The following is a 144,179-nucleotide window of genomic DNA, read 5'->3' on the forward strand; positions in this document are numbered from 1 at the left end:
GAACAGTTATTTTTCAAATGTTGAAAATTATATACAATCTATGATGCAAATAAAATTTAAAGGACTTCACTTAAACAAGAACTTTGACAACTAAATGAGAATTGAATCAATGGTTTCACTGCAAATATAACCATACATAATATAAAAATAACAAATAAAAATATACAAAAGTAAATTACTATACTTAAAATGATAAAAATTAAATAAAATTATAGATATATTTTTCCAGCTAATTGTTAGCACATCTATTAGTCTCACATTAAATAAAATTGAGCTTGGCATTCCAATGTGACGCTACAAGTCCCTTATTTTCACTCGCTTTATGAGTTTACAGATTTTACCTTTTAACATTTTTTCGTGCCAGCGTATATGTTTTAAACTTTAAAGTTTAAATCTACTTTTTTTTAAAAATCATTCTTAATGTAATGAAAGAAATTCGTATACCGATCACATTTATAGAAAATCGAACTTATAACTTCACATTTAAAACATATTTAAAGAAATGCTTAGTGTTATTAGGTTATTATACCCTCAAGAACTTTAATGCTCCATTTGTATGGGAAGAAAAGTTGAGAGAAAATAAAATGGAATGAGAGAAAATGAAGAAAAGAGAAAACTTGAGAGAAAATGTTAAATGATTAAAATACCCTTATCCATATATTAAAATATATCATATTGTAAATCAAATTCAATATCACCTTGAAAAAAAAATCATATTAACATTAACATCATTAGATAATTTAAAATCAAATTATTTGATAAAGATATATTATCATGCCATTATATTTTAAAAACCAAATAACTTAGTAAAAATATCAATTTTTAAATTAGACATAATAAAAATAAATAATATATATTATTTAAATTATGAAATAGTCATAAATAAAATTAAAAGGAAAAACTTGCATTGGAATGTAAGATTATTATTAGACTGTTTGAGTAGGGCATATGGAAAATATGAGTTTTCTTTCTTTACGAATATGAAGAGAAAAGTTGGAGGAAAAATAAGATAGTCTCATGCTTATTTTCTCTTTCATTTCTTCCTCCCACTTTTTTTCTTTATCCAAAATCCAAATAGGGGAAAGATCCATTTCTTCCCTCATTTTTTCTCAAATTTTCTTTCCTTCCTCATTTTTTCTCCATAAAAACCTACTTAAGTCTTAATCAAAATTCAAATTTAATTTTTTTAACTTAAAAGCCCAATAAACTCCAACCTAAAATTTATATTCTATACCCATATATTGTTACATTTATTAAATAATCAATATTTAGTATATATTGACATAAAAAACTTCTTCAGTGTTACGTTTCCTTGCCTTCAAATATTTAGTTGTTATTTAATATTTATACGTGGGACCGGAAGGAGCATAATTTGAATGTCAAATCTAATCTAAGTTATGCAGACTGTCGAAATCTAGAGCCACACGTGCACCTATGAACCTCCTGCAGACTACATAGCTACATTAATTTGTAAAGAGATAAATCAGGAAAAAGACCGAATCAATGTAATTACGATATATGACCCATTACAATGAGCCGCATTTTCACATAGTGTAGTTACTATATAAGCAAGTAGTTGTGCTACAAATTTAGTTTCATCATAAAGTGTACTGATTAAAATAGGGTAATCAAACAAATATAAAAGCACACAACGTAAATATAGAATTAAAAGTCGTTCTTGAATGATGACCTAAAGGATCATAGGTCAGCTTCGGTGCTAAACATAGCGAAAACCTTGTCCTCCACATATTACATCACCAGCAAGAATTAGAATTGCGACTTGTAATTGAGACGCAAGCCACAAAATATTTTATAACTGACAGAATAGTTGACAATATCACTAGAAACTTAGGAGATGAGATATATTTACAATGATTTGACACCATGAATTGTGTCGTACTGCACACTTTGAACATTCAAATGAAAAACGATTAAGAGATGATCAGGTGATATATCCCACAAATTGGCTTCCTTTTGTCAAGATTTATATATGATATTTGATTGATGTAATTTATATCAAACAAGATTTCAATTATTGGAAATTAACTATTTCTATTGGTAGGCATTCAGAAACTGATGAGCGTCCAAAAGTTGGTGATCATGAAAATCAAGTACAACAGAGGCAGACAGAGAAATAAAGAAGACAAAAGGAACATGTGATTATTTGGCTCTAACATATAAATTAATTTTAGGTTCTCAAAGTGCGTCAGTTTTGAAGCATATTTGTAGCATGAGGAGAAATAAACACAAATAGTAGCAATATTAATTACTGGCTGAGATTCAATCAGAATCATAAACATACTATAAAAGGAAGTCGGATATGGACCTGATTAATCAATATCAATTTACCAACGGTATCCACTTGGAGTCTTCTCCATCGGAAGCTCACATCCATTTGAGATATCTGAGGGTGATTTAGTTGCTCACAATAATAAGCAGAGAATGATTGGAGAGAAGGGCAGAGCATGATGCCTCTGTATACGAAATCTAATTCTGGCACGTCCTTTAATTCCATAGATGTCAAGTTGGGAAGAGTGATAGTAGGGCAAGGAAGGTGGTTATTGAGAAGGGCCATCAGGTCGCCATTACCAGTAAGTTCGATTTCAGAATGATCCTCTCCAACCATTTCTTTCATATCCGCACAACAACGAATGTTAATGGTGCGCAAGTTTTGGAGGTGTGCCAATAACTTGGGTGTCATCAGAGTCTCCATGCTGGGGCATACATAAATATGGAGATGTGTGAGATGAGAAAATAGGGTGGATTGATGCAAGGAATCAGCGTATGATGACCCTAAATCTTTCAATTCTGTCAGATAACTGATTTTGAGACATCCAACAAGTTGAGTAGAGGAGCAAAAGGAGCAACTGCAACAACACAAGTACTCCACATCTTCACAATAGTAAATATCCCACAGTTCAATTTGGAGTGGATCATTGTTGTGGGCATATGATAAAACACTGCATAGGGATCTAGCACCTGTCCCTTCACTGCAATGCCTTAGAGCCAACTGGTTGATGTCTCCTGGGAGTACTACTCTATTTCCCAAATCCACACCCTTCGAAGTCATCCTTTTCATGGAATATTCTCTATTAATTATATGAATTATTTCCTCAACAAAAGCAGAATAACTTACATCCCGTAAAGTTAAATGATAGCTTCGGAGTACACGATTTTCGCCCAGGAAGCTCACGAAGGTATTGAATACACCAATGTCACGAAAATAGGCTACTACAGCTTCCAACTTTTCCAAACCTTGTATACGTTGTACTGTCTCATCCGTTAACCATTGGGCCCAATCCAGCTCAAGACACTCTAAATCGATCAATTTGCATATAAGCGATGCTGACAATATCAACTTATTTGTAGGGAGTAGATTAAGGCATCTAAGATTGACCAATGATTCCAACCCCACAGGTGCTTCATTGATGGCAGAAAAATCCAGATCCAACGATATCAACCATTTCAATTTTCTTAATGAAGGAATGTAGCTCAACTCTCTACATCCTGGGAGTATTAATGCAATAAGACATTCTAAGTTGGACAGCGATTCAGGCAAACGCTGGGTTCCAGTCTTAGACAAATCAAGTCTTTTAAGAGCAAGCATGTGTTGAATAATGCTTCACGTGCATGTAGCTTATTTATTTTATTATTATTTTATCAGTTGAATAAGTCAAGTTAGTTTCCAATATTTCCGCATGTAATCCGGTTTCATATCCCCCACTTTCCCACTTTCATTGTTTTAATTATTATATTCAGGTTTTGTCATGGAGTGGACTCCAAGTCATTGTAGGCCTATATATAGGCTTCTATATTCATCAATAAATCGTAGTATTTTTCAGCGCCTCTTTCCTCTTTCCAACAATCGTGGTACCAGAGCCTTGGAGTGGTCAATCTTGAGAGTGAGCAACGCAGCATCTCTTTCCTGCAGTGACGATTTCTTTATTCCCGTGAGGTAGCGAGCAGTGAGTGAGTGAAATTATATTCCCGTGAGCAAGAGTGATATAGCCTTCCGTGAGAGAGCGACAGAGAGAGAAAAAATTGAAATCGCACTGCAGCTTTTATTTTTTTCTTTCTCTTCATCTTTCTTCAAACGAACTGGGCGTCTTCCGCTTGAGCAACTCTGAATAACGTGACAGTGACGATGGCAGCAAACAATATCTCTACAACATCTAATGGAGTTTCTACAAACTCCCAACCATTGATTCCTATTTTCAACGGGGACAAGTATGAGTTTTGGTCGATTAGAATGAAGACCCTCTTTCGATCTCAAGATTTATGGGACTTAGTTGAGGATGGTTTTTCAGAGTCAGAAACAGACCAGCAACGTTTGAAGGAAAATAGAAAGCGAGATGCAAAAGCTTTATTTTTCCTCCAACAAGCCGTGCACGACAATCTCTTTTCCAGAATCGCATCTGCAACGACGGCTAAAGAGGTATGGCAGATTTTAAAGACTGAGTTTCAGGGCTCTGATAAGGTAATCTCTGTAAAACTCCAATCACTTCGTCGGGAATTTGAGAATCTTCGAATGCAAAAGAGTGAGTCTGTACAAGATTACTTATCTAGAGCTAGTTCTGTGGTTAATAAGATGAGGTCTTATGGTGAAAAAATTGCTGATGAAATAATTGTTGCAAAAATTCTACGCACTCTTACTCCTCGTTTTAATTTTATTGTTGCTGCAATTGAGGAGGCACATGATATGTCTACGTATTCTTTTGATGAATTAATGAGTTCCTTGCAAGCTCATGAGGACAGGATGAATCAATTTCAAGAGAAAAATGAAGAGCAGGCTTTTCAGGTGAAGGGGGAGTCTGCAGGGAGAGGAAACGGTAGAGGTGGTTTTCGTGGAAGAGGTAGAGGCAGAGGCCGTGGTAATGGCAGAGGCCGCGGTCAATCGAATGAGCCAAAGCAGCAATCTGGAGCTTCTCATAAAAGCTCTATTCAATGTCATTGGTGTAAGAAACTTGGGCATAAGGAGGTAGACTGTTGGGCAAAGCAGAGAGGTGAAAAAAAACATGCTGACTTTGCAGAGACAGAGGGAGAGACCTTGTTTATGGCACATTTCCCAAACACTCAATCTTCAAAAGATATATGGTTTATTGACAACGGGTGCTCCAATCATATGACTAGCTCACGTTCACTGTTTGAAGAGCTAGATGAATCACACAAATCTGATGTTCGACTTGGTGATGATAAGCAAGTTCAAGTCGGAGGTAGAGGTATGATTGCTATTCATAATGACCATGGTAAAAAGAAGTTGTTGAATGATGTTTTGCTTGTGCCTAGTTTGGCTAATAATTTATTGAGTGTGGGACAAATGATGGAAAATGGCTTTAGAGTCACATTTGATGATTTCTGTTGTGATGTTTTTGATAAGAAGTCTGGTCAAACAATTGCAAAAGTTCCCATGACTAAAAATAGAATGTTTCCGCTTGACATTTCTTCTATTGAAAAAAGAGTTTTGGCTGTTAAAGAAGTTAGTAGTTCTGATTTATGGCATTTACGATATGGTCATTTGCATCTTAATGGGTTGCAATTGTTGAGTAAAAAGGATATGGTCTTTGGGCTGCCAAATATTGATGCTATTGATTTTTGTGAAGGCTGTGTTTTGGGAAAACAAAGTAAAAAGTCCTTTCCTGTAGGGAAGTCTTGGAGGGCTTCTCAATGTCTTGAATTGATACATGCAGATTTATGTGGGCCAATGAATACTGAGTCTTTGAATGGCAGTCGGTATTTTCTGTTGTTTACTGATGATTATAGCAGAATGTGCTGGGTCTATTTCTTGAAATTAAAATCTGAAGCATTTGAAAATTTCAAGAAATTTAAAGTTCTTGTAGAGAAGCAAAGTGACTGTTGCATAAAGGTTTTGCGTACTGATAGAGGAGGAGAATTTTGTTCTAATGAATTTGCTAGCTTTTGTGAAGAAAATGGCATTCACACGGAGCTCACTTCACCACATACGCCAGAGCAAAATGGCATTGCAGAACGGAAGAATCGAACTGTGGTTGAAATGGCTAGAAGCATGATGAAAGCCAGAGAGCTTCCAAATCAGTTCTGGGCAGAAGCAGTAGCTACAGCAGTGTATCTGCTTAATCTTTCTCCTACAAAAGCAGTCCCTAACATGACACCTTATGAAGCATGGAGAGGTGTAAAGCCCCGGGTAAGCCACTTAAAAGTTTTTGGTTGTATAGCCTATGCTTTGGTAAAATCATCTCGTCAAAAACTTGATGAAAAATCTGAAAAATGCATTTTTGTTGGTTATAGCCTACAATCCAAAGCTTATAGGCTGTATAATCCAGTTAGTGGCAAGATAATTATCAGTAGGGATGTTATTTTTCATGAAGAAGTTAGTTGGAATTGGAGTAGCAAGGTAAATGAAAAATCTGTTTCTGTTCCAATAAGTTTTGAAGCAGGAAACTCTGAACCAAATCAAACAGGTTTAGAGTTATCTACATCAGGCGGTAGTAGCTCACAAACACCACAGTCATCACCTTCTAGTGCTGACAGAATTACATCTTCACCAGCAAGTTCATTCACTAGCTCCTCAAGTGAAGCTCCTCCTAGAAAGGTTCGATCTTTGATTGACATTTATGAATCATGTAATTATGCTCTTTGCAACACCTCACTTTTATATACTAATAGGATCATTTTAACGTTTGTGAATCACTAACGCCAGGTTTCCGTCCTGGAAAAAGACAGGGAATTTTTTTTTTCCCCTTTAACATTAGAATCCGTTGATCAAATATTTCAAAGCTTTAGATAATTGATGAGTGACCCAATATCAACCCTGCTTTCAACTTAATCTATTATCATCTAAAATAATTTCATACTATACAATCTTATAATATTATATTAGAAATAAAGCAACGCTCTTGGTTGACAGCATATACGTGCACCTGGCAATGCTCACCCCCTTCTTCTAAAGGATACAAAATAATATTTCTATAAAGCAAGTAAAGTTACTTGCCCAAATATTTTACTATACAATTTACAGAATTATAACAGGTATCTCTGCTCTTCAATCAGCCCATCTTCTTCTTAAATAACCTCCTTGTGCTTCTAGCTACTAGCATTCACTGTTCATCATAAATTGGAGGGTGAGATTCCGAAGAATCCCCGTAGTAGTAATTTCCATCAAACAAATATGCAGATCACATAAAGCATGCAAAACAAGCCAAAGTGGAACATAACCTTGCAAGCTAATGCAATTAAGCATTTATGCGCAATGACAGATAGACAAGCTGAATAAATAATGCGCAAATACCTGGCAATCACTGCCCCATGTCTATTAGACAAGCTGAATAAATAATGCGCTAATAATTGGCAATCACTGCCGCACATATAATTGGCAATCACTGCCGCGCAAATAATTGGCAATCACTGCCGCGCATATAATTGGCAATCACTGCCGCGCAAATAATTGGCAATCACTGCCCCATGTTTATCAGCTGCACGTGGTCACGGCTAAAAATCCATGCAAGGAATTAAGGATTACATGTTCTCATGCTTTAGAAAAGTAATATGGCACAAACAGACATGCAGCAATCATACACAAGTGTAAGGTAGGAAAGAACTACTACCTGGTCCGCATCCCTCCAAATCAAACCTTACCGTTCTCCTTTCTTTCTGCTTCTTGGTGGGCTTGAGCAGATATCAAAACCTATTATTTTAGTAAGGGTAGGTTAATGCTTGATCCAACATAATTTATAAATTAAATAACTCTCTTTAAATCCCAATCTCTTTCAATCTCTACCCTCACTTAATAGTTGGTCATCTTGGACAATTTTTCTTATTTAAACTATTCTCTTTGGAGGGTTTCCTTCCTTATCTCAACCCATATAGTTACTTTGCTAGTAACTAGTCATCTTGGTCAAAAATACTATTTGGACAATGTCATGTCTCACATGCGTTTGCTTTCAAGTCTACTTACTTGAGTTTCAATTCAGTAAAAAGTCCGAATGACTTTGATTTACACGTACCCATTTATAAATACACATTCAATCTCCCTTGTTAGAAATTTAGTCAATAACTCAATCATTTGAATCCCCACTAAATCATTCAGAATTCATTTAAACACTTAACTACCTTCCATCATTAACCCTTAGCCCCAATTATTTGGATTTAAATCAAGAAGCTCAACCTCTTTCTTAACAAGCTTGACCAAAAGATATGCATAAGTATATAGGTATATCGACAACTTTGTTTCTTCATCTTTAATTCTTGTGTAATCAACTTGATTCTAAATTTCAATTTCAATCAATCTTAGACTCAAAGCCCCAAACTTCAAACATTAATTTTTCCCTTATTCTTTCGGCTAGCATCACACTCTCATTCCCATTAATATAAAACTTTATGTAATCCTTCTATTACTTCCCTATTCAACTCCTTACAACCTTCTAAACAACAAATGCCAAGCTACTAGCATCCTTACTGATAATCTGAAAAATTCCTCCATCTTTAATACATGCTCTAACCATCCAATCCTTGAATACTTTGCACTTGTTATTAGCTTATAACCATTACTTCACATTTAAAGTATCACTAGTTAACTCCTACGGTTTTAGTGTTTATGAGCACCAACAAGCTAACCCGCAAAAGTCCAGCATATATATGTTTATATTATCAATCCTTCGTTGACGCATAAACCCGACAGCATTATAGCAGCAACTACGGTCCCTGTTTCGGTCAACAAAAACAGATCAATTTTCCATACACTCAACAGCAAAAACTTCACGTAAAACCAGTGGCTAACACCCCAAAACCGACATGCAATGGCAAATCACATTATTTCCCCTCTTTTTCATTAGAACCCGATGTCCTAGGCTTCAAAACTTAACCCCTGTTTCGGTAATCATAAACAGAGACAAAGAGGGAAAACCTTCAGACCGAAAGAGACACACACACATATTTCCTTCCTTTTATCCGTGAACCCGACGCCTATCAACTAAAAATATCATGCCCTGTTCGGAGATCCATGAAACAGAGGCATTAATGACATGCAAGCTCAAAAACCAGCATCATATACTTCAATATTGCCATATAACATGAACCCACCGATCCTTCTCTCCTTTCCTTAACTTTCTCTCACTAAAACCAAACTTCTATCTTCATCAACACCTCAAACAGCCCCTATTCAATGACAATAAAGGTGCGAGAAGGATTAGGGAGCTCACCTGGATTGTTTGATCGGTTTGCATGCACTGGATACCACCTCGGGTCACTCCTCCAGTTCCGCCGAACACTGTTTCTCCCGTGCTCTCCCTCTCTCGCTCTCCGTCTCTATCTCTCTTTTCTCTACGGACACCGAATGAAGTAAAATAAAACGCATGGGTGATCAGTTGTTAATTGAGGGAGTGAATCAGACACGTGGATGACCAGCTGTTGAATGGAGAAATAATTCAGATGTCTTGAGGAGAAGGCAGCACGTATATTGTATAATTGCTGTACCATTTTGCCCTTCTAAATAATTACTCCTCCAATCCTATCCCTTCTCCTATTTTTCTGAAATATAAGATATATCCAGAAATTAAACCAAAATATCATAAATGGATTTTTCTTATCCATTAGCTTCTTTGACCCATAAAATAATTTTCCTAAGAAAATAACCCATTTTGCTATGAAAATAGCTTTAAAATCATTTAAGCCAGTTTTTCGGGGAATGAACTTTCTCTTTTCTGCTCATCCCGAGTCAGAAAATTCGGGGTGTTACACTCTTTTTGTCTCAGATCCTGAGTCTTATGTGGATGCTGAAAAAGAGCAAGTTTGGAGAAATGCAATGATTGAAGAGATGAATTGTATCAAGAAAAATGATACGTGGGAGCTAGTTGATCTTCCTGAAGGCAAGAAGCCAATTGGGCTTAAATGGGTTTTTCGAACAAAGTATAATGCTGATAATAGTGTGCAAAAACACAAAGCACGGTTAGTAGTAAAGGTTATGCTCAACAGCAAGGTATTGATTTCAATGAAACCTTCTCTCCTGTAGCTCGTTTTGAAACGGTGAGACTTTTTCTATCTTTTGCTGCTCAACTTAAATGGCCTGTGTTTCAATTTGATGTTAAATCTGCTTTCCTGAATGGTGAATTGAAAGAGGAAGTGTATGTTTCCCAACCTGAAGGTTTTGTTGTTAGTGGTCAAGAAAGTAAGGTTTATAAGCTGAAAAAGGCTTTGTATGGCCTTAAACAAGCCCCACGTGCATGGTATCATAAAATTGACTCCTATTTTCGTGAAAACGGATTTAAAAGGAGTGATAATGAGCCCACTCTTTACTTGAAACAGCATGGTGAGTCTGATTTTATAGTGGTATGCCTCTATGTTGATGATATGATTTATATGGGATCTTCTGAGAAAGTGATTGTTGATTTTAAGTCAAGTATGATGCAGAAGTTTGAGATGTCAGATTTGGGATTATTGCATTATTTTCTTGGTTTAGAAGTGAAGCAAAGTGTTGATGGTATTTTTATTTCTCAAAGAAAATATGCTCTAGATCTGCTCAAACGATGTCATATGTTGGGCTGTAAAACGGCACGTTCTCCTATGAATGTGAATGAAAAATTGAGAGCTGAAGATGGTACTAGACCTGCGAATGAAAGGTGGTATAGGAGTATGGTAGGTGGCTTGAATTATTTATGTAATACAAGATCTGACATTGCACATTCTGTGAGTCTTGTTTCCAGGTTCATGCATCATCCCACAAAACACCATCTTGGAACTGTAAAGAGGATCATGCGTTATGTTGCAGGCACTATTGATTTTGGAATTTGGTACTCTAAGGTATCAAGTTTCAAACTGTTTGGCTTTTCTGATAGTGATTGGGCAGGTTCAATTGATGATAGAAGGAGCACTTCTGGGTATGTCTTTACCCTTGGCTCAGGTGCTGTATCATGGAGCTCAAAGAAGCAAGATACTGTAGCTCTATCTTCATCTGAAGCAGAGTATGCAGCAATAACTTCAGCAGCCTGTCAAGCTGTGTGGCTTAGAAGATTATTGGCAGATTTTCTTCAACCGCAACAAGATGCAATAGAGATTTATTGTGACAACAAATCAGCCATTGCGATGACAAAGAATGCAGCTTTTCATGGCAGAATGAAGCACATTGACATCCGGCACCACTTCATTCGTGATCTAGTAGCAGATGGTGTTATTGCATTGAAGTATTGTGGAACAAAAGAGCAAGTTGCAGATATAATGACCAAGTCACTTTCAATTGGAAAAGTTGAAGATTTCAAAATGCAAATGGGTGTCTGCAGCTTTGAAGCAAGGGGGAGTGTTGAATAATGCTTCACGTGCATGTAGCTTATTTATTTTATTATTATTTTATCAGTTGAATAAGTCAAGTTAGTTTCCAATATTCCCGCATGTAATCCGGTTTCATATCCCCCACTTTCCCACTTTCATTGTTTTAATTATTATATTCAGGTTTTGTCATGGAGTGGACTCCAAGTCATTGTAGGCCTATATATAGGCTTCTATATTCATCAATAAATCGTAGTATTTTTCAGCGCCTCTTTCCTCTTTCCAACAGCATGTAGTTGAAAAAATCATCTGAGATGTATTTGAGTTTTGCATTACAATCCAAAAGCAAAGTGGAAAGTTGAGAACACCTAGGACATGTGCCATTTGGAATTGTTTGTATCTCATTACCGGTCAAGAAAACTTGTTATAGATCTACTTTCCATTCGTCATCACTTGGTATTTTTGTCAAATTCTTATAAGCATTTGCCATGACTTTGTTAGTGTCTTTTGCAATACTAATAGCTAGGACTCTGAGAAATTTGTTTATCATCCATACATTATCATCATCCTCCAACATGCCATGATTCTTTAATTTATATAACATGTTGTAACCTTCGTTATACTGCACCCTTAACTTCTTTGTCTCATCGATGCTTTCATAAGCAAATCTTCTCATCAAATGATTAGTATAGTCATAATAAAAAATTCCATTGGTACTTAACACACAATACAAGAAGAATCTTTGCAATTTGTTATTTAGGAAATCATAGCTAGATCACAAAACTGGAAATACCCATTTGTCCATTTCATATTGGCCATTGCTCAAGTTTTTAAGACACTCCAACATATGACTCCATTGTGTAGTCTGTCTTTTCCCCTTCATGCTGGTTGCAATTCTAACAATAGCTAGGGGCAAACCCTCACATTCACATGCCACTTTCCATGCCATGTTCTGCACTTCTAAAGACAGTTTTTGACGGTATCCCAAAAACTTTTCAAATAAAGCCCAACTATCTCCTTCATTTAGAGATTTTACTCTTATTACCTTCTCACAATCCATAGCTTGACACACTTCCCTTATACGGGTGGTCAAAATCAATGTTATTCGATTATCTAACATAGGAAATCCAACCTCTTTTAGAAAGAAATGATCCTAAACATCGTCTAAAATAATAACACATTTTTTCATCTCTTTGAAAGCTTGAAATAATTTTCTAGAAATTCTTTTAACGTCAAACTCATCAGATGTATCCAACTTAATTGATCCAGCTATGACTTTTTGCAATTTGTGGATGCTATTTTGTGATATAGTTACCCAAATAACTTTAATGTCACCATTAGCTTCTCCTAAAAGCTTATCATGTATATAGGTTGCTAAGGCTGTTTTTCCTGACCCTCCAATTCCCCAAATACCAATTGCTGACACCTCGTCATCCATTATCAATTCCCATATTTGTTCATTACATCTTTGAAGCTCCCCCCTATAAAATTTGTTGTGCAAGATATATAACCTTTGGAAGATCCTAGCAACAAGAATCATAATAAATATAATTAAGTAAAGATAGTCAGGAGAACAAAGATTAAGTTAAATATCTAGCATTCAAATTTTAAGCAATGATACACACACTCTCTCCCCGTCCGTATGTGCAACCCGCATTTTGGAAGATTTCAAGAATTCAAAATGTAATTCACCACAAAATTTAGGCAGGATTAAATTTTTATCTGCATTTATCCCTTACTAAATAATCAAAAAGTTACTATGGAGAAGTGGCTAAGAGAAATATACTAGTAGTTAAGGCGAGGCTACAATTTAATGAGAGTAATTGACTCTAATGAAGTTTCATAAATGACATTGAACATGAGTTGGACATATAGTTTGTGCTGATACTCATACCTTTTTTTAAACCATAACGTGAATTCAATTTGCTATCAAAATCATCATATATAGCTTCTAGCTCTCTCCCAGCATCTTCAAAACATTCTTTTGAAGTATCAACTCGTAATCTTTGATTGCCGTCTTGCTTTTCAACTTGTGCATAGTGGCGTCTTGCTTCGTCATATAGATTTTGTTTTTCTTGGTTCAATTCACTGTTGAGCAACTTCATAGCCAACTCCTCCCTTTCTTTCTTACTATCAAACTACATAATTATTGTCCGTATCATTTATATGACTAAAAGAGAACACTCGCATGCTGGTGTAAGAGTGTGTGTGGGCATATGTGAGTGCTTACCTATGTGTCTATGACTACATGTTTGTAAGAGGTCATACCTGAAATAAAGGATTTCTCTTCACATAATTGTCTGATTGCTCCATGTATTTAATAACAAAAATACCACAATCAAATCTACAAATTAAAAAAAGAATATGATAAGTTCATGACAAAAACTTTTTATAGTAAATCTTATATAATTTTTCATAAAAATTGTCCACTCACCCATTGGGTTGTTCGAGGTTGTCGTTTGCCATCTTCAAATGAAATTTTGTAAAGGCTACTTTCTCGAAGAGTTTTTCCACAACAAGCAACTAGACATAAAGCAAGAGTTCTATATAATCAAAAGAAAAAATAATTCACTAATGTTATGAACATGACAACTATCTAAATCTCATCAATTTTTTTGTTATCTCATCATGTTCGGTTTCGGCCACACATGTGTTGGGTAGAGAATGCCATTTTTCAATCTCTTTATTCTTTAAATGGACAATGTATAAATGAAAATGTCCACCATTTGGCTTTGCTCCAATGTGAACAGGAATAAATACCTATTATTTGCGATAACAAAAATCAAATTGACACAAAAATCAAGTTGACAATGAAAATTCTTATAAAGAGTTGAAAGGACATACTTTCTCACATGATTCCAGGTCAGACATATAATTTTCTCTTATCTTTTGGCCATGGACAAAGTTCAAGAAGTGACCTATGCTGCCTTTGAGTGCTGCATCCTATAATCACATTATGGATGAACCATTGAAAGTTAGTATCAATGAACTAGTTTTAAATTAAAAAACTATTAAAATACGTCATATAACAGAAAAGGGAATTGGGAATCACCGCAAATGTCATAGGAAGATACCAATTCGAGGGTATAGTTTTCTTCTTTCACTCAAATCAGTTAATATCTCTACAAAAATATCTATTACCTGAGAATGAATGGAACTGAACATCAATATAACTAAAACTTTGTTATTAATATTAGGATAGAATATAAAAATATAATAAATAAAACTCACCAATGAATCCAAAAAAGTCTCTAGTTTAAGTGTGGCAAATTCTTCTTGAGTCAAATATGAAAGTGGGGAAATAAAAACCTCACCTCCAGGACTAAAGAATTAGAATGATGTACTTATCAAAAAATAGAATTAGAGTGATTTAAAAAACAAAAAAATAAAATAAAATACATTCATATATACACATATATGCATATATTAGAAGCATATATACATAGTCGGAAGTAGAATCTAACTTTAAGCATTCAAACACATATCGTATCACCTGCAAGTCTTCATTCTCCCAATTGGAAACAAAAGATGGCCCAACTCGAATCCTTTCATGATAGTTTGCCTCAGCTTGGATCTTTCCTGCTTCATTGGACAATGCTATAATCTATTAGACTGTCCAATGAGATTTCTTATTGGAAAAAACGAAAAAAACAAATTCCCTCTGCATGACTTATAAAAATTATAGGAGGGAGCACAATAATATATAACTACGTACCTCGTTGAGAATGTAGGAGGTTGTCTCTGGGATCATCGGGGTTTCCTTTTTCTGAAACAAAATTTGGACAGAGTCGAATGCCTTTGCCCTTGTCCTTATTAATATGAGATTTGGTTCTGTCAGCACTTGCTGCAAATTCCCATCCACAATATTTACACTTCACTCTTCGTCCTCCCTCCAGTAGGTCAACGTGTCGCCACACATCGTCCCTTGGCCTTCCACCTACCTTTTCCATTCCTGCATATGCAGTATATTTGCCGAACCAAAGTAATAATCAAAATTGAAGATATATATACAGTTTCACAGTTTGAAACTTACTTGGCTAATTTATTTACTTATATGCAATTATCTACTTTTTCAATCGTCTACCTCTCCTCAATATGCATGCATGCAGTATGATCGAACAACGCAACCAAGGAATGAAGATTATTATGCGCAGGTCAACTTCAGAGGCAGTTTAATCAATCTTGAATATGTCATAGTTAAAAGCAGAGAATGCATAATTGTGCAAAGGCAGAAGAAGAAGTAATAACAAACAAAGATGAAAATCAAATGGAAAAGCAGAGAAAAGAGAGAAAAATACTGAATGCTATTTCAAGTTGTGGATTGAAGCATGGCGAAGGACTTCGATGAGAGGCAGAAAACGCTGACTTGCATGATGCCTCAACACAGAATAAATCGCGTTAAGAAATTAAAATGGAGAAATTAAGAATCACTTCCCCGCTACCGGCCGGTGCCAACTAATCAATGGCCAATAAGACAAAAATCTGTTCTTTCTAAATGTAAGATTCTTTCACCTAATTTAACGGCACACCAACTTGAAACTGCAGGCGGAAGTAGTTTTTTTATTTAAAATAATCTGAGTCGCATCTAAATGATGTTGTTCTTAAAGACTATTCAAATCCGGCCGCATGTGCAAATGCCCCTAAAGATAAAACATCCTTCCTAAACAAGTTAGGGAGCAACATTGAGGAGACGAACTGCAACTCAAAGATGAAGAAGGGAAGAAAAGCTATTATATTCAACATTCTGCTTCTTCTTCTTTTTTTGCCATGGCCACTATATAATCTAACTTCCTTTTCAAGCCAGCAACTAGATCCCTATTTGTGAATTTTTCCTCTCTTCCATCTTCAGAAGTCACCCAACAATATATTCCTTCCATTCCTACATATATGTAGTTGCCAAAATTATTACGTAGATAGAGGAGCTTATCTGTGTCTTAATATTTTGCTCCTAATTAAACAATACTACTATGTTGTAATAGTAAAATCATTAAGGATTGGATAAAAATCATTAAGTAAGAACAAATAGGGATCCAACAAATTATCATATATAGAAACTTAAAATCTATAAGAAATAAATTAACGCATAATAAATATAAACTTTGAAAAAAAATATGTATATATATTATTCTAAGTAACTCATTTAAAGAAAGAATAACATGTGAAATATAATTATTAGCTATCATTTTTCATAAAAGAGAATTAATTAATGTTAATCAATAAAAATAACATTGACAAACTCCTTTATATATATATATATATATATATATATATAAAACAGGGGACCGGAATAGTACATTAAGAACCAAAACAAAATCCTTGAAAAACTCCCAGTATCGGAAGGCAGAGAGTATCGTATTAAAAAAATTAGACCACTTGAGAATGTCCCAAAATAAGGGATTTATTTACCCAAAAAAATGTTGCGAATTTTGTTAAAGAACGTTGAAATCTCAAGGCGGTTGAGTGTCATTTTTTTCACCCATGCAAAAAGACTAAATTGCCTCTTGTTCAAATTTTACATCCGAATTTATATATAAAGTCAATTTTCAAAATTTACAACTCAAAGGTCTTAGATTTACAAGAGGATATGCATCAAATTTTCATTAGTTATTCAAATTTTTATATAGATTTACAAGTCAACTTCTTTATTAGTTAAGGGGAAATTTTGTCTTTTGCCTGTATTGAAAAAACATGAGACTTTACTATATTTTAGCAAATCTCCCAGACTTATTTATAAACAATTTAAAAGTCCCTCTTTGATAAGTTAATTAGGGTATGAGACCAGCAATAAATATAAAGGTGTGGGCTCCTCAAATATCAATAGGTGTGGTAAGAAAAAGACCATATTATCCTGACGGATACTAATTTCATATAATGAGTCATCACTTGCCACATATCACGGATCCTAACTATATATTATGAATATCTAGTTGCATATAAAATCTTATTGCATATTACGGATCGTAATTACATATTATTGATCCAAACTTGCATATTGCTGATTCTAATCACATATATGCTACTATTATATAAACAAATTATATCCCTTTATGCAGTATTCACAAATAAATTCTTATTTACGAATTATAATATGCAATAAAGTCTCCTATACAATTAGAAATTGGCAATATGCTATTAAAATCAAGCATATGCAACTTTGGATTAGCAAAATGTAAGTAAGATTTGTAATATCCAATAAAGTCTCATATGCAACTAAGCATCCACATATATAATTATAATTACCACTATACAACTTTGGATCAATTATATATAATTAGGATCTGTAATACTACTATGTAATAAGACATTTGCATTTATTGTAAGTCCTATTCCTCAATTAATTTGTCAAAGCGGGATTTTTAACCAATTTTTCCTTTTTTTTTATATTTTGGATGTGTTGATATTTTTCTTTTCAGTTTATTATGCATCCTTGTCTTTCCATGTAATTGTATCACCGCCCAATTCTGACCATAAATAAATAAATAAATGGGTTGTTGAATCTATAATAATAATAATAATAATAATAATAATAATAATAATAATAATAATAATAATAATAATAATAATAATAATAATAATGTCTTTTTACTAGGTTCCGCTCAACAATGTCGAAACAGCCTAACATGTTCCCTGGCATGTGAAGCCTTTTCAATATCAATATATAAACCCAAATGTCAAACAATTTAAAAATGCATTAAACAATTATATTTTCCATTTTTCCTATACGTACCCTTCGTTTTGCATTGCTTGCAATATCTGTCTCTTAGCAATTTAAAAATGCATTAAAAAATTACGGGTATCACTATCAATTACATGATGTTTTCCAAGTGGGAGGATTAAATTATATGGAGAATTACAATCAAATCTCAAAAAAAGTGGACTTAATTACCCTAAAGTCTATTGACAATTAAAAAAAAAAGTAATAATAAGTTCCAGGTTAGTGAATTCAGATTTTTTGATAATTAAAATTTTTTCTTGGGAGCTCATGGTATTTCTCCCTAAACTATATATACATATAAGAAGCTAAAAATATATTATTGCAGGGATTTTTTTTTTTTTTTGCAGCAAGTGGGAATATCTAACTAACAGAAACTGGAGTTTGCAAAAACATACACCACACAAGCAGCATGTATGGCATTCATTTTAGACACCCTCAGTCCTTGAACAATTGGAAAAGTTTAGGTGAGTTGGGTTAGGATCTGGAATGAAGCAGCTCAATATTAACGTGGGCTTGGAGGTGATGAGGGCACTAGTGGGCCTTTTTCTTTGTGCGGACGCTCCCTCTGAGGAAATGGAAGCCAGTCCCTTTTCAGTTTAATTTTGAGTTCTCTAGGCTTTTAGCCTTCTCTTGTGGAAAAAAATGATCTTTCTTTTTTACTTTATTCTTTTTTCAAATTTTTAATGATTCCAACTTATTTATTATATGATATTATAATAGTATTTTTATATGTTGGCCCAAAAAAAGTAGTAGTTTTTGTACAATATTAAATCTCAAGCATCAAAATATTAATTTAAATGGCAGAAATGATCCCATTTTTACATGTCTCTCATATTTTTTTCTCATTAATACTCTCGTTTCTTTTCTACTTTTCTCTCTCACTTATTATTTGCATAATAAGGATATATTTGAAAATTTTACCTATTTTACATATTCATTGCTTTTAACTAATTTTAACAATATTTTGATTTAGTTGTTGCTTATATATAGGACAGGAGGGAGTAAATAACAAAATTTAGTTTTTAAGTATTTTTAATATAATATATTAATTTAGGTTTTGGTAATGAGCATTAGTAAACTTACAAATATTGGTAAAGCTCTGTTTCTAGCTGCTTTCTCTTGCAAATATAACCATGAAAGTTATGCTATGTTAATTTACAACAATTTAGTAGTAGTATTAGTATGAAATATGATAATTTTAAATAAAATATTTTGCACATTATTATTTATTAAAAACATAGAATAAAAAACCATAGCAACTACCAAATGCAACCAAATACAAGAAGCTGTTGCACTTTCATGTGTTTAGTGATTCAACATAAATACCAATGCAAATGAACGGATTTCGATGCGCATCAATATTTAATTTGGATTATCTAAATTCAATTTTTTTATTTTTTAAAAATAATTATTTTATTGAGTATAGAATTTAAAATAAAAATAATCTCTTAACTATCATTTTTTAAAAAAATAAGTTTTTATTTAAAAATTGAAGCAAAAAGAGAAATTAAATTTGGACCATCAAAGTCAAATATGAATGGTCCAAATATGATGAGCTCAAAAATAAAAGTAAAAAGGAATTTTTCTAACAAAAATAAATAAATAAAAAGGAATTTTCATTTCAACATGTTTTTTTTTTTAACTTGTATGACTACGTGGAGCTTGAAATCTGGTACTCGATTCTCTATATATAATGGTCCAACTAAAGGAATATTTCACTCTAATGGCCTTTTTTTGGGAAAGTTATCCTGTTTGTCTTCCCCGCAATATATTTTCTTGTATTTTCCAATTCCTCTCATCTAGAGAATGTTGAACACCCCCCCCAAAAAAAAAGGTTTGTGAGAAATCTGATTCATTCAGAAACTCGCCTTGCTTCTTTTTGTTCTTGTTCGTGCTCTTCTCATCACGGCTTTTTCTGCAAATATAAAAGATCATGCTATTAAAATCAAAACTAATAACAAAATATACCTAACTTTGATCTTGTCATAATCTCTAACTTGAAATATTTTGGGCCCAATTTCTTATTTATTTACCTGGCTTCATCATGCTCCTGCTGGAGATTCCAACAACTTACAAGATTCCTAGCAGATCCTCCGAATCTATCATGTCAGCAAATCTGTGCCTTAACGTTATTATCATCGAGGATGTTAGAGTTCTTGGAGACAGTTTTTTGAGCTTGTCTCAGCATGACCATAAGGTCGTCGTTTGGATCTAAGGCTCCACATGTTAGTACAATAGTACAAACAGTAAAAATAATGTTCTCAAGGTGAGAGAATGCACAAATCACACACTTCAACTCGTTCAAAAAAAGTCAAAAACAGAGTACAAAGATACCATTCATTCTACCTCTTGTTGGACCATGCATATGTCTCTGCAAAATCCTTCCCTCTCACTTCCCCCCAGTCCACCTCTTCACATCTTTTATCGCATAAAGTTCATAAATCATGAACTGTGTAAGTCAAAAACAGGGTACTACACAGAGATAGAGGAGAGTATAATTTGTAATCCCACCATCTAAAAGAACCACAATCTTCCTAATTCATGCCATTTTTATTTGTTTGTTTCAACTAAATCTTGGCTTAAAAAAATCACTGAACAATGTGTTTTCATGTTTGAAAGACAAGTCTAAAACCTTAAATAAATAGAGTATTAAAAGGCAGAAGAGGGAAGAATACAACATTGGAAGTGAGAATCAGCAAATTATGTCATGTGCAAGTGAGAAACAGAGTACCAAATACAGAGATATAAAGTGAGAACAAGTTTCTTAAAATCTAAGACCAATGTGCAAGAAACTTCATAGGAATGTGGTGAAAGAAAGAGAGAAGTTAAATCACCTCGAAGATGGACTCCATTACCAGCTAGATGATGAATGCATATGAGATGAGGTTCTTCAGAACGACCCATCAAACTGAGGAAGTACACTATATGAATCCTTCTCACCTCACCACCTTTGCTTTCTTCCATCTCTTCTCCCTCTCTCTGCTGCAATCTCAAATCTCTCTTCCTTCAATTCAAAAACTTAACTCTCTGCTACTTCACATGCAAGTAGTGGCAAAATATATACACTGTAGAAATCAGTTAACACGCGATAAGAAGAAAGATCTCTGTCTCTTATGGTGCCGGCTGCTACTAAAACAGGAATTGATAATAACCCAATATTGCCTTTCCATGTCTGATGGATTTGTCATCTTCAACATGATGACTTATGTTGAATTAAATAATTTGGTTTACTATATAAGGTGAACATAGTGCAGGCCTGCTGAAAACAAAGTCATCCTTGGAGTAGTGTGCCTGTTTTCTTTAAATAATTTGAATATTCTCATGCCATATAGGAAGACTTCTAATTTTATATGATTAACATATTTTACACAATCCACTTTTCTATTTATTTATTTATAAATATAATTAATAGTTCTTTCCGTCAAAACATTACTCTTAAAAATAGTAAATTTTGTTTCTTTCTTTCAGTTGCCATTCATATGGCATCTTTCATTTTTGTTTATTAAAAGTTTGATTACAAATTTCAAATTTTAATTTTGAAAATAATTCAACTACAAATACAATATGATTTTTCCTCACAGTCAGCTTTTTGATTCATGATGACGAAATACATATTTGTACTGTATGGCTGGTATTCATACTTAACATATAGTATCTTGATGAATAGATATGCCATGTGCATTTTTCGTAAATTTGTGACATAAAAATTTTAAAAGTTTACAATCAATTCTTATTTGTAATTGGAATACTTATTTTTTAAATGTTGAAAATTATGTACAATCTAATGTATATAAAATTATAATGATTTCACTTGAACAAAAAAACGATGACAACTAAACGAGAATTGATAAATGGTTTCGCTTCAAATATAACAATACTTAATATAAAAATACACAAATAAATTACTGTCTTTAAAATGATAAAAATGATAATATTAAAGATATTTTTTCCAGTCAACTATTAGCGCACCTATTAGATCGAGCTATGTTAATTTGTAAAGAGATAAATTAGAAAAAATCAATGTAATTATGATATATGAACTTTTATGGTGAGCCACATTTTCTCCCTCAGGTCACATAAACAAAAGGTATTAAATAATTCTCAACGTTTATGATAGAAACCGAGGACAACGAATCTTAAGATACTTGAAATTATTTTAATAGAATTTGCGAAGTTTTATTCGTAAACAAGTCTCTTATTCAGAGTTTAGATGTAATTTTTCCATGTAATTCGACTAGAGTTCAATATAAATAAGTCCTCCTGTCATTCTTCCAATAAAATAATGTTGTTACTATAAGCAAGCTAGTTACATCAAAAACTTAGTTTCATCATAAATGTGCTGATTAAGACAAGTGTAATTGAACAAATATAGAAGCGGACAACATAAATATAGAATCAAAAGCAGTTCTTAAATGATGGCTTAAAGGAAGCTAGGCCTCATCACTTTCAGTGTCCCACGCAGCAAAAACCGTATCCCTGCATATTACATTACAACAAAGAATTAGAATAATTGAGACGCATGCCACAAACAACTTTGCAACAATATATACTTTGCAACTGAGTGAATAATTGAAAATATCATTAGCAACTTAGGAGATGAGATATATTCACAATGATTAATATCCCGGATTGAGTAATAGCACTGGTGCACACTTCAAACATTCAAATGAAAAAAAAACATTAAGAGATGATGAGGTTATATATCCTACAAATTGGCTTCCCTTTGTTGAGATTTATTTATGATATTCGATGTAATAATTTAGAATAAACAAAATGCCAATTATTAGAACATTAATTGTTTTTTATTGGCAGGCATTTAGAAACTGATATGAGCGTGCAAGGTTAGTGATGATCATAAAAATCAAGTACAAGGTGGGCAGATGGAGAGAAATAAAGAAGACAAAAGGAAACACATGAATGATCATTTGAAGCAGGAGGAGAAATAAACACAAACAGTAACGATATTCATCATAAACATAATATAAAAGTGAGTCAGAGTGGGGCGGATATGGACCTGATTAATCACTTTTCCCACTCATATCCATCAAATGAGTTCTTCTCCATCAGAAGCACACTTCTATTATTTGAGATCGCTATCCGAGGGGGATCTAGTTTCCCGCAAGAAGAAGCATAGAATGTTTGAAGAGAAGGGCAGTGCAGGATGCCTTTGTATACGTACTTTAATTGTGTCATGTCAAGTAATGTCAGAGATGTCAACATGCTAAGTTTGATAGTAAGTTCCATTACAGAATGATCCTCTCGAACTATTTCTTTCATCTGCTCACACCCTCTAACACAAATGGTGCGCAGGTTTTGGAGGAGTGCTAGTAACTTGAACGCAATCAGAGTCCCCATGCTATCGCAGGACTCAATTTTAAGATGTATGGGACGAGAAAAGAGGGTGGATTCATGCAAGGAACCAGAAGATGGTGACACTAAATCTTCCAACTTCTTCAAACAAAGGAGCTCTAGACGTCCAACAAGTAGGGAAGAGGAGCAAAAGAAGCAACTGCAACAACACAAGGATTCCACATCTTCACAAAGGCAAATTTCCAACCGTTCAATGTGGTGTGGACCATTGTTGTGGGCATATGATAAAACACTGCATAGGGGTCCAGCACTTGTCATTTGGTTTTCTTGCAGAGACGAAAAAACGTGACAATCACGGAACCCTTTCCTACCAATTGGTTTTCTTTTTCGCACTATCTCTTACAGATACTCACCATGCAATTTATGTTAATTTACAATTTAATATTAGTGTCAAAATATGATAACTTTAAATAAAATATTTTGCGCATTTTATTATTAATAAAAAAACATAGGGGGAAAAGACCATAGCAGCTCCAAATGCAACCAAAGACAAGAAGCTGTGGCACTGGCACCTTTGTCTGTGATGTAAATTCAAATTCAAAAGACTCATCAAAGAATTAATGGCAAATTGTCTTCAGTTGGGAGATGAATAAAAGACTCATCAAACCTCAATTTATGAACTTATTTTCTTCTTATGTTTGTCCCTATATACACTTTGTATTGTAATACTACTTCCAGTCCTTAATATAAGAATTAATTTGACTTTTAATTTGATCCTAAGTATGAGACCCTAATTCACTTTGTCTCTCATATTTATTCATTTTTTTAAAGTAGCTCTTATAGTAGTTACACATGTTAAATATTTTATCAAATAATAGTTTTAGTTAACATACATGATTAACAAGGGTTTTAAGGAAAATAATATCTATTTATTACAAATAACTAACTTAATAAAATTTCTTAATATATCCAAATTAGTCAACTAACTCTTATATTAAGAATCAGAGATAGTATTTTTTTTATTTGGTATATAAAATTGTCTTTTTATATAAAAAAAACATTATAAATGGTAAATGATGATAGGAGATGAATCAAATGTTCTGAATATAGAAGCAGCCATTGATTCTGCATAATTCACACTTGGAAAAGTCGAGGAGGTCAGCTTAAGCTTCAACGCTATCATGGTGATGAGAATGAATTCCTTTTAAAAAAAAAAAAGGTTTGACCACCAGACTACAGTGTAGTATATATAATGATTTTTAAAGGTTGAATTAATTAATATAGGTTATGAAATTTTAGATTATGACTGGAATTTAATTTTTAATTTTTTTTAAAAAAAGCCCAGCCCCAAAATTGGTGGCGGACAGAAGAATTGTAGCTGCAAATCAAAAGTAGAGGTCGAAGACAGATTAAAATTCTTAATTTAGTTTAATTAACATGTAACATAAAACATCTGATGAAGTCAAGAAGAATTGTCATTTCGACATTTTTTTAAAAAAATTGCATGACTATATGGAACTTTGAAATCTGTATAAAATGGTCCAACAAAACGGATCTTTCGCCCTAATGGGCTTTTTGGTTCCAAACATGCCCTGTTTTTCTTCCCTACAGCGTATTTTTTGTGTGTTTTCTGGCTCTTCTCATCTAGAGAAAATTGACCCTCCAAATGGTCTGTGAGAAATCTGACTCAGAAACTTGCCTAGCTTCTTGTTCTTAGTTGTGCTCTTCTCATCACAGCTTTTTCTGCAAATATGAAGGCTCATGTTATGAAGAAAAACTTCGATTTTTGTCATAATTTGTAACTTGAAATATTCTAGGCCCAATTTTTTATTTACTTACCCCGCTTCATCATGCTCCTGCTGGGGATTCCAACAACTTCCAAGATTCCAGGCTGATCCTCCAAATCTATCATGTTTGCGAATCTGTGCGTTAACATTACCATCATCGAGGGTGTTAGAGTTCTCAGAAACAGTTTTATGAGCTTGGTTCAGCATGACCACAACGTCGTCGTTTGGATCTAAGGCTCCACAGGTGATCAAGTTGCGAAACAAGCCAGAAGCTCCTGTTGGAAACCTCTTACTTCCTTTCAAGGGAAATAATGATGATGAAGAAGAAGAAGAAGCAGATAATGAAATTGAAAATGATGTCTCTGGGTTGTGTTTGCCTGTGTCCACGAGTTTGTCTGGTTCGGCTTTACAAGATTCACTTTCTTCTGCCAATATAGACCTATTAGAGCTTATTTCTGATGATGGTTGATCCTGAGAATTTGGTTTGAAATATAAAAATCTTTGAAGTTGAAGTTCTTCTGGTATCAATGGTTGCTTCTGCTTCAACTGTTTGCCTTCTGTATCATGCACTTGAACATGAATCTCCTTGTTCAATATGGAAGCTTTCCTTTCACCAAATATAAAAGTTTCTGCATAATCAAAGAGGCTTCTCAACAAATACTTACATAACTCGTTTTGAAAAATATTACCAAATGACAACACTCCATTATTTCATTTGAAGGACATACCAAAAGAGGGACGGTGCGTTTGAGATCCTTTAAGGACGTATTCATTATCAGAGATTGGAGTAATAAGATCATCATCTAACAAGTCTTGCCACACGTAACCTGTCTTGTATCTCCTGCTTAAAATTTGAATCCACAAATCACACACTTCAACTCATTCAAAATAAAAAACAGAGTATGAAGATGCTATTCATTCTACCTCTTGTAGGACCATGCATATGTCTCTATCAAATCCTTCCCTCTCACTTCTCCAATCTATCTCTTCACATCTTTTATCACATAAACAAAGTTCATAAATCATGACCTCTAAAAGCAAGAACATGCCACTACACAGAAAGACAGAGGAGCTTGTAATTTGTAAACCAACCATCACATAAACCGTAATTGTTATCTATTGATTTAACTAAATCTTTACGTACAAAAAAAAAACACTTAATAATGTGGTTTTTCATGTTTTAAAGACAACTCTAAAACCTTAAAGAAACAGAGTATTAAAAGACAGAAGAGAGAAGTGTATAACATTAGAGGTGAGAATCAACAAATTATGACGTGCAAGTGAGAAACAAAGTACCAAGTACAGAGGTCAAAAGTGAGAGCAACTTTCTTAAGTCTAACAAATATGCGGTGAAAGAAACAGGAAAATGAAGCCACCTCGAAGATAGACTCCGTTACGAGCCAGATGATGAATATGTATGAGATGTGGTTCTTCAGAACGACCCATCAAACTGAGGAAGTACACTACATGAATCCTTCTCACTTCACCACCTTTACTTCCTTCCATCTCCCTTCTCTGTCTCTCTCTCTGCTGCAATCTCAAATCTCTCTTCCTTCAATTCACAAGCTTAACTCTCTGCTACTTCACAAGCAAGCAACGGCAATATATATGTACACTGTAGAGATCATTTAACATGCGATAAGAAGAAAGATCTCTGTCTCTCATGGTGCTGGCAGCTACTAAAATAGAAATTGATAAGAACCCAATATTGCCTTTCGATGTCTGATTGATTTGTCGTCTTCATGTTGACTTATGTTGGATTAAATAATTTGGTTTACTGTATAAAGTGAAGATAATGCAGGCCTGCTGGAAACAGAGTCACACTTGGAGTACTGATGTGTGCCTGTTTTTCTTAAATAGTATTTTGGATATTCTTATGCCTGTTTCCCAATTCTATATAAAACATATTATTTACATAAAACATTACTGTTTATTTATCCATTTATAATTATAATTAATCGTCAGTTCTTGTTACAACATTATTTCTCAAAAGAGGTTAATTCTGTTTCTTTCTTTCTGTTGCCATTCATATGGTATCTTTCGATTTTTTCTTCTCAAGTTTGACTAAATTTTAAACATTAATTTTGAAAATAATTCAACTACAAGTACGATATGATTTTTCCCCAAAGTCAGCTTTTTGATTCATGATGACGAAATAGATATAGTATCTTGAAGAATAGATATTCCGTGTGCATATACTTAAATTTGTGACTTAAAAATTTTAAAAGTTTGCAATCAATTTTTATTTGTCATTGGAATACTTATATTTTAAATGTTGAAAATATGTACAATCTAATGCATATAAAATTATAATGATTTCAGTTAAACAAAAACGTTGACAACTAAACGAGAATTGATAAATGGTTTCATTTCAAATATTACAGTACATAATAAAAAAATAAAAAAAAATAAATTACTGTCTCTAAAATGATAAAAAATGATGATATTAAAGATATATTTTCCCAGTCAACTATTAGCGCGCCTATTAGATCGAGCTATGTTAATTTGTAAAGAGATAAATTAGAAAAAGACGGACTCATTGTAATTATGATATAGGAACCTTTATAATGAGCCACATTTTCTCCCTCAGGTCACTGATAATAAAAAAAAATTACTAAATAATTCTCAACTTTTCTAATTTGTCTTATAAATCGAAACAAGTCACTCTCGAAAATGTTGCCCTGCAAGTAGAAACTGAGTACAACCAATTTTAAGATAATTGAAAGTATTTTAGTAAAATTTGCAAGGTTTTATTCATAAACAAGTCCCATATTCAGAGTTTATATGTAAATTTGCCTATGTAATTCGTCTTGAGTTCAATACAAATAATTCCCTTGAATAAGTGTTCGTGTCATTCTTCCAACAAATAGTTTAGTTAAAACAAGCAAGTAGTTGCATTACAAACTTTGTTTCATCGTAAATGTACCGATTAAAATAGTGTAGTTGAACAAACATAGAAGAAGACAATATAAATATAGAATCAAAAGAAGTTCTTAAATGATGGCTTAACTCATCACTTTCAGCGTCTCACGCGGCAAAAACCCTGTCCTGCATTTGACATTACAAAAAAGAATGAGGATAATTGAGACACATGCGACAAACAACTTTGCAACTATATTTCACTGAGTGAATAATTGAAAATATCACGAGCAACTTGGGAGATGAGATATATTCACAATGATTAATATCCCGGATTGAGTAGTAGCGCTGGTGCACGCTTCGAACATTCAAATGGGGAAAAAAAAAACAGAGAGATGATGAGATTTTATATCCTACAAATTGGCTTCCTTTTGTTGAGATTTATTTATGATATTCGATGTAGTAATTTATAACAAACAAAATGCCAATTATTGGAACATTAATTGTCCTTGTTGGCAGGCATTCAGAAACTGATATGAGAGTGCAAGGTTAGCGATGATCACAAAAATCAAGTACAACGCAGGCAGATGGAGAGAAATAAAGAAGACAAAAGGAAACATATGAATGATTATTTGAAGCACGAGGAGAAATAAACACAAGCAGTAACGATATTCATCATAAACATAGTATAAAAGTAAGTCAGAGTGGAGCGGAGATGGACCTGATTAATCACTTTCGCCAATGGTAATTAGCCCATAAGTTCTTCTCCATCAGAAGCACACTTCCATTATTTGAGATCGCTATCTGAGGGGGATTTAGTTTCCAGCAAAAATAAGCATCGAATTTTTGGAGAGAAGGGCAGAGCATGATGCCCCTGTATACGAAATCTAATTCTGGCATTTTGTCTAATTCCAGAGATGTCAAGTTGGGAAGAGTGATAGTAGGGTGAGAGAGGGCCCTGAGGTCGCCACTAGCAGTAAGTTCCATTACAGAATGATCCTCTCCAACTATTTCTTTCATCCGCCTACAAAACTGAACGCAAATGGTGCGCAGGTTTTGTAGAAGTGCCAATAACCTAAACGGCATCAGAGTCTTCATGCTGCCACATTCCGAAATTCGGAGATGTGTGAGATGAGAAAATAGGGTGGACTGATGCAAGGAATCAGCAGATGGCGACACCAAATCTTTCAAGTCGTTCATTTCCCAGAGGCGTAGACGTCCAACGAGTCGGGAAGAGGAGCAAAAGGGGCAACTGCAACAAAACAAGTACTCCGTATCTTCACAGAATTCAATATTCAACAACTCAATTTGGTGCGGATTATCGTAGTGGGCATATGATAAAATATTGCATAGGGATCTACCACCTGTCCCTAGGAAACAATCTCCTATAAACAAATTCTTGATGTCTCCTGGGAGTACTACTGCTTCTCTAATTTTGAAATCCGTACCCTCAAGAATTATGCTTTTCATAGAATATTCTTTGTTTATTTTCTCATCATCACTAAAATAATAAATTTCATGGTATAAAGTTAATCGATAGCTTCTGATTTCATGATTTTCAGCCACGAACCTCATGAAGGCATTGAAGATGCTAATGTCATGAAAGTAGGCACGTGTAACTTCTAACTTTCCCAAACCTTGTGCCCTTTGTACTAAGGCGTCCGTTAAGCATTGGGCCCGGCCCAACTCAAGACACTCTAAATTGATCAGTTTGGATATGAGCGATGGTGATATTACCAACTTATCAGTCCCGAGTAGATTCAGGCTTCTAAGATTGATCAATGATTCCAAACCCAAAGGTGCCTCAGCGATGGCAGTACAAGATAGATCCAGTGATATTAACCGTTTCAATTTTCCTAATGAAGGAATGTACCTCAATTGCCCACATCCTGAAAGTAACAATGCAATGAGATATATTAAGTTGGATACCGATTCAGGCAAACGCTGGATTGCAGTCTTAGACAAATCAAGTGTTTTAAGAGCGGGCATATTGTTGAAAAACTCATCCGTGATGTGGTTGAGTTTTATATTATAATTCAAAACCAACATCGAAAGTTGAGTACACTTAGGACATGTGCCATTTGGAATTGTTTGTATATGGTTTCCCGTTAGAAAAACTTGCTGTAGATCTTCTTTCCATTGGTCATCACTCGGTATTTCTGTCAAATTCTTACAAGCTTTTCCCATAATTTTACCAGTGTCTTCTACAATACCAGTAGCTAGGACTCTAAGAAATTTTTTTATCATCCATCCATCATAATAATAATCCAACATGCTATGATCTTTTAATTTATACAACGTGTTGTAACCTTCGTTATACTGCACCCTCAACTTCTTTGTCTCATCAATGCTTTCATAAGCAAACCTTCTTATCAAATGATCAGCATCCGCATCATAAAAAAATCCATCAGTACTTAAGACGCAATACAGGAAGAATCTTTGCAATTTGTTAGTTAAGAAATCATAGCTAGATCTCAAAACTGGAAACACCCATTTGTCCATTTCATATTGCCCATTGCCCAAGTTTGCAAGACATTCCAACATATGACTCCATTCTCCAACCTGCGTTTTCCCCTTCATGCTTGTGGCGATTCTAACAATCGCTAGGGGCAAACCCTCACATTTTTGTGCCACATTCCATGCAATGTTTTCCAGTTCTGAAGGCAGTTCTTCACCAAATAATCGCAAAACCTTAGCAAACAAAGCCCAACTATCATCTCCATCTAGAGGCTCCACTTTTAGTACCTCCTCACAACCCATACCCTGACACACTTCTCTTATACGGGTGGTCAAAATCACTTTAATTCGATTATCTAACATAGGAAATCCGATGTCGTTTAGAAAGAAATGATCCCAAACATCATCTAAAATAATGACACATTTTTTCATCTCTTTGAATGATTGCAATAATTTTCTGGCAATTCTTTTAACCTCAAACTCATCAGATATATCCAACTTAATTGATTTAGCTATGACTTTTTGCAACTTGTAGATGTTGATATTTTGTGATACGGTCAACCAAATAACTTTAATGTCACCATTAGCTTCTTCTAAAAGCTTGTCATGAATATGGGCTGCTAAAGCTGTTTTTCCTGAGCCTCCTATTCCCCAAACTCCAATTGCTGACACCTCATCACCCATTATCCATTCCCATATTTGTTGAGTATACTTTTGAAACTCCTCCCCTATTAAATCTGTTGTAGGCAATATATAACCTTTGGAAGATTCCAGCGACAAGAATAGTAACAAATAATTAAGTAAAGATAGTGAGAAGCATAAAAAATAAAATTAAAGATATGGCTTTTAAATTTTAACCAGTCATATATATACTCTCAAGAATTCAAAATGTAGAGCCACCGTGAAATTTAGGCAGCATTCAATAATTTTCCGCACTTCTCCCTCATTAAATAATCAAAAAAGTTTTGGAGAAGAGAGGCCAAGAGAAATATATAAGAAAGGGTTATAATTCAATGGGAATAACATTTGGAAGTTATGACAATTTTTTTGGCCAAAAAAAAAAGGTTAAGAAAATTTTGAAATGTTTAAAAACTTCAACTAATATTACTAAATTTTCATAAATGACATTTAAAATGGGTTGGACATATATTTTTTATGCTGATACTCGTACCTTTTTCTAAAGGACCATGTCTATTGGCTCCATCAACCCGTAATCTTTTATTGCCTTCTTGCTTTTCATTCTCCCTAACGGAAACAGATGACGACCCAACTTGAATCATTTCCTGATAGTTAGCTTCAGCTTGGATTTGCCCTGCTTCATTGGACAATGCTATAATCCATTATATATACCGTCCAATGAGATTTTTTTATTACAAAAACCCAAAAAAAAAGTCCCCTGTGCATGACTTATAAAAAAAAAACACTAGAACTAAGGCAAGAGTTAAAAAAAACTTCACCTATGTCTGAAAATTAAAGGCGTATCTAATTAATTTAGTCTTCATTTAAATCTCTATAGTGTAACTTTAAATAGTTGAGTCAACATTTAACTAACGGCAAGGTGGGATAGAAATGTAACAAATATCACATATGACATCTTCAAAATCAAAAAACAAAAAAAAATTCCCCTGTATGAATAAAAAAAGGATAGGAGGGAGCATATAATTAAGTCATTTTAGCTAATTCATTAGAATTAAAAGATGGCATTTGACTCATTAAATCTGTCTAAAATGAAAATTATTTTTAACTTTATCTATATTAAATAAAATAAAAAGGGTTACATTAAAATGTTAATCACAGAGACAAAATTAACAAATCAATATTAATTACTTCTAAAATGATTTATAGTTTGATCCAAACTATTATGCTAGAATTAAAGAACAGAACGAGTACCTCGTTGAGAATGTGGGAGGTTGTCTGTGAGAGCATTGGAGTTCCCTTTGTCTGAAACCAATTTTGGACATACTCGAATACCTTTGCCCTTGTCTCCATTAATATGAGATTTGATTCTGTTAGCACTCGCTGCAAATTCCCGGCCACAATATTTGCACTTCACCCTTCGTCCTCCCTCCAATAACTCAACGTGTTGCCACACATCATCCCTTGGCCTTCCACCCCCCTTTTCCATTATCACTTTTTCCTGCATACGCAATATTTATTCCGAACCAAAGTAATAATTAAAACTGAAGACATCTATACAGTTCCACAGTTTGAAACTTGCGAAACCTAGGAAGTAGATTCTTTCACAGATCGAAACAAACTTAGCTTTTCCTGCACATACAAAATCATCTGCCTTTAATTACCTTAATAGGCATGCAATTTCAATGAGCAAAGTGAGCAAGGAATGACGATTATTGTGCGCAGCGCTACTTCAGAGATTGATCAATCTTGAATCTAAGTTAAAAGCAGAGAATGAATAATTGTGCAAAGGCAGATTCAGATAGTAACAAACAAACGAAGATGAAAATCACAATGGAAAGCAGAGCAAAGAGAAAAACTTACAGGATGCTAATTCAAGTTGTGGATTGAAACAGGACGGACGATGAGTCAACACAGAGGAAAACGTGTCCACAGATGGACAAAGAAAGAATAGGCATATCGTTAAGGACTTCGGGGATTTGGGGAAGATGGGGCTGAAATGATCAGAACGTACAGTCCACAGCTGGATCGAGTTGACTAGTACTGTCAGAATGGTAGATGAGAAGGGACAGCTTAGCACCTGTGAGAAGCGTCTAAGGTTGTCTAGAAAGTTGTGGAATTTAGGTTTTTGAAACTCATTTGTGATTTTTTTTTTTTGTTGGGGTCAGCATTAATGAGAAAACTCCCATCCCCGGCGGCATTAAAAATTTTCACATGCTCACCTTCTCCTTCACACTCATGTTATATTAGTGCCTGTCGCTTATAGCCACTAATATGGGTCTAGTTTCAACCCACGAGAAAGTAGTGGGTTGAGTTGATAAAAATTAGACTTATTTTAAAATAGATTTTTTAAATTCGTAACTATCAAAGACTAAATTCGTCATAGGCTAACTTGTATGATTGATAGGTCAGCCCATTTTTATTTTATTTTATTTTATTTTTAAAAAATTTTCACCTCTCTTTTTTAGAAAAATTTTCACCACTCTTTAAATATAATTATGTTCACTCTTTTAGTCCTTTATCTCATTCTCATTATTTAAAATTATCATAATATAATATTTTTTCATTTTGTATGATGAATTTTATTTGTGGTAGAGTTAATTGAGTAAAAAGAGTGTGGTTCTACCTCTCAAGCTCAACCAAATAATTTTATATCTTCAAATCATACTTTGAACCCTATTAATATTGAATAATGGCTCATGATTAAGCACTTGATAGTGATTTGTAGTATTATATTTATGTTATTATTGATTTGGATTTTTTATGTTTTAGTTTGGAATATATGTTTATCATCTATATCATGTACGTTTAATATTTTGGGATGTTTGGAATTTTGGATTTCATGTTTTATTTATGACAATTTTTATTTGGATGCATCATTTTAGGTATTTAGGAATTGGAATAGATTTTATTAAAAGAAAATCAAAAGATAAAATAAAAAAGGGGGGTTGGCGGGTGCTAGGTTGGTAAAATACTAGCCAGTCAGAAGTCAGTTCTTTTAAGAATGGCACGTTGGTCCTTGAACCCACCACTAGCTCTATTGTTACTATTTTATTTTGTTTTTAGATACTATTATTTGTGTAACTAATGGTCTCTACCCAAAACAATTAAAACAATTCACTAATTAACAATTTTTATTTTTATTTTCACTTTTACGTTTGACTAATTAAAATAAAAAATTATTAATATTAACTTTTTAACTAAAATATGACAAATATATTTTACAAACTTTCCAATGACACATGGAATCTTTTTAAGTCATTCCCATAATTAATTTTAATATTTTTTTAAAATTATCACATTATATACATATAATATAAATATGTATATTTAATATAATCCATATTCTTTTAAGTTATTTTACATTTAAACTTATTTTTTATTAATTATTTAAATAAATTTTAACTTTTTAAACTAACTTTTTATAAGTATCAATCTAAATATAAATCACATTACATTAACTAATTTTTATTCCAACTCACGTTTGTAAAACTCAATTGAAATAAAAGTTAGTTTTGTCGTCACTAATCTAAATATAATTGTTTGATTAGCTTTGGCCCACTGACTAGTTATTACTCTTTTTTAGATTTCAAAACGTTTTTTTTTGTCATTATTAATATTACATGATGGGAAGTAATCATCAAAATGCTACGCTTGTACTAAACTCTTTCTTCACAAGAATGATTCAACTTTTCTGACTTGACATAGTGTGGAATTGCTCTCGGCAAAAAAATGATTTCAGTTTTTTCTTTTAGTGTCACACTTTCTTATATGCTATTTTAATATTATTTGTAAGTTATTTTCAATAAGTTTCAATAAAATTAAGAAAAATCTTAAATCTTTTTAGTTATGCCTAAGATTTAATAACTTTTTAACTGTATTCCCATTTAATATATACATACTACTTTTAATACTAATTATAAGATCTAATTAGGGTTTTAAATTTAATCTTAAATATAAGACCTAATCTATTTTGTTTCCCAAATTTATAACATTTTTTAAAATATCTCTATAAATTATTAGGAGTTTTCACCAAAAAGTAATTCCAATATAAATGATTGAATATGGTAGTTTAAGAAAGTAAATACACATTTCTTTCAAATAATTAATTTAACTAATTTTTTTAATTTTTTTAAATTAGTTATGTAGTTCTTATAGTACCGGATGTAGTGTGTGTATACTTTTCAACAAAATAAAAGATTATACACTAATGAAAAAATTTTAATAATGTACTTATAAAATGTGACTAAAAAAATATCTTTTTTTTATCGACTTTATGAACATGGTCAGAGGAGCATATAGAATACATTACTACGTAGCCAATAGCCTGGGCTCAAATGGCATCATCCCACCTCTCTTGTCGAGGACCCATGCGGCTAGGAGTATGTGCGCGGGTGAGGTCCTTGGGTGCGTGAGTACTCCCTCCTGTGAGGAGGTTTAAGACAGGGTGTGTAATTAAAAAAAAAAAAAAAAAGGCACTACTGCAAATCACGAATGCTCTGCTTGGATGGGGAAAAAAGTTAGGAGGAGAAAAAATAGAGAAAAGGAAAAACTAAAAAGAAAATGTTATCATCCATCTTACTTGGATAGATGAGAGAAAATAGAGAGGAAAGAAAATTAATAAATATTTAAATGACTAAAATGTCCTTATTAAATATATCATATTTAAAATTAAATTAAATTAAATATTGTGATAGAAAGATTATACTAACATTGGCATCATCAAATGATTAAAATCAAGTTACTTGGTTGATATATATTTTCAGATTATTATATTTTAAAGCCAAATTATTTAATAAAAATATTGTTTTAAGATTAAAAATAAAAAATAAATAAATTTTTAAATATAATAAAAGAAAATAAATATGGAAAGTAAGAGATGATAGGAGTAGTTATGAAAATCTTGTTTTCCTTCCCAAATCTTTCCGTATAAGGAGAGAAAATTTGGAGAGAAAATGAGACATGGGACCCACCTCATTTTCTGTCTTATTTTCTCTCTACTTTTCCTTTCTTCCATATTTTCTCTCCTATTCAAGTAAGAGAAAAGTTGTTTCTTCTCATGTTTTTTTTCTTTTATTTTCTTTCCTCCTTAATTTTCCCTCAATCCAAGCAAGGGATAAAGGAAGACCCGTACGGGTAAAGAGGCTAGGTACATATATATATATAATATTATATTATAACAGGGGGTGCACAGTGGCACCACATTCTCAAGGGTGGGTATATATATATTATATTATATTATATTTTAATATACACTATACATATTATATATATATATATATTATATTATAACAGGGGGTGCACAGTGGGCACCACAGGTTTCGGGCAACTAAAGCCTAAGTTTTTTTTTTTTTTAACTTACATTCCAGCTTCTAAACAGAATTGATTTAGCTAGGTTAATTACTTAGCATACAGAACCATCTTTGTACTTATTAAATACTAAACCTTCATCTAACCACAATATTTCTTTAAAATCAATACTTGCTTACGTATATAAGTTTATATGTATAAAATCCGATTACCATATATAAACTTCTTTTCCTTCTTTTTTTTCACTTGAGCAACTTTAACCTTAATCTAAAAATTTTCCAGGTGTAAGATAATAATCAAACCATACTTTAACACCTCTAGACAACTTTGACAATCCAAAATAAGTGCAAAACATTTTTAGGATCATTAGACAAAAATTTCAAACTAATTCCTAGTTTCCAAAGTTACTCATTCTATTTAACCTCTTGTGATTAGCACTTGATCACATTCAACCTCTTGAGATTTGCCTTATATACAATCAATTTGATTGTCCTCTAACACATATAACTTTTACTCCAGATCTGGAAATTTTCCAGATTTATAGCTATATATTCAAATTCAAATTGATCATTCAAATTATCACACTCATTGATCCATCTAATCTCCCTTAACAGCATCACAACACGCATAAGGAAAGGAGTCCAAGTTCTGCTCCCCTTTTAGTCGCATTATCCACCAAACGAAAGAAGAAAACAACATGCAATCCAACATACTCACATGCAATGAGATTTTTACTGTCATGGGTCTTGATTTTAATAGACTGTGAGCTAAAAATTCAAACAACCTTCTTTCCCCTGTTTCGGCCAACCAAAAACAGAGCAAGGAAATCCACATGCAAGCTAAAAAATCATACTACCTCCTACCCTAATTATAAGAGTCAGTTGACTAATTTGAAAAGATTAAAAAAATAAATTAAGTTAGTTATCTGTCCTTTCTTAAAATATCTTTACTAATCAAGTGTATTGACTAGAACTATTATTATTAGAAAAACTATTTTGAACAAAAAATATAAATATGAGAAATAAAATGGATTGGAATCTTATATTTAGAATCAAAATAAAAATCAAATAAGGTCTTATATTAAGTACTGAAAGTAGTGCTTTATTATCATCAACAAACACTACTCTTTCCTCATCATCAAGTTTCGCACTTAACCAAGAGTTTCTCTCGCCAGAACCCAAACTTCTTTCTTCATTAACTCTTCAAACATTTGGCAAACCGAAGAAAGAAGAGTAGAATGATGATCAGAGGACTCACCTTGTTCAGAAACTAAGCAGGGCATGCAAGGAAACGGCCACCGATCACTACTCGGACGGCTTCTGTTCTCACGGTCCCCCTCTCACCCTCACGTTTCTCTTGGCTTTCTTTTTCTCTCTGGTTCCAGCCGAAATGATGGAAAGGGGAGCAGATGGGTTTAATCAAATTTCCAAAAAAAAAAGGTGAAAAATGATCATCAAGTTTTGTATTCACTTTCATCCTTTCAACTAATTTCTGAAATATAAAACAAATCCAAAAATTAATCCATCATATTTTATGTGGATTTTCCTTTTCTATTAGCTTATTTAGCTCATAAAATAATTTTTCTAAAATTCGGGATTAAAAATCAATTCCTAACTATTTTCTTGAACTTTTTGAAAAAATGAACCTTAATCTTAGAAATTAATCTTTAATTCATTTAAGGATTTTATGTCCCAATTAGCTTCTTTACTCATAGAATAATTATTCTAAAATTCTTATCTCAAATATAAACCTCGAACCATTTTCTTTGAATTTTCAAAAAAATAGGTCTTTTTAACTCCAAAAATTAACTTTCAATTTGTTTAAGCCACTTTTCGAGGAAATAAACTTTTCTATAAAATTTCTAGGTCCTTGAAATTAATGTTCCATAATTTCTCTCAAATTTTCTTAGGCTTTAAATAATTTTAATAAATTTATTTTCCTAGTTCTCCTAAAATTTAAACATTCGATCGGGATGTTACACATGTCAAAAACAACTTTGCAACTATACTTTGTGACTGATTGAATAACTGACAATATCATTAGGAACTTAGGAGATGAAATATATTCACAATAATTAACATCCTGTATTGTGTAGTGCACACTTTGAGCATTCAAATAAAACACATCAAGAGATGATCATGTGATAATTTATGATTTATTTCTATTTGATATAATTTATAACAAAAAAATTTCAATTATTGGAACATTAATATTTTTTTTATTGGCAGCAATTTTAAAATTGATATGAGCGTGCAAGGTTAGTGGTGATCACAAAAATCAAGTACAACACAAGCAGGCAGAGAGAAATAAACAATAAAGAAACACATGATTATTTGGCCCTAATACAAATTAATTTTAGGTTTTCAAAGTTCGTCACTGTGTCATTAAACAGTAACAATATCCATAAATTGCTGAGATTTAATCAGAATCATCAACAGAATTTAAAAGAAGTCAGATATGGAACTGGTTGGTCAATATTAATTCGCCAACAGTATCCAGTTGGGGTCTTCTCCATCAGAAGCCCACCTCCATCATTTGAGATCGCCATCTGAGGGTGATTTAGTTGCTCGCAATACATAGCAGAGAATGTTTGGAGGGAAGGGCAGAGCATGGTGCCTCTGTATACGAAATCTAATTGTGGCATGGAATGTAATTTGAGAGATGTCAACTTGGGAAGAGTGACAGTAGGGTGAGGAAGATGGTTACACAGAAGGACCATCAGGTCGCCACTAGAATGATCCTCTTCAGCTCCAACCATTTCTTTCATCTGCCGACAAGCAACAACAGAGATGGTGCGCAAGTTTTGTAGGTGTGCCAATAACTTGGGTGTCATCAGAGCCTCCATGCTGTTGCATCCCCAAATACTGAGATCTGTGAGATGAGAAAATAGGGTGGATTGATGCAAGGAATCAGCATATGGTGACACTAAATCTTTCAATTTTACAGCAGTGATCTTGAGACATCCAACAAGTTGAGTAGAGAAGCAAAAGGGGCAATTACAACAATACAAGAACTGCAAATCACTAGATAAGTTGATTTCCAACAATTCGGTTTGGGATGGCTTATTGTTGTGGCCATACGATAAAACACTGCATAGGGATCTATTACCTGTCCCTTGGCGGTAATTCTTGATAACCAACTTCTCGATGTCCCCTGGGAGTATTACTTTTTCACTTCCCAAGACCATATCCTTAATAAGTATCTTTTTCACGGAATATTCTCTATGAGATTGATGAAAAGAGCACCGATCAACATAGTATTTTGCATCCTGTAAAGTCAATCGATAGCTTCTTACACAATTATGGGTCAGGAAGCTCACAAAGTTATTGAATACGCTAATGTCACGAAAATGGGCTACTACTTCCAACTTTTTCAGACCTCTTGTACCTTGTCCTCTCGCATCCGTTGACCATTCGGCCCAATCCACCTCAAGACACTCTAAATTGATCAATTTGGATAGGAGAGATGCTGACATTTTCAGCTTTTCTATAGGGAGTAGATGTAGGCATCTAAGATTGACCAAGGATTCCAAGCCCGTAGGTGCTTCAGTGATGGCAGTAGAAGATAGATCCAATGATATTAACCGTTTCAATTTTCCTAGTGAAGGAATGTAACTCAATTTTGCACATCCTGAGAGTAATAATACAGTCAGACATTTCAAGTTGAACAACGATGTAGGCAAACGCTCAATCATAGTGTCAGACAAATCAAGTACCTTAAGAGCAGGCATATTGTTGAAAAACTCATCTGGAATATGGTTGAGAAATGCATTACAATCCAAAAGCAACATCGAAAGTTGAGAACACTTGGGACATGTTCCATTTGGAATTGTTTGCATGTTGTTTCTCGTCAGAAAAACCTTTTGTAGATCTCTTCTTTCCATTGGTCATCACTTGGTATTTCTGTCAAATTCTTATAAGCTTTTCCCATAATTTTACAAGTTTCGTCTGCAATACGAATAGCAAGGGCTCTAAGAAATTTGTTTATCACCCATCGAAAAGGATAATCATTGTCCAACATGCTATGATTCTCTAATTTATACAAAATGTTATCACCTTCGTTATACTGCACCATCAACTTCTTTGTCTCATCTATATTTTCATAAACAAATCTTCTTATCCAACGATCAATCTCATCGGCGTCAGAAATTCCATTGGTACTTAAAGCAAAATACAAGAAGAATCTTTGCAATTTGTTATTTAAGAAATCATAGCTAGATCTCAAAATTGGAAATACCTATTTGTCCACTTCATATTGCCCATTGTCCAAGTTTTCAAGACATTCCAACATATGTCTCCACTCTCCAGCTTCCGTTTCCCCTTTCATGCTTGTCGCGATTCTAACAATGACTAGGGGGAAAACCCTCACATGCTTGTGCCACATTCTGTGCAATATTTTCCACTTCTGAAGACAGTTCTTCACGGAAGGATCCCAAAAACTCATTAAACAAATCCCAACTCTCTTCTTCATCTAGAGGCGCCACTTCTATTACCTTCTTACAACCCATACCTTGACACACATTCCATATACGGGTGGTCAAAATCAATTTAATTCGATTATCTGACATAAGAAATCCAACGTCCTTTAGAAAGAAATGATTCCAAACATCATCTAAAATAATAACACATTTGTTCATCTCTTCAAATGCTTGAAATAATTTCCCGACAACTCTTTTAACCTCAAACTCATTAGATATATCCAGATCAATTGATTTGGCTATCACTTTTTGCAAATGCAAGATGCTATTTTGTGATACAGTTACCCAAATAACTCTAATGTCACTACTAGCTTCTTCCAAAATAAGCTTGTTATGTATATGGGTTGCTAAGGCTGTTTTTCTAGACCCTCCCATTCCCCAAATTCCAATTGCTGACACCGTGTCATCCATTATCCATTTCCATATACCTTGAATATTCCTTTGAAAATCACAACCTATTAAATCTGTCGTAGGCAATGTATAACCTTTGGAAGATCCTAGCAACAAGAACAGTAATGAATAATTAAGTAAAGAGAGTAAGAAGAATATATAAAAAATTAAGCTAAGTATATGGCATTCAAATTTTAAGTAGTCATATATATCAATATATGTATATACTCTATCCGTCCCTATGTGTAAATCGAAATTTGAAAATTTTCGAGCATTCAAAATGTAAGTCACCACAGAATTTAGGCAGCATTAAATATTTTTTCCCCACTTGTCCCTCATTAACTAATACAATAAGTTATAGAGAAGAGAGTGGCGAAGAGAAATACTGGTAGTTATGACAATTTTTTTGGCCAAAAATGTTTAGGACAATTTTTTAAAGTTTAAAAACGTCAACTAATTTTAATCCATTTTCATAAATGACAAATAAATGGAGTTGGATATACATTTTATCTGCTGATACTCGTACCTTTTTCTAAACTATCAGATTTATTCACTCTGTCAGTGCGTAACCTTTTATTGCCATCCTTCTGTTCAACTTGTGCATAGTGCCGTCTTGCTTTGTCATATAGATTTTGTTTTTCTTGGTTGAGGTCACTGTTGAGCAACTTTGAAGCCAAATCCTCCCTTTCTTTTTTACTGTCAAACTGCATATAATTGTCCGTATCGTTTACTATATGACTAAAAGAGAGTGCTCGCGTGGGCATGTGTAAGTGCTTACCCATATGAGTCTATGACTAATATCTTTGCAAGAGGTCGTACCTGAAATAAAGAATTTCCCTTCACATAATTATGTGACTGTTCCATGAACTTCACAACAAAGATGCCACAGTCAAATCTACAAATTAAAACGTATAAATATATATATATATATATGATAAGGTTATGATAAAAACTTTTTCTAGTAAAGTTTATATAATTTTATACAATAGTAATTGTTCACTCACCCATTAGGCTGTAGAAGGATGTCGTTTTCCATCTTGGAACGAAATTTTGTAAATGCTACTTTCACGAACAGCTTTCCCATCGCAAGCAACTAGATATAAATAAAATATTATATATAATCAAAAGAAGAATTAATCAATTAATCTTCTGAATACAGCAATTATCTAACACTCACCAGTTTTTTTGTTATCTCTGATTTAGACCTTTTTAGTCGCCTTGGGTTAAATCAAAAATAAAACCAAATTATGCAGTAAAGCACAACTCGGGTCGAGTCTCTTGAGGAGCCTTTTATTAATTCCTAAGTTAACTAAGTGATAAAGAATAAAAAGGGGGGTTGGAAAATGATTTTTCAATTAATAAAACTAATTATGAAAATAAGAAATAAATCTAAACTATTTTTTTTTGGGTATTTTTAATAAAGAAAGAATGAAAAATGCAAATTTGAATTTTAGAAAATCAGTAATGAGAATGCTTCTTGAAAACAGAATGTAGCTATCCTTGCTTAATAAAAGATATGGGAGTAAAATAATTCACCAAGTTAAGAAAAACAACCCCAAACATGGTTTGGGTCAAGTAAACTTAACACTTAACTGCCCTAAACGCTAAATAGTAATCAAGTTATTAAGTTACTTTTAAAAACCACTTGATGTGCAATTTAAATTGAGTTAATAAAACTTGTTTCCCTCTCAAAGAATGCTCACGGAGACACTCAATTGCAATACATCTCAATCATAAAATCTAAACGCGCCAGATAAGATAATTTTAATGAATGCAAAGGAAATATATATGAATTCAAATCCCAAGTAATACAACTCAAATTAAATTGCAAAAATCCAATTAACAGAAATTATAACACATAATCTCAGTCTCCAAATCAAATGAAATATTCCTAACACAGGAAAAATCTAATGAAGTCCAGAAGAAAATTAATTGGAAAACTAAATACTCCCCTAGTTGAAGCTCCAAGCTCAAGCTACTCCTCCATCTTCAAGAAGCACAATGGAATTAGCCTCTCATAGCTCTAGAAGAATCCACAATATTTTTGAAGCAATGAGAATTCATGGAGACTTTGGTGAGAAAGTGGGTGTGAAGATTATTTGTAGAAGAATACAAATAATAAGGGCCGACGGTGTTGATGATAGTTATGGAAGAGATGAATGATGATAATGAAGCCTGTGGAATAGGTGGACAATGCGCCACTATGGGTGAAGTGCGTCTTTGGCCGAAGGGGGAATATGAGAATTGAATGGGTGCGCCGCTTGTGATTGCGTGAGAACTGGGTGGGTATATGCGGAGAGGAGCTGAAGGCTTGTGTGAGTGAGGTGTGGTGGTGTGTATGCGTGAGAGGATCTGAAGGTTTTGACGACTACGAGTCGGTGGTGTGAGGCGTGAATATGAGTGTGTGTACGGTGGTATATATAGGAATGGAATAAGGGGGGGCAGCCGTGATACCTGCGTGAAGGAAGAGATATAATATATATCCAAATCAAATCTGAAGGATAGGCGTCTGGATAATTTCTGTATCCTCTTTTTGAATCCATAAAAATACAGATAATATCATAATCTGATGCCATCCAAGCTATGTCTCCAATTTTCTTTTTTTTTTGTATTTTTTTTATTTCCTTTCTTTCAATTTTCTCATTATCTTTATTTCCTTATTTTTTTAAGGCCTGCAAAAGATAAATTGAGATACTATCACCAAATCCAAAATCAATTATTTAAAAAGAGATAAAAATATGATAAGATCTCCTATTAAATCTCTAATTTCATTCAATCAATATTTGATTCAAAATATCTACAATCAATGCAATTTATCCCACTTTAATTGATAAATATCTCTAAAAAGATATCAAACAATATATTAAAATCAGGATTTATCAACTCCCCCACACTTGAACTTTTGCACTCCGGGGCAAAACAATCAATTTCATGAAAAACTAAGACTAACACCAAGAGCAATTAAAGAGTTATACAAATTCATGGAAAGAGTATAATAGCCCAATCAATGACATCCAACAAACTAGCAAAATTCATAGTTAAAACTAATGCAAAAGATTAGTCAAGTATGTAATCAACCTTGACAGTGAATAAATGAGAGAAAGCTCTCAAGGATAATAGTGTTTCACTCATGTCGCCTCATTGGGGTAATTTTCACTCAGATCTACTTAATTCACATTCTATCATAGGCTTGTAACAACTCTACTGTCTCAATTACTACCACAATTATACAATAAATCATGAGGACTTTAAAGGGTTGTAATGATGGAATTAGGCCACATGGAATGAATGAGAAAAATGACAAGAACTATGCATGCACATATGAATGATAAGCATCTTAAATACCACTAGATATTTCATAAAATCATGTCTCACAGAGCTACTTTTGCTACTTCACAGAATCCAAAGGAATGCCTTATTTCCCATACTTCTTTTTTTTTTTCCTTTTCTTTTTACTTTTCTATTCTTTTTCTATTTTTTTGTTTTTTTTTCATATTCAACTTTTTTTTCTCACTCCTCTCTTTTTTTCTCTTGTTTTTCTTTTTTTTTTTGAAATTGGCATTCATACACATTATGAAAGATAGTAGCAACATTCTATGATATGACAAGCCATGAGTATGTTAAGATGCTTTGAGAATGCAATTGAGATGTACATGCATTGTCGCTTGTCGAAAACGAGAATAAAAAGAAAGTGAAGGCTCAAAAGGGGTATGCAATGGATAAAAAATGATAGAGGTTTGTGTTTGGGATAATAGGGTTATAAATATGAATGCCTCAATCACTTTTATCATATAATCACAATGTAATTAGACTAAGAGTTGAAACAAGTTCTGCAGAATGAAAAATTAAGTGGATAGTCACACACAAAGAAAGGAAATTAGGCCCAAAAATCTTCCAACAAGGTTTATTCTCTCATGTTCACTCACATTGGTCAATTAGACACTAAACTAATCACAAAGCATTAATCAAACTACTCAAATTATTAGCTGTAGGAGTATCATAAATCAAAGCATTATATTCAATCATGAACAAGCATAACTCAAAATTAAACTAGTGAAAGTCTCTTTGTTTTTTTTTTTTTTCAAAACAGAGTAGCAATAGTCAAAGTACGGGGCATAGTGAGCAACAGAATCACCAATACTAATGGCAGAATTAGTAGGGCTCAATCAATCAAAGAATTTCAATGTGAAATAGAAAGGCTCACAAATGTAGAACATGGAGGTCCTCCCCCACACTTAGCCAATACATTGTCCTCAATGTATTTCAAAACACACTATCCTTACCAGACTCCTATGTAAAGACTAAGTGTTGAGTGGATAAAGCAGAAAGCTTGGAGCATTTATTAACTAACAAGAAGGGGAAAGGAAGAAAAAAAAAAAAACTAATCCTAACTACTACTACTGGAATGGCCCTCCCCCCACACTTATCTCAAACATTCATGTTCAAAACATTTCACAGGCAGACATATGCATGATATGAGAGATAGAGAGAGGAAAGGGACAACCTGGCCTCATGGAGGTTTTGTACTGTCGTGGTAGAGCTTGAGAAGGTGTCCGTTGACTTTGAATTCTGATCCACTTGCCTCATCAAGTAGCTCTATCGTCCCGAAGTCATGCACTTTGGTGACTTTGTATGGCCCATCCCAACGGGTTTTAAACTTTCCTGGTTTGAGTGCAAATCGGGCCTTGAAAAGTAGTACTTGGTCACCAGCTTGAAAGTGCTTTCGCAGTATCTTTTGGTCATGAATCTGCTTGGTTTTCTCTTTATATATGCGGGAACTCTCATAAGCGTCCAATCGCATCTCTTCTAGTTCCTGTAACTGCAACTTCCTGTCCAGACCAGATTCCTCTAGGTCCATATTGCACATCTTCACTGCCCAGTAGGTCTTATGCTCCAGTTCAACCGGAATATGACATGCTTTCCCATAAACAAGCCGGTATGGGGACATTCCTATCGGTGTTTTGAAGGCAGTTCTATATGCCCAGAGTGCTTCTTCCAACCTCAAGCTCCAATCCTTTCTCGAAGGTTTCACTATCTTTTCTAAGATCTGCTTAATTTCTCTATTAGAAACTTCTGCTTGCCCATTTGTTTGTGGATGATAAGCAGTGGATGTTTTATGGGTAACCCCAAACTTTGCAAGCAAACTGTTGATAATCCGATTACAAAAATGGGTACCTCTGTCACTTATTATAGCCCTTGGTACCCCAAATCTACAAAAGATAGACTTAAGAAACTTGGAGACCGTTTGGCCGTCATCTTTCCTAGTAGGGATGGCCTCTACCCACCTAGATAGGTAATCTACTGCTAACAAGATGTAATTAAAACCTGCAGACGGTGGAAAGGACCCATAAAATCAATTCTCCAAACATCAAATACCTCACAGAATAACATATGGTGCTGTGGCATTTCATGCCTTTTACCTAGCCCCCCAAACCTCTGGCATTTATCACATGCCTTACAGTATAAATAAGCATCCTTAAACAAAGTTGGCCAGTAAAATCCAGCATCTAATACTTTCCTAGAGGTCTTTTTAGCACTAAAGTGTCCCCCACAACTCAATGAATGGCAGGCAGAGAGGATAGATTGAAATTCTGTCTCTGGTACACATTTTCTAATGATCTGGTCATTGTAGATTCTCCACAGGTGTGGTTCATCCCATACATAGTACTGGGCTTCTCTCTTGAGCTTCTTCACCTGAAATGGAGACAAATAATCAGGAATCAATCCTAATACCAAATAATTAACCAAGTCAGCAAACCAAGGTTCTTTCAAACCCACAGCACATAGAGCAACATCAGGAAAATCATCACAAACTAAATTAGAATCATCTACTCCCCTTGTATCACTAGGAAGTCGACTGAGATGATCTGCAACATGATTCTCTGCTCTGGCTCGATCCTTGATCTCAATATTGAATTCTTGTATAAGTAGAGCCCAGTGGAGCAGTCGAGGCTTAAACTGTGGCTTTTTAAACAAATACCGAACAGCTGCATTAGACTAATTTGTGTACCAAAATGAAAAATCAGCTAAAATTAATTTTCTTGAATGTCACACCTATATTACAAAGCATCCACACCGAGGCATTCAACTTGCCAACTCACAATATAACAAAAGAATATAATTTCAGTTCACATAATCAAATTGAAAAGAAGAAATCAAAGAGAACAAATTACCGAATCTTACTCCTCTATACTTAAATATAAAAATTAATTTTTAGTCTTTTAAATTTTAACTAACTTATAACTTAGTCCCTTAACTGTAACTCGGTTCTCTTTTGAGAAAGATGATGAACTTTGTTTTTTTACCTAAAAAAAAAAACTAAATACGTATAACTTGCATTGGATGACATGTCAGTAATCTTTAGTGGCATAAAATTTTTTTTTTGCCATATAAGATAATTATTTGGTGACTAAAAATAAATTATATATGATAAGGATTAAATTATTAAATTTGAAAAGATTAGAAACTGAACTGTCTCGAGTTATAATTGAGAGACTGAATTATAAGTGAATTAAAACTTAGAGGACCAGAAGATTAGAAAAAAATTAACACGAAAAGAAGAAATCAAGCCTGTTACAAAGCACCTACGCCGAGGCAATCAAATTTTGCATTTAAATGAATGAACTTACTTTATTTCTATTTTTATATTTATTATTTTTTCTTAGACTAAATTATCTTATATATAAATTAATATATAATTTAATATTATAAGAAAAGATTTTAAAAAAATCATGTCACATTTATTAACATTAAATAATCTATTTAATTTCTTACATTAAATATTTAAAAATGATAAAAAAACTAAAAATTATTAAATTTCAAATTAGATTTGATGACAACATTTTATTTAATGCTTGCAATACTAAACCTGTAAACGACTATCCTGTAATTTTCAACTTTTTTCTTATTATTTTTTGATATTCAATAAAAAGATATTACAAGTCATGAATTGAGGCGTGAATTGAAACAGTAGTGTTGCAGGCTTTGGGGATTTCGGGAAGCATGCGCAATGATTGTTGTTTAATATAAACTCTTCTAAGTATTTTAACCTAAACCAAAAACTTATTTTATCTGTTTATTTCATATTTCATAAATTACTTCCTATTTTTTAAAAACTGCTTTTACAAATATTAGTTGCGATTCTAAACATGTATTAAAAACAGTTTTTTAATTATAATTTATAAATATAGATATATGTTAAGAGCGTTTTATTTTAATTTACATAAAAATACCTCAGCTAAGTGATTATGAGACATTGTACTAGTGTACATGTTAGGGCGCAGAGCATCCAACGTCCTCCAGCTGTATCACATAATGCTTTACAATTGGGAAAATTTTTTAGCCCGGCAAAAGTGACTTTACTAAGGACCACGCGATTTTTGAAATTATACGGTAATACCAAAGCATCAAAATCAAAATATATATATGTTTTGATGGTAAATTATCAAAATATTATTTATTTATTTATTATTTCACACGTATATATATATATATGCATTTTAACATGTAGCGGTAAAAAAAAATATAAGTGTATATATAAAAATTTATAACTTCCAATTTATATTATAACTACTAGTCCAAAAATTTATGAATTTTTATAAGTAAATTTACATATATATAAATATTTTAGCAACTAATAATAACAAAATTTATTAGTGTACATATAAAAATTTCAAGAGTTAAAACAAAAATTTACAATTATTCATCGGTGAATTTATAAGTATATAGAAATATTTCAACAACTAATAATATGATATTTTGGTCATTTACTATTAAAAATATAATTTTACTCCAGTTCTTTGTTTACTGCATACTACAATGTAATTATGAAATTTTTGGGGTGAACAGAAATTAAGTTATTTATCAGCTTCTTTAATGAAATTGTCCCTTTATTAAAATGAGTTGGACATATATTTTATATGCTGATACTCGTACCTTTTTCTAAAGGACCATGTCTATTGGTTCCGTCAACTCGTAATCTTTTATTGCCATCATGCTGTTCAACTTGTGCATAGTGCCCGCTTGCTTTGTCATATAGATTTTGTTTTTCTTGGTTCAGGTCACTGCTAAGCAACTTCATAGCCAACTCCTCCCTTTCTTTTTTACTGTCAAACTACATAATTATTGTCCGTATCATCTATGTGACTAACGGTCTGTTTGGGATGAAGAAAACAGAGGGAAGGAGAGGAGAAAAAAAAGATTTTTAATGAGACCAATTTAAAAAATTAAAAAAACTCTGTTAAAAGTCTTTAATTAATTTTTAATATTCTTTTTATTTTACATATTCTCTTGATTAAAATTTTAAAATCCGATTTTTTTAATCGATCTCATTAAAATTTTCTCATCCTTACCTTTCCCTCATGGGGTAAAAGAGAGTACTGGCGTGCTCGTGTAGGACTATGTGTGGGCATGTGTGACTGCTTACCTATGAGTCTATGACTATATGTTTGTAAGAGGTCATAACTTAAATGAATTATTTGTCTTCACATAATTATCTGATTGTTCCATGAACTTCATAATAAAGATACCGCAGTCAAATCTACAAATTAAAAAAATATATGTGATAAGGTCACCATAAGAACTTTTTAAGTTTATATAATTTTACGTAATAATCGTCCACGCACCCATTAGGCTGTTCGAGGATGTTGATTTCCTCCTTGGAATGAAATTTCGTAAATGCTACTTTCTCGAAGAGCTTTTCCATTGCAAGCAACTAGATATAAATAAAAAATTCTATATAATCAAAAGAATAATTAATCAATCAATGTTTTGAATATTGCAATTATCTAACACTGACCAATTTTCTTGTATTCTCATTGCGATATCGAGTAGAGAATCCCATATTTCAATCTCTTCGTTCTTTACATGGATAATGTACAAATAAAAATGTCCACCATTTGGCTTTGCTTCAATGTGAACAGGAATAAACACCTATTATTTGTCATGACAAAAATCAAATTGACACACAGTAGAAAAAATAGTAATCATGTTGATAGAGAAACTTTCCTATAAAGAATTGAAAAGACTGACATACCTTCTCACAAAAATCAATTTGTGATGACATATAATTCTCTTTTATTTTTTGGCAATGGACAAAGTCCAAGAAGCGACCTATGCTGCATTTGAGCGCTGCCTCCTATAATTACATTACGGATGAACCTTTTAAGAGTTATTGTCAATGAACTAGTTTTAGATTAAACAAGTATTGACATGCATAATGTAACAAGGAAGGGAATAGGAAATCACCGAAAATGTCACAGGAAGATACCAATTCGAAGGTGTAATTTTCTTCTTTCGCTCAATATGGGTTAACATCACCGCAAAAGCATCTATTGCCTAAGGATGCATGAAACTGAATATCATCACTATAAATAAAACCTTTGTCATTAATATTAAAATAGAATATAAAAATATAATAAATAAATACTCACCTCTGAATTCAAACAAGTCCCTGGTCTGAGCGTGGCAAATTCTTCTTGAGTCAAATAAAAGTGGGGAACGAAAAACCTTATCTTCAAGACTGAAGAATTAATTAAAATGATATATTTATCAAAACATAGAATTAGAGTGATTTGAAAAAAGAAAACAGAAAATAAAATACATTCATCTATACACATTAGAAGCACATATACAGTCAGAAGCATGAATCTAACCCTAAGCATTCAAACACATATTGTATAACCTTCATGATACTTGGCATCAGCTTGGCTTTGTCCTGCTTCGTTCGGCATGCTGTAATCTGTGATACCGTCCAGTGAGATTTCTTATAAGGAAAAAATTATAAATAAAATGAAACAAAATCCCTGAGCATGACTTGTAAAAAAATTTACCAGAACTAATGGAAGAGTTAAAAGTTAAAACTCTTCACCTCTGTTTGAAAAGTAAAGGAGTATCTAATTGATTTTATCCTCATTTAAACCTATGGTATAGCGTAACTGTAAATAATTGGGTCAACATTAAATAACGGCAATGTGGGACATATGTAATAAATATCACATATGATATCTTTTTAAAAAAGCTGGCAAAAAAACAAACAGAAAAAATCCCCTCTGCATGACTTATAAAAAAGATAGGAGGGAGCATAATAGTATATAATCAAGTAACCTCCTTGGTGACAATGTTGGAGGTTGTCTCTGAGATCATTGGAGTTTCCTTTGTCTGAAACAAATTTTGGTCAGGCTCGAATGCCTTTGCCTTTTTCTCCATTAATATGAGATCTGATTCTGCTAGCACCTCCTGCGAATTCCCGTTCACAATATTTACACTTCCATCTTCGTCCTTCCTCCAGTACCTCAACGTGTCGCCGCACATCATCATCCTTTGGCCTTCCACCACCTACCTTTTTCATTATTACTGTTCCTGCATATGCAACACATATACAGAGACTGAACCAAAGTGATAATAATTAAGATTGGAGTCATATATACAGTTCCACAGTTTGGCGCTTGAGTTTTCGGCAATAAATCTGATCTACTTTTCCTGCACTTACAAAATAATCTACCTTTCCTTAACATGCATGCAATTTCATCGAGCGAAGTAATGAAGGGATGAAGATTATTGTGCGCAGAGAAGCTTCAGAGATTGACCAACCTTGAATCTGTCCAAGTAGAGGACGAACAATCGTGGAAAGGCAGAAGCAAAAGTAACAAACAAAGGAAGATGAAAATGAGGTCACATGATAATAATCAAAAGGAAAAGCAGAGCAAAAAGAGAAAATTACTGAATGCTATTTCAAGTTGAGGATTGAGGGATGGCGGACAGCTGACCCCGGTGAGAAACAGTAGTTGAGTCGAGTCCACAAAATAGGAATATGATGATGAGGAAGAAGGACTTTAGGGGAAGAGTGAGTCTGACAGAGTGCTTTATCAGAACGGTGGATGAGAAAATTCTATGGTAAGCATAGCGATGAGCACCGAAAGGACAAGACTCTCGTCTGATTGGCCCGTTCACTCCATGGTAAGCATATTTAAATCGGTTGTTGAACTTCTAATCTCTAAAGTTTAAACTAATTAATACTTCATCTTACTGTTATTACGAGACAAATTTATGTACCACAATGAAAAATCAGTTAAAATTAATTTTGTTGAATGTCAAGCCTATTAGCATCTACACCGAGGCATTCACCTTGCCGACTCACAATATAGCAAAAGAATATAATTTCAGTTCACATAATCAAATTGAAAAGATGAAATCAAAGAGAACAAATTACTGAATCTTACTCCTTTATACTTAAATATAAAAATTAGTATGAAAAGAAGAAGTCAAGCCTGTTACAAAGCATCTACATCGAGGCAATCAAATTTTGCATTTAAATGTATAACCTTAGTTTATTTTTATTTTTATTTTTATATTTATTATTTTTTTCCAGACTAAATTATTTGATACATAAATTGATATATAATCTAATATTACATAAATATGTTTTTAAAAAATACGTCACATTTATTAACATTAAATAATTTATTCGAATTTCTTACATTATATATTTAAAAGAAAATGATAAAAAAAGCTAAAAATTACAAACGTTTTATTTGATGTTGATAATACTAAATTTATAAATAATTTTTTTCCAATATTCCATATGTTGAATTTTGGGCTTAGATCTGCCCTTAATGGGCCGGATTATTTGACCAGGTATAAAGAGAATATACCAGTCAAATATCCAAGCGATATTGTGATATGTTTGACTTGTTCAAACACCCTAAATCATATCTAATAGATTACGATATAAATCTAATTAATTTATATTAAATTAATTAATTTATATTGTGTAGATTAAATATATATTAAGTATATATATTTAGAATTAATTGTGATTGATTTTGGATTTAAATTCAAATATCATGATATTATGAGATAAGGATATATTTATATATCTTATCTCAGATTTTATTTAATGGGCTCAGTGGATATTTTTGGCTACCCAAAATACCCCTGACAAAAGTTATAAATAGAGGCTTCCCCCCTTCAGTTCAAATCACACTCTAATAGTAGAGCTTTCCTACGATATATATATATATATATCTCTCTCTCTTATTTCTTTCTTGCAAAGAGGTGCTCTGCTGTGCACTTAAAAAGCTTAGACTTTTATAGTCTAGCTTAAACATGGGCTAAGAAGATCTGACCGACCCGACCCGAGATCTGACCCGGTATGTTTTCGATCCATTGTCTTTTTATTCTAACATTGGCATCAGAGCCATAATGATCTTGAGGCTATCAATACATATTATTCATTTTTTTCCGGTGCCATTAATATGCCCGTATATCATTCGAATTCGATATGCTTGTGTTTTAAACTCGAATACACACTCTGCCTATATATTTGAAGCTCGAAAACATTACTTGTAATGCTGTGAGGTTCAAAAACATTATCAAAATCCGTTTTCCAAAAAGCTCTAGCGTCGGCCGTACAATCCCCTTTTTGGGTCTTTAAAAATGATGTTTTTTAAAGAAAATGAACCCATAGAGTTGTAGAGCACAAAAATACGAGTTCATAGACACCTAAAATGCATAAAACGGAGCTCGGAGGTGAAAGATATTGAGGTTCGAAAATGGCGGGTCATGATGGACCCGCTGGAGCTCCAACCGGATCTGGGGCGACCCGGCTGGAGGTCAGGGACGACCTGACCAGCCCAAAACAGCATCATTTTGGGCTGGCCAGGACGCAGTTCGGGTCTGGTTGACCCGGATCCTCCATGGAAGTCGGGTCGGTAGACCGACCCGACCCAAAAAAACTTTTAAAAAATTTTTTGAAAATTTTTTTGACATGCTTTGTGGGTGCGTGGGGTCCACCTAGGGACCCTTTAGTCATAAAAGGCACATGTATAGACTCCTTAAGACGTGAGGAATCAGATGGAATAGGTTAGGTAATGGCGAGAGGCCGGAAAGGTGGCGCGTGTATGACACGCGCCGATCCTGAAGAGTAGGCGAGTCTACCCCTTATTAAAAAAAAATTGGGAATGTTTATTGGGGTGCGTGAGGGCCTATTTTTGAGCCCTGTTTGACCTGAAATATTTCTAAAATCATGACTATGAATTGATATATTATGTGCTTATTTTTTATGATCTTTTGGGTACGAAAAATAACAAATAAATGTTTTGAATATTTATTTTTATATTTTTCTTAACTTCTTTTTTTTGGTTTAGGAAATGGCAAACTCAAATTCTAACCACTCTTTTGAAATATATCCAACTTATTCTCCTCTTTCTGATGCTCCGAAGTCTTCAAACTATTATGCTAAAGAAAGTACAAATAAAAGAAAAGCGCCCCAATCACAAGTAAACTCTAATGTACCTGAGGGGAGCAGTGGTAAAAGAAAATGTGTTCCTGACCAACAAGAGGAAGAAGTCTGTAGACCCAAGGACATAAATTTAATAGAACAAATAGCCAAAAAACATGCTGATGAATACAAGCATCAAAAGTATCTGTTTTCAAAATTGAGTTATTATGCTAAACAAATTATCAATGAGCAAGACGCACTCTTTTTCTCAAACATTGCAATCCAATACAGAGAGGAACTGGTAAGGAGGGGACACATATTTAGTGAAGGATTTTTTAAACAAAGTCTTTGTAGATGCTGGAAAGATGTTAAAGAGAGTTTGAGAGAACCCATGATAAAATATATCATGAATGAATGAGTTTTTGTTCACGTTTACTTTTCCCTTTTCATTTTATGTTTACTCTTCGAGACTTTATTTTTAGATTATCCAAATTTTTGTAAACATTTATGCTTCGTTAAATAAAGTTTTTTTTTCTAAATGCTTTATTTGAGTGGGAGTTTCATGAGGAAAACTCAAATTGGGGATATGTTCAAGGAAAGTCAGAGATAAGAAAGGTAAGAGACTAACCAGGAGTAATGGGATGGGAGCCAACCTAGTTGTCTCCTGATCATGAAAATGGTAAGACTCTTACCCGGACAACATATGACCTACTTGAATAACGTGTATGTTGCATACCGTACTAAAATGCATTGTTGTCTATGTGATAGCACGATGTCTCAAAGAGGAATCAAGTCCATTATAGCTGACCTTGTAGGAGGTGACAAGCTGAACGAAGACAATTACAGCATGTGGCATTGTAAGATATCATATGTCCTCAAAGAACAAGAAGTCACTGATGTGTTGACTACTTTTCTTCTAGAGCCTGAGGCGAATGCATCGCGAAGGGACCAGGACGGCTACGTGGCTTGGAAAAAAAGGGACACTATCACCAGAATTACCATGCTAAGTGCCATGACTGACGATGTGTTGGTGCAATTCAAAACACACCCTTCCGCCTCTGCCATGTGGGCAGCACTGAAATCCGAATTTGACGGTACCTCTGCTGCAAGGCTTAGGAGACTCACAGTCAAACTTGACAATTTCAAACTGGGTCCTAACACTCCCATAAGACATCACCTAAGGGCAATGCAGAACTTAATCAGGGAGCTTAAGGAAGCCGGAGGTGCCTTATCTGACGAGTGATAACCTCTCAAAATTCCTACTGAGTTAAGCTGATTTAACGCTCTTTTATTGGGTTTGAAAGTCAATTTTGCAGGAAACAAAGCCTGAGGAGAGTAAAGAATGGAGAAAAGTCGAAAAGAAGTCAGCCGCAGCGGCCTTTGGGAGAAAACGCCACGGCGGATCAAACAGAAAGGGAGGAGTGCGTCTCTGTAAAAGGCGCCACGGCGCCCAAGCTATCTCAGAGCAAGCCTTTACGGTGTAATCCTCCGCGGCCGATTATCACATGCGCCGCGGCACCGGAGCCTCGAAGGAGAACCATTCTGTAATAGACGCCGCGGCACCTGAAGGAATCCGCTACGGCGCCTGGCCCCTCGCAGCTGTGCATTTTACTTGGTAACTAAAAAAGGTAGGGCATATAGAGGTGGATACTCGGTTTTTCTGGGGGGACTTCGACTTTGGAGCAATTTTGGAGGCTGGCTTTGCTAGGGTTTGGAGTTTTGGAGGCTTGAAACCTTTGGGCTTGAAGCTAGAAGAGATTCAAAGCTTGTAACTTGAATTTTCTGGGTTTCCTTCTTCTTCCCTTCTTGTTTCTGCTATGACTACTAGCTACTCTTATAGTTGTAGTTCTTTACTCGATATGTATAGCTAAATCCGTTTTTCTAGGGTTATTTTGATCTATTGTATGGATTGAGACTTGGTTTTACTATCCCTTGAGTGTTAATGATAATATTCAGTTGTTTTTACTTTGAGCTTAATGCTTCCTTTTGTCTGGCCATCATTTGGATTGATTGATTGATTAGTTTAACTTTCTCAAGTTAAACTAATTCGTGAACTTTGGTAAAAACATGCTAGTCCAGAAATTTAATTGAGTGAATAGATGGTTTGTCGATAGAGCAGAGATGTATCTGTTGACCTAACATAGTCTAAATAGGTTTTGGTTTTTAAAGTGCAACCTTTTTAAACAAGTGCAAGAGATTGCTGTGTTTTAATCGTGATTGCAAACATTTAGTTTTGACTTGAGAAAGCTTAATCAATTCTGCAAACCCAGGCTAACTGAACTTATTGTAAAGTACTACTTGAGAAGTAATTAATCCAGTTTCATGAAGTACTTTAGTGAAGAATAACCCTAGTCTCTTAATTGTTTCAAGGTCGAGTTGATTTTATACTGCTTTTAAACCATTGTTTTCCTAATTCCATTTCACAAACTATTTTACAACAATTGTTTCACTTAACCTAATCAAGTACACAATTATGATTTTCAACTCATCTAGCCTTAGTCTCTGAGGGAACGATACTTTTTATATTACTTACGACCCGTTCACTTGCGGTCAAGTTATTTGGTGAACAATGAGCAACAGATTCAAGCTGTTATGAGATCTCTCCCAGCAAGTTGGGACACCATGAAGCACACCATTACTCATAACGAGAGTATAAAAACCTTTGTTGATGTAGCCCGCCACCTCCAACTGGAGGATGACCGGATGGAAACTGTAAAATCTATCAGTAAGGCATATTTAACTGAAGGGAAGGGAGGGGCAACCTCCCAAAACCAGTCCAAGAGAAGCAAAGGCTCTCAAAACAAGAAAGGCGGCCCTAAAGTAAAGAAGGGAAAGAATTCCTTCAAGAAAGGCAAGAAACCTGCAAAGAAGCAGAACATAGCAACCATCAAATGCTATACTTGCTGACAAAAGGGGCATTATGCCAAGGACTGCCCTGAGCAGAAAAAGGTATTGGATTCAGATTCAATACATTTCTCTTATGTCTCTAGCATTGCGTTTATTGCTGAAACTAATCCTGTTTGGATTATAGACTCAGGGGCCACAAACCACGTGAGCAAGGATCGTGGCAACTTCACAGAATTTCATTGGTTACCAGCAAGAAGCAAGTGGCTTTATGTTGGGAACAACGCGAGAGTAGAAGTCAAAGGGATCGGTACTTGTGAACTGACCCTACATGGAGGAAAAACCCTAGTCCTGCAAAATGTCCTCTACGCTCCAGAAATTTGACGAAATCTTGTGTCTGTTATTTCCTTAGTTAAATTTTATTTCAATGTATTTTTTCATGATTTCACAATAGACATTTCGTATGGGACCAATTTTTCAGTTTTTGGTTATGTTTCGGATGGTTTCTTTGTTTTATAGAATTTCAATAACAATTTTTCTAGTTCTTGCTATGCACTTTCTTCTGATGTCAATTATGATATATGGCACGCTAGATTAGGACATATTGGTCAAGAACGCATGACCAAACTGGCAAAAGAGGGTTTGCTCAGAAACGTGTCTAAAAAGGAAATGTCTCTGTGTGAACATTGCCTTGCTGGCAAGAGCACAAGGAAACCTTTCAGAAAGGCAACCAAGGCTAACCATCCTCTTGAACTGGTACACTCTGATATTTGCGGACCAATGAGTGTCAAGGCACGTCATGGAGCATGGTATTTTATTACCTTCATCAATGATTCTTCCTGATATGGCTATACTTACCTGATTTCCCACAAATCTGAGGCATTAGAATGCTTTAGAAAATATCTCAATCTAGTGGAAAATCAGTTAGGTTCAAGAATCAAAGCCTTAAGAACTGACCGAGGTCGAGAATACCTCTCTGATCAGTTCAAGGAGCTCTGTGAAGAAAGGGGTATTGCTAGGCAACTAACAATCCCCAACACTCCTCAACAAAACAGAGTTGCTGAAAGGAGAAACAGAACTCTCCTTGATATGGTTAGATCAATGATGGCACAAGCTGAGCTTCCAACCTCATATTGGGGTGATGCTCTTTTAATTGCCACATTCATACTTAACCGAGTGCCTTCTAAATCAGTCACCACAACCCCTTATGAATCATGGACAAACCGCAAACCGGATCTAAGCATCCTAAGACCATGGGGGTCAACAACTTACATTCGTGATTCTTCCATAAGTATGACAAGTTAGCACCGAGGGGCAAAAAGTGTATCTTCATAAGATACTCTAAGAACTCTAAGGGGTATATCTTCATTGGTGAAAATGATGATGGCTTAGTGACTGAGATAGATGCAAGGGACGCAACATTCATAGAAACCGAATTTCCTAGCAGAGGGAGTATTGATCGAACAAGCTGTCTTTATGAGGATGATAGCAATGAGGTACAACAAAGTGTTCCTCAGTCTACTGATCTGAGTGGGAGGGTTGAACCATTTTCACAACAAAGTCTAACCTAGCCACAGGAAGAAAGTCCTGCAGCAACCCCACTTAGGAGAAGTAACAAAGACAAAACTCCTAGGAGACGCTTCTCAATTGAAGGAGCAACCTTCATTGTTAGTCCAGAAAATGATAAAGAAGACCCCGTAAGTGTTAAAGAAGCACTAACAGGACTTGCTAAGGAAAAATGGCAAAAGGCCTTACAAGAGGAAATGGATTCCATGGAGTCCAACCAAATATGGGAATTGGTTGATCTATCACCTGGCCGAAAGGCAATTGGGAGCAAATGGGTTCTCAAGTACAAACGTAAGGTTGATGGATCAATTGATAAATCCAAAGCAACGTTAGTTGCCAAAGGTTATACACAACGGGAAGGAGTGGATTACGAAGACACCTTCTCACCTGTTGTACGTTTCAACTCGATACGACTGATACTGGCACTAGTAGCAAGTTTAGACTTAGAGTTACATCAGATGGATGTAAAAACCGCTTTTCTGAATGGAGAACTAGATGAAGAAATCTATATGGAACAGCCTGAGGGCTTCATACAGAAAGGGAACGAACAAAAGGTTTGTAAACTCTTAAGATCCATTTATGGACTCAAGCAATCATCTAGGCAGTGGTACTTAAAGTTCCACAAAGCTATAAGCTCCTATGACTTTGAAATGATCGAGGAAGATCACTACGTTTATATCAAGCGGTTTGGAGATAACTTTGTCATTCTATCCCTCTTTGTCGATGACATATTCCTAGCTGGTACCAATCTTAAACTAATAAAGATGATCAAAGAGTGGTTGTCCTTGAACTTCAAGATGAAAGACATGGGCGAAACAGAATATATCTTAGGTGTTAAAATAAGAAGAGATCGTTCTAGAAAATTATTGTCATTGTCACAAAAGGCATACATAGCAAAGATTCTTGAGTGTTTCAATATGAGAGACTGTAAGCCTATAGATACCCCTGTGGTTAAGGGGCATAACCTAAGCGAGGAAATATACCCTACAAAACAATGCGATATAGTACGCATGAAGAGAGTCCCATACTCAAGTGCTGTTGGTAACTTAATGTACGCCATGTTGTGTACCAGGCCAGACATATGCTTTGTAGTTGGACTAGTGAGCCAATTCCAATCCAATCCAGGAGTAAAACACTAGGAAGCTGTAAAGAGGATTATGAGATATCTAAAAGGAACCATGGACTATAAGTTGTGCTATCAAGGAAACGACCTTCGTACAGAGGGTTATTCCAATGCTGATTGGGCAGGAGACCTAAATGAGCGACACTCAACGTTAGGCTATGCTTTCCTACTGAATAACGGAGCAATCTCCTAGAGCAGCAAGAAACAAACATGTGTGTATCTTTCATCCATGGAAGAAGAATATGTAGCATGTTTTGCAGCTGTCCAAGAAGCTGTGTGGCTCAAAAGATTTTTAGTACGATTGGGAATCCATGGTGAAAGTGAGGGACCAACTGTAATTCACTGCAATAGTCAAGCAGCAATAGCCTATGCAAAGGACCCTAAGTACCACAATCGTACTAAGCATATAGACATAAAATATCACTTTGTAAGGGATATAATCGCTAAGAAACAAGTGACAGTTCAATACTTGTCCACTCATAAGATGTTGGCAGATCCCCTAACTAAGCCTATCGCTAGAGATCCTTTTGTCAAGCATGCAAAAGCCTTGGGCATGCGTAGAGCATAATGTAGTGAACTCCTTTTTCTTTTTTATCCTTTTTTTGTTCAAATACGCAGCACAAGGGATGTTGTACTGAACTTCTTTGTTTCCTCTTACTTAGTAATTCAATGCATTTTATCTAGTTCAAAGAAAATTTTCTTGTATATATATTTGTGTATTTATACATGCATAGGCACGAGGTATATGTCGTACAGAACAAGGTTGGCTTACTCACACGAGCAGCCGTCTCGCTATGTTCTTATGGGATATAGAAGGTTTGACGGCAGATGATCATCATGAGATAGTAGAGAAGAATCACTGCATAAATGTCGCCTCAGCTAGACTGAGATGAGACCCATAAAAGTCTAGGCCGAATCATGGATAATGTGTCATCCATGACACCTGTAGCCAGACAAGGAACTCTTCACTAGTAAGACGTCATATATAATTGTGATGAAAGAGCTCCTGGTTCAAATGTTAGGGTGCATTTGGAACTTAAGTCTGTACGGTGCTATTAAAACCAAAAGCGACATACTCCACTTGGTGGATTGAGCGCCGTAGCATGCAATTCATACTGCATGAGCTCACTCAAATGCGCAACATGGGGCGTAGATGGAAGATCCCTAATCCATTACGGTGTGAGTCCCAAAAAGGAAATAAACCTTTCATAATGCCCTTAGGACTTAGACAGCATCACAAGGGTTTGGTTTAGTGACACCTACTCCAGCCTAAACCCCATGATCAAGAATGATGCGATCTAACGGTTCAAGATTGGGAAAGCGACTATGCTAAGTCTATATGATGAATAGTCAGAAGGAAGATTTATCCTGAAACACACATCTACGTTGGTGTCTGTGACATGTCCCTTGCAAGTTGAATAGAACAACTAAGCAAGTGTGGATACCATATGTATAGGAAGGCAATCTGAGTAAACAAAATGACTCGAGAGGGATTAGATATGCCACAAGTAAAGTGTATGGATAAAACTAGGACATTTGAGGCAACAAGCATACAATTTGCAAGTACACCAGGGTGTTCTTGTGTGCTGGTCCTACATAAAGGATTCCAAGTGCACAAGTACCCGAATCGATGACGTCATGCCCACGCGGTCACGGCAGACACCTGGTATGAAGCAATGAAAGATTTAGTTATCGCATGATGGGCAGCCCATCAAGTGCGAGTGGGAGATGTTGGATTTTGGGCTTAGATCTGCCCTTGATGGGCCGGATTATTTGATTAGGTATAAAGAGAATATACCAGTCAAATATCCAAGCGATATTGTGATATGTTTAACTTGATCAAACACCCTGAATCATATCTAATCGGTTACGATATAAATCTAATTAATTTATATTAAATTCATTAATTTATATTGTGTAGATTAAATATATATTTAGAATTAATTGTGATTAATTCTGGATTTAAATTCAAATATCATGATATTATGAGATAAGGATATATTTATATATCTTATCTCAGATTTTATCTAATGGGCTCAGTGGATATTTTTGGCTACCCAAAATATCCTTGACAAAAGCTATAAATAGAGGCTTCCCCCCTTCAGTTCAAATCACACTCCAGTAGTAGAGCTTTCCTACTATATATATATATATATATATCTCTATCTCTCTCTTATTTCTTTCTTGCAAAGAGGTGCTCTGCTGTGCACTTAAAAAGCTTAGACTTTTATAGTCTAGCTTAAACGTGAGCTAAGAAGATCTTACCCGACCTGACCAGAGATCCGATCCGGTATGTTTTCGATCCATTGTCTTTTTATTCTAACACCATAAGTGTATATATATGCATTTTTATAAGTTTATATATGCATTTTAACATGTAGAATAACAAAAATACAAGTGTATATATAAAAATTTGTAACTCCCAATTTACATTATAACCGCCAGTCCAAAAATTTATGAATATTTATAAGTAAATTTACATATATATATATTTTAGCAACTAATGATAACAAAATTTATTAGTGTACATACAAAAATTTACAAGAGTTGAAACAAAAATTTACAATTATTCATAGATTTCAGAGAGTGATCAATTCTAAATGAAAAGTAGAGAATGAACAATCGTGGAAAGGCAGAAACAGAAGAAACAAACAAAGGAAGACGAAAATGAGGTCACATGATAATAATCACATGGAAATTACCGAATGCTAATCCAAGTTGAGGATTGAAGCATGGCGGCGACTGAGACTGACTCCGGTGAGAAACAGAAGTCAACACAGAAGAAAACGCGTCCACCGAACGGGGAAAGAAAGATTAGCCATATAATGAAGGGCTTTGTGGAAGATGAGGCTGAAATGATCAGTGCACTGTACAGTCCGGCTGTATCCAATTGACTATATGAGAAGGGACGGACAGCTTCTTCTCGCATTGACTTTGGCCCATCGACCGTCCATTACAGCAAAGCGCCTCTCCATGGCTTTTTTTCCCTTTTACTTCTTATTTTAATTACAAAATCCAGGCTTGAATGATCGAAATTTTATATTTTATAAAATTGCGAATAAAATGTTAATTTTACTGAAAAATAAATTAATAAAATTAAACTACTGAATTTTACTTATGATAATTTAAAACAATAATAAAAAACATATTTTAGAAAATTATTTTATATAATTATAATATGGATCCTTCATATTGTAATTTTAATACTACTCATGTTCTAATTATAAGACCTTATTTGTAGACTACAAGTGAGATCTTATAATTAGGACCTGAGATAATAGTTAAGACTGGATGTAGAGGGAAATGGAAAAAAGAAAAATAAGTGGAGAGACCCCTTTCCCATTTATTACCGCTTCTATAGATTTCAAATTTAATTTTTTTAATAAAATTTTGTTTAAATATATCTATTATCTAAGCGTTAAATATGCTTAGATAAAGGCTTATTGGAGGAAACAAATTAATTTTAAATATTTATTGTTTTCTATTAATTCTAATTTTTTGTTTAAAATCATAAAATCTAACTAAGAGAATCTTCTAAAAAAGCATTGGCGTGTGGGCGGAAGAATTTGAAACATATTACTACTTCAAACTCTTAATATAAGAGCTAATTGACTAATTTTAATATATTAAAAAACTTATTAAATTAGTTATTTGCTATAAATATGTGTTGTCTTTTTTAAAATATCATTGTCACTCATATATATTAGTTATAACTATTTTGATATAACATTTAATATGTACAATTATTATAATGATTATTTTGAAACAAATAGATAAATACAAGAGAGAAAATAGATTGGATTCTTATATTTAGAACAAATTAGAAAGTTAAATCTAAAAGTGTAATCTCTTGTGGCCGCCCGTATCTCGACCCCTCCTCTGTGTTATCCTATGTCGGCGTGATGATCAGCTCCGACACCGACACTATCGATCATCACGCTCCAGTCGGACTCCACCTTCTGATTGCATGTCTGTTGATTCTTTTGTTTGTTAATTGAAAACTGATTACTGAGCAAGAGCTTGACAATAATGTTTAATATATTCCTTCCACTCATTTGGATAAGGTTTTAAGCAAGTTGCGGATATTTATGCCTCCATATCGATGGCTCTAACAACCCATCTATTTTAGGCTCATTTCATTCAAAATCAATAACTTAGATGCCTCATCCGACCTCTCTCTGCAATGGACACAAGAGAATCCTTCCAATCTGATCTTGTTCTTGCCGACGTCCCCATCTCGTGGTTCCAGAGCATCATCGGCCTATCTTCACCCATAATTAATTGCAAAGCATTCCAGAACAAAACGATTCAGTCAGATGGTTGGTCGTTAGGGATAAGGTTAGGATCGTTTTGGGGTGACATTCAAATCCAAGGGAAACAAGTGACAGATCAGATCCTGTGGGCTTTAAGGATTGAAATTGGAGGAGGAAGAAAGGTGGGGGTAGATGGAAGGCGCATCACGTGTTCGTCTTTGGTCCCTCTCTCATTTTCATTTTTTTAAAATTTTTTGTTTATTGTGTCGCATGATATTTGCATCTGGTAGGCCAAGGATGTCATTGCCACGATTTTTTAACTGCTGAATAACATTACTTTAAAAAAAGATTTTCTTGACACCCCCAATTTTTTTGTGAAAACTTTGGGAATAAAAATGACTTTTAACCCATAATCTCATTTATAGTTCATTAACAATCCTAAACCATAAATAAAATTAAAATGCTGGAGCATACAATCAGAAAATAACATGAGGAGTTGTTGGATGCATATGAAAATAATATTATAATATTATTAGAATAATGGATACATCATAAATAAGATTACAGTGCTAGATATATACTACGTCCCGTCCTTAATATAAAACATTGTTTAAATTTTATTTTGATCTTAAATATAGGATCCAAATTTATTTTATCTCTCATATTTATGCATTTTTTTCCAGGTAGTTTTTCTAATAATAATAATTCTAGCCAACATACTTGATTATCAATGATATTTTAGAAAAAAACAACATCTATACATTACAAAAAACTAACTTAATTTATTTTCTTAATTTATTCAAATTAGTCAACTAATTTTTATATTTAAGAGGGAAGGTAGTATATTATAAGAAAATAATATTAGTGTACTGGGTATTACTTTATTCTTTGATTTTTGTTCCATCTAAATAGTTACGATTTTTAATATTTTGTTGAATAAATATCACACTCTTCCAATTCTTCTCTCTAATTTTTCCTAATGTCTTTTACTCGCTCCCCTTCAATGCCCGAACCGCCGAACATGTTCCCTTGCATCCTATCACAAGATGTCAGCCGAAAAGTCAAATCCCTTGTAACTTCATATAGTAATTTTTTTTCCATCAAAAGAAAACTTATATTGATATTCAGGTTAGAGCTTCCAACCTAAGAGCAAACAGTACAGATAAACAAGAACCAAAAAGAAATAATTTGCAGTTGATTTTCTTAACCGAAAAAAAAAATAAAATTCCTTGAGCGTATTTAACGATGGTGGCTTAAAATGAGATGTTTGAGTCTTTCAAGAATAAAAATGAAAAAACAAGAAAGTGAGCCGTTTGAGGATTAGTTTATTACGAATGGCAACTTGGAAATCCAAGTTTATTGGCAAGCAATTACTTATGCGTATGCCTCTTCTTACAAAGTCAGATATATCCTCATTAACAAACCCCAAAAAAGACATGTCCCCAAATTAAAAATCTTGCATCTTTATTTACTTATTTACAATATGATCCCTTTGACACTTGTTCTAAATCAGAGTCAAGCATTCAAATTAAAAATCATGCATCTTGAAGAAGGATTCGAGGTTAACAAGGCAGCATTAACAAGAACGGCAAGAAAGAGAAAATTATTTGCATATAGAGATCAAATGGCTTCCTTGCACGACACATCATCAATTAGGCCGACCCTTTTGTTTTCACTCAAACTTTTTCTATCGTCAAATGAACATGCTCCTTGCAAAATCCGTAGTTATTTTATCTGACCATTATTATTCATCTTACCTTTGGATTCAATTTTCGTTTTGTCAAAAGCAGAGATGGGGAATTGTCTTACGAAGAAGGATCAAAGTCTTCCCATTGATACCACCTTCAAGCTTCCTGCTCCAACACCAGTTTGGCGACCAGGTAGTAGTTATTATCTTCGTATACTTTTTTTCCCTCCTTTATTGTTCAAAAGCAAAGATACATTCACAGGAAAAAAAATAAAAAATAAAAGCAAAGATGCAGAACATAACGGATGCAGAGCAATATGAATAATTTGGCATGTCATCAACATGTTTAACTTAAGTCTTGAACACTTTTTGAGTACACTTAAGCTTCATATTCCATATTTGTAGCATCTCTTTGCAAAGAATTTAGAATTCAGAGACACAGTTATTTCATATCTTAAACATGCATAACACCCCATGTATCACAGATTGTACTCTGATTTAGGACAAAATATTATTATCATTTTACATTTAACAAAGTATGGGTGAACTACAAGTGGTGTAGGTTTCAACATCTAACAAAGTATGGACATCGTATGAAGGTGGTCCGAATAATCTTGGGGCTACAATCTTTGAACCAACAGGATTACCAGAAGGATTTTGTATGTGGGGTTGTTATAGCCAACCTAACAACAGGCCATTTTCTGGTTGGGTTCTTGTGGCCAAAGATAACTCTTCAACCACTAACCCAGCTCTAAAGGAACCACTTGACTACAGTCTGATATGGAATACCAAATCCTTAAAAGTCAATCAAAATGGCTCAACCTATTTTTGGCAACCAAGCCCTCCGAATGGCTATATAGCAGCAGGACATGTTGTGACCACAACACCGGACAAGCCTTCCTTGGATAAAGTTCGATGTGTCCGGTTAGACCTCACTGATGAGATTGAGACATACAGATGGATTTGGGGGCCAGGAAAATCGAGTGACTCCAATGGGTTCAATCTCTATGAAACAAGACCAAGAAACAGGGGAACTCAAGCTCCAAGACTTCTTGTAGGAACACCTTTCTAGCTCAAAATCCTGGAATTACTGGTCCTTTGGCTATATCCTATTTGAAAAACACCAACTTTTACTTCACCTCTATGCCAAATCTAAAACAAATTAAGCAATAGCCCAAGTTTACTCTCCAATAGTGTACCTACATCCTAAAGAACAATACCTCCCTTCCTCTGTAAACTGGTTTTTCGCCAATAGAGGATTGCTCTATAAAAGAGGAGAAGAATCACAACCTACCCCAATACAACCAAATAGCACTAATCTTCCCCAAGATCATGACAATGATGGTTCCTATTGGCTAGATTTTCCAGTAGACAAAGCCAACAGGGAAAGAGTTAAAAGGGGGTGATTTACAAGGCTCAAAAGCATATATGCACATAAAACCCACGTTTGGTGGAACATTCACGGACATAGCTTGTTGGGTATACTATCCATTCAACGGACCAGCAAGAGCAAAAGTAGAGTTCATCACTGTTTCACTGGGGGAAATTGGCCAACATGTGGGGGACTGGTAACATGTGACACTAAGAGTGAGCAATTTCAATAGATAACTCAGAAAGGTATATTTTTCACAACACAGTGGCGGTACCTGGGTTGATTCCTTCAATCTTGAATTCAAGAATGGAAACAAACCTGTCATATATTCTTCACTTCATGGCCATGCATTTTACCCTAGAGCAGGGCTCAATCCTCAAGGGGGTAATAGTGTTGGACTTAGGAACGGTACTATGGAAAGTGATTTGGTAGTGGACATGGGGGTAGGATATGAAGTGGTTTCTACTGAGTATCTGGGGTCGGAGATTGTGGAGCCGCTGTGGCTGAACTATTTCAGAGAATGGGGTCCAAATATAAGCCATGATATTGCAAAAGAGCTGAAGAAGATGGAGAAATGGTTGCCTGGGAAGTTGAAAAAGCTTTTGGAGAAACTGGTGAGAAGCTTGCCAAATGAACTGTTAGGAGAGGAAGGACCCACTGGTCCGAAGGTGAAGAACAACTGGAATGGAGATGAAGTTGTTCATTGATTGCAAGACCTGTAAATGTATTGTTTCTTATGAATAGTTTAATTACTCTTTTTTAGAATCTTCAAATGACTCATTTCTATTGAAACCCAACTCCTTACTTGATGATGAAGCAATATTCTGATTGAGAGCGAGAGATGAACCATTCCGTGAAGGGAAAAAAGAAATAAGGCAAATAAAATTGATCTCTATTTATATACATATTTTTTTATGTCTGTAATGCATATTATTCAAGAAAAAATTCCGCATGCTTTCTCCAATATTGCACTCTCTGATCAAATCCTTGGCAGAACAATCTTCTCCTTCTCATTTCTATGCAAATTTGTATTTGATAACAAAAGCTTACGTGAAAAAAAAAAGAAATAATTATGAATAAATTTGATGCAACGGCTATTATTATTACTACTTGATGTTCTTGTCAAGTTATTGCGTAGGAAGGAAAAGTTAAAATAAAATGTACTCATAACAATCTTCCTTCTAAGTTAGCTAATAAGTTGTAGCCTTTTTTATTCCATTAATTTTATACCATATTAAATAACTCTTAAAATAATGATCAAACAAAGCTTTAGTCCAGGTAAGGCCACTCATTCTCAACTCATCAACGAGCCACGTTAGGACTCTCAACTTTGAATACCAGATCTAGGATGACCAGAAAAATAGTTACTAAATACTCTTTCATGGATCATGATCAGATTCTATTTCTGTTGCACAGATCCTCTCAAACTTTCTAACGTAGCTTTATAGCACATGACAATATATATTGAGTGAAAAGACATATAACTACTTTGAATTTGAATTTTGAGTCAGCTGCGCGCACTTGTCATTATTTTTTAAAATATTTAAAATAACCCTCTATTAAGTTTTTAATTGTTTTTTGGTCATCAACCCCTTATCATTAAAAATATCTATTAAACAATTAATAAAGAAACAAAATAGAACTCCTTGCTTGTCACATAGAATGAAGGGTAGACTCCAATAATTTCGTTTTGTTTATAAAATAATTTTCCATTAAACAAAACTTGCGTGTAATCTTCTCAGCGGTAACCCTACTTTCTCTTCACGTCAGGGGAAGTTCTTTCTGTTATGAATTCTTTGGGGTTGGGAGTATGATTGAGATCCTCGTAAATCCATAAGCCGGATATTCTAATTTGTCCACATGAGAGATTCCCATAATTATACTACCTCTGGTCCTTAATATGAGAAATTATTTTATTTTTATTTTAGTTCTAAATATAAGGCTCCAATCCTCTATGTCTCTTATATTTATTTATTTTTTAAGATAATCATTGTAATAATAGTAGTTCTATTTAATATACTTGATTAGAAAAAATGTTTTAGGAAAGACAACCTATATTTATTATAAATAATTAATTTAAATAATTTTTTATTTACTCAAATATTAGTCAACTAGTTCTTATATTAAAAGCTAGAAATAATAGTTTAATTAGTTATTTCTTCAGCCACTAAGGTTAGCAGTAAAAAAAAAGAAAAAGGTTTAACGGATTAGCTTTGAGCTTCGTGTGGTAGTAAAAGTCGTAAAAGCATGAATATGCATTGTAGTCAATCCCTTATGTTAGAAACCAATTTTTTTTTTGCCAACCTAAAATATAATCTTATTAATATATATATATATATAGATATATATATAAATTTCATTCAAGTATCTCTTTCAGTACTCGACGTACGTCGTTTCTAAGAAAAGCTGGTGGAGATTATCACAGAAAGGCATAAGAAAACGAGAGAGAAGAATATACTAAACGCAATTCATGCTTATATTCCCGTATAGTTCAAGCAATATGCATGCACGCACATTTGCGTACACACATATATTTGCCAAAACAGGGGAAGGTTGTGAAGGAAATCTGATCTCTCTCTCTCTCTCGCAGACACACAGAAGGAGAGGCTGTTATGATCACTTTTATAATAGCAACTTGACGGATAAAACTTATATAAATTGACATCAATATCTGTACGTCATGAGGTTCCAGAAAAGCAAAATAACAATAATGAAATCCAGAAGTAGAAGAGAATTGAAATCCAGAACAGTAGAAGACAAAGACACTGCAGTAGGAAAAGGAAATTCAGAGGTAAGCAGGAAAGCAGAAGAAAAGGACGGTTACAGGGAGAAGGATAGACGCCAGAGAGGGAGATCGCTTGACAAAATTCTTCACTGCCTCCATACCTTCATCTTACTCCACCATATACCGCAGTCCCTCCAAATTAGCCCACACTCTTTAAGCCCAATACTAACATCTGTTGGCCCAATGGCTGTTTCCTCTTGTTCCTTATTAATGCAAGACCCATTCATTACAGAGGCTTCTGGTTTTTGTTGATACAATATGTGGAGGGAGAGAGAAGGTTTCGGGAGAACAATGAAGAAGAAAATGATGAATCTGATAGTTTTAGGGTTTGTATTGTCTTTGTTTCTATGGGCAGTTCATGAGGCGGGGAAGCCATCGGCTACAAACTTATCAAACAAAGCCCAACTATTTTCTCCATCTAGCGGTTCTACGTTCATTACCTTCTCACAGGGCATGTTCAGAGAGGCGGCGAAGCCATCGGCCACAAACTTATCAAATAAAGCCCAACTATTTTCTCCATCTAGCTGTTCTATGTTCATTACCTTCTCACAGTACATGTTCTGACACACTTCCCTAAAGCGAGTGGTCAAAATCAATGTAATTCGATTATCTAACATAGAAAATCTGATGTCCGTTAGAGAGAAATGATCCCAAGCATTATGTAAAACAATAACACACTTCTTCATCTCTTTGAACGCTTGAAATAATTTGCTGGCAATTCTTTCACGAGGCTCATTAGATATATCCAACTTAAGTGATTCAGCTATGTTGTTTTGCAACCTGTTGATGTTGATATTTTGTGATACAGTCACCCAAATAACTTCAATGTCACAATTGGCTCCTTCTAAAAGCTTGTGACAAATATGGGCTACTGAGGCTGTTTTTCCTGAACGTCTAATTCCCCAAATTCCAGTTGTTGACACCTTATCATTCATTATCCATTCCCATATTTGTTCAGTATAACTTTGAAACTTCACTATTGAATCTGTTGTAGGCAATATATAATCTTTGAAAGATCCTAGCAACAAAAATCGTAATAAATAATTAAGTAAAGATAGTGAGAAAAATAAAAAAAATTAAATTAGATAATATGGCATTCAAATTTTAAGCAGTCGTAGGTATACTCTCTCCGTGTCTATGTGGAAATCACATTTTGGAGGATTTCAAGAATTCAAAACGTAAGTCACCAAAAAAATTTAGGTGGCATTAAATATTTTTCCGCACTTGTGCCCCATTAAATAATCAAAAAGTTATGGAGAAGAGAGTGGTGAAGAGGAAAATATGAGAGAACGTTACAATTGGACGAGGGTAATTTTTTAAGGTTATGACAATTTTTTTGGCAAAAAAAAAAAGCTATGAAAATTTTTAAAAGATTAAAAACTTCAACAAATTCATAAATGACAAATAAATGGAGGTGGATATAAATTCTATATGCTGATACTCATACCTTCTTCTAAACGATCTTGTCTATTCACAGTGTCAAGTCAAAATCTTTTATTGCCATCTTGCTCTGCAAATTGTGCATAGTGCCGTCTTGCTTTGTCATAGAGATTGTGTTTTTCTTGGTTCAGATCACTGTTGAGCAACTTCTCAGCCAAATACTTCCTTTCTTTTTCACTGTCAAGGGTCTGTTTGGGATGAAGAAAATGGAGGGAAAGAAGAGAAAAATTTGAAGGAAAAATCATAAAAAAAAAACTGCCGAAATAAAAAATTACAAATGGGGACTCGTTACAATATTAGTATGGGTTTTAACCATGGAAAAAAAAAACCGGACCGGACCGGCCGGTTCAACCGGTGAACCGGCCTGTTGTCCGGTCCGGAATAAGCCAAGAACCGGCCAGGGGTTAAACCGGTGGTGAACCGGTTGAGCCGGTATGAACCGGTGTAAAACCGGGTAAACCGCCGGTTTAGGTGATTCAGCCGGTTCAGATTATTTCCCCATCCAGAGACCCAAAACGACGGTGTTTTATTAAAAAAAAAAAAAATCGAACCCCCAGCTCGACCTCGACCGCTCAACCCCTCTCCTTCGGTCCTTCCTCATTCGGTCTCCAAAACGGCAAAAGTCCATCTCGGCAGCTCCTTCCTCCTCAGTCCCAGCCGCCGTCGCCGTGTGCGCACTGCTCAGTGAACCTCGCCGCCGTCGCCGTGTGCTCGCTGTCCCGTCTCGGTACCAGCTCGCTGAATCTCGCCGCCGTCGCCTCACTGAATCTCCCAGCTCAGCTCACTGAAGCTTGCACCGTCGCCGCGTCTTCCCCTGCCTCGCCTGAAGCTGGTTGGTGCCTTGCCTGAAGCTGCTCGTCCTGCCGTCGCCTCGCCTGAAGCTGCTCGTCCAGACTCCCAATTTCGTTTGACTCGGTTTGAGCTCTCCGTCTCTGTCTCTCTGATCTTTCGGCCACTCTTATTAATTTTCGTTTGAACTTGGATTGAGGGTGATAAATTGATAATCTATTAAATTTCTGGTTTGATTTTTCGTTTGAGTTTGGATTCTCTGCCTGTCTGTCATTTTTGATTTTTCCGTGCTGCTTCGTATGGGGTTGTGGTGTTAGATTGCTAGACTATCTGAAATAATACTTCATGTGCAGTTGTGGTGTTAGATTGCTAGACTATCTGGAAATAATAGATTGAATTTAGTCAATTTACCATAGTAGCATATTAGTACTGCGAGTTGTGGGTTTATATTAATCATATGGAGTTGTGGTGTTATGTTATGTGTTATGGCTGCTGCGATGTTCAGATGAGAAATAATCAAATAACCGATGTTCAGATGTTATATTAATTATTAAGCTTTTGATTTGTTTTTTTAGTAGCAGTGATGGATATTTCAAATAACCAAAGTTCTGGAAATGACAACATGACTCCTAATACTGGATCTTCAAATCCTCCTACCGAAACCTCCACACCCACATCCTCATTACGTGCCAAAACTGATCCAGCATGGGCACATATTGCGTACAAAAAAGAAGGAACACAGAATATATATACGTGTCTTTTTTGTACTAATAGTTATAGAGGAGGTGGAATAAATAGGATGAAGCAACATCTTGCTGGCACTGTTGGTCAAATAGCTGCTTGTAAAAAAGTTCCACATGATGTACGTTATAGAATGGCAGAGTCTTTAAAAGAAGGGTCAAAGAAGAAAACTATTGAAAACATAGAAGAGGAAGTCGAAGAAACTCATGTTGAATCACCAAATGTCACAAGTAGTGTGAGGAAGAGGAAAGCTTCTGGTAGCATAGACAATTTTTTTGCTCCTAGGACAACTCCTGATTCCCAACCTGGCATTAAGAGTGCATTAGCAACTAAAGAAGCAAAGCATAATGTGAAAATGTTGATTGCTGAATGGGCTATTGTAAACTGCATTCCGTTTAAGGCGTTTGATTGTCCTTTATTTCAAAAGGCTGTGGATGGCATTGCTTCAATAGGGCCTGGGTTTAAAGCTCCTAGTGCTTATGATTTTAAAACTAACTTGTTGAGTGACTGGAGAAAAGAATGTCAGTTACTCATTGATAGCCATCGTGCTAAATGGAAAAACAATGGTTGCACACTCATGGCTGATGGATGGACTGATGTTAGACAGCGTACCTTGATAAACTTCTTAGTGTATTCTACACATGGTATGGTATTTGTGAAGTCTGTTGATGCATCAGATCTAGTTAAAGATGCCAAAACTCTATTCACACTATTTTCTGAAGTCATTGAGTGGATTGGTCCTAAAAATATTGTTCATGTGGTGACTGACAATGCAGCTAACTATGTAGCATGTGGTAGATTGATTAAAGAGAAGTATAAAAGTATTTATTGGTCACCTTGTGCTGCACATTGTTTGAATCTTGTATTGAAAGACTTTTCAAGCATGCCTCATGTGTCAGACCTCGCATCAAAGGCATCAAAGATAACTGTATTTGCATATAATCATATGGTTTTCTTATCGTGGTTGAGGAGAAGACCAACTTGGAAAGAAATTGTGCGTCCTGGTGCCACGAGGTTTGCTACCACATTTATTACATTGCACAGCATATATATGCACAAGAATGACTTGCAAGCTTTAGTTGTTGATAAACACTTTGTGGACCACAAATTATCAAGGACTGAAGCAGGAAAAAATTTTAGTGCAATCATATTGGACAATCGGTTTTGGAATGATTGTTATCAAGTTGTGAAAATTGTATCTCCTCTCATAAAATTGTTGAGAATTGTTGATTCAGATGAGAAGCCTTCATTGCCTTATGTTTATGAAGGCATGCGAAGGGCGAAAATGGCAATTAAGGAGATGTTTAAGAACAACAAGGAGCTGTATAAGCCCTACACAACAATCATTCAAACTCAATGGGACAAGCATTTAAAGACCAATCTTCATGCAGCATCATATTTGCTGAATCCTGCAATCACATATGCTCCAGACTGCTCTATCAAGTCAAAGTTAATGATGGCTTTAATTGATGTGGTGGAGTCTTACTCAAACGAAGAGGTTGATGGCTTCTTGGTAATGAAACAAGCAACTACTTATCGTGAAGCCAAAGAATCTTTCAGTAGACCATCATGTCAAAAAGCAGCACAGAAACTTGACCCTTGTAAGTGTTTTATTTAATAGCTAATAGTATATTTATGGCCATTCACTAATTTTATATTTCATATTTTCATGATTTAGATGAATGGTGGACATATTATGGATGTTCAGTGCCAGAATTGCAACGTGTTGCAATGCGCATTCTTAGTCAAACTTCTTCTTCTTCTGGCTGTGAAAGGAATTGGAGTTTATTTGAACGCATTCATACAAAAAGAAGAAATAGACTGGAGCACAAAAGGCTAAATGATTTAGTTTTCACAAACTATAACTTGCGATTAAAGTATAGGTAATTTTATAAGTTATGAACATTTTTATTTTGATATGGATTTACATCTAATTAAAATTTTATTTGTCAGGAGTACATTGAAGAAGCAGAAGGCAAGCTATGATCCTATTGACTTTGAAAACATTGATTTGGTGGACTTTTGGGTGACCGAAGAAGATCCTGTTCCAGAGTTTGATGATGGAGATGTGGCAACATTTGAAAGTGTTGTCAACAATGAAGATATTTCAAATTTGACAACTCCTGGGAGGGATAATGAAGGTATTATTGTCTTAGTCTCTTAGAACTTTATAAATATTTTTATTTTAATATTGATTTACATACATTTAATTGACACTTTATTATTGTCTTATTTAGGTGCTGATGATGATATGAATATTGTTGAACCTCCACCTCTGCAAGATGATGTTGCTACTCCTTCTAATTTTCCTCTTCCAACTATTGATGTCTCAATTCCTGACCCTGCCAATGAATTTAATGATGATTTTGATTTTCTGTAATGATGAAGATATATATTTGTTAATGTTAGTTTAGTACAATTAAATGTTTAAATCATTTTGGTTGTTTTTTGTATTTTGTTGAATGGTTATTATTGATGAATGTTATTTTTATTTTGTCATTACCAATTAAATTATATTATTTTAATATGACCGGTTTGACCCCGGTCTGACCCATTGACCCTTAACCCACTAGCTAGACCGGTTTAGTATCCGGTCCGGTTTTTTGTTCATTGGTTTTAACAATAGCATGGGTTTTAACAAAAAATTTTTAAATAGGTTTCTGTGTGCAATTTTTTAATCTTCAGGGTCTTTTTTTACAATTTTTTCAAATTTTACTGAGGCCAATTTAAAAAATTAAGAAATAGGATTTAAAGTCTTTAATTAACTTTTGTTACTCTTTTTATTTTACATATTCTCTTTATTAAAATTTTAAAATCCCTTTGTTTTTAATTTTTTTAAATGGATCTCATTAAAATTTTCTCATCCTTACCTTTCCCTCCATTTCCCTCATTGCGTAAAAGAGAGCACTTGCGTGCTCGTGTAGAACCATGTGTGGGCATGTGTGAGTGCTTACCTATGAGTCGATGACAACATGCTTGTAAGAGGTCATACCTGAAATGAATTATTTCCCTTTTGTTCCATGAACTCCATAACAAAGATACCGCAATCAAATCTACAAATTAAAATACACACACACACATATATGATAAGGTCATGATCAAAGACTTTTCTAGTAAAGTTTATATAATTTTACATAATAATTGTCGACTCACCCATTGCGCCGTGGGAGGATGACGTTTTCCATCTTGGAACAGAAGTCCGTAAATGGTACATTTCTGAAGAGTTTTTCCATGGCAAGCAACTAGACACATAAAGCATAAATTCTACTCTTCCGGCTCTTAATATAAGACCTATTTAGCTAACATGATTAGATCAAAGAAGTTAGATATGTTAGTTAATTATAAAAAATATGACACGTTTTTCCTAAAATATCATAATCATTTTTCTTAATACCCCATCTTTCTCTTCTACTTGATTATAGTTGAGGAAGTATCTAGAGGGTTAATTTAGAGAAAATTGATAAATATGATAAATGAGTTTTATATTTAGGACCAAAACTAACTTAATAATTGAGTCATATATAAGGATCGGAGGAGTATAAAATCAAAAGAATAATTGACTGATTAATATTGTAGATATTGCAATTACCTAACACTCACCAATTTTTTGGTTGTCTCGTCACGTTCTGTTTCGGTCACAGGTGTATTGGGTGGAGAATCCCATATTTCAATCTCTTTATTCTTTAAATGAATAACATATAAATAAAAGTGTCCCCCATCTGACTTTGCTTCATCGTGAACAGGAATAAATATCTATTATTTGTGATAACAAAAATCAAATTAATATATATATATAGTAGGGGGAAAAAAAGGTAATCATATTGACAAAGAAACTTTTTCAATAAAGAGTTGAGAAGATATACCTTCTAACAGGATTTTAGCTCAGACTGAGACATATAATTTCCTCTCATTTTTAGACCATGGACAAAATTCCTGAAGTGACCTATGTTGCCTTCCAGTGCTGTTTTCTATAATTATGTCATGAACGAACCATTAAAAGTTATGGTCAATGAATTAGTTTTAGATTAAAAAACTACTTGACATACAGAAAAAGGGAATAGGAAATCACCGAAAATGCCACAGGAAGGTACCAATTCGAAGGCACAGTTTTTGCTCTTTCGCTCAACATGGTTTAACATCTCTACAAAAATATCTATTACCTAAGAATGCATAAAATTAAATATTAATATAACTAAAACCTTGGTCATTAATACTATAACAAAATATAAGAATGTATAAATGCTTACCAATGAATCCAAAGGAGTCTCTGGTTTAAGTGTGATAAAAACATCTTGAGTCAAATATGAGAGTGGGGAAATAAAAACCTCATCTTCAGGACTGAAGAATTAGAACAATATACTTATCAAAAAATAGAATCAGAGTGATTTAAAGAAACAAATCAAAAAATAAATATATTCATATATCCATATTAGAAGCGTATATACATAGTGGGAAGTATATGAATCTAACCTTAAGCATTCAAGCACATATTGTATGACCTGCAAGTCTTCAATCTCCCAATCCGAAACAGAAGATGACCCAACTTGAATCCTTTCCTGATTGTTAGCTTCGGCTTGGATTTGTCCTGCTTCATTCGACAATGCTATAATCTATTAGACTGTCCAATGACTGAATGAGATTTCTTATTAAAAAAAAAAAATCCCCTCTGCATGATCTTGGAAAAAAGATCATCCAGGAGGGAGTATAATCATATATAACTACGTACCTTGTTGAGAAGGAAGGAGGTTGTCTCTGAGATCTTTGGAGTTTCCTTTGTCTGAAACAAAGTTTGGACATACTCGAATGCCTTTGCCTTTTTCTCCATTAATATGAGATCTGATCCTGCTAGCACCTCCTGCGAATTCCCATTACAATATTTACACTTCACTCTTCGTCCTCCCTCCAATAGCTCAACGTGTTGCCACACATCATCCCTTGGCCTTCCACCTACCTTTTCCATTATTACTTTTCCTGCATACGCAATATATATATATATATATATATAGACACTGAACAATTAAAATTGAAGTAACACTGTTCAACAATTTGGGGCTTGAGCTTTCGTCAATAAAGCTAATATACTTTTCCTGCACATACAAATCGTATACCTTTCCTTAATATGCATGCAATTTGATCGAGCACAGTAATGAAGGGATGAAGATTATTGTGCGCAGAGAAGCTTCAGAGATTGACCACAGAATAGGAATGTGATGATGAAGAAGAAGGACTCTGGGGGAAGAGTGAGCCTGAAATAAGTACTGGGTGTATTGTACAGTCCAGCTGTATGACAGAGTGCTTTATCAGAACGGTGAATGAGAAAGAGGGGACAAGATTCTTGTCTGATTGGCCCATTGACTCCGTTGGCGGAAGCGGGAACCACCTTTTATTTAAAGCCTATTTTCATATTTAAATTGGTTGTTGAACTTCTAATCTCTGAACTTTAAACTAATTAATACTCCATCGTATTACAAAGCATCTACATCGAAGCGTTCAACTTGCCAACTCACAATATAAGAAAATAATACTCTTCTTGTCTTATTTATAGAGCAAAGAGAAAAGACATTTTCTGATCCTATTTATAAAGTACTGAGAGAAATTTTTTATATGGATATACAATTTTACCATTTTATTTTTGTGTTGAATTTGTTTACATGAGATATAATATATATTAAATAGGAATAAAGTTAAAAAAATTTTGAATTTTAAATAAGAGTTAATGAAATTTAAGGTTTTTCTTGATCTACATAAAACATATTAGAAGTACCTTATAAATAAGACTAGTTGAGTATAATAGTAGTTCACATAATCCAATTGAAAAGAAGAAATCAAAGAGAACAAATTACTGCACGTTACTCATTTATACTTAAATATAAAAATGAGTTACTACGTTGATTTTGCATTTAAATGTAGGACCTTGGTCTATTTTCATTTTTATATTTATTATTTTTTTAAGACTAAATTATCTAATATATATAAATTGATATATAATCTAATATTACATAAAAATATTTTAAAAAATCATGTCACATTTATTAAAATTAAATAATTTATCTAAATTTCTTACATTAAATATTTAAGGAAAAATGACAAAAAAATGTTAAAAATTACTAAACATCAAATCAGATTTGATAACAACACTTTGTTTGACATTAATGACACTAAATTTGTAAATAATAATAGATTTTTGGGAGAATTACAATGAGGTCCCAAATAAGAAAAATAATTAAAAAGCAAGTCCCAGATGTTATTATTCTCAATATAGGACTTGTCATTATAAACTACTGAAGTTGTTATTAGGACCTCTTAGTAATTATTTTTTTTATGTGGGACTTGATTGTAATTCTTTTTAAATTTTTATTGACATTTTTTATTTGGCATTTAATAATTTTTAGTTTTTTTATTTTTTTAATATTCAATAAAAAGGTATTACGAGTCTTGAATTAGAGAGTGATTGAAACAGTAGTGTTGCAGGCTTTAGGGGTTTCAGGAAGGGTGCTCAATGATTGGAGTTGTTTAATATAAACTCTTGTCATCATTTTAACCTAAACCAAAAACTTATTTCAGCTATTTGCTTCATATTTCATAAATAATCGTGATCGTGACTCTAAGCACGTTTAAGGCTTGTTTGGAAGGCAGTAAATGATTATGGGACGTTGTATTAGTAGTCTAGTATTCATGTGAGGGCGCAGAGCATACATTGTTCTACAGCTGCACGACATGGTGCTTTATTATTAGGAAATTTTTTTAGCACAGCAAAAGTGACTTTACTAAAGACCACACGATTTTTGAAATTATACGGTAAAACCAAAGCATCAAACTCAAAAGGAAAAAAAAAAGTTTTGTTTTGATGGTAAATTACCAAAATATTATTTATTTATTACTTTTACAAGTATATATATGTATTTTGACATGTGGCCATAACAAAAATATATGTGTATATATAAAAATTTATAACTCCCAATTTATATTATAACCACAAGTCCAAAAATTTATGAATGCTTATAAGTTTGGGGCTTGAGTTTTCGTCAATAAATCTAATCTACTCTTCCTGCACATACCGAATCATCTACCTTTCCTTAACATGCATGCGATTTGATCGAGCAAAGTAATCAAGAAATCAAGGTTATGAATCGCAGCGCAACTTCGGAGATTGATCAATCTTGAATCTGCCTAAGTAGAGAATGAACGATTGTGCAAAGGCAGATTCTGACTTCTGGGCAAACTGACTCTGAATGACTATTTCACGTGAATGGCCTTCGTGTTCGAAACCTATCCCGTTTGTCTTCCCCGCAATACATTTTCTTATATTTTCTAGGTCCTCTCATCTAGAGAAAGTTGACCCACCAAATGGCTTGTGAGATATCTGATTCAGAAACTTGCCTAGCTTCTTCTTCTTCTTGTTTGTGCTCTTCTCCTCACAGCTTTTTCTGCAAATATGAAACCTCATGCTATTAAAAAGAAACCGATACCGAACGCATCTTTATAAAAATCCATCTAACTTTAATCTTTGTCATAATCTTTAATTACCTAGCTTCATCATGCTGCTGGGGATTCCAACAACTTCCAACATTCCTGGCTGATCCTCCAAATCTATCATGTTTGCGAATCTGTGCATTAACGTTATTATCATCCACACGTGATCAAGTTGCGAAACAAACAGCTCGAGCTGAAAATCTCTTGCTTCCTTTTAAGGGAGATAATGAAGAAAAAGATGATGATGATGATGATAGTGATATATAAAGTAGTGTCTCTGACAGTTTTGTCAGTTTCGTTTCTTTGATGCTTGCTCATGTTCATCGAACTGGGTTGATAAAAAGAAAAATATAGCGAGTGATTCTCAAGTTTGTCTGCTTCAACTTTTACCAGATTCACTTCCATCTGCTAATGTGGACCTATCGGAACTCATTTCTGATGATAGCTGATCTGGAGAATTGGGTTTGAAATATGGAAATCTTTCATGTTGAAGTTCTTTTGGTAGCAATGGGTGCTTCTGCTTTAGCTGTTTGCCTTCTATATCATACACTTGAGCAGGAATCTCCACGTTCAATATGGAAGCTTTCCTTGGACCAAACATAACAGTTTCTGCATAATCAAAGAGGCTTCTCAACGAATATTGAGATCCTGAGGACGTATTCATTATCAGATATTGAGTAATGAGGTCATCATCCAACAAGTCTTGCCACAAGTACCCTGTCTCGTACCTCCTGATCCCAATTTGAATCCACAGATCACATACTTCAACTCGATCCAAAAAAAATAAAAAATTCAAAAACAGACCACAAAGGTACAATTCATTCTTCCTCTTGTAGGACCATGCATACGTCTCTGCCAAATCCTTCCCTCTTGCTTTCCGATCCACCTCTTCACATGTTTTATCACATAAAGTCCATAAATCATGACCTGCGAAAGCGAGGAACAGGGTGCTACACACAGAGACAGAGGTGCCTGTAATTTGCAGACCCAGCGTCTCAAAAACCAAAACCACAGTTCACGCCATTCTTATCCATGTGTTTACACTAAATCTTGACTGATAAAAAACATTTCTTACAACACTTAATAATGTGGTTTTCAGGTTCCAAAGAGAAGTCCAAAACCTTAAAATTTAGGGAAGGAAAGAAAGTATTAAAAGACAGAAGAGGGAAGCATACAACATTGGAAGTGAGAGTCAACAAATCACGACGTGCAAGTGGGAACAATTTTCTTAAAGGTAACGGAAACGTGCAAGGAATTTCACGGGAATGTAATGAAAGAAACAGATAAGTTAAAACACCTCGAAGATAGACTCCACTGCAAGCCAAACGATGAATACGCATGAGATGAGGTTCTTCAGAACCACCCATCAAACTAAGGAAGTACACTATATGGATCCTTCTCACTTCACTACCTTTACTTCCTTTACTTCCTTCCATCTCCTTCTCTCTCTCTCTGCGCTGCAATCCCAGATCTCTCTTCCTTTAATTCACAAACTTAACTCTCTGCTACTTCACAAGCAAGCAATGGCAATATATATACACTGTAGAAATCAGCTAACCTGCGATAAGAAGAAAGATCTCTGTCTCTCATGGTGCCGGCAGCTACTAAAATAGGAGTTGATAATAATCCAATATTGCCTTTCGATGTTTGATTGATTACCATATATGGTGAAGATAATGTAGGCCCGCTGGAAACACAATCGTACTTGGAGTAGTGTGCCTGTTTTCTTTAAATAATTTGAATTTGAGTATTCTCATGCCACATAGGAGAACTTCTAATTTTATATGATTAACATACTATTTACGTGAACCACTTCTGTTTATTTATTTATTTATTTATAATTATAATTAATAACCAGTACTTGTCCTCACGGCATTACTCTCAAAAAAGGTAAATTCTGTTTCTCTCTTTCCGTTGCCATATCTTTCCTTTTTGTCTTTCAAAAGTTTGATTACAGATTTCAAATCTTAATTTTGAAAATAATTCAACTGCAAATACAATATGATCTTTCCTCAAAGTCAGCTTTTTTATTCATGATGGCAAAATACTTATTTGTATTGTATCACTGGCATTCATACTTAATATATAGGTCCTGTTTAGTACAAAGTATTAAAAATAAAAGATAGGGATTGAGATTGAAAGTGCAAAACTATATTACAAAAGTGTTTAATATGAGTAATTGTATTATACTTGGGATTAGACAAACCCATAAATATAAGATTGGAGAATACCATGAGAGGAGGTGGTGTTTTTCCAATCCTATCTATCTGGGATTGCCTAATCCTATGTGATAAGAAACCACTCATGCTAAGCATCCTTTTAACATATGTTTTCAACCCAATCCCAATATTTATCCCCTCATTTCCAATATTTTGTACCAAACGTAACCCATAGTATCTTAAAGCTACATGTGCACATATGAACCTCCGACAGAGGCAAGTCACTAACTAAAAAAAAAAAGGTACTAGATAATTCTCAAATTTTCTAACTTGTCTTATAAATAGAAACAAATCACTCTCCAAAATGTTGTCCTACAAACAGAAACTGAGGACAACCAATTTTAAGATACTTGAAAGCATTTTAGTATAGTTAGTAAGGTATTATTCATAAATAAGTCCCTTGTTCAGAGTTCATATGTAAATTTGCCTATGTAATTCGACTTGAGTCCAGTATAGATAAGTTCCTTGAATAAGTCTTCATGTCATTCTTCCAATAAAATAGTGTTGTTGCTATAAGCAAGTAGTTGCATTACAAACCTAGTTTCATCATAAATAAATGTACCGACTAAAATAGCGTAATTGAACAAATATAGAAGCACACAACATAAATATAGAATCAAAAGCAGTTTTTAAATAATGACTTAAAGGATATCAGGTCCTATCATCTTCAGTGTCACACACAGCAATAACCGTGCATATTACATTACCAAAAAGAATTAGAATAATTGAGAGGCATGCCACAAACAACTTTCAAATTCGACTTCGTACCATATGATTATTTGGCTCTAATATAATAAATTAATTTTAGGCATTCTAACTGCGGGAGGAGAAGCTCATGAAGTATATTCATCATCAACATAATATAAAATGAAGTCAAACAGTGGAGGCACATACGGACCTGACTAGTCAATTCCCAGTAGCACCCATCCGGGGTCGTCTCATTTAGAAGCACACTTCCATTATTGGAGTTCACTCTCTGAGGGGGTCTTAATTGATTGCAAGATTCAGCAGAGAATGTTTGGAGAGAAGGGCAGAGCATGATGCCTCTGTATACGAGATCTAATTGTGGCATGTCAAATAATTCAAGAGATGTCAACATGGGAAGTTCAATAGTGGGGTGAAAACAGCTGTTCTGCAGAAGGGCCATGAGTTCGTCAACATCAACAAGTTCCGGGACAGAATGATCCTCTCCAACTATTTCTTTCATCTCCTTACATCTACGAACACAAATGGTGCGCAGGTTTTGGAGGAGTGCTGGTAACTTGAACGCGATCAGAGTCTCCATGCTGTCGCAATCCTGAATTTCAAGATCCGTGAGATGAGAAAATAGGGTGGATTGATGCAAGGAATCAGCATATGGTGACACAAAACTTTTCAGTTTGTTCAAACCAGAGAGTCTTAGACGTCCAACAAGTTGGAAAGAGAAGCAAAAGGGGCAATTGCAACACCACAAGTACTCCACATCATCATAGAGGCAAATATCCAACAGTTCAATTTGGTGTGGATTATTGTTGTGGCCATATGATAAAACAGTACATAGGGGTCCAGCACCTGTCCCTTGCTGGCAATTAATCATATCCAACTCCTTCATGTCTGCAGGGAGTATTACTTTTTCATGTCCCAAAACCATATTCTCAATAACCACCTTTTTCATGGGATATTCTATGATAACATTTCCATCGCAAAGAACATCACTTAGGCCAAGATCGTAACTTCTATCCTGTAAAGTTAAATGATAGCTTCTGGTTGCACAATTGTCGCCCAGGAAGCTCACAAAGGTATTGAATATACTAACGTCATGAAAATAGGCTACTATAACTTCCAACTTTTTCAAACCTTGTGTACCTTGTACTGTCACGTTTGTTTTGTATAGGGGACCACCCAGCTCAAAATGCTCTAAATTGGTCAATTTGGATATGAGAGATATTGACATTACTAGCTTATCTGTATGGAGCAGATTCAGGTATTTAAGATTGACCAATGATTCCAAGCCCTCAGGTGCTTCACTGATGGCAGTGAAAAATAGATCCAATGATATTAACCGTTTCAATTTTCTTATTGATGGAATTAAACTCAATTTTCTACATCCTGAAAGTAACAATGCAGTGAGACATTCCAAGCTAGACACCGAGCTGGGCAAACACTTGATTCCAGTCTCAGACAAGTCAAGTGTTTTAAGAGTAGGCATGTTGTTAAAAAAATCATCTGAGATATAGTTGAGGTTTGCGTTGTGATTCAAAAGCAATGTAGAAAGTTGAGAACACCTCGGACATGTGCCATCTGGAATTGTTTGTATCTCATTCCGCATCAGAAAAACTTTTTGTAGATCTTCTTTCCACTGGTCATCACTTGGTATTTTTGTTAACTTCTCAGAAGCTTTTCTCATAATTTTACCAGTTTCTTCCGCAATACCAACAGCAAGGACTCTAAGGAATTTGTTTGTCATCCAATAACCACCATCATCATAATCCAACATGCTATGATTCTTTAATTTACGTAACATGTTCCAGCCTTCGTTATACTGCACCCTCAACTTCTCTCTCTCATCAATGCTTTCATAGACAAATTTTCTTATCAAATGATTAGCATCGTCATTATCAAAATTTCCATTGGTACTTAAGATGCAATATAGGAAGAATCTTTGGAATTTGTTAATTAAGAAATCATAGCTAGATCTCAAAACTGGAAATACCCATTTGTCCATTTCATATTGCCCATTGCCCAAGTTTTCAAGACATTCCAACATATGTCTCCATTCTCTAGCTTCTGTTTTCCCCTTCATGCTTGTTGCGATTCTAACAATAGCAAGAGGAAAACCCTCACATTTTTGTGCCTCATTCCGTGCAATATTTTCCACTTCCGAAGACAGTTCCTTACAGAATAATCCCAAAAACTCATCAAACAAAGCCCTACTATCTTCTTCATCTAAAGGCTTCACTTTTATTACCTTCTCACAATCCATACCTTGACACACTTCCTTTACACGGGTAGTCAAAATCAATTTAATTTGATTATCTGACATAGGAAATCTGACGTCCTTTAGAGAGAAATGATCCCAAACATCATCTAAAATAATAACACATTTATTCATCTCTTTGAATGCTTGAAATAATTTCAGGGCAATTGTTTTAACCTCATACTCACCAAATATATCCAAATCAATTGATTTGGCTATCACTTTTTGCAAATGCAAGATGCTATCTTGTGATACAGTTACCCAAATAACTTTAATGTCATTACGAATAAGCTCATGATATATATAGGTTGCTAAGGCTGTTTTTCCTGACCCTCCTCCTCCCCAAATTCCAATAGCTGACTCCCCCATAATCTCCTCCTCCTCCTCCTCATCATCATCATCGTCGTTGTCGTCATCATCCATTATCCATTTCCTTATATCTTTACTCTGCCTCTTAAAAACCCTTCCTATTAAATCTGTTGTAGGCAATGTATAACCTTCGGAAAATCCTAGCGACCACAATAGTAAGAAATATTTAAAGATGGTGAGAAGAATTAAAAAAATTAAATCAAATATATGGCATTCAAATTTTAACCAATCATACATATACTCTATTCATCTTTCTGTCAATCGTATTTGGGAATATTTTAAGAATTCAAAATGTAAGCCACCACGAAATTTAGGCAAGAATTAAATATTTTTTCTGCACTTGTCCCTCATTAAATAATAAAAAAAGTCATGGAGACGAGAGTGCTATATAAGAGAGGGTTACAATTCAATGGGAGTAATTTTTGAATGTTATGACAATTTTTTGGCCAAAAAACATTATGAAAAATTTTAAAAGTCTAAAAAATTCAACTAATTTTATTAGATTTTTCATAAATGACATCTAAAATGAGTTGGACCTATATTTTATATGCAAATACCCATACCTTTTTCTAAACGATCATGTCTATTCACCCCGTCAACTCGTAATCTTTTATTGCCATCTTGCTTTTCAACTTGTGCATAGTGGCGTCTTGCTTTGTCATATATATTTTGTTTTTCTTGGTTTAGGTCACTGTTGAGCAACTTCAAAGCCAAGTCCTCCCTTTCTTTTTCACTGTCAAACTACATAGTTGTCCGTATCATTTATATGATCAAGGGTCTGTTTAGGATCAAGAAAATGGAGGAGAGGAAAGAAGAAAAAATATTTTAACAAGACTGATTTAAAAAATTGGAGAAATAGAGTTAAAAGTTTTTAATTAATTTTTACTACTCTTTTTATTTTACATATTATACCCAGTCCCAAGCCCGGATAAAGGAGGAGGGTTGTGTTGGGCCTCGACAGCCAATATAAAAACCTGTCCAATCTCATGAACATGGGTTAATGAAGAAATTATACTAGTGCAAGGTCGTTGCCTAGAAGTAACACACTGTATGGCTTGAGTATAACGAGAAGTGAGCTAAAGCCACTACATCGTCACCCAGATGTAGTGTTAAATGAGTAAGGACTACCGCACTCTTTTGGATGGAGGCGGCTAAAGAAGTTAGTTCATGAGAGCAAGATTAGATTTGGTACTTGGAATATTAAGATTTTGAATGAAAAATCTATGGAGGTAGTAGGAGTTATGAGGGACAGAAGGATTAATATCTTGTGCCTCCAAGAAACTAAATAGGTTGGAGAAGTGTCCGCGGCGGAATTTGGAGAGTGTAAACTTTGGCACACCCGAAAGGTGAGTGCAAGGACTAGTGTTGGTATTATCGTGGACGGAACATGGAAGAAGAATGTGGTGAGGTTAAATGGTTTGGGGACAGAATAATATCTTTTAGAATAATTGTTGGAAAGAATACTTTCGATATTATTAGTGCCTACACACCTCAAGTTAGGGCAAAGACACACCTTAAAGATAACTTTTGGGAAGATATGGAGGGGTTGGTTCAAAGCATACCATTTGAAGAAAAAAATTTTATTGGTGAGGACCTTAATGGATATGTCGGCAAGGAAGGAGGGCAATTTGCTGAGGCTCATGATGGTTTTGGTTTTGGGAAGCTTAACAATGGATGACAATTTATTCTTAACTTTTCACTTGCATATACTTTCAAGATTGTCAACACTTGTTTAAAGAAGCGAGAGGAGCATTTAATCATGCACCAGAGTAGCGCCTCAAAATCATAGATTGATTTCTTTTTGGTTAAGAATCCAGATAGAAGACTGTGTACTAATTGCAAAGTGATTCCTGAGGATGGGGTGACTGCACAACATAGAGTACTTATCCTTACATGCGTTTTAAGAGTATCAAACAAAAGTATCATCAAGTGATAAACCCTAGAGTTAAGTAGTGGCAATTAAAGGGTGAGAAGCTAGAGTTCTTTAAAAAGATGCTTTTGGAGGGAGGGAACTTGGAGTTGCAGGGAAATACGAAGATTATATGGGAAGAGATGGCTAAAAGAGTACATATGGTAGCTAAAGCAATTTTGAGAGAATCTAAAGGTTGTGGTTAGAGAGAGAAGGAGACTTGGTAGTGGGATAAAAATGTATAAGAGAAAGTCAGACAGAAAAGATATTGTTTTAAAGCCATACATTTGTACAATAGTATAGAAAATTGGGAAAAGTATTGTTTGACTAAAAAAGAGACGAAAAGAACAGTGAGCGAAGCATGTACCAAAGCATATGGGGGGTTTTATAAGAAGTTAGGAACAAAGGTGGAGGAAAAAAATATTTACAAGATTGCGAAGCAAAAGAAGAGAAAAAAGACAGATCTGGACCAAATGAAGTATATAAAGGATGAAGATGGTAAAGTTTGAGTTATTGATAGGGATATTAAAGACAGATGAGATGCTTACTTTTACAAGTTGTTTAATGAGGAAAGCGATTGTGCGACTCAAAACTTACAAGACCTGCTAATTAGCAAAGATGATCAGAATTTGACCTTTTACCGCAGGATTCATATTGGAGAGGTTAAGGCAGTTCTCAAGAATAATGGATAATGGTAAAGCCGTTGGACCTGATGATATTCCTATTAAAGCTTAGAAATGTTTAGGCGAGAAGGATGAATTGTGGCTGACCAAGTTTTTTAATTAAATCTTACGCTTCAAGAATACGCTGTATGAATGGAAGAAAAGCATTTTAGTTTCCATCTACAAAAATAAAGAAAATATTCAAAACTATGTAAACTACAGAGGGATAAAATTTATGAGCCATACGATGAACAACAACAACAACAACAAGCTTTATCCCACTAGGTGGGGTCGGCTACGTGAATCACACGACGCTATCGTACTCTGTCAACAACCCAGTTCTTAGATATGTTGTTAACTAGAAGGTCTCGTTCAACATAGGTTGAGATTAGAGACTTCTATTTCTAAAAACCAATTTGGTTTTATGCTTGGAAGATCTACAACGAAAGCAATCTATTCATTAAGAGGGTTAATGGAAAGATATAGGAGAAAGAAAGGGATTTACATATCATTTTTATTGATTTGGAAAAAACCTATGATCGTGCGCCAAGAGAAGTACTTTGGAAGGCTTTGGCAAAAAAAAGTATACGGGTTGCTTATATCAAAGCCATACAAGATATGTATGAAGGGGTAATTACTAGTGTAAGAACACCTGGAGGTGAGATAAAGAACTTCTCCATTAAGATTGGCCTACTTCAGGGTTCTGCTTTGAATACTTACTTGTTTGATACTGTTCTAGACGTTCTAATCGAATCTATTCAAAAAAAAAAATCCCTAAGTGCATGCTTTTTCCAGATGACATTTCTCATGGCGGAATCAAAAGAAGAGAAAAATTAGAGTTATGGAGAAAGACTTTAGAGTCCAAAGGTTTCTGCTTGTGCAGGAGCAAAACGGAATATACGCATTGTAATTTTGGAGAAAGGCAAGAAAATGGTGATTTGCAGGTTAAGATGGGGGATCAAATCATTCTTTGATGATCAAAGTTTAAGTACCTAGGATCTATTGTACATGAGGATGGTGAAATTGATAGAGACGTTTCTCATAGAATACAAGCTGGTTAGTTAAAATGGAAGAAGGCTATGAAGTTATGTGCAATAAGAAGGTACCTGAGAAGCTTAAGGAAAAATTTTTTTGAACTGCTATAAGACAAACTATGTTATACGGCAGTGAATGTTAGGCGATAAAGGAAAAATAGGAGCATAAAATGGGAGTAGCAAAAATGAGGATGTTGAGATGGATGTGTGGTCATATAAGAAAAGATAAGATTCAAAACGAAAATATCAGAGCAAGAGTTGGTGTGGCGCTTGTCGAAGAGAAAATGGTTGACAATTGCTTAAGGTGGTTTGGACATGTACAGAGACGACCATTAGAGGCTCCAGTGAGGAGGGCAGATCAGACAGTTTAGAGCCCCATAAAAAGGAGCAAAGAAAGAACAAGAAGAACACTGAATGAGGTCATTGAATGAGGTCTTTTGGTCAACAACATATCTAAAGACTGGGTTGTTGACAGAGCACAATGACGTCGTGTAATTCATATAGCCGATCCCATATAGTGGAATAAGACTTTTGTTGCTGTTGTATTCTCTTTATTCAAATTTTAAAATCTCATTTCTTCAATTTTGTCACCCTTACCTTCCCCTCCATTTCCCTCATAGGGTAAAAAAAAGTATTTGCGTGCTCGTGCAGGACTATGCGTGGGCATGTGTGAGCGCTTAGCTATGAATATATGACTAGATGTTTGTAAGAAGTCATACCTGAAATGAATTATGTCTCTTCACATAATTATATGATTGTTCCATGAACTTCATAACAAAGATACCGCAGTCAAATCTACAAATTAAAAGATACATATATGACAAGGTCATGATAAAAGCTTTTTCTAGTAAAGTTTATATAATTTTACATAATAATTGTCCACTCACCCATTGGGCTGTGGGAGGATGTCAGTTTCCATCTTCGAACGAAATTCCGTAAATGCTACATTTACGAAGAGTTTTTCCATGGCAAGCAACTAGATGCATAAAACACATATTTTATAAAATCAAAAGAATAATTGACCGATTAATGTTGTCAACATTGCAATTATCTAACACTCACCAATTTTTTGGTTCTCTCGTCACGTTCAGCCACAAATGTATTGGGTAGAGAATCCCATATTTTTATCTCTTTATTCTTTAAATGGATAATATATAAATAAAAATGTCCACCATTTGACGTTGCTCCAATGTGAACAGGAATAAATATCTATTATTCGTGATAAAAAAATTAAATTAATATATTTGGTAAGGAAAAAAAAAGGTCATTAGGTTGACAAAGAAACTTTTCTATAAAGAGTTGAAAAGACTGACATACCCTCTCATAGGATTCCAGGTCAGACATATAATTTTCTTTTATTTTTTGGCAACGGACAAAGTCCAAAAAGTAACCTATGTTGCATTCCAGTGCTGCTTTCTATAATTATATCATGAACGAACCATTAAAAGTTATGGTCAATGAATTAGTTTTAGATTAAAAACCCATTTGACATACAGAAAAAGGGAATAGGATATCACTGAAAATGCCACAGGAAGGTACCAATTCGAAGGTACAGTTTTGCTCTTTCGCTCAACATGGTTTAACATCTCTACAAAAATATCCATTACCTAAGAATGCATAAAATTAAATATCAACATAACGAAAACCTTGGTCATTATATTATAACAGAATATAAGAATGTATAAATACCTACCAATGAATCCAAAGGAGCCTCTGGTTTAAGTGTGATAAAAACATCTTGAGTCAAATATGAGAGTGGGGAAACAAAAACCTTGTCTTCAGGACTGAAGAATTAGAATGATATACTTATCAAAAAAAATAGAATGAGAGTGATTTTAAAAAACAAATCAAAAAATAAAGTATATTCATATATCCTTATTAGAAGAGCATATACATAGTGGGAACTATGTGAATCTAACCTTAAGCATTCAAACACATATTGTATGACCAACGAGTCTTCAATCTCCCAATCGGAAACAGAAGATGACCCAACTTGAATCATTTCCTGATAGTTAGCTTCGGCTTGGAATTGTCCTGCTTTATTGTACAATGCTATAATCTATTAGACCGTCCAATGAGTGAATGAGATTTCTTATTTTAAAAAAAAAAAAATCCCCTCTGCATGATTTTGGAAAAAAGATCATACAGGAGGGAGTATAATCATAGCAAAAATTAAGTAAAGATAATGAGAAAAGTAAGAAAAATTGAATTGAATAATATGGCAGTCAAATTTTAAGCAGTCGTACACATGCTCTCTACGTCCCTATGTGGAAGTCACCTTTTGGAAGATTTCAAGAATTCAAAACGGTAGTCACCAAAAAATGTAGGCAGCATTAAATATTTTTCCACACTTGTCCCTCATTAAATAATTAAAAAGTCATGGAGAAGAGAGTCGCAAAGACGAAAATATGAGAGAGGGTTACAATTTGAAGAGAGTAATTTTTTAAGGTAATGACAATTTTCTTGGCCAAAAAAAAAAGCTATGAAAATTTTTAAAAGATTAAAAACTTCAACAAATTCATAAATGACAAATAAATGGAGTTGGATGTATACCTTCTAAACAATCTTGTCTATTCACTCTGTCAAGTCGTGATCTTTTATTGCCATCTTGCTTTTCATTCTCTCTAATGGAAACAAAAGATGAGCCAACTTGAATGCTTTCCTGATAGTTAGCTTCAGCTTGGATCTGTCCTGCTTCATTGGACAATGCTATAATCTATTATATATACCGTCCAATGAGTGAATGAGATTTCTTATTGAAAAAAAAAAAATCCCCTCTGCATGATCTTGGAAAAAAGATCATACAGGAGCGAGTATAATCATATATAACTACGTACCGTGTTGAGAATGAAGGAGGTTGTCTCTGAGATCTCTGGAGTCTCCTTTGTCTGAATCAAATTTTGGACATACTCGAATGCCTCTGCCTTTTAATCCTTTAATATGAGATGTGATTCTGTTAACACCTCCTGAGAATTCCTCTTTACAATGCATACACTTCCATCTACCTTTTTCCTCCAATACCTCAACGTGTTGCCACATATCAACATGCTTTCGCCTTCCAACTGCCTTTCCCATTATTACTCTTCCTGCATACGCAATATTATATATATAGACACTGAACCAAAGTAATAATTAAAATTGAAGTAATACGTTCCACAATTTGGGGCTTGAGTTTTCGTCAATAAATCGAATCTATTTTTCCTGCACATGTAAAATCGCATACCTTTCCTTAATATGCATGCAATTTGATTGAGCAAAGCAATGAAGGGATGAAGATTATTGTGCGCAAAGAAGCTTCAGGGATCGACCAACCTTGAATCTGTCTGAGTAGATAACGAGTAACTGTGCAAAGGCAGAAGCAGAAACGACAACAAACGAAGATGAAAATGAGGTCACATAATAATAATCAAATGGAAAAGCAGAGCAAAAACAGAAAATTACTGAATGCTATTTCAAGTTGAGGATTGAGGCATGGCGGACAGCTGATCCCGGTGAGAAACAGCAGTTGAGTCGAGTCCACAGAATAGGAATATGATGATGAAGACGAAGGACTTTGGGGGAAGAGTGAGTCTGAAATAAATAGTGTGCATTGTACAGTGCAGCTGTATGACAGAGTGCTTTATCAGAATGGTGGATGAGAAGGAGAGAAAGGACAGATTCTTGTCTGATGGGCCGATTGACTCCATTGGCGGAAGCGGGAAACGCCTTTTATTTAAAACCTATTTTCATGTTTAAATCGGTTGTTGAACTTCTAATCTCTAAACTTTAAACTAACTTATGCTCCATCTTATTACAAAGCATCTACACCGAAGCATTCAACTTGCCAACTCACAGCATAAGAAAAGAATACTCCTCTGCTCTTATTTATGGACGGAAAAAAAAGGCATTGTTAGTTCTATTTATAAGATATTGAGAGAAATTTTTTATATGGATATATAATTTTACCATTTATTTATTATTGTATTGACTTTGTTTATATAAGATATAGTGTATATTAAATAGAGATAAAGTTAAAACGTTATTGAATTTTAAATAAGATTTAATAAGGTTTAAAATTTTCTTTAGTCAGTGTGAAACATATTTAAACATTAAATATTTAAGAAAAAATGACAAAAAACAAGTTCAAAATTATTAAATCTCAAACCATATTTGATAACAACATTTTCTTTAGCGTTGACATCACTAAATTCATAAATAACAATAAATTTTTATTGAAGTTTTTTATTTGACATCAATAATTTTCAGTTTTTTTATTTTTTTAATAGGTATTACAACTTGCAAGTCATGAATTAAAGCATGAGTTGAAACAGTAGTGTTTCAGGCTTTAGGGGCTTGAGGAAGGGTGCTCAATGATTGGAGTTGTTTAATACTACTCCAATTTTAAATATAAGATTCATTTTATAGTGTAATTTATGTTTTATACTACAAAAAAAATTTTATATTTAGGACAAGAAGAATATAAACTCTTGTATCATTTTAACCTAAACCAAAAACTTATTTCAGCTGTTTACCTACCGTGACCCTAAGCAAGTTTAAGGGCTTGTTTGGAAAGCAGAAAAATAGTTTTTCAATCACAGCGCAGAAGTACTTCACCTAAATGATTATGGAACGTTGTACTAACATTCATGTGAGGGCACAGAGCATACATTGTTCTACGGCTGCATGACATGGTGCCTTATTATTGGGAAATTTTTTTAGCACGGCAAAAGTGACTTTACTAAAGACCACACGATTTTTGAAATTATACGGTAAAACCAAAGCATCAAACTCCAAAAAAAAAAAAAGTTATGTTTTGATGGTAAATTACCAAGATATTATTTATTTATTTATTATTTTTATAAGTATATATATGTATTTTAACATGCGGCAATAACAAAAATATAAGTGTATATATAAAAATTTATAACCCCCAATTTATATTATAACCACTAGTCCAAAAATTTATGAATGCTTATAAGTTTGGGGCTTGAGTTTTCGTCAGTAAATCTAATCTACTCTTCCTGCGCATACCGAATCATCTACCTTTCCTTAACATGCATGCGATTTGATCGAGCAAAGTAATCAAGAAATGAAGATTATGAATCGCAACTTCAGAGATTGATCACTCTTGAATCTGTCCAAGTAGAGAATGAATAATCGTGCAAAGGCAGATTCCGATAGTGACAAAACGAAGATGAAAATCGGGTCACATGCCAATCAAATGGAAAAGCAGAGCAAAGAGAGAAACTTACTGAATGCTACTTCAAGTTGAGGATCGAAGCGTGGCGGACGACTGACTCTGGTAAGAAGCAGTAGTGCTGCTGACTTGACGCCTCAACACACAAGAAATCGCGCTAATAGATTAATATTAACTAAACAATTAGGGAGCCGTAATGAAGCGACTGTGTATTAACGTGGGCTTGGGCTGTGAAGAGGGCACTAGGGGCCCTGCTACTTTGGGCTTAGGTTGAAAGCGAAGGGGCAGGCTGGAGGTGAAATTCAAAGATAATTGTTTTGTTATGTTTCCAAATTGAAATACTAAAACAAAATTTTTAATAATTCCAGTTTATTTATTATGTGATATTATAATAATATTTTTATACAATATTAAATCTCCAACGTTAAAATATTAATTTAAATGATAGAAATGATGCCCATTTTTATATATCTATCTCATATCTTTTTCTCAATCATTCTCCTGCATTTCTTTTCCTGTTTTTCTTTTTCACTCATCATTTTCATAAAATAAGAGTATATTTTAAAAAAATTACATATCTTATATATTTACTATTTTTAACTAATTTTAATCAACATTTTAATTTAGCCGCTGCTTAGGACCAGAGGAAGTAATTTAGTTTTTAAATATTTTTATTAATTTAGGTTCCAGTAATGAGCATTAGTAAACTTATGTTAATTTACAACAATTTAAGATGAGCATCAAATACGATAATTTTAAATAAAATATTTTGCACATTATTATACTCCTATATTAAAAACGGCAGCTACCACATGCAACCAAAGACAAGGAGCTGTCGGAAATGGTAAATGAATCAGTGATCCGAATAAATAGAAATAGCTATTAATTCTGAAGTCACACCAAAAAAAAAAAAAAAGAGCTCTGTGACGTTTCAGAAATTCTGCATTCACACAAGGTGAGCTTAAACTTCAACACTCTAAAGGTGAGGATAAGCTAGCAGAAGAAGATCCCGTTTGGTACCGTAAGACTACAACTGTAATGATTTTAAAAAGTTAAATTGAAGTGAAATTTAAATTTTAAAATTAAATAAAACATCAGAACAATTCGCGGATTAACTCGTTCGATGGGTAGAAAAATTTATAGCGACAAATCCAAATTTAGAACCTGAAAATATTGAAATATTCTCAATTTAATTTGATTAACACGTGACATATGACATGAAATAAATTAATTTGGATAGGGCTCGGGGAAACTGATGGGGTCAAAAGCAATTTTATTTTCGAACTTGATTCTCCACAGGCGATGGTCCGACTAAATGACTATTTCGCATGAATGGCCTTCGTGTTCGAAACCTATCCCGTTTCTCTTCCCCGCAATAAATTTTCTTATATTTTGTAGGTCCTCTCATCTAGAGAACGTTGACCCACCAAATGGCTTGTGAGAAATCTGATTCAGAAACTTGCCTAGCTTCTTCTTCTTCTTCTTGTTTGTGCTCTTCTCCTCACAGCTTTTTCTGTAAATATGAAACCTCATGCTATTAAAAAGAAACCGATACCGAACGCATCTTTATAAAAATCCATCTAACTTTATTCTTTGTCATAATCTTTAATTACCTGGCTTCATCATGCTGCTGGGGATTCCAACAACTTCCAACATTCCTGGCTGATCCTCTAAATCTATCATGTTCGCGAATCTGTGCATTAACGTTATTATCATCCACACGTGATCAAGTTGCGAAACAAACAGCTCCAGTTGAAAATCTCTTGCTTCCTTTCAAGGGAGATAAGGAAGAAGAAGAAGAAGATGATGATGATAGTGATATATAAAGTAGTGTCTCTGACGTATCAGTTTTGTCAGTTTCGTTTCTTTGATGCTTGCTCATGTTCATCGAACTGGGTTGATACAGAGAAAAATATAGCGAGTGATTCTCAAATTTGTCTGCTTCAACTCTACCAGATTCACTTCCATATGCTAATGTGGACCTATCGGAACTCATTTCTGATGATAGCTAATCTGGAGAATTTGGTTTGAAATATGGAAATCTTTCAGGTTGAAGTTCTTTTGGTAGCAATGGGTGCTTCTTCCTTAGCTGTCTGCCTTCTGTATCATACACTTGAACAGGAATCTCCACGTTCAATATGGAAGCTTTCCTTGGACCAAACGTAACAGTTTCTGCAAAATCAAAGAGGCTTCTCAACAAATACTGACACAACTTATTCTGAAAATTGTTACTGAAGGAGAATGCTGCATTATTTCATTTGAAGAACATACCAAAGGGGGAGGCTGGATTGTAGATCCTGAGGACGTATTCATTATCAGAGAGTGGAGTAATGAGGTCATCATCCAAAGTCTTGCCACAAGTGCCCTGTGTCGTGCCTACTGCTCCCAATTTAAATCCACAGATCACATACTTCAACTCAATCCAAAAATAAAAAATAAAAAATTCAAAAACAGAGCATAAGGGTACAATTCATTCTTCCTCTTGTAGGACCATGCATACGTCTCTGCCAAATCCTTCCCTCTTGCTTTCCAATCCACCTCTTCACATGTTTTATTACATAAACAAAGTCCATAAATCATGACCTGAGAAAGCGAGGAACAGGGTGCTACACACAGAGACAGAGGAGCCTGTAATTTGCAGACCTAGAGTCTCAAAAACCAAAACCACAGTTCACGCCGTTCTTATCCGTGTGTTTCCACTAAATCTTGACTGATAAAAAACTTTTCTTACAACACTTAATAATGTGATTTTCACGATCCAAAGAGAAGTCCAAAACCTTAAAATTTAGGGAAGGAAAGAAAGTATTAAAAGACAGAAAAGGGAAGCATACAACATTGGAAGTGAGAGTCAACAAATCATGACGTGCAAGTGGGAACAATTTTCTTAAAGGTGACGGAAACGTGCAAGGAATTTCACGGGAATGTAATGAAAGAAACAGAGAAGTTAAAACACCTCGAAGATAGACTCCACTGCAAGCCAAATGATGAATACGCATGAGATGAGGTTCTTCAGAACCACCCATCAAACTAAGGAAGTACACTATATGGATCCTTCTCACTTCACCACCTTTACTTCCTTCCATCTCCTTCTCTCTCTCTCTGCGCTGCAATCCCAGATCTCTCTTCCTTTAATTCACAAACTTAACTCTCTGCTACTTCACAAGCAAGCAATGGCAATATATATACACTGTAGAAATCAGCTAACCTGCGATAAGAAGAAAGATCTCTGTCTCTCATGGTGCCGGCAGCTACTAAAATAGGAGTTGATAATAATCCAATATTGCCTTTCGATGTCTGATTGATTACCATATATGGTGAAGATAATGTAGGCCCGCTGGAAACACAGTCGTACTTGGAGTAGTGTGCCTGTTTTCTTTAAATAATTTGAATTTGAGTATTCTCATGCCACATAGGAGGACTTCTAATTTTATATGATTAACATACTATTTACGTGAACCACTTCTGTTTATTTATTTATTTATAATTATAATTAATAACCAGTACTTGTCCTCACGGCATTACTCTCAAAAAAGGTAAATTCTGTTTCTCTCTTTCCGTTGCCATATCTTTCCTTTTTGTCTTTCAAAAGTTTGATTACAGATTTCAAATCTTAATTTTGAAAATAATTCAACTGCAAATACAATATGATCTTTCCTCAAAGTCAGCTTTTTTATTCATGATGGCGAAATACTTATTTGTATTGTATGACTGGCATTCATACTTAACATATAGCTCCTGTTTGCTACAAAACATTAAAAATAAGGGATAGGAATTGAAATTAAAAGTATAAAATATATTAAAAGAGTGTATAGTATGAGTAATTATATGATACTTGGAATTAGACAAACCCAGATATGTGGGATTAGAAAATACCATGAGAAGAGGTGGTATTTTCTAATCCTATCTATATGGGATTGCCTAATCCCACGTAATAAAAAATCACTCATGCTAAGTATCTTTTTAACATATGTTTTCAACCCAATCCCAATTCTTATCTCCCATTTTCAATACTTCGCACCAGACGTAACTATAATATCTTGAAGAATAGATATGCCATGTGCATTTTCTTAAATTTGTAACATAAAAATTTTAAAAGCTTACAATCAATTTTTATTTGTAATTTGAATACTTATTTTGTCATATGTTGAAAACCATGTACAATCTAATCCATATAAAATTTAAATGATTTCACCTGAACAAAAAAAAGGTGACAACCAAATGAGAATTGAATAAATGGTTTCACTGCAAATATAACAATAAATTATATTAAAATAACACATAAAAATATACAAAACTAAATCACTTTATTTAAAACAATAGAAATCAAATAAAAATAAACAGGATTTTTTTTTTTTGCAAAACTGTCCTCAAATATTATAGATATATTTTTCCAGTTAATTATTAGTGCACCCAGTCGAGAGTACAAGTTTAAATATTATACACCCCCTCTATCGTTAATTTTCGCATCACATCCTCTATATGTTTTTCTTACTGGCGTATATGTTTCTAACTTCAAAATTAATTTTTTTCTCACTAAGGTCACTAATAAAAAAAATATTAAATAACTCTCAAATTTTCAAATTTGTCTTGTAAAGCTGCACGTGGACATATGAACCTCCGACAGAGGTAAGTCACTAATTTTAAAAAAAAAGTACTAAATAATTCTCAAATTTTCTAACTTGTCCTATAAATAGAAACAAATCACTCTGCAAAATGTTGTCCTACAAACAGAAACTGAGGACAACCAACTTTAAGATACTTGAAAGCATTTTAGTATAGTTAGTAAGGTTTTATTCATAAATAAGTCCCTTATTCAGAGTTCATATGTAAATTTGCCTATGTAATTCGACTTGAGTTCAGTATAGATAAGTTCCTTGAATAAGTCTTCATGTCATTCTTCCAATAAAATAGTCTTGTTGCTATAAGCAAGTAGTTGCATTACAAACCTAGTTTCATCATAAATAAATGTTCTGACTAAAGTAGCGTAATTGAACAAATATAGAAGCACACAACATAAATATAGAATCAAAAGCAGTTTTTAAATAATGACTCAAAGGATATCAGGTCCTATCATCTTCAGTGTCACACACAGCAATAACCGTGTCTTGCATATTACATTACCAAAAAGAATTAGAATAATTGAGAGGCATGCCACAAACAACTTTCAAATTCGACTTCGTACCATATGATTATTTGGCTCTAATATAATAAATTAATTTTAGGCATTCTAACTGCCGGAGGAGAAGCTCATGAAGTGTATTCATCATCGACATAATATAAAATGAAGTCAAACAGCGGGGGCACATACGGACCTGATTAGTCACTTCCCAGTAGCACCCATCCAGGGTCGTCTTATTTAGAAGCACACTTCCATTATTGGAGTTCACTCTCTGAGGGGGTCTTAATTGATTGCAAGATTCAGCAGAGGATGTTTAGAGAGAAAGGCAGAGCTCGAGGCCTCTGCATATGAGATATAATTGTGGCAGGTCCAATAATTCAACATATGTCAACATGGGAATTTCAATAGCAGGGTCAAAATAGCTGTTCTGCACAAGGGCCATGAGTTCGTCAACATTCTCTAACCTGCGTTTTGCCCTTCATGCCTGTTGCGATTCTAACAATAGCTAGGGGCGAACCATTACATGCCGATACCACTTTCTTTACCAAGCTCTCTTCCAAAAACAATTCTTCATGGACTCCCGAAAACTTTCTGAACAAATCCCAAGAATCTTGTAAATTTAGACCTACCACTTTTACTACCTTCTTGCAGTCCATATGTTGACACACTTCCCTTATCCGAGTGGTCAAAATCAATTTAATTCGATTACTTGACATAGGAAATCTAAGGTCCTTTAGAGAGAAATGATCCCAAATGTCATCTGAGATAATAATACACTTCTTCATCTCCTTGAAGGCTTGAAATAATTTTCTGGCAATTCTTTTACAAGGCTCATCAGATATATCCAACTTAATTGATTTAGCTATGACTTTTTACAACTTGTACAAGTTGATATTTTGTGATACAGTCACCCAAATAACTTTAATGTCACCATTGGCTTCTTCTAAAAGCTTATCATGAATATGGGTTGCTAAGGTTATTTTTCTTGAACCCGCTATTCCTCAAACGCCAATTACTGACACCTTGTCACCCGTTATCCACTCCCATATTTGTTTATCATCATTTTGAGAATCGCACCCAATTAAATCTGTTGTAGGCAATATATAATCTTTGGAAGATTAGCAACAAAAATAGTAATAAATAATTAAGTAAAGATAGTTAGACAAGTTAAAAAAAAATTACAAAATATGGCATTCAAATTTTAAGCAGTCGTGTACATACTCCCTCCGTCCCTATGTGGAAATCACATTTTGGAAGATTTCAAGAATTCAAAATGTAAGTCACCAGAAAATTTGGGCGGCATTAAATATTTTTCCTCGCCTGTCCCTCGCTAAGTAATCAAAAAGTTATGGAGAAAAGAGTGGCAAAGAGGAAAATATGAGAGAAGGTTACAATTTGATGAGAGTAATTTTTTAAGGTTATGACAATTTTTTTGGCCAAAAAGAAGTTATGCAAAATTTTAAAAGTTTAAAAACAAATTCATAAATGACAAACAAATGGAGTTGGATATAAATTTTATATCCTGATACTCATACTTTCTTCTAAACGATCTTGTCTATTTACTCTGGCAACTCGTAATCTTTTATTGCCATCTTGCTTTTCAACTTGTGCGTAGTGGCGTCTTGCTTTGTCATATAGATTTTGTTTTTCTGGGTTCAGGTCACTGTTGAGCAACTTCATAGCCAAATCCTCCTTTTCTTTTTCACTGTCAAACTACATAGTCATCCGTATCATTTATATGACTAAGGGTGTGTTTGGGATGAAGAAAATGGAGGGGAGGAAAAGAAAGAGAAAATTTTAATGAGACCCATTTAAAAAATTGGCGAAATGGAGGTAAAACTCTTTAATTAATTCTTAGCACTTTTTTATTTTACATATTCTCTTTTTTAAAATTTTAAAACCCTGTTTCTTTAATTTTTTTTTAAATCGATCTCGTTAAAATTTCCTCATTCTTATCTTCCCCTCCATTTACTTCACGGGGTAAGAGAGAGTACTTGAGTGCCGGTGTAGGACTATGTGCGGGCATTTGTGAGTGCTTACCTATGAGTCTACGATTATATGTTTGTAAGAGGCATACCAGAAATGAAGGATTTCTCTTCACATAATTATCTGGTTGTTCCATGAACTTCATAACAAAGATACCACAGTCAAATCTACAAATTATAATATACAAATATGATAAGGTCATGGTAAAAACTTTTTTAGAAAGGTTTATATAATTTTACATAATAATGGTCCACTCACCCATTGCGCTGTGGGAGGATGGCGTTTTCCATCTTGGAACGAAATTTCGTAAATGCTACATTCACGATGAGTTTTTCCATGGCAAGCAACTAGATATAAAGCAGAAATTCTATATAATCAAAAGAACAATCATCGATTAATGTTCTGAATATTCCAATTATCTAACACTCACCAATTTTTTTATTGTCTCATTGTGTTCTGTTTCAGTCACAAATGTATCGAGTAGAGAATCCCATATTTCAGTCTCTTCGTTCTGTAAATGGATAATGTATAAATAAAAATGTCCACCATTTGGGTTTGCTCCAATGTGAACAGGAATAAACACTTATCATTTGTGATAACAGAAGTCAAATTGACATGGCGAGAAGAAAACAAAGCAATCATGCTGACAAAGAAACTTTTCTATAAAGAGTTGGAAAATTATACCTTCTCACAGGATTCCAGGTCAGACATATAATTTTCTCTTCTTTTTTTTTTTTTTTTTTGGTGATGGACAAAGTTCAAGAAGTGACCTATACCGCCTTTGAGTGCTGCATCCTATAATTACGTTATGGATGAACCATTAAAAGTAATTATCAATGTACTAGTTTTAGATTAAAAAAAAACTATTGGCATACATCATATAACAGAAAAGGGAATAGGAAATCACCGAAAATGTCACAGGAAGATACCAATTCAAAGGTATAGTTTTTTTTTCTTTCGCTCAATATCAGTTAATATCTCCACAAAAATATCTATTGCCTAAGAATGGATAGAGCTTAATATTAATATAACTAAAACCATGGTCATTAAAATTGAAATAGAATATAAAAATATAATAAATAGATACTCACGAATGAATCCAAAAAATTCTCTGATTTAAGTGTGACAAATTCTTCTTGAGTCAAATATGAAAGTGGAGAAATAAAAACCTTATCTTCAGGACTGAAGAATTAGAACGATATACTTATCACAAAACAGAACTAGGGTGATTCAAAAAGCAAAACGAAAATAGAATACATTCATACGGAGGTACGAATCCAACCTTAGATATTCAAACACATATTGTATGACCTGCAAGTCTCCATTCTCTCTACTGGAAATAGAAGATGACCCAACTTGAATCATTTCTTGATGCTTAGCTTCAGCTTGGATTTGTCCTGCTTCGTTGGACACGCTATAATCTTTAGACCATCCAATGAGATTTCTTACTACAAAAACGATAAACATTACCGGAACTAAAGGAAGATTTAAAACTCTTCACCTCTGTCTGAAATGTAAAGGAGTGTCTAATTAATGTTTTCTTCATTGAAACCTATATAGCGTAAGTTAAGGAAAAAAAATCTCTCTGTGTGAATTTAAAAAGATAGGAGAGAGTATAATAGTATATAATTAAATTATTTTTATAATAATATATAATTAAATTATTTTAACTAATTTTTATAATTAAAAAATAGTAGTTAACGCATTAAATTTATCTCAAATTGAATTTTTTTTTAAAATTTACCTATATCAAATAAGGTTGTGGGGAAAATAATGCAACGAATTACATTGAAGTATTCATTCCAGAGATAAAATTGACAGACGAATATTAATTAGTCCCAAAATGATTTATATTTTTAATCAAACTATTACTAGTATTTTAGAAGTGCCTTATGTTATGAAATAGACGGAATACCTCGTTGAGATTGCAGGAGGTCGTCTCTTAAATCATTGGAGTTTCTTCCTTTCTCTGAAACAAAATTTGGACAGACTCGAATGCCCTTGCCCTTGCCCTTGTCTCTATTAATATGAGATTTAATTCTGTTAGCACTTGATGCAAATTCCCAGCCACAATATTTGCACTTCACTCGTCGTCCTCCCTCCAATAGCTCAGCGTGTAGCCACACGTCATCCCTTGGCCTTCCACCTACCTTTCCCATTATTACCGTTCCTATATGCTGAACCAAAGTAGTAATGAAATTTGAAGACATACAGTTCCACAGTTTGAAATGTAGCTTTTCAGAGCATGACTTTTTGATATGTTTAGGGCTTGAATTTTCGTTAGTAAATTTAATCTACTTTTCCTGCACATACAAAATCATTTACCTTTTCTTAATAGGCATGCAATTAGATCGAGCCAAGTCATGAAGGGGTGAAGATTATTGCACGCCACGCAACTTCAGAGATTGATCAATCTTGAACAGTCTGTGCAAAGGCAGATTCAGATGGTGACAAAACGAAGATGAAAATCGGGTCACATAATAATCAAATGGAAAAGCAGAGCAAAGAGAGAAAATTACTGAATGCTACTTCAAGTTGAGGATCGAAGCGTGGCGGACGGACTCTGGTGAGAAGCAGTAGTGCTGCTGACTTGATGCCTCAACACAGAAGAAAACGCGTTAATAAATGAAAATGGACAAATTAAGAATCACCATATAGTGTTCCCCGCTACCGCCCGGTGCATGTCAACTAATCAGTGGGCCAATAAGAACAAAAACCTGTTCTTTTTCACTAAATGCAAGATTCTTTCTCCTAATTTAAGGGCAGATCTGTGGAAATAAGAGTTTTAATATAATCTGAGTCACATCTAAATGATGTTTTCTCAAAGACTATTCAAGTCCGCTTGTACAGATGCCCCTAAAGATAAAGGCCCCTTCCTAAACAAATTGGGGAGCAACACTAAGGAGACAAATTGCAACTCAGAGATGAAAAACGGAAGAAAAACTATTATATTCAACTTCCCTTTTTCATTTCATTCCTTTTTTTTTGTGTGGGCATGGCCATCATGTACCTAACTTCCTTTTCGAGGTAGCAACTAGATGCCTATTTTGTGAATTTTTCCTCTCTTCCATCCTCATCAGAAGTCACCAAACAATATATTCCCTCCATCCCTAGATATAATAATATATTTAGTTGCCAAAATTATGTACATAGAGGAGCTTGATTATCTGTGTCTTAATATATTCCTTTTCAAATTTGCTCCTACTTAAATAAATTTTGTAATAGTAAAATCATTAAGGAATGGGAAAAATCATTAAATAGGAACAAGTGGGGATCCAACAAATCAAATTATCATATAGATTCTTAAATTTTATGAGAAATAAATCAACGGATAATAAATGTAAACTTTGAAAAATAGTATATGTATATATATTATTCTAAGGGAGTTTTTACAGATTTACATGTTAAGCAGCAATTTTGTCTTAGGTTAAGGTGCATTCAATATCCCAGAATATTTTCTCAAATATATCTAGCACCTTAAAGTATTTTATAGTATATCCAGTACCTTGAAATAATTTTTTAAGTATGTCCAGCTCCTTAAAGGTTTTTTTTGTATGCATTCAATACTCTAAAATATTTGTTTTAAATGCGTCCAACTCTGAAAAATATTTTTTAGTGCATTCGGCACCAAAGCAAAAAGAAAAAAAGCTCTACGGTCCTAAATGCATCCAAAAACATTTCAAGATGTTAGGTACACTACAAATATTTTGAGGTATTGAATGACTTCCACAAAGACTTCTAGATATTGGATGCACTTTGACCCTTTTGTCTTTCACCTGTTTAAGAGGAAAAGAGACTTTACTATACTTTAGCGAATTTCCCCGGCTTATTTATAAACAACTCTTTTATCTTGGATGTATTTATATTTTTCTTTTCATTTTTTATACATCCTTGTCTTTCCATGTAATTGTATCGTCGGCCAATTTGACCGCAAATAAATAAATTGCTTGTTGAATATGTCGTCTTCTCTACGCTAAATAAGAAATAAGAATAATGTCTATTTAATTTATTCGGCGCCGTTCGATAATGCCGAAACAGCCTACAATGTTCCCCTGCAATCTGCATGTGAGGCCTATTACAATGTCAATCAATATTATGAAACCAAAGTGCTTCTATTTTTCCTATCGGGAATTACAATCAGGCACCCAGAGAAAAGGTTTTAATTGCCCTGAAACTTGTTGACAATTGAAGAGCATGTAATGCTAAATTTTAAAATAGAAAATAATAATAGGTTCAAGCTTATCATTTGTCACTAAAATTTTTTGATAATTAAATTTCTCTTTTAGAATCTCATGATAATTTTTTTTTTTTTAATGCGCTGAGTGTGATATTATTAAACTAGTGAGCTATTATGAAACAACTTAATGTTAACGTGGGCTTGGGCTGGGAAGAGGGCACTGGTGGGCTAGCTACTTCGGGCTTAAGAGGCAAGCAGAAGGGCATGGCAGAGGTGTAATGACTTATTGACTGTTTTTTTTTTTTGACCGGACTTATTGACTGTTTGGTACCAAGTAAAAGCAAACAAAAAATACTTTAGACAAAACTCCTCTCTTATACTTATTTTATATGTTATAAAATTATTTTTAAAATTATGATTTGATTTTGATCCAAATATCTAATTAAGGTATTGTCAATAAGAATTGATTTAGTTGATAAAAAATAACTTATCACTCATAAAATTATGAGTTTGAATCTATAAGCTCTCTCAGCATCTAAACTTTTTTATACCAGCAAAAAAAAAAAAGGAATTAGTTATGGCATTCTATTGTAGTGTGTGTAACACACACATATAATAACGTTTTTATTACGCAACAACGTAATGCCTACACTGGTGCATATAAAAATAAATACATTTAAGACATATTCATATAATAAGTTATGGTGTCATTCTTCCAATAAAAAGGGGTTAGAACTGCGAATATATGGCCCTGTAATTGAAATGCATGCTACAAATAACCTGGCTGCTCTGCCTTTCAAGTGACAGAATAATTGACAATATCATTCGGATGCGGTACATTCACACTAATTGACATTGACAAACTCAATTATTTTTATATATTTTGGTATTTTTTATATGAATTTTGTCAGCTTAATTGATCCCTTTTTGCCTTAATTGATTTAATATTTTTACTTTGAATTATTATTTTATAGGGGCAAAATTGTCATATTTTGGTTTAATTGTGACTAATTGATTTTTGAGGACAATTAATGCTACCTTATTTTTGAATTTTTGCTTGCAGGTTTTTGGAAGTTGAAAATAAAAAAAAATAAAATAAAATAAAATAAAATAATAAAAGGGGGAGCAAAACGCTGCGTTTTGCTCCACCCCTAATATCTAATATTACATTCATCATCAGGGAAAAACGGAGACGCAAGCGAGCTGGACGGAGACGCAAGCGAGCTGGGCGGCGGCGAAGGAGAAAATAAAAAGAAAACAGAACAGAGAGACAGGAGCTTGAACTGAGACGCGAGCAGAACAGGGGCGGCACGAGCTCGACGAACCAGTGAACCAGAAGGAGTGAAACAGCAAAACAGAGGCTCACGGTGTCATCCTTAATAATCTTTTGCACTGTTCCGTCACGTATCTTCCATGGCAGACCGCAAAAGAACATTGGTTGTGGTATTTTTCATGGCCATGCGTGGCTAAAGCTCTGAAATCCTCTAATTCAACAATAATGGCAGGAGCTCGAATCATCAAAGGGGAGTTTTAGTTGCTTTAATTTCCTATTCAATAATTGTTTAACAATTCCTAGGTCTTAGAATAGTTTTTCTGATTATTAGAATAATTATATTGCTTAATCTGATTATATTTAGGGATTATTGTGACTGGATTATTGTTTAGCATTTGACGTTGGGCTGTTTATAGCTTTGATTTCAATTATGATGTTGTGGTTATGACATCCATATTGATTTTGGAGTTAACATATTGTGATTTTCTAAGGTGGCTTGGAATTTTGAATCATATTGTCTCTTACTAGCTATAATTCTGTTGTTTTGGATTTAAGAGTTCTAATTAAGCATTGGTTTTTAATATCCTTAATCCCATTTTATTATTCTGGTTGCAGTTAGTAAGTTGGGATTTTAGGAAAATATTTTGTAGCAATTTGAGGTGGCTCGATTGTTGGATTAAAAGCTTAATTATAATTCTTAATTCATTGTTTTTAACTCCCACATCTTTTAGAGTGATGATTGCCTGCGTTGTTAAATTGGAGGATTGATTATTATCATTGTTATTTGTGTGTTTCATTTCAGTTCTTTCATCTTCAATTTATTTCAATCATTTTTATATAAAAATAACAAAAAAAAGTATTTTAATTTCAATTTAATTCAAGGCATTTAGTTAGCAATTTTTCAAAAATAAAAAATTCTTTTTATAGTTTAGGTTACTTGCATTTATTTACTAGGATTTAATTTCGTTTTCGGCTTCTCAAAGTGAATACAACCCGGATTGTGCACTATATTGCATTAATTCCGTTAATTTTTGAAGTAACTCCAAAGCGACAAATTTTTGGAGTAACCCGGATTGTGCACTATATTACGCAAACAACGTAATGCCTACACTGGTGCATATAAAAATAAATACATTTAAGACATATTCATAGAATAAGTTATGGTGTCATTCTTCCAATAAAAAGGGGTTAGAACTGTGAATATATGGCCCTGTAATTGAAATGCATGCTACAAATAACCTGGCTGCTCTGCCTTTCAAGTGACAGAATAATTGACAATATCATTCGGAACTTAGGAGATGCGGTACATTCACACTGATTGACACCCTGAATTGTGTAGTACTGCACACTTTGAACATTCAAATAAGAGGCATAAAATGTGAAAGGGCACTGGTGGGCTGGCTACTTCGGGCCTAAGAGGAAAGCAGAAGCGCATGGCAGAGGGGCAATGACTTGTCGACTGTTTGGTACCAAGTAAAAGCATATAAAAAAATACTTCAGACAAAACTCATCTTTTATACTTATTTCATATATTATAAAATTATTTTTTAAATTATAATTTGACTTTCAGCCAAATGCCTTAAGGCATTGTCAATAAAAGTTGATTTAGTTGATAAAAAATCAGCTTATCACTTGTAAGATTGTGAGTTCAAATCTATAAGCGCTCTCAACATCTAAACTTTTTTATACCAGGAAAAAAAATTGCATTTAAGACAAATTTATAGAATAAGTTATGGTGTCATTCTTCCAATAAAAAGGGATTAGAATTGCGAATATATGGCCCTGTAATTGAAATGCATGGTACAAATAACCTGGCTGCTCTGCCTTGCAAGTGACAGAATAATTGACAATATCATGCGGAACTCAGGAGATACGGTATATTCACACTTTGAACATTCAAATAAAAGGCATAAAGAGATGATCAAGTCATATATCCAACAAATTGGCTTCCCTTTGTAGAGATTTATTTATGATATTTGTTGTAATTTAGAATAAACAAAATTTAAATTATTGGAACATTAATTATTTTTATTGGTAGGCATTCAAAAACTGACAAGCGTCCAAGGTCGGCGATCACAAGTAGACAGAGAGAAATAAACAAGACAAAAAGGAACATATGATTATTTGGCTCTCACATATAAATTAATTTTACTTTTTGTCATTAAAGAGGAGAAGCTCTTGAAGTATATTTGAAGCATGAGGAGGAATAAATACATGGACCTGATTAATCACTTTTGCCATTGGTATCCAATTGAGGTCATGTCCATTGAAAGCTCACATCCATTATTTGAGATCGCTATCTGAGGATGAATTAGTTCCCTGCAGTCATCAGCAAAGAATCTCCGGAGAGAAGGGCAGAGCATGATGCCTCTGTATACGAAATCTAATTGTGGCATGTGCCATAATGTTAGAGATGTCAACATGGGAAGTTCAATGTAGGGTGAGAAAAGTTGTCATGCAGAAGGCCCATGAGGTCAACAATTGAAGTAGGTTCCATTACAGAATGGTTTTCTCCAACTATTTCTCTCATCTTCTCACAAGAAGAAACGAAAATGTAGCGCAGGTTTCGGAGGAGTGCTAGTAACTTGAACGCGATCAGAGTCTCCATGCTGTTGTAATGCGCAATCGAAAGACTTGTGAGTTGAGAAAATAGGGTGGCTTCATGCAAGGAATCAGCAAATGGTGACATCAAATTTTTCAAATCCTTCATTTCATGGAGGCATAGACGTCCAACGAGTTGGGAAGAGGAGCAAAAGGGGCAAGTGCTACAACACAAGTAATCCACATTTGCATAATACCAGACATCCAACTGTTCAATTTGGCGTGGATTATTGCTGAGGCCAAATGATAAAACACTGCAAAGGGACCTAGCACCTGTCCGGCGGCAGCAATTCTGTATACCCAACTGCTTGATGTCTCCTGCGAGTACTACTCTGTTTCTCAAATCCAAAGCCCTAAAAATTATCTTCTTCGCAGAACTTTGAGTTATTATCCCGTCATCTTCGAAACAAATACGTTTATGTTGCAAAGTTAAACGATAACTTTCGAGTACATGACTTTTGGCTAGGAGGCTCACAAAGCTATCGAAGACATTAATGTCATGGAAGGTGGCGAGTACAAGTTCCAACTTTTCCAAACCTTGTGTGCCTTGTGCTGTCACATCCGTTTTGTATAGGGGACCACCCAGCTCAAGATGCTCTAAGTTGATCAATTTGGATATGAGCGATATTGACATTGCCAGCTTATCTGTAGGGAACAGATTCAGGTATCTAAGATTGACCAATGATTCGAAGCCAACAGGTGCTTCAGTGATAGCAGCAGAACACAGATCCAATGACATTAACCGTTTCAAGTTTATTAATGAAGGAATGTAACTCAATTTTGTACATCCTGAGAGTAGTAATGCAATGAGACATTTTAAGTTTGACATCGACTTAGGCAAATGCTTGATCGCAGTCTCAGACAAATCAAGTGTTTTAAAAGTAGGCTTGTGGCTGAAAAAATCATCTGAGATGCAGTTAATTGAGTTTTGCATTGTAATTCAAAAGCAATGTAAAAAGCTGAAAACACCTAGGACATGTGCCATCTGGAATTGTTTGTATCTTATTCCCCGTCGGAAAAACTTTTTCTAGATTTTCTTTTCATTGGTCATCACTTGGTATTTCTGTCAAATTCTTATGAGCTTTTCCCATAATTTTACAAGTGTCGTCCGCAATACCAATAGCTAGGAGTCTAAGAAATTCGTTTATCATCCATTCACCATCATAATCCAACACGCTATGATTCTTTAATTTGCCAAACATGTTGAGACCTTCATTGTATTGCACCCTCAACTTTTCTGTCTTGTCAATGCTTTCATAAACAAACCTTCTTATCAAATGATCAACAGTGTAATTAGAAAAATTTCTGCTGGTACTTAAGGCACAATGCAAGAAGAATCTTTGTAATTTGTTATTTAAGAAATCATAGCTGGATCTCAAAATTGGAAATACCCATTTATCCATTTCATATTCTCCATTCCAACATATGTCTCCATTCTCCAGTTTCCGTTTTCCCCTTCATGCTTGTTGCGATTATAACAATAGCTATGGGCAAACCCTCACATTTTTGTGCCATATTCTGTGCAATGTTTTTCACTTCTGAAGATAGTTCTTCATGGAATAATCCCAAAAAACTCATCAAACAAAGCCCAACTATCTTTCTCATTTAGAGGCTCTAGTTTTATCACCTTCTTACAACTTATACCTTGACACACTTCCCTTATACGGGTAGTCAAAATCAATTTAATTCAGTTTCCTACCACTTAAGTTTTTTTTTCCCTGTACTATCTCTTACAGATACTCACCACGCAATTTATGTTAATTTACAATTTAATATTAGTGTCAAAATATGATAACCTTAAAATATTTTGCTCATTTTATTGTTAATCAAAAACATAGGGGGGGAAGACCATAGCAGCTCCAAATGCAACCAAACAAAAAAAGCTGTGGCACTGGCACCTTTGTCTGTAATGTAAATACAAATTCAAAAGACTCATCAAAGAATTAATGGCAAATTGTCTTCAGTTGGAGATGAATAAAAGACTAATCAAACCTCAATTTATGAACTTATCTTCTTCTTATGTTCGTCCCTATATACACTTTGTATTGTAATACTACTTTCGATTTTTAATATAAGATCTAGTTTGACTTTTAATTTGATCATAAATATAAGAATCTAATATATTTTGTCTCTCATATTTATTTATTTTTCTTCAAACTAGTTCTTATAACAGTTACACATATCGAATATTTCATCAAATGGTAGTTTTAGTTAATATACATGATTAGTAAGGATATTTTAAGAAAAATAATACCTATTTATTAGAAATAACTAACTTAATAAAATTTCTTAATGTATTCAAATTAATCAACTAGCTCTTATATTAAGGACCAGAGGTAATATTTTTTTTATTTGGTATATAAAATTTTCCTGTTATGTTAAAAAACATTAATGGTAAATGATGATAGGAGATGAATCAATGTTCTGAATATAGAAGCAGCCATTAGTTCTGCATAATTCACACTACGAAAAGTCGAGGAGGGCAGCTTAAGCTTCAACGCTATCATGGTGATGAAGAATGAATTCCTTTTTTTAAAAAAAAGGTTTGACCACAAGACTACAAGTATAGTATATAATATGATTTTTAAAGGCTGAATTAATTAATATAGGTTATGAAATTTTAGATTATGACTGGAATTTAATTTTAACTTCTTTTAAAAAGGCCAGCCCCAAAATTGGTGGCGGGCAGAAGAATTGTAGCTACAAATCAAAAGTAGAGGTCGAAGATAGATTGAAATTCTCAATTTAGTTTAATTAACAAGTAACATATAACGTGAAATAAATCATTAATTTGGATACTGCTCGTGGAATCTGATGAAGTAAAAAAGAATTATCATTTTGACTTTTTTTTTCCAACTTGCATGACTACACGGAACTTGCAATCTGTATAGAATAGTCCAACAAAATGGATCTTTCACCCTGATGGGCTTTTTGGTTCCAAACATGCGCTGTTTTTCTTCCCTACAACGTATTTTCTTGTATTTTCTGCTTCCTCTCATCTAGAGAAAATTGACCCTCCAAATGGTTTGTGAGAAATCTGGTTCAGAAACTCGCCTAGCTTCTTCTTGTTCTTGTTTGTGCTCTTCTCATCACAGCTTTTTCTGCAAATATGAAAGCTCATGTTACGAAGAAAAACTTCGATTTTTGTCATAATTTGTAGCTTGAAATATTCTGGGCCCAATTTCTCATTTACTTACCTGACTTCATGATGCTCCTGTTGGGGATTCCAACAACTTCCAAGATTCCTAGCTGATCCTCCAAATCTATCATGTTTGCGAATCTGTGCATTAACATTACCATCATCGAGGGTGTTAGAGTTCTTAGAAACAGTTTTATGAGCTTGGTTCAGCCTGACCACAACATCGTCGTTTGGATCTAAGGCTCCACAGGTGATCAAGTTGCGAAACAAACCAAAAGCTCCTATTGAAAATCTCTTACTTCCTGTCAAGGGAGATAATGATGAAGAAGAAGAAGATGATGATAATGAAATTGAAAATGATGTCTCTAGGTCTTGTTTGCCTGTGTCCACAAGTCTGTCTGGTTCAACCTTACAAGATTCACTTTCATCCGGTAATGTGGACCTATCAGAGCTTATTTCTGATGATAGCTGATCCTGAGAATTTGGTTTGAAATATGGAAATCTTTCAAGTTGAAGTTCTTCCGGTATCAATGGTTGCTTCTGCTTCAACTGCTTGCCCTCTCCATCATGTACTTGAACATGAATCTCCTTGTTCAACATGGAAGCTTTCCTTTCACCAAATATAAAAGTTTCTGCGTAATCAAAGAGGCTTCTCAACAAACACCTACATAACTCATTTTGAAATTTATTACCAAATGACAACACTCCATTATTTCATTTGAAGGACATGCCAAAAGAGGGAGGGTGGGTTTGAGATCCTTTAAGGACGTATTCATTATCAGAGATTGGAGTGATGAGATCATCATCCAACAAGTCTTGCCACACGTATCCTGTCTTGTATCTCTTGCTTAAAATTTGAATCCGCAAATGACACACTTCAACTCATTCAAACAAATAAAAAAACTGAGTATAAAGATGCCATCATTCTACCTCTTGTAGGACCAAGCATATGTCTCTGTCAAATCCTTCCCTCTCACTTCTCCAATCCATCTCTTCACATCTTTTATCACATAACAAAGTTCATAAATCATGACCTCTAAAAGCAAGAATAGGGCACTACACACAAAGACAAAGGGGCTTGTAATTTGTAAACCCACCATCTCAAAAAGCACAACCGTAATTCATGCCATTGCTATCTCTGTTTTAACTAAATCTTTACGTACGAAAAAAAACACTTAATAGTGTGGTTTTTCATGTTTTAAAGACAACTCTAAAACCTTAAAGAAACAGCGTATTAAAAGACAGAAGAGAGAAGCATACAACATTAGAGGTGAGAATCAACAAATTATGACATGTGCAAGTGAGAAACAAAGTACCAACTACAGAGGTCAAAAGTTAGAGCAACTTTCTTAAGTCTAACAAATATGTGGTGAAAGAAAACAGGAAAATGAAGCCACCTCGAAGATAGACTCCGTTACGAGCCAGATGATGAATACGTATGAGATGTGGTTCTTCACAACGACCCATCAAACTGAGGAAGTACACCACATGAATTCTTCTCACTTCACCACCTTTACTTCGTTCCATCTCCCTTCTCTGTCTCTCTCTCTGCTGCAATCCCAGATCTCTCTTCCTTTAATTCACAAACTTAACTCTCTGCTACTTCACAAGCAAGCAATGGCAATATATATGTACACTGTAGAAATCATTTAACATGCGATAAGAAGAAAGATCTTTGTCTCTCATGGTGCCGACAGCTACTAAAATAGAAATTGATAAAAACCCAATATTGCCTTTCGATGTCTGATTGATTTGTCGTCTTCATTTTGACTTATGTTGGATTAAATAATTTGGTTTACTATATAAAGTGAAGATAATGCAGGCCTGCTAGAAACAGAGTCACACTTGGAGTACTGATGTGTGCCTGTTTTTCTTAAATAGTAATTTGGATATTCTTATGCCTGTTTCCCAATTTTATATAAAGCATATTATTTACATAAAACACTACTGTTTATTTATCCATTTATAATTATAATTAATCGTCAGTTCTTGTCACAACATTATTCTCAAAAGAGGTGAATTCTGTTATTTTCCTCTGTTGCCATTCACATGGCATCTTTCGATTTTTCCCCCATCAAGTTTGATTAAATTTTAAACATTAATTTTGAAAATAATTCAACTACAGGTACGATATGATTTTTCCCCAAAGTTAGCTTTTTGATTCATGATGGCGAAATAGATGTAATATCTTGAAGAATAGATATTCCGTGTGCATATACTTAAATTTGTGACTCAAAAATTTTAAAAGTTTGCAATCAATTTTTATTTGTCATTGGAATACTTATATTTTAAATGTTGAAAATATGTACAATCTAATGCATATAAAATTATAATGATTTCAGTTAAACAAAAACGTTGACAACTAAAGGAGAATTGATAAATGGTTTCATTTCAAATATTACAGTACATAATAAAAAAAATAAAAAAAATAAATTACTGTCTCTAAAATGATAAAAATGATGATATTACCTATTAGATCGAGCTATGTTAATTTGTAAAGAGATAAATTAGAAAAAGACGGAATCATTGTAATTATGATATGTGAACCTTTATAATGAGCCACATTTTCTCTCTCAGGTCACTAATAATAAAAAAAAAACTAAATAATTCTCAATTTTTCTTATTTGTCTTATAAATAGAAACAAGTCACTCTCGAAAATGTTGCCCCACAAGTAGAAACTGAAGACAACCAATTTTAAGATAATTGGAAGTATTTTAGTAAAATTTGCAAGGTTTTATTCATAAACAAGTCCCATATTCAGAGTTTATATGTAAATTTGCCTATGTAATTCGTCTTGAGTTCAATATAAATAATTCCCTTGAATAAGTGTTCCTGTCATTCTTCCAACAAATAGTTTAGTTAAAACAAGCAAGTAGTTGCATTACAAACTTAGTTTCATCATAAATGTACCGATTAAAATAGTGTAGTTGAACAAACATAGAAGAAGACAATATAAATATAGAATCAAAAGCAGTTCTTAAATGATGGCTTAACTAATCACTTTCAGCGTCTCACGCAGCAAAAACTGTATCCTGCATATGACACTACAAAAGGAATGAGGATAATTGAGACACATGCCACAAACAACTTTGCAACTATATTTCAGTGGGTGAATAATTGAAAATATCATGAGCAACTTGGGAGATGAGATATATTCACAATGACTAATATCCCGGACTGAGTAGTAGCGCTGGTGCACACTTCGAACATTCAAATGAAAAAAAGAAAAGAAAAAAGAGATGATGAGGTTATATATCCTACAAATTGGCTTCCTTTTATTGAGAATTTATTTATGATATTCAATGTAGTAATTTATAACAAACAAAATGCCAATTATTGGAACATTAATTGTCCTTATTGGCAGGCATTCAGAGACTGATATAAGAGTGCAAGGTTAGTGATGATCACAAAAATCAAGTACAACGCGGGCAGATGGAGAGAAATAAAGAAGACAAAAGGAAACATATGAATGATTATTTGAAGCACGAGGAGAAATAAACACAAGCAGTAACGATATTCATCATAAACATAGTATAAAAGTAAGTCAGAGTGGGGCGGATACGGACCTGATTAATCACTTTTGCCAACTGTAATTTTCCGATAAGGTCTTCTTCATCAGAAGCACACTTCCATTATTTGAGATCGCTATCCGAGGGGGATTTAGTTTCTCGCAATGACAAGCTTTGAATGTTTGGAGAGAAGGGCAGAGCATGATACCTTTGTATACGACATCTAATTCTGGCATTTTGTCTAATTTCAGAGATGTCAAGTTGGGAAGAGTGATAGTAGGGTGAGAGAGGGCCCCACTAGCAGTAAGTTCCATTACAGAATGATCCTCTCCAACTATTTCTTTCATGTTCTCACAACCTACAACGCAAATGGTGTGCAGGTTTTGGAGGAGTGCAAATAAGTTAAACGGCATCAGAGTATTCATGCTGTTACATTCCTCAATTTCGAGATGTGACAGATGAGAAAATAGGGTGAATTGATGCAAGAAATCAGCAGATGGTGACACCAAATCTTTCAAGTTGTTCATTTCCCGGAGGATTAGACGTCCAACGAGTTGGGAAGAGAAGCAAAAGGGGCAACCGCAACAACACAAGTACTCCGCATCTTTACATGATTTAATCTCCAACAGCTCAATTTGGGGTGGATTATTGTTGTGGGCATATGATAAAATATTGCATAGGGATCTACCACCTGTCCCTAGGAAACATGCTATTATAAACAACTTCTTGATGTCTGTTGGGAGTACTACTGCTTCTCTAATTTCGAAATTCGTACCATTAAGAATTATCTTTTTCATAGAATATTCTGTGTTTATTTTCTCATCATCATCACCATTATCATAATCATCACCACTGAAATTATAAATTCCATGGTATAAAATTAATCGATAGCTTTTGATTTCACGATTTTCGGCCATGACCCTCACGAAGGTATTGAAGATGCTGATGTCACGAAAGCTTGCACGTATAACTTCCAACTTTTCCAAACCTTGTGCACTTGGTACTAATGCATCTCTTACCCATTGGAGCCCACCCAACTTAAGACACTCTAAATTGATCAATTTGGATATGACCGATAGTGATATCACCAACTTATCAGTCCCGAGTAGATTCAGGCGTCTAAGATTGACCAATGATTTCAAACCCACAGGTGCCTCAGCGATGGCAGTCCAAGATAGATCCAGTGATATTAACCGTTTCAATTTTCCTAATGAAGGAATGTACCTCAATTGCTTACAATCTGAAAGTAACAATGCAATGAGACATTTTAAGTTGGATACTGATTCGGGCAAGCGCTGGATTGCAGTCCCAGACAAATCAAGTATTTTAAGAGTAGGCATGTTGTTGAAAAACTCATCCGTGATGTGGTTGAGTTTTTTATTACAATTCAAAAGCAACGTCGAAAGTTGAGTACACTTAGGACATGTGCCACCTGGAATTGTTTGTATCTCGTTTCCCGTTAGAAAAACTTGTTGTAGATCTTCTTTCCATTGGTCATCGCTTGGTATTACTGTCAAATTCTTATAAGCTTTTCCCATAATTTTACCAGTGTCTTCTGCAATACCAACCGCCAGCACTCTAAGAAATTTGTTTATCATCGATGCACGGTAATCATAATTCAACATGCTATCATCTTTTAATTTATGCAACATGTGGTAACCTTCGTCATACTGCAACCTCAACTTCTTTGTCTCATCAATGCTTTCATAAGCAAACCTTCTTATGCAATGCTCAACATCGCGATTGACTAACAAATAACTCCAAGATGGAATATCAGATGCCTTGGAACTTAAGATGCAATACAAGAAGAATCTTTGCAATTTGTTAGTTAAGAAATCATAGCTAGATCTCAAAACTGGAAATACCCATTTGTCTACTTCATATTGCCCATTGCCCAAGTTTTCAAGACATTCCAACATATGACTCCATTCTCTAACCTGTGTTTTCCCCTTCATGCTTGCTGCGATTCTAACAATAGCTAGGGGAAAACCCTCACATTTTTGTGCCACTTCCCGTGCAATGTTTTCCACTTCCAAAGACAATTTTTTATGGGATCCCAAAAGCTTTTCAAACAAAACCCAATCATCTTGTTTAGATAGAGATTGCACTTCTATTATTCTCTCACAATCCATGCCTCGACACACTTCCTTTATACGAGTGGTCAAAATCAATTTAATTTGATTATCTGACATAGGAAATCCAACGTCCTTAAGAAAGAAATGATCCCAAACATCATCTAAAACAATAACACACTTCTTCATCTCTTTGAATGCTTGAAATAATTTTCTGGCAATTCTTTTAACCTCAAACTCATCAGATATATCCAACTTAATTGATTTAGCTATGACTTTTTGCAACTTGTAGATGTTGATATTTTGTGATACGGTCAACCAAATAACTTTAATGTCACCATTGGCTTCTTCTAAAAGCTTGTCATGAATATGGGCTGCTAAGGCTGTTTTTCCTGAGCCTCCTATTCCCCAAACTCCAATTGCTGACACCTCATCACCCATTATCCATTCCCATATTTGTTGAGTATACTTTTGAAACTCCCCTATTAAATCTGTTGTAGGCAATATATAACCTTTGGAAGATTCCAGCGACAAGAATAGTAACAAATAATTAAGTAAAGATAGTGAGAAGCATAAAAAAATAAATTAAAGATATGGCTTTTAAATTTTAACCAGTCATACATATACTCTCAAGAATTCAAAATGTAGAGCCACCGTGAAATTTAGGCAGCATTCAATATTTTTCCGCACTTGTCCCTCATTAAATAATCAAAAAAGTTTTGGAGAAAGTTGCTAAGAGAAATATATAAGAGAGGGTCATAATTCAATGGGAGTAATATTTGGAAGTTATGACGACTTTTTTGGCCAAAAAAAAGCTATGAAAAATTTGAAAAGTCTAAAAAACTTCAAATAATTTTAATAAATTTTCATAAATGACATTTAAAATGAGTTGGACATATATTTTATATGCTGACACTCGTACCTTTTTCTAAAGGATCATGTCCATTGGCTCCGTCAACTCGTAATCTTTTATTGCCTTCTTGCTTTTCAACTTGTGCATAATGACGTCTTGCTTTGTCATATAGATTTTGTTTTTCTTGGTTCAGGCCACTGTTGAGCAACTTCAAAGCCAAATCCTCCCTTTCTTTTTCACTCTCAAACTACATAGTTGTTCGTATCATTTATATGACTAAAAGAGAGCGCTTGCGTTCTCGTGAACTACGTGTGAGTGCTTACCAATAAGTCTATGACTATATGTTTGCAAGAGGTCATACCTGAAATGAAGGATTTCTCTTCACATAATTATCTGATTGTTCCATGAACTTCATAATAAAGATACCGCAGTCACATCTACAAATTAAAAGATATATATGATAAGGTCATGATAAAAAAAAATTTCTAGTAAAGTTTGTATAATTTTACATAATAATCGTCCACTCACCCATTGGGCTGTAGGAGAATGTCAGTTTCCATCTTCGAACGAAATTCCGTAAATGCTACATTTGCGAAGAGTTTTTCCATGGCAAGCAACTAGATACATAAAGCATGAATTCCATAGAATCAAAAGAATAATTGATCGATTAATGTTGTCAATATTACAGTTATCTAACACTCACCAATTTTCTTGTATTCTCATTGCGATCTGTTTCAGCCACACATGTACCGAGCAGAGAATCCCATATTTCAATCTCTTCATTCTTCACATGGATAATGTATAAATAAAAATGTCCACCATTTGACTTTGCTCCAATGTGAACAGGAATAAACACCTATTATTGGTAATGACAAAAGTCAAATTGACACACGGTAGGGGGGAAAAAAAGGTAATCAGGTTGATAAAGAAACTTTTCTATAAAGAGTTGAAAAGACTGACATACCTTCTCACAGGAATCCAGGTCAGACATATAATTTTCTCTTATTTTTTGCCGATGGACGAAGTCCAAAAAGTGACCTATGCTGCCTTTGAGTGCTGCCTCCTATGATTACATTACGGACGAACCGTTAAGAGTTATAGTCAATGAACTAGTTTTAGATTAAACAACTATTGACATGCATCACGTAACGAAGAAGGGAATAGGAAATCACCGAAAATGTCACAGGAAGATACCAATTTGAAGGTGTAATTTTCTTCTTTCGCTCAATATGCGTTAACATCTCTGCAAAAATATCTATTACCTAAGGATGCATGAAAATCAATATTATTAGTGTAACTAAAAACATTTTCATTAATATTAAAATAGAATATAACAATATAATAAATAAATACTCACCAATGAATCCAAAAAAGCCCCTGGTCCAAGCGTGGCAAATTCTTGTTGAGTCAAATATGAAAGTGGGGAACCAAAAACCTTATCTTCAGGACTGAAGAATTAATTAAAATGATATACTTATCAAAAAATAGAATTAGATATTAGAAGCATATAAACATAGTGGGAAGTATGAATCTAACCTTAAGCATTCAAACACATATCGCATCAACTGCAGGTCTTTATTCTCCCTATCGGAAACAGAAGATGACCCAACTTGAATCCTTTCCTGATAGTTAGCTTCAGCTTGGATTTGTCCTGGTTCGTTCGACATGCTATGATCTATTAAGGAAAAAGAATAAATAAAATGAAATAAAATTCCCTGAGCATGACCTGTAAAAAAATTTACCAGAACTAAGGGAAGAGTTAAAATCTAAAACTCTTCACCTCCGTCTGAAAAGTAAAGGAGCATCTAATTAATTTTATCTTCATTTAAACCTATAGTATATATAGCGTAACTCCAAACAATTAGGTCAACACTAAATAACGGCAATGTGGGAGAAATGTAATGAATATCACAGATGATATCTTTAAAAAAAAGCTGGCAAAAAAAGAAAAAGAAAAAAATCCCCTCTGCATGACTTATAAAAAAGATAGGAGGGAGCATAATAATATATAATCACGTAACCTCCTTGTTGACAATGTTGGAGGTTGTCTCTGAGATCATTGGAGTTTCCTTTGTCTGAAACAAATTTTGCACAGACTCGAATGCCTCCGCCTTTTTCTCCATAAATATGAGATCTGATTCTGCTAGCACCTCCTGCGAATTCCCGTTCACAATATTTACACTTCCATCTTCGTCCTTCCTCCAATACCTCAACGTGTCCCCGCACATCATCATCCTTTGGCCTTCCACCACCTACCTTTTTCATTATTACTGTTCCTGCATATGCAATATATACAGAGACTGAACCAAAGTGATAATAATTGAAATTGAAGTCACATATACAGTTCCACAGTTCGGGGCTTGAATTTTCGCCAATAAATCTAATCTACTTTTCCCGCACATACAAAATTATCTACCTTTCCTTAATATGCATGCAATTTGATCGAGCAACGTAATGAAGGGATGAAGATTATTGTGCACAGAGAAGCTTCAGAGATGGACCAACCTTGAATCTGTCCAAGTAGAGAATGAACAATCGTAGAAAGGCAGAAGCAGAAGTAACAAACAAAGGAAGATGAAAATGAGGTCACATGATAATAATCAAATGGAAAAGCAGAGGAAATTAAGAGACAAATTACTGAATGCTATTTCAAGTTGAGGATTGAAGCGTCGCGGACAGCTGACCCCGGTGAGAAGCAGTAGTTGAGTCGAGTCCACAGAATAGGAATGTGATGATGAAGGACGACTTTGGGGGAAGAGTGAGTCTGAGATAATTACCGTGTGCATTGTGTAGTCCAGCTGTATGACAGAGTGCTTAATCAGAGCGGTGGACGAGAAAATTCCATGCTAAGCATAATGACGAGCGCCGAAAGCACAAGATTCTTGTCTGATTGGCCCATTGACTCCGTTGGCGGAAGCGGGAAACACCTTTTATTTAAAACCTATTCATATTTAAATCGGTTGTTAAACTCCTAATCTCTAACTTTAAACTAATTGATACTCCATCTTATTCTTATTACGAGACTAATTTATGTGCCGCAATGAAAAGTCAGTTAAAATTAATTTTCTTGGATGCCAAACCTATACTACAAAGCATCTACACCGAGGCATTCAATTTCAACTTGCCAACTCACAATATGACAAAAGAACATAATTTCAGTTCACATAATCAAATTGAAAAGATGAAATCAAAAAGAGGACAAATTACCGAAAATTACTCCTTTATACTTAAATACAAAAATTAGTATGAAAAGAAGAAGTCAGGCCTGTTACAAGGCATCTACACCGAGGCAATCAAATTTTGCATTTAAACTGTATGACATTAGTTTATTTTTATTTTTATATTTATTATTTTTTTAAGAGCTTTTTGAGCCAAATGCTATCAACAGTAATATTAATTATCAGGATACTACACTATAAAAATTATTTCCTAGCGTATTACATTCAAAATCGTTCAAGGTACGTGCGATTTTAAAAAATACACAGAAGAACGAGTTCTGCAGCTTCATTTTGTTTAAAATAATTTTTTTTTGGTAAAAATGGTGGCAGGGATAGCCTGCCGCCTGCTCCCTATGGATTGACCCTCTCTGCACCTCATCTCACTCTCCTCGAACATTTTCCTTCCCCACCCTCACTTTTTCCCTCATTCTCCCTTATACACATGCACACACGTCACAAATTATTATAATCTTAATTTATATATAGTATGATATATTTAAAAACTAAAATTAAATGAATTGATTAATACATACAATCCTTAATATAGAACCCAACCAGCTAATTTAAAAAATTAAAAATATTACTAAAAATACATGTAATATATGTTATAATTTAATAATTTTCTTAATCATATAAAATATATTATAATTAAATAATTTAATAATTTTTTTAATCTTCTTAAATTAGATAACTGTGTTTTATAGTAAGAATTGTATGTATTAATTTATTTATTTTATTTTATTTTTTAAATATATCATGTTATATATAAGTTAATTAAAGATATCATTAAATTATCTAACTATAATATATGTTACGTGATTCCTTTAAGATACTTATATAGATCATTAGAGTATATATCAACATGTAAGTAAAATAAATTAGTTCGGAAAAAATTTAGTACTAAATATAATAAGAATTAAATTGTTATAAACTTAGTGAAATGTTAAAATTTTAAATTGTTACTATCTCTGATTTTTAATATAAAACACAGTTAACTAATTTAAAAAAGTTAAAAAATTATTAAATTATTTATTTATAGCAATCTTATATAATTAGAAAATTATTAAATTATTTAATTATAACATATATTATATGATGACTTTAACATATATTGCATGTATTTTTAGTAATATCTTTAATTTTTTTAAATTAGCTAACTGGGTTTATAATAAGAATTGTACGTATTAATTAATTTATTTAATTTTAGTTTTTAAATATATCATATTATATATAAATTAAGCTTATAATAATAAAATTTGTGATGTGCGTGCATGTGTGTATGGGAGGATGCGGGAAAAAGTGAGGGGGGAAGGAAAATGTTTGGAGTAGGATGAGGTGCAGAAAAGGGGGGGGTCAAGTCACAGAGAGTAGGCGGCAGGCTATCCCTGCCACCATTTTTACAAAAAAAAATTTATTTAAAAAAAATGAAGCTTGCAGAACTCGTTCTTTGAAAAAACGATTTGAGATGTAGGGCGCATTTAGAAACATTTAAAGGTATTTTTTGAAAGTATTTTTTTATAAAACGAAATAAATTTTTTAATGTTTATTTTGTACACCATAAAAGTATTTTTAAAACTATAATTTTAATTTTATTCAAATATCCTCGTAATATACTAGTAAATAATTTTTATACTGTAGTATCCTGGTAATTAATATCACTGTTTATAGCATTTGGCTCCAAAGTCCTAAATTATCTGATATATAAATTGATATATAATTTATTATTACGTAAAAATGTTTTTAAAAAATATGTCACATTTATTAACATTAAATAATTTATTTGAATTTCTTACATTATATATTTAAAAGAAAATGATAAAAAAATAAATTAACAATTATTAAATCTCAAATCAGGTATGGTAACAACATTTTATTTGATTTTTTTTTTGATAAGTCGGAAAACACATTTTATTTGATATTGATAATACTAAATTTGTAAATAAGGTTCTTGTAATTTTTAACTTCTTTTTTTTTCAATATTCCATAAAAAGGTACTCTTACGGTTCTTAATATAAAACCCATTTAACCAATTTGATTAGATTAAGAAAGTTAGGTAAGTTAGTTAATTATAAAAAAAAATGACACATTTTTCCTAAAACACCATAATTATCTTTCTTAATACCCTCTTCCCTTCTTCTACTTGATTATGGTTGAGGGAGTATCTATAATGATAATTTAGAAACAACTGATAAATATAAGAAATTAATCTTATATTTAGAATCAAAACCAATTCAAGAATTGGGTCTTATATTAAGGACCGGAAGAATATTACAAGTCATGAATTGAAACAGTAGTGTTGCATGCTTTAGGGATTTCGGGAAGGTGCTCAATGATTGGAATTGTTTAATATAAACTCTTGTCATCATTTTAATCTAAACCAAAAACTTATTTTTACTTCATGTTTCATAAATACTTTACGTTTCATAAATGATTATTAAAAAGTTACTTTTAAAAATATTAATCGTGAACCAGACGTAATAATTAAAATTGAAGCCATGCAAACAGTTGCACGGTGTGGGTTTTGAGTTCTCGTCAATAGATCTAATCTACTTTGCTTAGTACGCATGCAATTTTATCGGGCAAAGTAATGGAGGGGGTGAAGATTTCAGAGAGTGATCAATTCTGAGTGAATTGTGGAGAATGAACAATCGTGGAAAGGCAGAACAGAATTAACAAACAAAGGAAGATGAAAATGAGGTCACATGATAATAATCAAATGGAAAAGCAGAGGAAATTACTGAATACCAATTCAAGTTGAGGATTGAAGCACGGCGGCGACTGAGACTGACTTCGGTGAGAAACAGAAGTCAACACAGAAGAAAACGCGTCCACAGAGTTGAGAAAGAAAGACTAGCCATCTAATGAAGGACTTTGTGGAAGATGAGGCTGCAATGATCAGTGTACTGCACAGTACAGCTGTATCCAATTGACTATACGAGGAGTGTTAACTGGTGAGTTGCATGTTGGTTCATGATAGGTTAGCGTTATCTTAAATTCTAAACTCTAAACCCTAACCCATCATGGTGGGTTGATGGGTTGACTCGCCGACCCGCCAACTTTTTTTTAATATGTTTTTTTATTTTTTTAAATATTTTTTCTTATAATATAATGAAATTTTTATCATTTTTTCAAATACTTGATTAAAAAAACTAAATAAATAAATGATACATGGTTTTTTTTAATTTTTTAGATAGAATATATAACATAATAATAAAAATATAATCATTAATACAATTTAAAAAATACAAAAAAAAATAAATATGAGTTAGCCTGTGTGTTGGCAGGCTAACTCACGGTGGCTTATGAGTTAAGTGATGTAAGTTGAAAAGCATTATTTACTAACGGGTTGATTTTTAACCAATCTCAACATGTTATTTTTAGTGGGTTGGCGGGTTAGACTTACGGGTTTAACTCATATTCCTTGCTCTAGAACGGATAGTTTCGTCTCTCATTGACTTTGGCCCATTGACCGTCTATTACGGCAAAGCGCCTCTCCTTTTTCCCCCCTTCCCTTTACTTCTTATCTTAATTATAAAATCCAGGTTTAAATGGTCAAAATTTTATATTTTAGAAAATTATGAATAAAATGTTAATTTTACAAAAAAATAAATTAATAAGATTAAACTACTGAATTTTACTTATGATAATTTAAAACAATAATAAAAAATATATTTTACAAAATTATTTTATATAATTATAATATGGATCCTTCATATTGTAATTTTAATAGTACCTCCACTCCTAATTATAAGACTTTATTTATAGACTATAAACGATGTCTTATAATTAGAACCAGAGTAAAATCGGATATAGAGGGAAATAGAAAACAGAAAAATAAGTGGAGAGACCCCTTTCCCATTTATTACTCGCCTCTATAGATTTCAAAATTAATTTTTATAAAATTTCGTTTAAATATACCTATTATCTAAGCATTAAATATGTTTAGATAAAGGTTTATTGGAGGAAACAAATTAATTTTAAATATTTATTATTTTTCATTTATTCTAATTTTTTTGTTTAAAATCATAAAATTTAATTAAAAGAATCTTATAAAAAAGCATTGGGCGAGGGGCCGAAGTATTTGAAACATATTACTATCCCGAATTCTTAGTATAAGAGTTAATTAACTAATTTGAATAGATTAAAAAAATTTATTAAATTAGTTATTTGTTATAAATATGTGATGTTTTTTTTAAAAAATATCATTGTCAATCATATATATTACTTATAACTACTTTAATATAATATTTAATATGTGCAATTATTACAAGAATTATTTTTAAAAAAATAGATAAATATAAAAGAGAAAGTAAATTGGATTCTTATACTTAGAATCAAATTAAAAAGTTGAATTTTAAATTGTAATATGTTGTGGCCACCAGTATCCCGACCCCGTCTGTGTTATCGTATGTCGGCGTGATGACAACTCCGACATTATCGATCATCACGCTCCATAGGGACTTCGCCTTCTGATTGCATTGTTGTTGATTCTTTGTTTTTCTTGTTAATTGCAAAGTGATTACCGAACAACAGCCGGACAATAATGTTTAATATATTCATTCCACTCATTAGGGTAAGCTTATAAGCAAGTCGCCGATATTTAGGCCTCGAAATCGATGGTTCTAATAACCCATCTATTTTAGGCTCTCTCATTGAAAATCAATAACTCAGATGCCTCATCGGACCTCTCTTTGCAATGGACACAAGAGAATCCTTCCAATTGCCGACGTCGCAATCTCGTGGTTCCAGAACATCATCGGCTATCTTCACCCATAAATAATTGCAAAGCATTCAAGAAGAAAACGATTCAGTGAGGCTCCTGTCCAGATTATATGCACCTCGTCGTCAGATGGTTGGCCGTTAGGGACAAGGTTAGGATCGTTTGGGAGTGACATTCAAATCCAAGGGACACAAGTGACAGATCATATCGTGTTGGGCTTTGAGGATTGGCATTGGAGGAGGAAGAAAGGTCGGGGATAGATGGAAGGCACATCACGTGTTCGTCTTCGGTCCTTCTCTCATTTTCATTTTTCTTTTAAATTTTTTTATTACGTCGCATGATATTTGTATCGGATGGGCCAAGTTTGATATTGGTACAACTTTTCAACTTTCGGGATAACATTGTTTCAAAAAAAAATTTTTTCCTAGTACTCCGCTTTTTGGTGAAAACTTTTGGAGTAAAAATGATCTTTAACTCAATATTATTTTTCTGATGTTTCTAACACCATAATCTTATTTCTAATGCATTAAGGATCCTAAACTATAAATGAAAATGAAATTAAAGTGCCAAAGGATGTAATCAGAAAATAATATCAATGATTGTTGGATGCATATGAAAATAATATTAGAATATTGGATATATAATAAATGAGATTAGGATGTTAAATATTATAGAAAAATAATACTACCTCTGGTCCTAATTATAAGACTTCATTTATAAACTACAAATGAAGCCTTATAATTAGGACAAGAGATAATATTAGGGTACTGAGTATTACTTTAGTCTTTGATTTTTGTTCCATCTAAATAGTTACGATTTTTAATATTTTGTTTAATAAATGTCACACCCTTCAAATTCTTCTCTCTAATTTTTCCTAATGTCTTATGCTGGCTTCCCTCCAATGCCGAAACCGCGGAACGTGTTCCCCTGCATGCTATTGCAAGATATGAGCCCAAAAGTCAAGTCCCTTGTAACTTCATATAGTCATTTTTTTCCATCAAAAGAAAACTTATATTGATATTCAAGTTAGAGCTTCCAACCTAAGAGCAAACAGATGAACAAGAACCAAAAAGAAATAATTCGCAGTTGATTTTCTTAACCAACAAAAAACATTCCTTGAGCGTATTTAACGATGTTGGCTTAAAATGAGATGTTTGAGTCTTTCAAGAATAAAAATGAAAAACACAAGAAAGTGAGTCATTTGAGGATTAGTTCATTACGACTAGCAACTTGGAAATCCAAGTTTATTGGCAAGCAGTTACTTATGTGTATGTCTTTTTTACATAGCCAGATATATCCTCATTAACAAAGCCCAAAAAAGACATGTCCCCAAATTAAAAATCTTGCATCTTTATTTACTTATTTATAATATGATCCCTTTGGCACTTGTTCTAAATCTGAGGCGAGCATTCAAATTAAAAATCATGCTTCTTGAAAAAGGATTCGAGGTTAACAAGGTAGCATTAACAAGAACGGCAAGAAAGAGAAAATTATATGCATACAGAGATCAAATGGCTTCCTTGCACGACACATCATCGATTAGACCGACCCTTTTGTTTTCACTCAAACTTCTTCTGTCATGAAATGAATATGCTCCTCGCAAATTCCGTAGTTATTGTATAAGATCATTATATTCAGCTTACCTTTGGATTCAATTTTCGTTTTGATCAAAAACAGAGATGGGGAATTGTCTTACCAGGAAGGATCAAATTCTTCCCATTGATACCACCTTCAAGCTTCCTGCTCCAACACCGGTTTGGCCGCCAGGTAATAGTTATTATCTTCGTATACTGTTTTCCCTCCTTTCTTGTTCCAAAGCAAAGGTACATTCACGGGGGAAAAAAATAAAAAATAAAAGCAAAGATGCAGGACATAACGGATGCAGAGCAATATGAATAATTTGGCATGTCATGAACATGTTTGACACAAGTCTTGAACACTTTTTGAGTAAACTTAAGCTTCATATTCCATATTTGGACCATCTCTTTGCAAAGAATTTAGACTTCAGAAACACAGTTATTTCATGTCTTAAACATGCAAAACATCCCATGTACACAGATTGTACTCTGGTTTAGGACAAAATATTATTATCATTTTACATTTACGCGGGTGATGGCTTTGCTAGTGGGATCATCAATATGGGTGAGCTACAAGTGGCGCAGGTTTCAACATTTAACAAAGTATGGACATCCTATGAAGGTGGTCCGAATAATCTTGGAGCTACAATCTTTGAACCAACAGGATTACCAGAAGGATTTTGTATGTTGGGTTGTTATAGCCAACCTAACAACAAGCCCTTTTCTGGGTGGGTTCTTGTGGCCAAAGATAACTCTTCAACCAGTAGCCTTGCTCTAAAGGAACCTCTTGATTACAGTCTGATATGGAACACCAAATCCTTAAAAGTCAATCAAAATGGCTCAGCCTATTTTTGGCAACCAAGCCCTCCGAATGGCTATATAGCAGCAGGACATGTTGTGACCACAACACCAGACAAGCCTTCCTTGGATAAAGTTCGATGTGTCCGATTAGACCTCACTGATGAGATTGAGACATACGGATGGATTTGGGGCCCAGGAAAATCCAATGACTCCAATGGGTTCAATCTCTATGAAACAAGACCAAGAAATAGGGGAACTCAAGCTTCAGGACTTCTTGTAGGAACATTTTTAGCTCAAAATGGCAGAATTACTGATGCTTTGGGTATATCCTGTTTGAAAAACATCAACATTAACTTCACCTTTATGCCTAATCTACAACAAATTCAAGCAATAGTCCAAGCTTACTCTCCAGTAGTGTACCTACATCCTAAGGAACAATACCTCCCTTCCCATGTAAACTGGTTTTTCGCCAATGGAGGGTTGCTCTATAAAAGAGGAGAAGAATCACAACCTACCCCAATACAACCAAATGGCACTAATCTTCCCCAAGATCATAACAATGATGGTTCCTATTGGCTAGATCTTCCAGCAAACAAAGCCAACAAGAAAAGGGTTAAAAGGGGTGACTTACAAAGCTCACAAGCATATCTGCACATAAAACCCATGTTTGGTGGAACATTCACAGACATAGCCTGTTGGGTATACTATCCATTCAATGGACCAGCAAGAGCAAAAGTAGGGTTCATCACTATTTCATTGGGGAAAATTGGCCAACATGTGGGGGACTGGGAACACTTGACACTAAGAGTGAGCAATTTCGATGGAGAACTCAGAAAGGTATATTTCTCGCAACACAGTGGCGGTACCTGGGTTGATTCCTTCAATCTTGAATTCAAGAATGGAAACAAACCCGTCGCATATTCTTCACTTCATGGCCATGCGTTTTACCCTAGAGCAGGGCTCAATCCTCAAGGGACTAATAGTGTTGGACTTAGGAATGATACTACGGAAAGTGATTTGGTAATGGACATGGGGGTGGGATATGAAGTGGTTTCTGCTGAGTATCTGGGGTCGGAGATTGTGGAGCCGCCATGGCTAAACTATTTCAGAGAATGGGGTCCAAAGGTAAGCTATGATATTGCAGAAGAGCTGAAGAAGATGGAGAAATGGTTGCCTGGGAAGTTGAAAAAGCTTTTGGAGAAATTGGTGAGAAGCTTTCCGAATGAACTGTTAGGAGAGGAAGGACCCACTGGTCCGAAGGTGAAGAAAAACTGGAATGGAGATGAGGTTGTTCATTGATCGCAAGACTTGTAAATGTATTGTTTCTCATGAATAGTTTAATTACTATTTTTCAGAATCTTCAAATGACTTAGTTTTGTTGAAACCCAACTCCTTACATGATGATGAAGCAATATTCTGATTGAGAGTGAGAGATGAACCATTCTATGATAAGGCAAATAAAATTGACTTGTACTCATCCGATCCTTAATATAAGACCTAATTGTTAAGTTAATTTTGATCCTAGATATATGACTTATTTCTCATATTTATCAATTTTTTCTAAATTACCTATAGATACTCCTTCAACCATAATCAAGTAAAAGAGAGAGTGAGGATATTAAAAAAGATGATTATGGTGTTTTAGGAAAAACATGTCATATTTTTTTATAATTAACTAACATACCTAACTTCTTTAATCTAATCAAATTAGTTAAATAGGTCTTATATTAAGGACCAGAGGAGTATTTATATAAATATTTTTTATATTTGTAATGCATATTATTTAAGAAAAACTTATGCATGCTTTCTTCAATATTGCACTCTCTGATCAAATCCTGGGCCGAGCAATCTTCTCCCTCTCATTTCTATGCAAATTTGTTTTTGATAATAAAAGCTTATGTTAAAAAAACGAAATAACTATGAATAAATTTGATGCAACGGCTACTATTATTACTACTTTGTAAGATGTTTTGTCAAGTTATCATGTAGGAAGGAAAGGTTAAAATAAAATGTACTCATGAAAATCTTCCAAGTTAGCTAATAAGTTGTAGCCTTTTTTATTCCTTTAATTTTATATTATATCAAATAACTCTTAAAATAATAATCAAATGAAATAATTCCTTCCCGAATATAAAACTTCTAAATAATGGAACCCTTCATTCCATTCTATTTTGTTCTATTAATAACTGTTTCATTTTATTCTATCTCAAACTTTCTACCGTAGCTTTATAGGACGTGACAATATATGTTGAAAGTGTGAAAAGACATATAACAACTTCGAATTTTAATTTTGAGTAAGCTACGCGTAATTGTCACTACTTTTTTAAAATATTTAAAATAAACCTCTAGTAAGTTTTTAATTGTTTTTTTGGTGTTGAACCCCTTATCATTAAAAATATCTATTAAAAAATTAATAAAGAAACAAAATAGAACTCCTTGCGCGTCACATAGAATGAAGGGTATACTCCAATAATTTCGTTTTGTTTATAAGATAATTTTCCATTAAACAAAACTTGCGTATAATCTTCTCTGCGATTACCCTACTTTCTCTTCACGTCACGACAAACTCTTCCTGTCACAAATTCTTTGGGGTTGGGAGTATCATTGAGATACCTTGTAAATCCATAAGCCGAATATTCTAATTGTCTGACATGAAAGATGCCCGTAATTAGTCTACATTTGGTCCTTAATATAAAAGTTTGTTTGATTTTTATTTTAATTTTAAATATATGACCCTAATTTACTTTCTCTCTCTCTCTTTAAGGTACTCTTTGTAATAATAGTAGTTCTAATCAATACACTTGATTAATAAAAATGTTTTAGAAAAAGTAACCCTTATTTATTACAAATAACTAACTAAACTAATTTTTTTAATTTATTCAAATATTAATCAATTAGCTCTTACATTAAGGATCAGAGAGTTTAATTAGTTATTTCTTCAACCACTAAGGTTAATAGTTAAAAACAAAGTTTAACGGATTAGCTTTGAGCTTCTTGTAGCAGTAAAAGTCGTAAAAGTACGAATATGCATTGTAGTCAATCCCTTATGTTAGAAACCAAAAAAATTTTTTTTTGCCAACCTAAAATATAATCTTATTATTTATATATATATATATATTTCATTTAAGTGTCTCTCTCAATACTCGACGTACGTCGTTTCCAAGAAAAGCTGGTTGAGATTATCACAGAAAGGCATAAGAAAACGAGAGAGAAGAATATACTAAACACAATTCAAGCTTATATTCCCGTATAGTTCAAGCAATATATAAATTTGCATGCACGCACATTTGTACACACACATATATTTGCCAAAACAAGGGAAGGCTGTGAAGGAAATCTGATCTCTCTCTCTCTCTCTCTCTCTCTCAGACACAAAGAAGGAGAGGCTTCTGGTTTTTGTCGATACAATATGTGGAGGGAGAGAGAAAGAAGGTTTTGGAGAACAATGAAGAAAAAAATGATGAATATGATAGTTTTAGGGTTTGTGTTGTCTGTGTTTTTATGGGCAGTTCATGAGGCGGCGAGGCTACCGGCAAAAGATGTAGCCGGGAAGTTTAAGGCATTCTCAGGTGAGGAGAGACTCTGTAAAATTTTCTACTTTTTTGGTTATTTTCCGGTCTTGTATGTTTCCTAATAACTTTGGATCTATAAACTTCTTGTGTATGTTGTTGTTTTTGTTTGAGATTTCTAGGTAGGCAAGTTAGGGTCAAAAGAGGAAAAAAAGATAACATAAGAAAAAACTGTGAAATGATATTAACTTTTATCTGGTCAAAAAAAAAAAAAGATATTAACTTTTACATATAAAATTACTTTGTTGAAACTTTTTATTAAAAAAGAAAATCAAACTATAATCTTCAAATATTTTATTATTTTACACATTTTCATATTTATTTGTACAAATATTAATTTGATATGAAACGATAAAAATTAATATAAAGAAAAAGAACGATTTATTTATATAGTGAAAATAATTCCATAAAATATCAAAACAAAAAGTAATTATTAGGAAAAATGATTGCAATCATATCATAAATATTATAAAAATTTTATAATTAGTAAATGAAATGAAATAATTTTAGTGATAAAAACTAACCTAAAAATAATATGGTACTATTAAAATATGTTATCGATCTATTAGCTTTTCTATGATGACAAAACATAAACGTTTGGATGAGGGTTAGCTATTTTTGTCATTTGATGTTGGTAAGCTATTTTAAAGTTTTGCATTTACGATTTAGCTAATGAGAAGCTAAATAAAATATTGTAATTAAAACGAATGTGACAGGCATATAATAATCAAGCCATAGGAGCGAGTTTTAACTATCTGTTAACTTGCATATCGCGCACTATGTGATAGAAAGACAACTAAAATGAATATTCTAATTCATGGTAATTAGATGCCTTTGATACTTGTTTTTAAATCAGTCGAATCATATATTCAAATTCATGAACAAGAAATTCAAGAAATAAATGATCGTACGTCGCAAGGTTTAGGAGAATAAGTGAATAACCGTAGGGACAAAACGGCTTCCTTGCACGACACGTCACTGGGACGTCGTTTTCGTTTCTACACAAATTTTCTGATTCATTCAATGACCTTACATAGCTTTTACCGTCACATTTTAGCATATATCAAAGGAATATGCTCCTTATGTACTTTGGGATTCAATCTTTTTGTGGAGGAAAAAAAAAATGCAGAGCTGGGAAATTGTCTTACTCTCTCTTGCGCAAAGGGCTTCTCCAAGAAAGATCAAACACTTCCCATTGATACAGCTTTCAAGCTTCCTGCTCCAACACCAGTCTGGCCACCAGGTGAATGAGCATTAACCTCATGTTGTCCTCTCTTTTCCTCTCTATTACTTGTTCAAAGAGCAGAGATGTAGAACACAACCGATTCATGTTCCACATTTGTAGTATCTCTCTGCAAAGCATTGATACTTCAGAAACAGTTAGATCTGTTGGCAACGGGGGAAAAAAATGAAACAGAGTTATATCATATCTTGAACACATATTATAGTTAGTTCTTCGTCGCTTTTGGGAAAGATACGTGAGTTTCAAGTACAACCTGAAGTACTGTGATATGCCAGATGCTGTCAACATTTATCAGATATGACCTATATGCTGCTCTCTGTCTAGCCAATTCTCTTATTCGTGATGGTTACTCCTTTGTGTGTAGGCGATGGATTTGCCAGTGGGATCATCAATCTGGGAGACATACAAGTGGCTCAGATTTCTACATTCAACAAAGTGTGGGCATCTTATGAAGGTGGTCCAGATAATCTTGGGGCTACAGTCTTTGAACCAACAAGACTACCAGAAGGATTCTCCATGCTAGGTTACTATAGCCAACCGAACAACAAGCCTCTTTTTGGATGGGTTCTTGCGGCCAAAGATAATTCTTCAACCAGTAAGCCGGCACTAAAGGAACCACTTAATTACACACTAATATGGAGCACCAACTCTATGCAAATTAGTCAAAATAGCCCAGCTTACTTTTGGTTACCAACTCCTCCTGATGGCTATAAAGCAGTAGGCCATCTTGTGACCGCCACACTGGACAAGCCTTCCCTTGATAAAGTTCGATGTGTCCGGTCAGACCTTACTGATCAGATTGAGACATATGATTGGATTTGGGGACCAGGAACATCTAGTGACTCTAATGAGTTCAATATTTATGAAACAAGACCAAAAAACAGAGGGACCAAAGCTCGAGGACTTCCTGTAGGTACATTTCTAGCTCAGAATGGTGGAAATAACAGTCTTCTATCTATATCCTGTTTGAAAAACGCCAATTTAAACTTAGACTCTATGCCTAATTTAAAACAAATTCAAGCAATAGTACAAGCTTACTCTCCAATAATGTACTTACATCCTGATGAAGAATACCTCCCTTCCTCTGTAAATTGGTTTTTTGGAAATGGGGGACTACTCTACAGAAGAGGACGTGAATCACATCCTGTCCCAATACAACCAAATGGCACAAATCTTCCTCAGGATCATTACAATGACGGCTTCTATTGGTTGGATCTTCCAGCAGATGAAGCCAACAAGGAAAGAGTTAAAAGGGGTGACTTACAAAGCTCACAAGCATATCTGCACATAAAACCCGTGTTTGGTGGAACATTCACAGACATAGCCTTTTGGGTATACTACCCATTCAATGGACCAGAAAGAGTAAAAGTAGAATTCATCAACATTTCTCTGGGGAAAATCGGCGAACACGTGGGGGATTGGGAACACGTGACACTAAGAGTCAGCAATTTCAATGGAGAACTCAAAAGAGTATATTTCTCAGAACACAGTGGCGGTATCTGGGTTGATTCCTCCGAGCTCGAATTCAAGAACAAAAACAAACCCATTGTTTATTCTTCGCTCCATGGCCATGCGTTTTACCCCAAAGCAGGTATCCACCATCAAGGAATCGATATTACTTCGAAAAGTAATATAATAATGGATATGGGAGTGGGTTATGAAGTGATTTCTGCAAAGTATTTGGGATCGGAAATAGTGGAGCCGCCATGGCTGAACTATTTCAGAGAATGGGGTCCAGTAATAAGCTATGACATCGCAGAAGAGCTTAGGAAAGTGAAATGGTTGCCTGCGAAGTTGAAAAAGTTTTTGGAGAATCTTGTGAACAGTTTGCCGAGTGAAATGCTGGGAGAGGAAGGGCCAACTGGTCCGAAGGTGAAGAGCAACTGGAATGGAGATGAAGTTGATAATAATCATCAATGTATATATCAATATATATGTCAAATATACGGCAATTCACACAACTCGTGAATGAATACACGAAATCATGTTTTGCTGATCCAAATACCTTCAACAGTTCAACTGCATTGTTTGTCATGAATATTAGTATCCATACATTTGAATTGAATGGAAATGCTAATGGTTCCATAAACAAAATTATATGAAAATAGGGTCCCTTTTTGGATAAACTTTAAAGGAAGTACTCGTTTAGTTTTATTTACAAAGCAAAGAGATAGATTTTTTTCCCCTTATATTATAAGTTACTCCTCTGGTTCTTAATATAAAACTCAATTCTTAAGTTGGTTTTAGTTCTAAATATAAGACCCATTTATCATATTTATCAATTTTCTCTAAATTACCCCTATAGATACTCCCTCGACCATAATCAAGTAGATGAGGGAGAGAAGATATTAAAAAAGATGATTATGATGCTTTTAGGAAAAATGTGTCACTTTTCTTATAATTAACTAACTTACCTAATTTCTTTAATCTAATCAAATTAGTTAAATGGGTCTTATATTAAGGATCGGAGGAGTATATTATTAAATTTTTGACATGGATGTATTATTTTATTCTATATTTATTAGTATGTATATTATTATTTTCTTAGAAAGCGTATATATTAAATAGGGATAAAATTAAAAAAATATTAAATTTTAAAGCAGAATTAATGAGATTTAAAGTTTTTCATGATGAAACATATTGAAAGTGAATTATAAATATAGTGAGACTAATATAATTGAAAAATAGGTGATAGTAACTTATGAGAATGCATTGGGATGTTTGGTAGTTTATGAGATACCCGTGGTTTTCGATTCATGATTAAATTTGGCACTATAAATTGTTTTTATTATCCTTCTTGAAACAAATGCTCTCTGACCTAGCCCCCCAAAAAAAAAAAATCTCCTTGGCTAGGAACCAAAGTTTGTGGGCTTTTGAAGCATCTAGATAAACTTGTCATGTTAGCCAAGCACTCTCAAGTTCATAATTGGTTCTTCTAATATATTATTTCCGGTTCTAATTATAAGATCTTATTTATAGTTTATAAACAAAATTTTATAATTAGAATCGAAAGTAGTATATAATCTTCGTTGATACTAATCATCTTTAATTTTCCTTTCTTTTGGTGGTCTCAAAAAGGACATTAATGTGTCAGGTGTATATCCACTACTGATAGCACAAACAAGATGATCAATTACCATATCCGCACCTTTACGCCGCAAAAGCTGGTCATCGATCTAGCTCCAATTGATAAGCCTGCTGAATTCAACAATATTATTCACCAATAAACATTTTCTTCACTTTTCTCAATATTATCATCTTCTTAGTTCTCATTTCAAAAGTAAATGAAGTCTCACTTTTTGTCAGCACCTCCCTGGCATCCATCATCCTGCTACTATGTACTATAAATTAAATCTCACGATCCTTTTTTTGATGTTGAGGTAGTTCTAAATATAAAACCTATTTAATTAATTTTATTAGATTAAAAAAAGTTAAGTAAGTTAATTAATTATAAAAAATATGACATGTTTTTCTTAGAACACTATAATTATCTTTTTTAATATCCTCCCTACCTCACGTACTTGATTATGGTGGAGAGAGTATCTATACGGGTAATTTAAAAAAAAATTAATAAATATGAAAAATAGGTCTTATATTTAGAATCAAAATTAACTTAATAATTAGGTTTTATATTAAGGATCGAAGGAGTATAATAATTTCATAACAAAATTGCATAACATAATCAGATGCAATAATATTGATAAAAATATCAGTAGAATACTGGTATTAAATATAAATTTAGGGTTAATATTCAATTTTGTCTAGAAGTTTTTGGGGTCAATATTGCCCTAGAAATGTTAAAAATATTAGGAAACGACAGCCGGCTAACCCAGTTGCAAAACAAGAACAAATTGCCCCAGAAAGGGTCATCAAAGACAGTTCTCCGTCAAATAAAAATCTTTGAATTTTTGGTGAGGCCGGCAACTGATATTTTCCATGTCTTTAATGAGACGAAAACAACACTCCAAGGTCATGTTTCAAAATTTATATCATTCACTAAATTATATGAAATTTTGATCGGAGTTCATAATACAAGAGTATATGAATTGTGACTAGAGATTGAATAAAATGTATTATTTTTTTAAATTTTATTAACATAATTTTTATTGTGAAGCTTAGTTTAGTTTGCTGTGGAAGAACAAAGGGGGACTCAAGAAACGTCTTAATCATTCTTTATAAGTTACTTGTTTCAATCAAATGATTGAGTGCCTTGGTTGTTAAGAAATTTTCTAGAGGATTGCCTTCGAATGCTTTCCACAAAGTAACTGAAGGTGTGAAAATAATATTCCAATATGCTGTAAATTAGAAACAATTATTAATATCAATATATGAGATGATTTATCTGAAGAGGTATTTTTTTTTTAGACAAACAAGTCAATTTTATTAATTCAAAAAACAAAGCACGATATTATTTTATACATAATGCTGTTTAACAATTTTTAAGAAATTTTAACTTTAAAATAGTTGGTATATTTATTTTACATTTATGAGATAATTGTTATGCACTACTATCTGTTAAATTTAACAATTATTTTATACTTTTTAAATTTAATATTTCTATTGGCGTCTTGAATCTTTTTCGCGAGACTAACGTAATTAATCCAATTCATCATCATAACTTCACGCATTATCATACGGTGCTTGCCTTTTGCCACACACTGAGGGCGAAAAAAAAAATTTAAACAAAGCACAGTATTTTTTCCTTGTATAACGGTTTTTTGTTATTGAGAAAAAAACAGAAAAAAAAACTTGTTAAAAATGTGCTTTTATTACATGTAGTTTTGAAAAAGAAAAAAATAAAAATAAAAATAAAAATTGTTCTTTGAAAAAAAACAGAACATCTCTTTGGTCTTTTGTTAATTTATTTCTATAAAATTAGAGAATATGTGGAGAAACATTTTTTTTATAAATACAAAAATTATCCATTCTGCTTTCGCTTAATTGCTTTTATATATATATATATATATATCTATATCTATATACACACATATACATATAACTAAGGATTCAGACATATTTTTTTAATTTTTAATTTTCAAAACTAGGTCCGAAAAACTTATTCTAAACATTAAAAAAAAAAGAGAGAATAAGATCAAACTGAATTTCGGAAAAAAGAAGAAGAAAACAAGGATGAAGACTATGTAAAGACAAGAACAAAAGAGTAATATATTTATTTTATATAAAGCCTGGATGATTACCTTGTTCGCATTCGCCGGGACGAGCTTAAAGTTGAAACACTTCAATTAACGCCAAGACGCCTTGTCAGGAAAACAAATGGACCGTTCGTGGGAACATCGGAAGTGTCAGATGAGTCAAAAAGTCCAACCAATAAAAAATGAAATATAAGAAAACAAAAGCTACTGGTTCACACATATACATCACTTTTCTAATTTCTATCTCACCTTTCTATTTTTAAGGGAAAAAATTTTAAGACATATCTTTAAAATTTTAAAGTCTCAAATTAGAAATATTATAAAAATGTGTTGTCATTTGTTTTTAAAATATTATGAATTATTATTAAAGTATAATAAATAAGATTGATTTAAAAATTTAAAATTCAAAGATTTTGTTTTTGAAAAATTCTCTCCATTTTTTCACTCTTTTTCTTTGGTTCCATGTCCTTTTCATCATATCTCAAAGACTTATATATATTATGCTTCAAAATATAAGTTATATAGTTAGGTGTTATAAATTAACCCACTTATTAAGAAAAATCGATAAAAAAGTTTATTTTTATTTAACTTTTTTTTAATTTTTCCCTAAGTTTATGTGAAGTATTTTTCTTTCAAAGATTTGAATTATATTTTATATTAGAGAGACTAATTATTATTATAATTATTATCCTATACGTACACGAAGCATCTGTCTACACGTCTATTTTTAAAAAATAATAATAATGTAATTTACATTAAAGTCAATATATTGAAGAGCATGCGCATTCTTAAGAATTAATATTTTTTTTTAAGATATTTTTCTGAATATAATGTTAACCACTTTTTTTGTTTTTGGAGAAATATAGACTTAAGAATTAAGATTGTGAAACGCATGTATATTTCATATTAAATTTGCGGTGAATCACGTTACTTATAATAATTTATCAATAAATTTGTTTTATATAAATTTTTATGTTTTGGATTGAATATATCCGCATAAATTGTTGGCCAAAAAATAGTTGAAAATGAATCAAATAAAAAAATATAAGGAAAACCAATCTGGTTTTGTTTTTTGTTTGGCCTTACATCACCCATTCTTGACGTTTAAACTAATTTATTTTTAATACATGCATCTATTGTTTAGTTATCAGATTCGATTAATTAAATGCTTTCCTAACCTTGTTGTTATTATTACTTCTTCCTTCTAAACTCAATCTTATCTAACAGCCCCCAGCCAAACCAAGCATGGTAATTACTCATCTGAAGTAATTTTTTCTTTTGGCTTAAAAAGAAAGCTATATATGTATCTGTACATGCTGCATCCAATTCTTAATATAAAATCTTCATAATTAATTTATAAATACCAAAAAATTAGTTAATTTAATTATTTGTGATAAATATATATTTCTAAATAATATTTTTTAATTATGTGTATTAGAGAATACTATTTAATTGGAGCCTCCTAGGTGGCCAAAAAAAAAATGAAGCCTCTTAGTATCTACAATGAATATGGATTCTTTAAAAAAATTTATAAATATAAAAAATAATTAAATTTTATATTTAGAATTAAATTTAATTTCTCATCTACTTCTATGTTTATTTAGGACGAGAGCTCATAATCTGTTTCCTGAAAATTTTAGTATATATTGAAGCACAGGCCAAGGCCACCAAGTCCACTCAATTCCACCAACAATGCATATTCCCTAGCACTTCTTGTGCTGGCACTATGCATATTCATTGCTCAGGGGAATGTGCACTCTGCTGCTGGCACCACCACCAGCATTACAGTGTGGCCCCAACCAAGACTTATCAAATGGCCTTCACCTCAACAAGCTACTCTGCTCTCCCCTTCCTTCACCATCACCACCACCAACGTCCCTAGCCACATACACCTTGCCGCCGCCGTCAGCCGCTACCTCCGCCTCATCCTCACCGAGCATCACCGTCCTCTTGTCCCTCCCTCCGCAGTTAATTTCTCAACCCACACCCTTCCCTTACAATCCCTCATTATCACCGTCGCTGAACCCGCCGCTCCACTCCACCACGGCGTCGATGAGTCCTATTCTCTCACAATCCCTGCAACCGGACCCGCCAATCTCACTGCCGCGACGCCGTGGGGCGCCATCCGAGGCCTGGAGACGTTCTCGCAGCTCATATGGGGAAATCCGACGCGCGTGGCGGTGGAAGTGTACGTCTGGGATGCGCCGATTTTCGCTCACAGAGGCGCTATGCTTGATACGTCGAGGAATTACTTTCCGGTGGAGGATATTCTGAGGATGATTTCGGCGATGGGTATGAACAAGATGAACGTGTTTCACTGGCACATTACGGACTCGCATTCTTTTCCGTTGGTGGTGCCTTCGGAACCAGATTTGGCCGATAAGGGGTCGTATGGCTCCGATATGCAGTATTCTCCCGCCGATGTTGGAAGGATTGTTCGATTTGGGCTTGATCATGGGGTTAGAGTTCTGCCTGAAATTGACTCACCTGGTTAGTATATCTAATTTGACGGGGGGCCCCCAATTTTGTTTTAATCATTTTTTTTACCCGGATCAGTGCACACCCGACATCCATGCCTAACAATAAAAATTGGACCGATAAAAGTGGTAGTTTTGGGATCAGTGATCAGTGGTTTAATGGTCTGCGCACAATCATAGTTGAATTGGATTAAATTAATTAAAACATATAAAAATATTTATATATAATAATAATATTTAAATAAAAAGTATATTAGTTTACAAATGAATAGAATATCTTTGTATAAGGTGTTTCTAAACCATTGTTTTAAACATAATTTTTACTAAAACATGTTAGTGAGAAGAGTTTTATCATAATTGCATAAAAGCACTTTTTGCATATAACAAATACCACTGGATCACATATAATTCAACAGAATCAGTTACTAAAACATGCATGGACACGATGAACTGCAATTTTTTTTTTCCTTAAGTTAAGACGATATTGCTTTAGACTTGGTAAAAATATAAAGTCCAATGCGATTGACCTATTCAAAACTCTTAGGTCCCGTTTGGTACGAAAGATTAAAAATGAGCGATAAGGATTGAGATTGAAAGTACAAAACTATATTAAAAGAGTGTTTAGTATGGGTAATTATATGATACTTGGGATTAGATAAATCCATATATGTGAGATTAGAGAATACTATGAGGGGAAGTGGTATTCTCCAATCCTGTCTATATGGGATTACCTAATCCCATGTAATAAGAAATCACTCATACTAAGTATCCTTTTAACATATGTTTTCAACTCTAATCCCAATCTTTATCCCTCATTTTCAATACTCCATACCAAACGTAATCTTAAAACTCATTAGAAAGTAGTTCTTTGACTAGTTTGACTAGCGGATCTGAGTTGGGTTTTAATAGCATGCATTCAAGTGACGAATATTTTTTATTCTTTTGAATATGAGGCTCCTTGCTAATAATTTTAAGACCACGAGCATGACTTTTCAAAAAAAAAAAAAAATTGAGAGTATGTAGGTATATCCTTACATAGCTCAAAAGCTTTCATTTTTTTTAAACTTAAAATTGAACAAAAATTATTTATGAAAACAAATATTTTTTATCCCAGTAAAACGGAGAAACATTGATGAAAAAAAAAAAAAAGACTGAGATTATGTGCTGAGTATCCGAGTCAGATTATCCCTTTGTTTGCCCACCAAGTATGTAATCATCCTTTGTTAAAATCTGTACTATGAAATAAAAAATAGAAGAATTTGGTTTTGTCTGTATGTAAATATATAGTATGATCATGTTCTAATTGAAACTGTAAAGCTTTGATTTTGTGACAGGCCATAACCGCAGATCTAGTTATTTGGATGCAACTAATTGGGCTGATCTCTCCTACAACCTCGGGATCGGCTGAATATTACTCGTTAAAAACTTCACTGAGTAAGAACAGAAAAAAATGATTGAGATCCCCCAAAACCACCAAAAAGAAGTGGCTGGTTGATACAATTAGTTGTTCTATACTTCTCTTAGGACATGAATGTTTAGAACCTTTGGATAAGTAACGTTTTCTGTTGGCATTCCAAAAGAATGCCGTTTTACCCACTTCAGCATAATTCAGCTTTATCAAACGGAAGTTTTGAAGATTGAGACCGGTCATATCTTGTGTTTGATGTGTTTAACATTCGTATCTAACAGTTCAAATTATATTTTCTGAGTTGATGTGTTATTGTGAGTAGCGTTACTGGAAAGTCGGGCAGGGGAGTGCCCATTTTTTTAAGTTCGAAGGTGCGCACAGAATGATGAGGACTAATAAATCATTCTACTCATAAGACCTTTTGATTATTAGTTAATTAACACTTCTTGTTTAATATTCTAGTTTGAAGTTTACAACTTGGGGTCTGATACTT

At 33.9% G+C, this 144,179-nt stretch overlaps 10 protein-coding genes, 2 long non-coding RNA genes and 1 pseudogene across 13 annotated transcripts in view; 5 read left to right on the forward strand and 8 right to left on the reverse strand.

The window, feature by feature from the left end:
* Positions 1–28,632: 28,632 nt before the first annotated feature.
* Positions 28,633–32,485, reverse strand: LOC114731394 (probable disease resistance protein At1g61300). Its single transcript, XM_028918546.1, has 4 exons — positions 32,251–32,485; positions 31,532–31,672; positions 29,474–31,118; positions 28,633–29,155 (listed from the first exon to the last, which is right to left on the reverse strand). The coding sequence occupies exons 1-4, from the start codon at positions 32,483–32,485 to the stop codon at positions 28,633–28,635; spliced, it is 2,544 nt and encodes an 847-aa protein (XP_028774379.1).
* Positions 32,486–38,737: 6,252 nt separating this feature from the next.
* On the reverse strand, positions 38,738–40,189 carry LOC114731395 (disease resistance protein At4g27190-like). Its single transcript, XM_028918547.1, has one exon. It carries the CDS (start codon positions 40,187–40,189, stop codon positions 38,738–38,740), a length of 1,452 nt encoding a protein of 483 aa, XP_028774380.1.
* A 456-nt stretch (positions 40,190–40,645) lies between these two features.
* LOC114731396 (probable disease resistance protein At1g12290) lies at positions 40,646–41,937 on the reverse strand. The gene is made up of 2 exons (XM_028918548.1): positions 41,700–41,937; positions 40,646–41,280 (listed from the first exon to the last, which is right to left on the reverse strand). The coding sequence occupies exons 1-2, from the start codon at positions 41,935–41,937 to the stop codon at positions 40,646–40,648; spliced, it is 873 nt and encodes a 290-aa protein (XP_028774381.1).
* A 24,466-nt stretch (positions 41,938–66,403) lies between these two features.
* Positions 66,404–67,944, forward strand: LOC114731398 (uncharacterized; annotated as a pseudogene).
* Positions 67,945–70,378: 2,434 nt separating this feature from the next.
* Positions 70,379–70,957, reverse strand: LOC114731399 (probable disease resistance protein At1g52660). The gene has a single exon (XM_028918549.1). The coding sequence runs from the start codon at positions 70,955–70,957 to the stop codon at positions 70,379–70,381; it is 579 nt and encodes a 192-aa protein (XP_028774382.1).
* Positions 70,958–72,834: 1,877 nt separating this feature from the next.
* On the forward strand, positions 72,835–75,372 carry LOC114731400 (uncharacterized). Its single transcript, XM_028918550.1, has 4 exons — positions 72,835–74,593; positions 74,701–74,875; positions 74,946–75,133; positions 75,230–75,372. Exons 1-4 carry the CDS (start codon positions 72,835–72,837, stop codon positions 75,370–75,372), a joined length of 2,265 nt encoding a protein of 754 aa, XP_028774383.1.
* Positions 75,373–79,631: 4,259 nt separating this feature from the next.
* LOC114731389 (uncharacterized) lies at positions 79,632–94,315 on the reverse strand. Its single transcript, XR_003738915.1, has 3 exons — positions 94,271–94,315; positions 83,218–83,221; positions 79,632–79,694 (listed from the first exon to the last, which is right to left on the reverse strand). It is a non-coding gene; the product is annotated as an uncharacterized LOC114731389 (long non-coding RNA).
* A 5,744-nt stretch (positions 94,316–100,059) lies between these two features.
* LOC114731386 (uncharacterized) lies at positions 100,060–103,299 on the reverse strand. Of its 2 annotated transcripts, none has more exons than XR_003738913.1 (6): positions 103,178–103,299; positions 102,326–102,690; positions 102,154–102,242; positions 101,950–102,062; positions 101,445–101,622; positions 100,060–100,996 (listed from the first exon to the last, which is right to left on the reverse strand). XR_003738913.1 is itself a non-coding variant. In XM_028918541.1 (6 exons), exons 3-6 carry the CDS (start codon positions 102,231–102,233, stop codon positions 100,911–100,913), a joined length of 420 nt encoding a protein of 139 aa, XP_028774374.1. In that variant the 5' UTR covers positions 102,234–102,242; positions 102,326–102,690; positions 103,178–103,299; the 3' UTR covers positions 100,060–100,910. The 2 variants fall into 2 exon arrangements, 1 of the variants encoding a protein (XP_028774374.1); XM_028918541.1 differs by having other exon boundaries at positions 101,987–102,062.
* A 9,642-nt stretch (positions 103,300–112,941) lies between these two features.
* On the reverse strand, positions 112,942–114,116 carry LOC114731401 (uncharacterized). Its single transcript, XM_028918551.1, has 3 exons — positions 114,016–114,116; positions 113,144–113,749; positions 112,942–113,047 (listed from the first exon to the last, which is right to left on the reverse strand). The coding sequence occupies exons 1-3, from the start codon at positions 114,114–114,116 to the stop codon at positions 112,942–112,944; spliced, it is 813 nt and encodes a 270-aa protein (XP_028774384.1).
* A 7,508-nt stretch (positions 114,117–121,624) lies between these two features.
* On the reverse strand, positions 121,625–122,179 carry LOC114731387 (uncharacterized). Its single transcript, XR_003738914.1, has 3 exons — positions 122,159–122,179; positions 121,937–122,032; positions 121,625–121,796 (listed from the first exon to the last, which is right to left on the reverse strand). It is a non-coding gene; the product is annotated as an uncharacterized LOC114731387 (long non-coding RNA).
* Positions 122,180–129,569: 7,390 nt separating this feature from the next.
* LOC114731402 (uncharacterized) lies at positions 129,570–131,135 on the forward strand. Its single transcript, XM_028918552.1, has one exon. The coding sequence runs from the start codon at positions 129,597–129,599 to the stop codon at positions 131,133–131,135; it is 1,539 nt and encodes a 512-aa protein (XP_028774385.1). The 5' UTR covers positions 129,570–129,596.
* Positions 131,136–134,966: 3,831 nt separating this feature from the next.
* Positions 134,967–136,616, forward strand: LOC114731403 (uncharacterized). Its single transcript, XM_028918553.1, has one exon. The coding sequence runs from the start codon at positions 134,991–134,993 to the stop codon at positions 136,614–136,616; it is 1,626 nt and encodes a 541-aa protein (XP_028774386.1). The 5' UTR covers positions 134,967–134,990.
* Positions 136,617–141,046: 4,430 nt separating this feature from the next.
* Positions 141,047–144,179, forward strand: part of LOC114731405 (beta-hexosaminidase 2) — a 4,553-nt gene continuing 1,420 nt past the window's right edge. Inside the window, exons 1-2 of the mRNA XM_028918554.1 lie at positions 141,047–141,066; positions 141,459–142,291. Of these exons, the coding sequence (XP_028774387.1) occupies positions 141,047–141,066; positions 141,459–142,291 (853 nt within the window). The remainder of the gene's footprint in view (positions 141,067–141,458; positions 142,292–144,179) is intronic.

Source organism: Neltuma alba, unplaced genomic scaffold, assembly GCF_004799145.2.
Source record: "Neltuma alba isolate B1F8T4 unplaced genomic scaffold, ASM479914v2 tig00012826_pilon, whole genome shotgun sequence".
Lineage (NCBI taxonomy): Eukaryota > Viridiplantae > Streptophyta > Magnoliopsida > Fabales > Fabaceae > Neltuma > Neltuma alba.

What these genes read in the sequence shown, in the direction of transcription:
- LOC114731394 (XM_028918546.1), bottom strand. Translation starts at nt 32,485, where the DNA reads ATGGAAAAGGGGGGTGGAAGGCCAAGGGATGATGTGTGGCAACACGTT. An exon ending in ACATGGTCCTTTAGAAAAAG is followed by an intron (nt 31,119 to 31,531) that starts GTACGAGTATCA and finishes AATCTTCCAAAG; the next exon opens with GTTATATATTGCCTACAACA. An exon ending in ATCTTCAATGCCTTCATGAG is followed by an intron (nt 29,156 to 29,473) that starts GTTCGTGGCTGA and finishes GTTTTGTTGCAG; the next exon opens with TTGCCCCTTTTGCTCCTCTT.
- LOC114731386 (XM_028918541.1), bottom strand. Translation starts at nt 102,233, where the DNA reads ATGGAAAAACTCATCGTGAATGTAGCATTTACGAAATTTCGTTCCAAG. An exon ending in AGAGAAATCCTTCATTTCTG is followed by an intron (nt 101,623 to 101,986) that starts GTATGCCTCTTA and finishes ATGACTATGTAG; the next exon opens with TTTGACAGTGAAAAAGAAAA. An exon ending in ACAAGATCGTTTAGAAGAAA is followed by an intron (nt 100,997 to 101,444) that starts GTATGAGTATCA and finishes TGCCTACAACAG; the next exon opens with ATTTAATTGGGTGCGATTCT.
- LOC114731401 (XM_028918551.1), bottom strand. Translation starts at nt 114,116, where the DNA reads ATGATTTATGAACTTTGTTATGTGATAAAAGATGTGAAGAGATGGATT. An exon ending in TATGCTTGGTCCTACAAGAG is followed by an intron (nt 113,750 to 114,015) that starts GTAGAATGATGG and finishes TGAGTTATGTAG; the next exon opens with GTGTTTGTTGAGAAGCCTCT. An exon ending in CAGGAGCATCATGAAGTCAG is followed by an intron (nt 113,048 to 113,143) that starts GTAAGTAAATGA and finishes TCATATTTGCAG; the next exon opens with AAAAAGCTGTGATGAGAAGA.
- LOC114731395 (XM_028918547.1), bottom strand. Translation starts at nt 40,189, where the DNA reads ATGGAAAGAAGAGATCTACAAAAGGTTTTTCTGACGAGAAACAACATG.
- LOC114731403 (XM_028918553.1), top strand. Translation starts at nt 134,991, where the DNA reads ATGGTTACTCCTTTGTGTGTAGGCGATGGATTTGCCAGTGGGATCATC.
- LOC114731400 (XM_028918550.1), top strand. Translation starts at nt 72,835, where the DNA reads ATGGATATTTCAAATAACCAAAGTTCTGGAAATGACAACATGACTCCT. An exon ending in AACTTGCGATTAAAGTATAG is followed by an intron (nt 74,876 to 74,945) that starts GTAATTTTATAA and finishes TTTATTTGTCAG; the next exon opens with GAGTACATTGAAGAAGCAGA. An exon ending in TCCTGGGAGGGATAATGAAG is followed by an intron (nt 75,134 to 75,229) that starts GTATTATTGTCT and finishes TGTCTTATTTAG; the next exon opens with GTGCTGATGATGATATGAAT.
- LOC114731399 (XM_028918549.1), bottom strand. Translation starts at nt 70,957, where the DNA reads ATGAATGATAAGGTGTCAACAACTGGAATTTGGGGAATTAGACGTTCA.
- LOC114731402 (XM_028918552.1), top strand. Translation starts at nt 129,597, where the DNA reads ATGGGTGAGCTACAAGTGGCGCAGGTTTCAACATTTAACAAAGTATGG.
- LOC114731396 (XM_028918548.1), bottom strand. Translation starts at nt 41,937, where the DNA reads ATGCCCACGCGAGCACTCTCTTTTAGTCATATAGTAAACGATACGGAC. An exon ending in ATCTGATAGTTTAGAAAAAG is followed by an intron (nt 41,281 to 41,699) that starts GTACGAGTATCA and finishes TCTTGTTGCTAG; the next exon opens with GATCTTCCAAAGGTTATACA.